Source organism: Onychomys torridus, unplaced genomic scaffold (genome assembly GCF_903995425.1).
Source record: "Onychomys torridus unplaced genomic scaffold, mOncTor1.1, whole genome shotgun sequence".
NCBI lineage: Eukaryota > Metazoa > Chordata > Mammalia > Rodentia > Cricetidae > Onychomys > Onychomys torridus.
In genome coordinates, this window is record NW_023412624.1 from 2,035 (window position 1) to 146,213 (window position 144,179).

A 144,179-nucleotide genomic window follows, 5' to 3' on the forward strand; every position below is an offset into this window, starting at 1 on the left:
TTTCTTTTTTCAGGGACTTAAAGTTCTTGTCATATAGGTCCTTCACATGCTTAGTCAGAGTAACCACAAGGTATTTTATATCATTTGTGGCTATTGTAAAGGGTGATATATCTCTGATTTCCTTCTCAGCCTTTGTCTACTGTATGTAGGAGGGCTACTGAGTTTTTTGAGTTGATCTTGTATCCTGCAATGTTGCTGAAGGTTTTTATTAGCTGTATCAGTTCCTTGGTTGAATTTTTGGGGTCACTCATGTATACTAACATGTCATCTGCAAATTGGGAGAGCTTGACTTCTTCCTTTCCAATTTGTATCCTCTTAATCTCTTTATGTTGTCTTATACCTCTGGCTAGAACTTCAAGTACTATATTGAATAAGTATGGGGAGAGGGGACAGTCTTGCCTTGTTCCTGAGTTTAGTGGTATTGCTTTGAGTTTCTCTCCATTTAATTTGTTGTTGGCTGTTGGCATGCTGTATATTGCCTTTATTTTGTTCAGGTATGTTCCCTGTATTCCTGATCGCTCCAAGACCTTTATCATGAAGGGGTGTTGGATTTTGTCAAATGCCTTTTCTGCATCTAGTGAGATGATCATGTGGTTTTTTTCTTTGAGTTTGTTTATATGGTATGTTACATTGATGGACTTTCATATGTTGAACCACCCTTGCATCCCTGGGATGAAGCCTACTTGATCATGGTGGATAATTGTTTTGATGTGTTCTTGGAGTCTGTTTGCCAGAATTTTATTGAGTATTTTTTCATCAATGTTCATAAGGGAGATTGGTCTGTTGTTCTCTTTCTTTGTTGCATCTTTGGTTTAGGAATCAGAGTAATTGTAGCCTCATAGAAGGAGTTTGGTAATATACCTTCTGCTTCTATTGTGTGGAACAATTTAAAGAGTATTGGTATTAAGTCTTCTTTGAAGATCTGGTAGAATTCTGCAGTGAAACCATCAGGTCCAGGGCTTTTTTTGGTTGGGAGACTTTTAATGACTGAATCTATTTCCTTAGGGGTTATTGGACTATTTAAATGATTTATCTGGTCTTGATTTAACTTAGGTATGTGGTACCTATCCAGAAAATTATCCATTTCTTTTAGATTTTCCAGTTTTGTGGAGAACAGGTTTTTGAAGTATGATCTGATGATTCTCTGGATTTCCTCATTGTCTGTTGTTATGTTCCCCTTTTCATTTCTGATTTTGTTAATTTGGGTGCTCTCTCTCTGTCTTTTGGCTAGTTTGGATAAGGGCTTGTCTATCTTGTTGATCTTCTCAAAGAACCAACTCTTTGTTTCATTAATCCTTTGCATTGTTCTCTTTATTTCTATTTTATTGATTTCAACTCTCAATTTGATACTTTCCTGGTGTCTGTTCCTCCTGGGAGACTTTGCTTCTTCCTGTTCAAGGGCTTTCAGGTGTGCTTTCAATTCACTAGCATGAGATTTCTGCAGCTTGTTTATGTGGGCATTCAGTGCTATGAATTTCCCTCTTAGCACTGCTTTCATAGTATCCCATAAGTTTGGGTATGTGGTGTATTCATTTTTATTGATCTCCAGGAAGTCTTTAATTTCTTTTTTTATTTCTTCCTTAACCCATTGGTGATTCAGTTGAGCATTATTCAGTTTCCATGAGATTGTAGGATTTCTGTAGTTTTTTCTGCTGTTGAAATCTAACTTTAAACCATGGTGGTCTGATAGAACACAGGAGGTTATTTCCAATTGTTTTGTATCTGTTGAGATTTGCTTTGTGGCCAAGTATGTGGTCGATTTGAGAGAAGGTTCCATGGGGTGCTGAGAAGAAGGTATATTCTTTTTTGTTTGGGTGGAATGTTCTGTAGATATCGATTAAGTCCATTTGAGCCATAACATCAGTTAAGTCCATTATGTCTCTGTTAAGTTTCAATTTGGCCGATCTGTCCAGAGGTGAAAGTGGGGTGTTGAAGTCTCCCACTATTAATGTGTGGGGTTTTAGATGTGATTTAAGCTTTAGTAATATTTCTTTTACATATGTGGGTGTCCTTGTGTTTGGGGCATAAATGTTCAGAATTGAGACTTCATCTTGGTGGATCTTTCCTGCGATGAGTATGTAATGTCCTTCATCATCTCTTTTGATTGATTTTAGTTTGAAGTCTATTTTGCTGGATATTAGGATGGCTACACCAGCTTGCTTCTTAAGACCATTTGATTGGAAAGTCTTTTCCCAGCCTTTTATTCTTAGGAGGTGTGTGTCTTTGAATTTGAGGTGTGTTTCTTGTACGCAGCAGAAAGATGGGTCCTGTTTTCGTATCCATTCTGTTAGTCTGTGTCTTTTTATAGGTGAATTAAGTCCATTGATATTAAGGGATATTAATGACCAGTGATTGTTCATTCCTTTTGTTATTTTTATTTTTTGGTGGTAGTGTGTGTGTACTTCTCTTCTTTGGGGTTTACTGCTGTAGTGTTATCTATTGCCTGTGTTTTCATGGGTGTATCTGGCTTCCTTAGGTTGGAATTTTCCTTCTAGTGCTTTCTGTAGGGCTGGGTTTGTGGATAAGTATTGTTTAAATCTGGTTTTGTCTTGGAAGGTCTTGTTCACTCCATCTATGAAGATTCAAAGTTTTGCTTGGGTATATTAGTCTAGGCTGGCATCCATGGTCTCTTAGTGTCTGCATTATCTGTCCAGGTCCTTCTGTCTTTCAAAGTCTCCATTGAGAAATCGGGTGTTATTCTGATGGGTTTGCCTTTATAAGTCACTTGGCCTTTTTCCTTTGCTGCCCTTAGTATTCTTTCTTTATTCTGTATGTTTAGTTGTTTAATTATTATGTGGCTAGGGGACTTTTTTGTGGGGCCTAGAAGTTTGGTGTTCAATAGGTTTCTTAAATCTTCATAGCCATTTCCTTCTTTAAGTTGGGAAAGTTTTCTTCTATGATCTTGTTAAATATATTTTCTGCCTTTGAGTTGGTATTCTTCTCCTTCCTCTATCCCTATTATTCATAGGTTTGGTCTTTTCATGGTGTCCCAAATTTCTTGGACATTTTGGGTCATGACTTTGTTGGTTTTAATGTTTTCTTTGACTGATGAATCTATTTATTCTACTGTATCTTCAACACCAGAGATCCTCTCTTCCATCTCTTGCATTCTGTTGGTTATACTTGCATCTGAAGTTCCTGTTTGTTTACTCAGATTTTCTATTTCCAACATTCCTTCTGCTAGTGTCTTCTTCATTTTTTCTATTTCCCTCTTCAGGTCTTGGATTGTCTCCCTAGCTTTTTCATGATTTTCATTCAAGGACTTATTGTTTTCTTCTGCTTTAATTGTCCTTTCCTCTAGTTTTTTATAGCATTTTTCCCATTTTTTGTTTGTCTGCTCCTCTACTTTATTTTTTATTTCTTCTATATAAGGCTCTAGCCTCTTCATGATGTTACTTATAAGGTTGTTTTCTTCTTCTTCTTCTTCTTCTTCTTCTTCTTCTTCTTCTTCTTCTTCTTCTTCTTCCATTCCGTGATGTTCAGGTCTAGCTGTTGGAGAAGGGCTAGGTTCTGGTGATGCTGTATTGCTCTTTATTTTGTTGTATGTACTTCTGCCTTGATGTCTGCCCATCTCCTCTTGTGTTCATTCTTGGTCTTATCAGTGTACTTGGTCCAGAGAGAGTTGACAGATTTAGGGAACCTCTCTCTGGTCCAGATGGAAGCTCTGGGCCAGATGGGAGCGCTGGTCCAGATGAGAGTGCTGGCGGATAGGAGCTGGGGGGCTGGACTCTGAGTCTCAGGAAGTCCCTGGGGTCTCCTAATTTTGTCCAGATGGGAGCTCCTCTTGTCCAGATGGGAGTTCCTCTGGTCTCTGGTCCAGATGGGAGTTCCAGGGCAGGATGGAAGCTTGGGGCTGGTCTCTGAGTCTCAGGAAGTGGCTGGGGTCTCCTGCAAATGGGTTTGGGGGCAGGGTGTGGAGACTGCAGTGTCTGCCTGCAGTCTTAGAAAAGGGGAGCCTTCCCACAGGGCCTGCCAATTGGCAGGAAACTGGGGCCAAGTTGGTCAGGTCCTCCCGGAGTGGCCTGTGTCCAGCCGTTGGACCCTGGGGTAGTTGCCTCTCTGGCTATAACCCTAGGCACTCACCTCTGGTCCAAAAGGGAGTTCCAGGGTGGATGGGAGCTGGGGTTGGTCTCTGAGTCTCAGGAAGTGGCTGGGGTCTGGGGCAAATGGGTGTGGGGCCAGGGTGTGGAGACTGCAGTGTCTGCCTACAGTCTTGGAAAAAGCCTTATTAATTCTATTAAGTGTGATAACAACATATAGTTAACAAAAAATTGAGAAGTTCTTTCTTAACAATGCATAAACACTGATTCAAGAAATGAGTTACACTTTAGGATTCTTCTTTAAAACAGCAGAAGGGAGTGGTAAGTGAATAATTGCTCAGTAACAGTTAATTTTTCTATTACGTTAGAGTTATGTAAAGAGTTCAAGAGAGAATGGGAGATAGCTCTTCCTTAAGACTGAAGTGAGCTACAGAAACCAAGAACACATAGCACATAAATAGAAATCTGGCTGGTCTGGACCCAGAAGGGTGATGTGTGGAACACTTATCCAGGGCTCTGCTGAGCTGGAGAGCCAGGAGTGTGGTTATAACAAACAAACAAACAAAATCTCCCAAAACAAAAACCAAAAACAAAGACAAACAACAACAACAAAACAAAACAAACAAACAAACAAAACACTAGGTCTACTCTGCTGGAGAGTTGATTTTCAGACTAGGCTAAAAACAAGTCAATAAACTACCCTAAAATAGAAACCTATGAATGCTGAGCTACAGTTGACAATAGATTTATTTCTACAATCTATTTTCCTTAGAGATGTTTATTACTCCTTAGAGTAGAAAACAGGCTAAACTACAGTGTATTATTGTGCTCTGAGCTCTTAGAATAAGAACTGAATCATTAATTCTTTAAACTGTTCCCCGTGCTAAAACCACATAAACACACACTGGATGTTGAATAAGAACATGAACAACTTCTGATCATAGCTCACAATTTCCCATAGTCTCTATAATTTAAAAGATTTTATAAACTTTCTTCATCATCAAATTGAACACCCTTTCAAATCTTTAAACATTTTCTTCTTAAAAATTATTTTATTTTTATTTTGTCTACATGTACGCCTGTGCACCATGTGTGTGCCCAGTGCCCACAAAGGTTAGAAGAGGACATCAAATCCCCTGGAACTGGAGTTATAGACAGTGAGCTGTCATATGGGTGCTGGAAACTGAACCAGGGTCCCCTGAAAGAGCAGCTAGCGCTCTTGATGGCTGAGCCGTCTCTCCAGCCCTACCATTCCTAAACTTTAAACTTTAAAAGTTTACATTTCTGCTCATATCCTTAAAGTACCAAGCAACTTGTAAGTATATGAATTATCCTTGCCTCAGAATAACTATTGAATACTTTGTACATCTCCATATTCACTATTATTCAACTTGAGCTCTCAATCAATATTTCACCTTCATTATTGACATCATCCTCGTTATTCTCTTTCTAATTTGGTTATTCATTATGCTGACAGGCAAATCAAATCATATCCTTCTTATTATTTAAATCTCTATGTATTTACAATCTGTATATACTCCTGATAGGATACATGGGGTCCTTTGTGACATCTTCATTTCTTCTCTAACACCCTCCAATCTACACAGCATTCACAAACTGTGTAGAATGACACATAGCTGGTTCATATGTGTGATAGTTTGGATCTTGAATATCTGCCAAGCCCTATGAATTAAAGTCTCATCACATACTGTAATGGTGCTATCAGGGAATGGTGGCAACTTAAACCAGTGGGGTCTAGTGGCAGGCTGTGGTTAGTAGGGCTATGCCCTTCGGGCTTTTGGGGTCTCCAATACTCCCTCTTACTCTCTTATTTATGCATTTATTTATTTATTGCACCTAGGAGGTGAAGAACCTTTTTTTCCCCCACTATGCACTCCCACTATGATGGTTGTCCTCAGATAAGAGGGATTAAAAACAACAGATCAACTTGGTCATGAACTGAAACCTCTAAAACCATGGCCCCAAATTACTCTTTTCTTTATAAACTGAGTATGTCAGGGGATTCTTAATGGAAATTAGTGGAAAGCTGACTAACCTAAGAAACAAGTTCTGGGAAGTGGGGTCATTGCTATGACTACGGTTACAGAAGAAATATGGGATAGTAAGGATGCGGTTAATGAGGTTTGAGATGGAAGTGGGATTCTGTTGAGAACTGGACTAGAGGCCATCCTTGTCATAAGACATCATGGTAAATATATGCCCACATTGTTTGTCTATTCCCTGAGAGCTTATAGGAGGGGGAGATTTCAAGGAAGCAAAGTCCCTAGATTATAGCATGGATGTTACTGGCTGCTTTTAGCCAGATTTATAGTGAGAGTTGAGGACAAAAAAAGAGTGGAATATAATGATTTGGGAAACTTGCAATTTAGCCAGAAAGGGTGCACAGAAAGGGGAGTTGCTAGAGAGATCAGTATTAGGAAGAAGTCAAATGTTTTGTACCTGGACAGAAAGAAAGAAGCCCGAGGGCTTTATGAAATTCATGAGGTCACAGCCATCAAGGACTTAGAGATGTAAAGAATGCAAATTTGTTTCAAACATTTCCTAGAGCATAGTCTTTAAGAAGAGATTTCCCAGAGTACTCTGCTCACTTAGGTCTGCTTGAATTGGTAAGGAGCTCAGAGGCCATGGGTACCTCAATGGCCTCATCTGTATGATTTAGGTTTTGTTAACATGGAGAATATAAAAGTTATTGGATTATGTAGGATGCCAGTGAGATTTCAAAGGAAATTCTGAGGAACAGGTAGTGTCCTGGCAGAGTCTAAGTCCCTGCAAGCGGCCCCTGATAGGATGGAACACAGATCTGGGAAAGTAAGGCTGAAGTTACAGGGGAGACCCAGGAAGGAAAGAATGCCTGCCACGTGAAACTGCAAGCAGTAAGCAGAGCCCAGAAGTGTGGCCACCTGGGCTGCAGCCATCAAGACTGTAGAGCATGGAGCTGTCCAAGCCTTTGGGATCCAACATCCTACCATGGTGTGCCCTGGATGCTGAGCATAACGATTTAGGATTTAATGTATATCTGCTGCGTTTTGATCTCATTCCTTCTTGATGTTTCCTTTCCCTCACTTTTAGAAGGGGAATGTTTGATTACTATATTCCAATGGACGCATGTAACTTTGTTTTTTATTTTTACGAGACCTCAGAGCTCAATTTGCCTTGTGTCTCAGAAGAGACTATGGACCTGGACTTTTGAACATTTAACACTCTGGAGACTCTTTGAGGGGCATTAAAGGTACCTAGCATTAAGATATAGATTTGAGGGCTGAGGAGATGGCTCAGTGGTTAAGAGCACTGGCTGCTCTTCCAGAGGTCCTGAGTTCGATTCCCAGCAACCACATGGTGGATCACAGCCACCTATGGTGGGATCTAATGCCCTCTCTGGCATAAGGTTGTACATGCATAGACAATATACATAAATCTTTTAAAAAAGATAAAGACTTGAGCCTTGGGGAGCGGGATAGAATGCTACAGTTGGGTCTGAAGTGGTCCTGAAAGGACCATGTATCTAAGGTCTGGTCCCTAGCTTGGTGCTACTGGGAAGGGAAAGTCTTGAAGAGATAGAACCTTGTGGGAGGTTTTCAGACCCTGAAGAATAGTCTAGAAGAGTTGAGAATTCCGTTCTTCTATATATACTCTTTTTTTTTTTTTTGCTCTGACTAAAAGTAGTACAATGAAACCATAAATTGAAAGAAACCTTTTCTCTTTACAGACTGATTGTCACAGGCATTCATGACACAGTATAGATAATTGACTTAAAGTGGTCAGTCAAAAGATATACTGCAAGAGAATATAAGAAATTAAGTGGAAGCATGGCTTATCTGAGAAGAAAAAGTCAAGCAAAGACCATTAGGCATGAACCAATGAATTAGAACAAAACCTTAGTAGAAGAGCATGAATCCATAGCAGTATTGAGCAAAGGAATTTGGTCATTTATACATAATTAATTTTAAATAGCTAGCAATAGGCTATATAAATGTACAATGTGAAAGCTAAAACTTCTTTATTTAAAGATATTTTTCAATGAAATGCTACATTGACAACACTTGGGTGTTTGGCCAAGCTGAAGGGAAGAGAAATAGGAAGAAAGAGGGGAGATCTTCATAAGGACAATAGCGGATCCCCCATTACCCTCTGTTGTGATTTCATAATAGCTGAAGGAGTGGAGTGCAGTTTTCATAAATAACAGAGAAGTATAGATCCGATTATGACTAACAGAAAAGGGAAATTAACATAAATTAATGATAATTTTTAAAAGAACAGATGCTTAGCAAAACTAATAAAGAATCTAAAAGGATAAATAAGGCAGTCTGGGGTTATAGCCCATTGATAGAATATCTGCTATACCATTTTCAAGGCCCTGGATTCAAGCCCAGGACCAAACAATAAAAGTTAAGGAGCAAGATGATGTCTAATAAGATCTTGTCCTGTAAACACACCAAGTTGAACAGCTATTCATACACCAAACTATCTTCCAATGAGCTAAGAGAATAAGGTGAGAGACCAGCCTACCTGTTTTTGTGTAATGAAACAAAAGGACATACTGAAGCAAGCAGGAAAGAATTGTCAGAATCACCCCACACTGTAAGGACCCTGCAGAGAGAAACATACCTCCAGCTTCGGGTAAGGAGAGAGAACTCAGTCCAATCCTCAGACTTAAAAACTAGTATGAGTCCCATCCTAGTGAGTTACAGTGTTGAGCAAAGCCCCATGATCCCTCCCACATGGCTAATACCTAGGATTGAACCAATGGAACCCTGATAGGTCAGACATCTCTTGCATTATCAGTTGACAAAAAGCAGAACTCTATCCATTGGGGAGCAGAAACAAAAGTAGACAAAGGCTTTGTCTTGAGCACAGCATCAGACCCACCACACTGAGATCCAGAAAAACTAAAGGCCTTGAACTCACAAAAACTAGAATAGCCCTTGAATGAGGTATAGATAGATATGTATGTTGAAGGAATTGGACAGTTTTTAATGTATTAGTTCTAGCCATGGTGTGAACTTGGGGTACAATAATCTCCTCTTAAGATGGAGGATCTTAGAGCTGCAACCCAACTAACAGCTGCTAATAGCTAATAGGCGGTTTCTACATCTCTGGGTGCATAGATATTATTGATATCACAAGACCAAAGCTTATAGACAAGGCTATAGGACCTCATATGTGGTTGAGATTCATGCTCTAGTGGGCCACACTGGTGTGATCTGCATAATCATCAGCTCCACTGTGAACACCAGCACACCTAGAGGCTACACAGGTCCTTGTAGCTGTGTGACTCATGTGATCTAGCTTGAGAACATCAACCTGGTGGTCCACAGGCTACCTTCCCTAACACTATCTCAACTTCAAGCTGCAAAGCACTTTGTAAGACTTTTCTCAGTGAGAATAAGACATAATAGCAAGCACGAGATTTTGCCCTGGAATTCAGTGCTGCTGACACCTGACACTGGGTAATACTGTGAACAGCTACAGTTCCAAGGGAAAACGTGCAGTCTTATTCTATTGGACTTCACTGTCAGCTAACAGCAGCTGTGATTGATCATAGTAGTTCTGGATCACAAGTTCATTTTAGAACAAGCAGCCCATAGCAGCTTGGGCCTTGGTTCTAATCAAGTATTATGCTAATGAAGCATGGGCTCAGAGACATCACATAGAAACCTAGGTTCAGTCTATCCACAGTGAGTATCTATCTAGAGCCAAGCAGAATCCTCCTGTGTCTGACTACAGACATAGGAGCATGAAGCATCTCGCTTGCCTTGGACCCAGGAATATATTTGTAGGAACAGGTAAGTCTTTCCCGACACTCTCCTATTTCTTTCTGAACAGAACACCAACAGTGTATTTAGTATAAATCTGGGCTTAGATCACCCCTAGTACTGAAATAGGACAACACACAGCCAATTTCTGGGAAAATCTGGACTTTGGCACCATCTAGTGTTAAAGTGTCAGAATGAACACAGGCTCAGAGAATATGGAAAAACTGCTTAGAATTTCTGGAGGTAGATGAGGGGTGTCAAATCAAGAAGTGAAACAGATGACTGACTCTTTAATCCCTAGATGATGTCACACACTAACAAGTATATAGTTTCAGGAAATATAAACCTACAACTCAAAATAAAGTGCCAGAAACTGACTAGGAAGTGATCAGTACAGGGGATTCTCAAAAGGAGAATTTCAAACTACTGTTTCAAAGGAACTAACAACCTCACAATCTCAATGGAAACAAAGAGAAATGGCTTAACAGTCTAACAGAAAAATTTAAAAGACACGGTAACTATTTTTGAAAATAGAAATCCTTGAGCTGAAAATTCACTTAGGAAGATGAACAATGCCGCCATACAGGAGGTACCAATAACAGAATAGTTGAAACAGAAGGAAGAATTAGTATGCTTGAAAACATCCACTTGAAAATATACAGGTGATTGGTAATAATAAAGTATAAAACACCGACAAAAGATATTGAAGAAGACATAGAAATCAGAGCTACCGTGTTGTACCCATAGATTCAAAAAAATTAATATTATTAAAATGCCCACACTACATAAAGTTGTAAAATAAAAATCAGCACTATGTTAATCTTTGATAAAGAAAACATGTTGCTTTCGTTCGGTCCTCAGCACTCACATGGTAGCTCACTACCACCTGTAACTGCAGTTCCAGGGGATCTGATGCCTTCCCCTGACCTCCATGGCACCAGTCACACATACATGCAGGCAAAACAGTCATGCACATAAAATAAAATACATACATTAAAAAATTTAAGGAAACTAGAAAGTAGATATTGGGGTTATTACAGCTTAAGAAGGAACTGATGATAATGCCAGACTGGTAGATGCCTATTCAAATTAAAAACAGAAAGCTTAACATACCTGGAGAAAGATTCAGAAGGCCAGGTACAGGTAGGTGATCAGTAACCAGTCAAATCTAACTCAATCAAGTCTACCAAGAGATACCTTACTGCCAAAGTCAAAGGCAATCAAGCTGTCCACAGGAGAAAAATAAGAATATTCTGAAGGTTGAAAGAGAAAAGAAACCACTAACACATAAAATGCCCACTTAGTCTGACAGCAGGTTTCCCAGCAATCTTTCTGGTACTGAAAGCTGTCAGTCTCTTGACGGTATTTACTGGATCGATCAAAGCTATCCTGTAGATGTGCAGAAGGGATATAGTCCCAAAGCTGAGAGAGAGTAGAAAGACCTAAAATAAACAGTCTACTGCTGCATTTTAAGGAACCAGAAAAACAACAGCAAAGTCAACCCCAAATTAGTTAACCAAATAAAGTAGTAAACAACAAAGAAGAAATCAATGTACACTAAAAAAGATAATCCCAAAGCTTAGTGAAGCTAAGAGCTGTCTCATTAAAAAGGCAGACAATAGGGACAAACTCTTAGCTAGCCTAGGAAAAGGAGAGAGAAGATTAAAGTAGATTTTTTTAAAAAGAGGTCATTATGATGGACACAACAGAAATGTAAAAGATAGAGATTATTATAAACTACATGCTAACAACTTTGATAATCTAGAGTAAAGAGATAAATTTTTCAATATATACATCTTACCAAGATTGAATAGAAACCCTGAATCAATAAAATCCAAGTAATGGGATTGAATTAGTAGTAAAAACCTTTCCATTACAAAAAAGAAAAAAAAAAGAACCCAGGACAAGGATTCACTGTAGAATTCTACCAGTTAAAGAACTAATAAAATTATCCAAAAAGTAGAACAGGAGGTAGTTCTCATAAATACATTCTATGAAGACAGGACTACCTAGATACCCAAACAGGAAAAAAACAAAATAGAAAAAGAGAATTACAGATCAATATGATTAATAACAGATATAAGCTTTATCAACAAAATACTAGAGAATTGAAACCAATAATACATTAAAAATTATTTACCTCGATCAAGTGCGATTCATCCTAGAGGTGTCAGAATGGCTCAGTATCAATAAATCTGACATCAACATAATAAAGGACAAAACAATGCTAACATCTTAATTGATGCAGGAAAAACATTCAATAAAATTCAAAATTGCTTCATGATAGAAATATTGAGTAAACTTAATATACAAGGAATAGGGCATTTTAAAAGACATTTATCATAAGCCAATCAACTAACGTCACATAATAGAGAAGAGATGGAGCTTTCTCTATAAGATCAGGAACAAGGCAAGGATGCCCACTTTTACCATGCTTATTCAGCACATGCTGGAATATCTCACCAGAGCCATAGGGCAAAGAAGGGGAATAAATGAAACGGATACACACACACACACACACACACACACACACACACACAGAGAGAGAGAGAGAGAGAGAGAAAGAGAGAGAGAGAGAGAGAGACAGAGAGACAGAGAGAGACAGAGAGACAGAGAGAGACAGAGAGAGACAGAGAGACAGAGAGACAGAGAGAGAGAGAGTCAGACAGAGAAACTACAGGACCTGCACAGCACTCACTGCTATTTCACTGTAGGGAACTCTGAATTGTCATCCAGGGCACAATACACAAGTGACATCATTGGAGTTCTTCTTTGGCTGGTAAATCCTGCCCATTTATTCCACCCAAACATGTTATGCTTGCATAAGAAGACCCTTTTTATAAAGTCTAAGTTTGAAGGTTAAAACCATTGGTTCTTCCTACATTTACTCTGAATGATTATAGCTAGTTTGTTTACAACTTAAACTTTGAGGACTGAGTTTTAATTGGGTGTTTTCAGAATATAGCCTTTTATAAGAAAAAGGACAGAATGACTGAAGAAGGGAAAACAATGAGACAGTAAAGAACAGCTGGGCTGGAGAAAAGATGTAAAAAAAAAATCTACTTTACAGTTTGCCTCTCTCTCTGTGTCACACACACACAAGAGGTCACGGCTCAGTGATGTTTCCTTTATGCTCTACAATCCTGAGGCCTATTATGCAAAAAGAAGTTTTACATACAAAAGTATGCTATTATTTTTCGTGCTGGCGTCTATAGAATTTAATGACTAAAACAAAAAAGACACATTATAACCAATTTTCCAACAATATTAAAGATAACGTATTAAAACCCCACCTTTCGAGTTTTGATAATCAATAATCACTTAGCTGACCATGAACTCTGAGATCCAAAAGCGACACAAACTATTGAGATGGGCGACAGTCTCTCCCCACAAACAAACTAAACGAGTGAAAATGAGGAAGAAATGTCCCCGTGGCCTCTAAACACCATTTTTGCCTTGCATTGGGTCCTTTGTTCCATCTGTCACCTTTGCACTCTGCACTAACCCCTTGTCAGGCTTGTCTCCACAGCAGCCCCTTACAGATCTCCACAAAACCTCCTCTCCTGTCTGTCCGTCCCTCGGACATCCGTCCAGGGTTCTCCTACACCTGCGGGACGCCAGGTGCCCGAACCGAGACTGGGAACGGGGTAGTGGATCGTGCTGCCATCGGGTCCCCCCGGGGAGCGAAGGGCCGCGGGGTACAGAATTACAGAATTCCCAGGCGTCTGCCTCCCTAGCACCACACACATCCCCATCCCAGGAGGTTCCTCCCGGGTATCCCGGGCAGCCCGCACTCACAGCGCACGGTGTGGAAGGCGCAGCGCGGCTGCTTCTCGAAGCTTTCGCCTAATTTGAGAACCCGCTGGCGACGGTCCAGGGACGCGAGTCCCGCTGGTCCATTCATTCTCGTCCTCTCCCTCCCGCTCCGCCTTGGCCACCGGCGGTCGCAGCTTTCCCAAGCAGCTGCGCGGGCGGGGCTGCGAGCCGGAGCTCCGGGCCCTGCGGGCTCTGTTCTCCCTCGGGGCGCCCCGAGTCCTGATTGGCTGCCTGAAGACAGTCGCCCCGCCCCTCGCCTGGGATCCCGCCCCGCCCCTCGCCCCCCTCTCCGGCCCTCAGCCCCCTTCCCGCGTCGCGACGCACGCAGCTGGGCGGACGCCGCCAAGCCGAGGTAGGCCGTGCGGTGCGGGTCGGGCCCTGAGGTGGACCGAGACGAGGCGAAGATGAGGTAACAGACCGGTGATGGCGGCTGCGATGGGTGAGGGCTCCCGGGGCGAGGGGGGCGGGGAAGCTCGGAGGCCCAGCTCAGCGCCCTGGTGAAGAGGCTGGCGGGGCCTGGCGACCCGAGCGTGGGCCTCGTCAGCGCCCGGCCCGCAGCTTTGGAAAGGGCGGCGGCCGGGCCTAGGCCTGTGGCTTCCCGAGGCCCTAGTGGCTCTCGGGCACATTCTGGAGCCGCAGCCGCGACCCCTCGGTGCTGCGACCAGACTGGAAGCCACCTGAGGCCTGAGGTGATGCAGTTCCCTTGACCGCCGGTTGTTGTTTTTATTATGTATACAGAAGAGGGCGCCAGATCTCATTAGAGATGGTTGTGAGCCATCATGTGGTTGCTGGGAATCGAACTCAGGACCTCTGGAAGAGCAGCCAGGGTGCTCTCAACCTCTGAGCCATCTCTCCAGCCCTAAATTTATTTTTTTTTTTAACCTGTAAATGTCACAGGCCTTTTCCCGCCAGGGATAGGATCCGAGGAGGGGCCCTTTCCCGAGGGGACCCAGAAGCTTTGGACTGGGGGTAACTGAGTGCATGAGGTTGCTGGCATTTGTTTCCATCCTAGTGATTGCTGGAGGCGGTGAAGTGCAAGGCCTGGGACTCTTGATTCCTCAAGGATCGGCCTAGCAGCAGGGTGAGAGAGTATAAACGGAGCAGTAAAGGTCTTTCCTTTCCTCTTGACACTTCACAACGTTATAAAGTCGGCGAAAGCGTCCGTTGTATTAGAGAGTTCAGAAAAAAGTATCAGGAGTTGCTCCAGCAGACGATTTTTCAGCCTCATTTGTATGGTCGGATTATCCTTCCATTTCTACCTTAAGGAGATTTGTCAATCCATTTTTCCAGGTGGGTGGGTGATTATGGTTGCCTTCTACCCTTGCAAAGGTGCATGGAGACTGTTTGAAATGGATGATTGGACACGAAGGTTCTGGAGCCAGGATCTCAGGGCTTGTCACTCCAGCTTCATCCTAACAGTGTGGCTTTGTACAAGCAGATCAAACAAATGTGTTGATCATTAGAATTGGGGAAGTAATGATAATAGCTATGTAGAAAATAATGCCCATTCTTTAGATTTGTTGAGATGGTTAAATGAGTTAATAAATGCAAGCAAGTAGAATAATTCATAGTACACATGGCTCTCCGAATGATTATTTAGGGTTCAGTTATACTTTCATATTTTAAGACTTATCATTGATGGCTACCTTCTAAATTATGAATTGTAGGTCCTAGGAATGGCAACTTTGTTCACAGATGAAAATATTTGTTTAGAGAAACCCAGGTTGTTGACTTTGTGGCTGTCTAATATCATGGGGGATTTGTTCTACAGGCCAAATGAGTGCATGCATACTTACTTGCACATGGATTTTTATTGCAGTATTGTATATAATAATTTGCAACCTAAATGGCATCTAGTGAAGGGAATGTTTAAATATATTTTGATGCACTCTCACAAAGAACAGATAGAATAATGTAGACACTGAAAAGAGTAAGATAATTAACATGCATTCTATAGGAAACTTTTGTGTCTTCTTCATGCTAGGAGTTTTATTGGGCTTTCTTTAAAATAGCTTCAGTGAACTTGTCTATTGATGGTTTATATTTTTCCAAAGAAGAGAGATGATTTTTGAAGACCATATAGCAGCTAAGGCTTAAATGCAAAGATGGGACCATAGCGTCATTTGTAATAGAATAAAAGCTAAGAAATGAGCTAGAAGATTATTTGAAAATATGTTTTATGATTACAGTTTTACCTGGGAGAAAAAATAATGAACATTATAATTAAAATCACAGCTTTTATAAATTCTCAGCTTTTAATGATAAGATCAAATGTAAAATAACAAGGTTTGTGTGTAGATTGATATCTGACTGATGCTACCATGTATGGGTGGAGCTATGATAAGTTTCTTCAAGTTATCTTTTCTCTTTATGGTTTTTCTTTCAAGATGCTCTCACTATGTAGCTGTAGCTGTCCTGAAACTCACTCTGTAGACCAGGCTGGCCTTGAACTCACAGAAATCCATCTGCCTCTGCCTCCCAGGTTCTGGGATTAAAGGCATGTGCCACTCTATGACCAGCTAAGTTATATTATTTATTTTTAACTGCACATTGGAGATGATTATGGGCACTCCTTCAGAGTCCCATTGTGATGATATAATAATGCATTAAAACCCACTTAGCATAGTTTTAGCTCATAATAAATACTATTGAATAAAAGTATGTTTTATATCAATGATACTCTTAAGCTTCAAATACTTTAAGACTTATATAGAAAAGTTTTGGTAAGAAAATTGAGGTATGGACTTTTTTACATTTTAGAGTTGATTCACTATAAATAATTTTTAATTTTCTTATAATTACATAACATTTCTGAGGCCTAGTATGTTAGGGCTTCCAAAGCCATCTCTAGATTTAGTGATTAGCAAGAAGGGCTCACAGGACTCAACTCATACATTTTCTTATTTGTTAACTATAATTCATAGTGAAGATATGCAAAGCAAAGTCATGAAAGTAAAAGACCATATAGAGTACATCCAGAGGAAATCAGGCCTGGTCTTCCAAAATCCTCTCCCAGTGAATTACATAGGACACACACCCAATTTCTCAAGCAAAACAGTTGTGACAACACCTGTGAAGTGTTTCCTACTGGGAAAGCTTATTAGATACTCAGTGACCAGAATTTTTACTGGTTTGTGTGTTGAAAGATTGGTCCTTAATATCAAGGATAAGAGGTGGTAGAACCTTGACGAGGTAAGGCCTAATGGAAAATAATTTTTTTAAATTTATATATTTATTATGTATGCAGTGTTCTGCCTTCAGGCTACAAGAGGGCACCAGATCTCATTACAGATGGTTGTGAGTCACCATGTGGTTGCTGGGACTTGAACTCAGGACCTCTGGAAGAGCAGTCAGTGCTCTTAACCTCTGAGCCATTTCTCCAGCCCTAATGGAAAATAATTACATCATTGGTGTCACCACCCTCAAAAGAATTGACAGAATTTTTGTAAGAGTTTGATAGTCCTTATATAAAAAAGTAGCCTGCCCCCTTCTCAGTCTCTGTTGAATATCTTGTCTATATGATATCTTCCACTCATGCTAAGATACCATCTTTCATGTGGCAAAGCCAAGGCAGCTTTCACCAGAGCCCAAGGCCCTTGAACTTACAGAACTGTGAGCTAAATAAACTTCTTTTTAAATTACTCCATCTCAGGTATCATTAAGTATTGAAAATCAGATAAAGTATATATCAGAATTCTTGGGCTCTAAAAGAAAAGTTGATGTTTACCACAAACCATTATTTTTATAACAGTTTTAGGCACAGTGATCTAGATGTATAAGAGAACAATAAAAATCCTGAAATCCACATTCTGGATACTAGCTAGCCAAGGGCTAGCCTCATAAGCTGATTGTTGAAGAAATAGCCATATGAAGCCTCTTTCTATAATCTGTTTCTCCTATATGAATTCCGTCCTAGAATTGTGTGGACAGAGAATGAATGTAAAGCTAGCACAATTTCTGATTTTTTTTTTAGTACATTTGACCTTTGGTTGGTTTGTTTGTTTTACTTTTTTTTTTTTTTTAATTATGTTTAAACACAGGTAGTAGGGAGAAAAATGAAGCCAACAAGTACAGACCCAAGGATCTTGTCTTTAGCTGCTGAAGTAGCGAAAAGTCCTGAACAAAATGTCCCTGTTATATTGTTGAAGTTAAAAGGTAAGGAAATACTTTTTTTTTTTTCTTTTGGGTTTTGAAGACAAGAGTTTCTCTGTGTAGCCCTGGCTATCCTGGGTCTCGCTCTGTAGACCAGGCTGGCCTCAATCAAACTCACAGAGATCCGCTTGGCTCTGGGATTAAAGGCGTGCATCACCACTGCCCAGCGAAAATACTTTCATAATTAGGAAAGACATTAAGTAAATGTTGGTTCTATCATGATATGGTGTTAGTGTTATAATTTGTTTAGAGCAATCTTAACACTGAGGAATAACATTTTCCTTTTTACCATGTTTTTAATGATCACAACGTATAAAAATCTCTTAAGTGTGTTGAGCAAAATTAAGTATATCTTTTCTTTTGCCTTAGAAATAATAAACAACACCCCTTTGGGAAGTTCAGAGTTGAAGAAAGTCAAACAAGATATATATTGTTATGACCTCATTCAGTATTGTCTATTGGTCCTCAGTCAAGATTGTTCTCGAATCCAGGGTGGCTGGACTACAATTTCCCAGCTTACACAGATCCTAAGGTAAAATGAAGCTTATAGATTAGCTTGTTCTAATTTTCAGTATTTCTTTTTTGTCACTCTAATGAGAATTAGAATCTCCTCTGATATGTTTGGTTGTACTTCTCTTTTACACTGTATGTTGTTGTTTGTAACTCCAGTAGCAATTGATTGTCTTTGGATTTCTTTCCACAGTGATGATTTCTTTTGTTTACCAATTGAGTCCCAACTGGCTAATATATTCCTATTGACTCGGAAATATTTGAAGAAATGAATAAATTAAAACTCTGTACTTGAAGAACTAACAGTAGAGATTGTGCAGCAGTGGTACTTGAATTAGGTGCCAAAATAAATGTATATAGCAAAGTACTATAGAAGGACAAGTATTGAACTTCATTTCACTTTGTAGTGATTTAGCTATCGAAATTGTATATTCATTATGGAGCCCAAATGCTATCCATGAAATTTAGAAGCAGCATTTACTTTTCTACTGCCGTGTTAAAAATTGAAAGGTCATAATGATTTTTAAAAAGAAGACAATTAAGGATAAGTGTTCTCAGTGCCTGAGTTAATCTTCTTTCCACTTCCATTTGATTTTAAGAAATTTATTAATCTTTGAATTATGTGTATATGTGGGTGTCTGTGTGTGGGTGTATGCACATGAGTACGGGTGCCCACAGAGGCTAGAAGAGCACGTTGAATACTCTGGAGATGAAGGTCCAGGTGGTAGTAATCTGTCAGATGTGGGTTCTGGGATTTCAACTCTGATACTTTTAAGAGCAGCAAATGCTCTTAACTACTGAGCTATCTCTCCAGTCCTATCCGATTTGATTTTCAATGAACTATCCACTGTCTCCACAGGAGAGGTTTGTTTGTTTGTTTGTTTGTTTGTTTGTTTTTGGTTTTTTTTTTATACTAACCTGTTTTAGATCCTAACTTTCTAAACTGCCTACTCCTACTTTGTTATTTCATAAAGGCCCAATTCAATGTATGCAATTACAAAAAAAGTTATTAAATCTATGTAATACTCTTTTATACTTTTAATTTCCAAGATTACTTATTTCAATATTTGTTGAACGTAAGTAAATAAGTGCCTGTATATTTTTTTGATCAGATGATGTGCTAGCTCATGACTATTGGTTGAATGTAATTTCTTTTATTAACGCCACCTGTCATACAGCTGTCCTGAGTAGTTAAGTTTAAAAATTAAATAAAAAGTAAAAACTTGATAGCAAGCATTAGCCAGCTAGGTTTTTAGCATACTCAACTTGTAATTGCCATTCTTTATCAGTGTGTGCACATTTTGTTGAAAGGACTTAGACCATAGTTCTTATCATACTTTTGGGTTGAAGCCTCTTTTTGGTATGAGACTACAAGTACTTTTAATATTGATTTTTTTTTAATATATTCAACTCATATTCAAGGAGTAGTTTTAATGTGTAGTTTCATGAAGATACTGTTCTCTAAAGAGCTTTTTCTTTTCTGTGTGCAATAAAATGTTACTATTACTGTTAGGGTATACTTTTACTGTTTTCTCTTCTGATATAAGAAATATACAGGCAGATAATTTGTGGATCTTAAGAAAGTCTGTTGGAAAGAAGAACTGGGTATTAAACTAGAGTAATTTTGTTTTCTTATCTTTGTTCCTTGAAGATTACCTTTACCCCAGTTATTTTTTGCTATTAGATTTCTAAAATATATCAGTTAACATAAATTAAACCGTCAAGTTATTCAGGTATTCTTTGCCTTTTATGGTGATTATAGCCAAATCACTGAAAACTCAATTCTCTTTATTGTAAACCATGTGTTTTTCATGTTCTCTCTCTCTGTCTCTCTCTGTCTCTGTCTGTCTGTCTGTCTGTCTGTTTCTTTCTCTCTCTCTCTCTCTCTCTCTCTCCTCTCCTGCCCGCCTACTTGTTTGTTTTTGTTTTCAGAGACAGGGTTTCACTATGTAAACTTGATGACCTGGAACTGACTATGTAAACCAGACTGGCCTTGAACTCATAGAGATCTACCTGTATCTGCTTCCCAGGGTGCTGGTATTAAAGGCATGAACCATCCTGCAGGCATGTCTTTGATTTCTTAAAGGGCCCGTATTCAATTTTAAAGTGTGTGAGCCCTGGAACTAAATGCAGGCAAGGTCCATAGTGCCATAAAGTCCAAAGTGCTATTTAGTTCTCTAAAAAGTTGAAAAGTTCCAGCAAGTTTTTTATTGGCTTGTCAACAAAATAATGGCACTTAAGTTTTTCATGAAAGCACAATGCCTACGGGGAAGGTTGAACATGAAACTGGTATTTGTTATTAACACAAACTTGTACTCTTATTTCAGCCATTGCTGTGTGGGCTTAGAGCCAGGCGAAGATGGAGAGGAATTTTACAAGGAATTACTTCCATCAGCTGCCGAAAATTTTCTTGTCTTGGGGAGACGATTACAAACTTGTTTCATCAATGCAGCTAAGGCATGTGTTTATTTGGTGTTTTATAGCCCAATAATTTTTATTCTTTTTTTCCCCTGAAACAGAGTTTTACTGTATAACACAGGCTGACCTCATACTCATTGTGTAGAGCCTTGAAGGTTTCAGAGTGTCAGTCCTCCTGCCTAAGTCTCCTGAGTATTGGGATTACAAGGATGTACACTGGATCTAGACTTCCGTCAGTTTTCCCATGTCATTTATCAAATTATGCTGTGTCTGGCTGAATACAAGTAGATAAACATCTTTACCTAAAAAAAAATTGCAATAGAGAACTTAATCTCTGCATTAGAAAATTTGTGAATGCTCACTAAAGAATAGTGTATGACTTTTGAAGAGTGTCTAACCACTCAGTTTTGGGCAATATCCATATATACTTGTATCCATAGCATCTTCCTGGAACATACTCTCTACTTAAATTTTCTTCTTGTTATTCCCCTCTTTAATTGAAGGAAAGTTTGTTCTCTAAGCCCAGGACTTTTTTGAATATCTAATAGTAATAAAGAAAATATGTAAACTTTCTGTTTCATATATCAAACCTCTTCTTAATGAAAATATTTCAACTCAAGCATGGTGATCTTTATAATTCAAATATTTCTTGGGTGTATTATACTTTTATAAAATGTATATTGCATAATTTTCAAATATTTGAAGATTTCACTTGTACTTTATTGTTATTGATTTTTAATTTAATTTTATTGTTACCAGATAACAACATTCATTCATGCTATATATGGCTGAACATATAAGTAGTGAATTTAAATATCTTTAACCAAAGATTACAGCCAAGAATTTAATCTCCACATTAGAAAATGTGTAAACGCTGGCTAAAGAATACTGTATGATTTATTCATTGATTCATTCTCCTTTAACTCTGGGTATTTCTGTCTCTGTGTCTGTCTCTTTCTGGTTTTGGTTTTAGTTTGTTTCTGTGTTTTTGAGCTAGGGTCTCATGTGCACTGGGCTTATTTGCCACAAGGCTGACCTTGAGCTCCTTATCTTCCTGCCTCAGCCTTCATTCTTACTGCCATTCCCTCTGTGCATCTTTTGTAGTTGCTTTTTCGGGTACTTTCGGTTAGTGTCCCTTCACATTTATGGACCTTTTCTTCGATCTAAGCTACTCATAACCCATCCAATAAATTTTTGCTTTCATGTATTATATTTCTTAATTATGATCTCTCTCCTTTAGAGTTTTCATATCTTTTCCTTCATACCATAATCTTCATATTCTTCTTTTCTTGTAGATTCTTTACTATGTTTATTGTAATTACTCTAAGCCTTTATTCATAGACTCAATATCTGGATCACTTGAGAGATTGCTTCTATTACCTTTACATTCCCCCTCTTTTTTACAAGGTCAGTTTTTTTTTCACATGTCTAGTATTTTTTGGTTTATTGTGGACACAAAATGATACATTGTAGGAGCACTTACCTTCCTTTAAAGACTGTTGAGAAGCAGATTCTGGCAGATCAGGTGATCCTCCAAAGGATTGCTTTTAGTCTTTCTCAGAATAGATTTAGTCCAGTTTTATGAATGGAGGATTTCCCTTAGCCTACCTATTCTTTCTTTGTAGTGCTTTGGTTTAAATGATTGTTAACCCAGACCATCTAATATGGTCTTTCCTGGCTTCTTAGAACCTGTTCTTAAAAGTACATAGTTAAGTCAAAAATTGAGTGGACTTTTATATACAGGTTTTGGAGCTTCCTGCTTTGTAGCTCACTTCTTTCCAGGCCACTCTAGCTGTTTCAAACTTCGTTTCTGATACTTCAGGCTAGTTAGACTAGATTTTGTTTTTTAATTGACAGTAAAATTGTACATATTCTATAAGGGAACAATGTAATATTTTGATACCTTTATACTGTATATAATATTCATATCAGGATAAACAATCTGTTTCCTCAGACATTTATCATTTCTTTATGGTGAAAAACACACATAGTTTGCCTTTGGTGCTCTCTTGCTGTTGCATTAATGCTCTCTGCTATTCCTGGACCCACCATAGAAAAGACAATAGGTGACCCCTTCACTTTATAACGGCTATCAAGATGATGTGGCCTGAGGAGCAAATATTCCTTTCCACTATCATTCATAAAGTGAAGATGATATAATGTTGTTAGGACTAAGGGAATAGAGGAGGAAATTGAGCTCTACAACTGAAAGCTTTTGGAAGCAGAACTCAGACGTGCAGACTGAGTTCCAAAGGATACAGAAGTTAGATATTATAGAGCATCAATTAGAAGTTAGAATGAAAGTGGAAGAGCATAAGGCCTGTTGGGAGGTTGAGCTGTATCAGCTGAAAGAACCCAACCCAAAGATGACCTCAGAAAGTCAGAAGGTGGAGATCAGAGTAGATGAACTTCAGGTCCAGCTGTTAACTCTAAAGGAGTGGAGAACCTTGTTCTAGATCAGTCAAGAAAACTAAGTGACAGCAAGATTATATGTGATATTCTGGGGAGTGGGGGGAAAGCCAGAGGGAGACAAGGGAGATGGGGGGAGGGAGAAAGAGAGACAGGGGGAGGGAGGGAGAGGGAGAGAATGGATGGAGAAAATGATCTGAAGGAGAATAAGAGGTAGTTGAGTTACATAGGCCAGGGAATTGATGATTCTTTGCCTTATCAAGTACCTACTTCAGATCTTCAGATTGAGGAGCCATTGAGCAAAATCCAGGCCTTGTCTAGAAACCAGTATTCTAGTATCTAAGAATATTTTGTTTGTAGTCCACTTTCTGTAACGAAGTGCCACATCAGCACATCAGAATTTAAAGATGGAATTTGTGATAAGACCTTTTCATCACAAGAGAAGCAAGTTTTTGGAGACCATGTGTTCTGCCACTCTTAAGTGTCCAAGCCTGTTAGATCTGAAAAGATTTTCTGGTATAGGAATATCTTGGCAATCTGGAGCCAAGGAATGCCACAAAGTCACACCACACAATAAACCTCATGCAAGATTTATTGGGGAAAAACAAAATGTTGGCTGTCTCTGAGCAGGAACAGAGACAGCAGTTGCTGAGTGGCGGGTCTGTGCTGTGGATATCGCTCTATGTAAATAAAGTTCTGATTGGGCAGTGGCCAGGCAAGAAGACATATTTCAGATAGATAGGTAATCTTCAAATACTTCAAAGACCTTCAGAATATGGTATTTAAAATACTTTTAAAATTTAGACTTTCTGGACAATGAGACATGTCTGCTCCTGGCAGCACTGATTTACTTCAGAGAGGAGGATGGGCATTAAAGATACATCAGGTTTGCTCAGCCAAGACCACCTAAAAGGTCTCCGATGACACAATGGCCCAGATGATCTAACATCTAAAATGGTTTCAAGACAACTGGCTCAGAGATTCACCCTAATGGACTACTCTATAATCCTAAAATTTTCTTTCTGTCCCCATAAGATACAGCGCCTTGTCAAAAATAGCCATTTTGGCAAGAAACTATTCTTGCCTGGACTGCTTGATCGACTGTACGTACAGGACCCATAGAAAGGTGACCACTGAACTTTGCTTAACAAAATGGTCCTTCAGGTTCCTGCTTCACAGAGGAAACTGCCAGACATTCTACAGGACACTGAAAAAAGTAACCAAGAGACTCTAGCCCTGTGGGCTAAAGACAAATGCCCCAACTTTACAAAGGAACATTAGATGACTGTCCAGACTGCCAGCTGTCTCTGTCTACCCTACAAAACTCCCAAAAATTGCTTACATCCTTCTCCCGGTTCTCAGATAATATTATATCCTTCTGAGGTCTTTGATATGGTTAAAGACTAGATAGTTAAAATTTTGCTCAGTTATGATACAAGATAAGTTAGATATAAAACCTTAGACTCACCAATATAAGATAGGATATCTTCTTTAATAATGTAACTATAATTCTTACTTGATAATTGTTTTATTATATATAATTTTACTATATAAAAATTAAAACCTTCCTTAAAAAAAAAAATATTATAAATATCACTCTATACAAATAAAATACTGTGTGGCCAATGGCTAGACAAAAAATATAGACAAAACAAGAAAAAAGAGGATTCTAAAAAATAAAAGGCTAAAGAGAGACACCGCCAGCCGCCGCCATAAAAAACAACATGTAAAAACACTAATAAGCCACACGCCATATAACAAAATATAGATTAATATAAAAATAGGTTAATTTAAGATAAAAAAAATAGGTAACAAACAGCCTGCCACGGCCATACAGTTTATAAACAATATAAGTTTCTATATGTTTACTTGGTTGGGTCTGAAAGACTATGAGACTAATAAATAAAAAAGATTTGTCCTAACTATGGGCCAAACAAAAAAACTCCAACTACAGGTCTGTCTTTTATAGGGTCTTTGGAGCATGCACCATGAACAAGTGGAAAGATACAGCATAAAGTGTTGCTTACCCATTAACCCTGAGTCACAGGGATGGCGATTTCCAAGTCCTGGGTTCAGGGCCAGGCCAGGGCCAGGGCGATTTTCTACTGGCCTGTTATTCTACAAGATCTATGCTGTATACGTATTTCATAGTATTGAACGTGTAGTTTGTACTGTATGCCAGCCATATAAGCAGAGAAGCCTGCCTAAGGAGAAATCATTGAGAGTTTGCTTAGCACTGCTGCCTATAAAGGTGGAGTCATGTCATTTTATCTGTTAAATTGTATTGGCAGCTTCTGTTTCCATCCTTGTGGATGACTCAATCTGTCATGTAACTAACTTACCAGCCTCTCATCTACCATTCCCATTTTTCTCAGAACTCCAATTACAAGGGCCCCAGGATAGAGCTGATCTGCTTGACTTGACCCTAAGTGATTGTCTTCCAAATTGTCCCACTGCATTCACAGCCAGGCCTTAAGTGTATTTGTGCTCTGTCCTCAGTCCTCACCCTGAGGGTAGGAACCAGACCAGAGTTGAGATTTCTTCATCTTCTTCAATCCTTTTCAACCAGTTGTATTAAACTAGTCCAAAACGGCACAGCAGAGAACTCAGATTCCAATTTGAATACCAAAGACTTCTCATCTTCATTTGTCCGTTTTTTCTTTTTATTTGTTTGTTTTGACTTTGGAGATGGGCTTTCACTCTAATCCTGGCTGACCTGTATGGAATTCTATTGTAGGTCAGGTTGGCCACAAACTCAGAAATCTGCTTTCCTCTGCATCCTGGGTGCTAAGGGGATGTTAGGCCCAACAAGAAGCCTTTTATTACTGACTCAAGGTCAGGAATTACTTCACTCACAAAAAAAAAAAAAAAAAAAAAACCCTTCTTTTTAGCAAGGTGTAATGATGGACATCTATATTCCAATAGTCAGGAGATTGAGGCAGGAAGATTGTGGTTCAAAGCTGCTTGGGCTGCATAGTGAGGCTCTATCCCAGAAAAAACAAAAAACAGGAGGTGGTGGGGGAACAAATGGAAAAAAAATATTTTTATCTAGATATCTCTCATTGACATGTTCTATTATTTTCTATGCATATAACATTTATGATTATATCATATATGTAAATATGTATGTTTTGCTCTGGTTGCCGCAGTATTCACTATGGCAGCTCAGGCTGGCATGGAACTCAGCAATTGTGCTGAACCAACTTCCCAAGTACTAAGATCATGGGCCTGAGCCACTTCCAGTCTATAATTCTTTTAATGATTAATTAGGAGTTGTTAGAAACTATGTGAGCTTGCAATTTTGTTATCAGTATTAACTTTTACTGTCAGAATGAGACACCTATTTGTTAATCTCTTTAATATTCAAAATAAAATTACTCCTTTTTAAAAGTTTATCATTATATATAATCATCCCATGTGCCTTAGAATACCTCAAATTATCTCTAAATATTAGATAATACCTATTGTTAAACTTTCCCCCATCATCTTCTCCTATTATCCCTAGGCTCTGATAACCAGTATTCTAGTATCAAGTTCTATGAGATCAGCTTGTTTTAGATTCTTTATGTGTGAATTCATGTAGTATGTGATTTTTCTGTTCTGGTCTACTTCATTTACTGACCTTCACTTCCACCTATGGTGTTGCCAATGATAGAAATTCATCCTTTTTATGCCTTGAAAGTATTTCATTATTTGTGCATTCATTGGTTGACAGATACTTAGGTTATTTCCAATTTTTTGCTATTATGAATAGTGTTACAATAAAGGAGTACAAAAAATAGTACTTGTGTATTGATATTAATTACATTCCTTCTAAATAAAAAATAGTAATGTACTGACTGCATATATATCTTGTTGAATTCCCACACAATGTTCTAGAATTGTAACAAATTTATATTTCCTTTTTTTTTTTTTTTAACATTCTCCTTTGCACTTTTGTTATTTTGTCTTTTTGATTATAACCATTTGGCCAACTGGGGTTTTGATTGCCCTTTTCCTGATGATGATTAATACTGAGCATTTTCTAATAAACTTGTTGGCCATTTGTATGTGTTCATTTTAGAAATGTCCTTTTAGATTTAAAATCAAATTCTTTCTTTTTTGCTTTCAGTTATTTGAGTTTCTTATATATTATTCTATTCATCAAACCTTTGTCAGATACATAGTTTGCAAATATTTAATAGGTAGTCTCTTTACTCTTGAATTTCTTTCTATGGATTTTTTTCGAGCTTCTTTTCTTCTGTTTTACACACACACACTTGAATATTATGGGGATAACCACATGTATTAGTGCTCTAGCAAACACAACTCAAGCAAAAACAGAACAAATAGGAGTTTGTGCCCCCCCTTGTCTATGAATTAATCTGATATATGGCAGTTTGTTGTTTATAATTTAATTTAAATTCATATATATATATATATATATATATATATATGAATTTATATTTTAAATTCAAAAGCTGAGAACCAGTAAAGTTGGAATAGCACTAATCTAAAGCTTGGCAGGATCAAGTTTTAAAACAGTTCTCTATGTCCTTTTTTCTCAATTTAAGACCCTTATGAAAGTTGCTCGTTAACTTCCACCCTCGGTCTATAAGGATAAATCCTTTTTCCTTTGAAGAGTTATTGGCAGAATATACCTTTGGACCTACTGCTGTATTAGATTTGAATACATTCACAACTTTTGTAAATTATGGAGTGAATTCATCAGTGTCATAATTTAGGCTACTATAACATAGTAGACAGTTCAATTTAAGGAAAATAGACATCTTTGGTTTTGCAATTCAGGATGCTGGGAAGTACAAAAATAAGACAAATTTAGTTACTAGTAGAACCTAATTTGTAGTTGGCAGCTAGAAATGGCTACCATCTGGCTATGTGTTCACATGGTCTCTGTCAAGGGGTGGGGTAATCTTATAAGGGCATGAAGATCATCAAAAGGACACTATCCTTATGATTTCATGCTTCTACAGATACCACCTTGGGTTAAGACATCAGCATATGAATTTTGGGAGACACAGTTCATAATAACCACTGTTATATTAAATTCTATTTTAGATATTGACATTATCTAACAGGCTTTTAAAGTAAAGTCTGGACATCTAGAAATATATCTCCCTTTGAGATTGACAGCAAGAACTATGATGCCTTTTCTTATTGTATCTTTGGATGAAATTGGAAAAGGGAGTTTACTAGACTAAGGAATCAGTCTAATGTGACATTTTTTATGTTTGGTATTTTATAGGAAGGACAGTTATAATGAACAGGTGGTTTGTTTGTTAACTATTATCAGTTTTGTGCTACAGTAGAAATTTTCAGGACCTGGATGAGTTTAGAGGCTCTTATAGAACTTTAAAGTTAGATGGCTAGTAAATGATATACATTGTCAATGGAATCTATTTTGTCTCCTGTTGTGGCACTCTACTACATTTTCACAAGAATAGAGTCATCAGAAAACATTATTTATTTACTTAGTATATAGTAATGAAACATTTACTGTACATCGGAATTGGAGACAGTGAGTTACAATGGGGAGTAAGTGGTATGCTCTCTGCTCTGATAAAGTCTTAGAGTAGAAACTGGAACTGAAAAGTTCTATTAATAATGCCTTGCATGCTTACATTTTCATATTGCCATGGTTTTCAACCCTGGCTGCATAGTGAAATCACTCATCTAACTTTGTGAAAATATAGCTGTCTAGACTTTAGCTTTGGAACTTCAGAGTATATATATTTGGACTTGTGCCTAGGAGTATTTTAAAAATTCCACAAGTCATTCTGATACATATCAACCATATCAATCTGTAATTCTTAGGCTACTTTGTTTTGTTTTATCTGGATAATTTTGTCTTATCTGTGAGTAGTAGAGCATTCATGTACTGCAACCATTGCCTTTACAAATGAAGAAACAAGTCATTACAAGTTCAGGTACTTTAAAAATAGCTGTTGATCTGGAATCAAAGTCTGCTGATTATTCTGAGAGATGTCTTTCCATGTTCCTTCTTTTTATTATATAAAGTGGATTGTAGAAAAGTAAATTGTTTTTGTCTTTTGTATTAAGGGTGAAGAGAAAGATAAATTACTACATTTTTTCCAAATTGTGACTGATTCTCTCTTCTGGCTATTAGGAGGTCATATTCAACTCATACAGAATGGTAAGAGGAAAAAAAACCCCAACTGTTTAATATAAACAATAGTCCTACAGCATTGACTTTTTAAATGACAAATTAAAGGAACTATTGCTGAAATATAACTTTCTCCTTAACTTTTTTATTTAGTAAATATGAGATATTAATAATTTGGAAGTTTGGGAAAATAATTTTTAAAATTACAGTTAGAACTTAAGTTTAGATTTAGCTTTCTGGAGAAATCCCGATGTACAGAGTAAATTAGTTTCACTCATAATCTGGCTATTCAGGAAAGGATAGGACTTTATAAAATTTTAATAAACTAAAGTTATTTTATTGAGTATTTTGTTTTCATTGAAAAGTATAAATATGTATTAATTTTATGTTTTCTTAAGACTAAAAAAGTAATCCTTCCTAATAATCCTGGCACAATTCTTACTCTTTGAAACATTTCACATTACATAAGTGCAACACCATGGCATTTTTTTTCCAGACAGTAACACTTGAATCTTTAATTCTGTTATTTTCATTTCAGAATTATTCATGCATGTAAAGAGCTGCATAGTTCTTTAAGTATTAAAAGCACATTCCTTGGATGTATAATCCATACCATTTTCAATTTTCTAAAGGTAACTTCTTTCAGTTAATTTAATTGATACTTTTGGTAGCTATATAGCTAGTTATAGCCATATAGCTAAGTGAATGCCTAAATACTTTTTATTTAAAGTATTATCTGTTTCCTATTATGAATCTACTGTTGTTAAAAATTCCCAGTTTAAAGACTGTTTAAAAAATATAAAGTACTTAGAACTAGATACAAAGGAGAAAGAAAATACCGTATTTGAAAAGAAATATAATAAAAACGATAGTGTGTTTAGGGTTAATATGAAACCATAATGGAGGTATCAAAAATTTGTTAAGCTGGACCATAGGTGAGTGCCTGGGGTCACACCCAGAGAGACCCTGCACCTAGGTCCCAGCCCTGGGCATCAGCCATTCCGGGGAAGACCTGCCCAACTTGGCCCCAGTTTCTGGCCATTTGGCGGACCCTGAGGGAAGGTTCCCGTTCTCCAAAACCCCCGGTGGACCCTGCAATCTCCATGCCGTGCCCCCACACCCATCAACCTGAGACCCCAGCCACAACAAATGTATACATTGAAGTGGAGTTTTTAATAATTTTTCCCTATAAAATGTTACACATCTATGAAGAAATTGCTGACCTCTAGGCCTGAAATAGAAAGTAAACAAATGAATTTCAAAGTCTTCAATACCAGATGTAAAGGAAGCAATTAAAATTTATCAGAATTAAAAGGACTGAAAAGCCAACATAAAGAGGCCTCTACAAGGACTGGTGAAATGGCTCAGCAGATAAAGAGAGACATTTTTATTTTAGCTTAAGAGGCTTCTACATGCCAAATAAAGAAAAAGTTGAGCTATAATAACAACTGCAGTGAACTTAAAAACACCAAAAGTTACCATTGAAGTCAGCTAGAGAACTAATGCATTGTTTTCAAACTGTAAAATGAAGAATCTAGCTTTTGTTCTGCCTTATAGATCAGTGAAAAATTTCTCTGTTATATGAAAGCATTTTAGCTAATAAATGAAAGCATGGAAGAGTACCACTTATTTTACAAGCCCTCATGAATGAACAGACTTAGTAATTACCTACCTGTGCCTGTCAACACCTTAAAAAGAGAGACAGATTATCATTAAAATCACAGGTAAAATATATGTGCTAAAAATTCAAACCTGCATCATTTCAAAGCTCTAATACCATCTACCAGCTGAAAGAAATTCAAAGAAACAAATTACACTTCAGGAATGTAATTAACAAAATCAAACCTGTCAGAGGACAACTTACATGGTTTTATTTTCCTAATAAATCACAAAGAAAATAAAAATGGAAGAATAATTGGTATTTTAAAATTTGAAACATAACCGTGTTCCATGGATCTTATTTGAATCTTGACTAAAAGAAATTTAAAAATTCACAAAACACTTAGAAGTTAAACCACTTGTCTGGCTTCTTGATGAAATTAAGAGATAATTTTTATTATGTGATATAATGGTTATGCATTTTTGTTCATCAGTTCTTAGTTTTGGGCAATATATGTTGAAATGTTTATAGATAAAATAATTTTATGTCCCAGATTTGTTTCAACTAAAATGGAAGCAGATGAGAGTATAGGTAAAACAAGTTTGTACATAAATTGACTGCCTCATGGGTATTTATTACATTATTCTGTCTGCTTTTGGGTGTGCTTTAAACTTTCATTGCAGAAAATTAAATAAATTATAGACCCTGTTTGTGAATGTGGTAATGGAGTAGGAGTTACTCTACCAAGTACTCATTTACTTTGAAACTGAGGAATTACAAAGCAAACAGTATAAAAATAAAATGCAGTAACTCCTTAATATGTTACTTTATCGTAACACTTTTCAACAGAGAAAAAAGAAAGTTTATTGAACTAGATGCCATATGATTTTAGTAATTCCTGGATATTTCTAGAATTACTAGTAAAATATGATACACAAATAGAAAATACACCTTATTGTAGTTACAATTTTTTTTTACTACTAAAGTAACAATTTGTAAAACATAGTTGTATTTTTTTCTAAGTTGTTAAAAATGATATATAATGAATAATTGGGCTATAAGTATAAATGAACAGGAGTTGGTGTGGAAAAGAGCAAATCTGATATTTCAGGAAATAAAAAAGGAAAGAATAGTTATTTTTATGAAAGCTAGGGTACTGTTAATAGGACAAAGCTTGCAACATATTTAATCTTTTAGTTATTGTTGTGCTCAGCTGATGTGTGGAACAGAAACTGGCAATTATTGGGAAACTGTCTTTTCTAGGACATTATACTTCAGATTTTTGTGAGAATTATTTATTTTTAGTTTCACAGATGATGAAATGGAGATTATGGGAGGTTGCCTTACTTAGGGTTACTTCTGCTATGCTGAAGTACCATGAGCAATAGCAACTTGAGGAGGAAAGGGTTTATTTTATTTGGCTTATACTTCCACATCTTAGTCCATCATTGAAGGAAGTCAAGACAGGAACTCAAATAAGGCAGGAACCTGAAGGCAGGAGCCAATGCAGAAGCCATAGAGGCCTCTTACTGGTTTGCTTCACATGACTTCCTCAGCCTACTTTCTAATAGAAGCCAGAACAGTGGGCTAAGCTGTCTCCCAACAATCCCTAATTAAGAAAATGCCCTCCAGGCTTGCTAACAGCCTGATCTTATGGAGGCATTTTTTCTATTGAGGCTCCCTCTCTGATGACTAGCTTGTGTCAAGATGACATAAAATAGCCAGGACAGAGGTGAAGCAATGTGTGTATGCATTAAGCACCAAATTTTGTAACTAAAAATTATAAACCTAGAAAAAATTTCATTTGTAGTTTTATTATTTAGTTAATGAAATTCATTGCTGGAAAAAAAAATTCAGGTTAGGAGATGTTATTTTCAACTTAAAAGAAGTAATAATAAATGTTTAGCTTGGTATTTATAGGTGCCCCATTGACTATAACTGACTTCATAAAAATGGAATGACTCTTAACTTTATGACCATTTAAAACTGCTTGCATCTATAGAGATCCTTATTATAGGGCTTACAATGCCAAAAGTTTAGCAGAAATGATGATGCTTTGATTTGATTTTTAAAAGACAAAATCTTTCCTTGGTTGTTATATAATCTTTAACATTTCTTTTTCTCTTTTTAGTACTGCAGAGTGATCATTTCTTACACTTACTGCAAACTGACAATGTTCAAATAGGAGCTACAGTTATGACTCTGCTACAGAATATACTACAGATCAACAGGTGACTTAATTTACACAATTTTTAATCAGAAACATTCTAATTTTATTACAATTTGTCACTATTTTACATATGACTTGTACATGAAATTTAAGTTCTTTTATGATTGTCTTTTAGAAAAAGGTAGTATAAAAGACTTTAAAAGGTTAGAAATTTGTTATCAAATTGTTATCTCAGAGCTCTAGAAAATCTCAGGCTTAGAAAAGAGAATTGGTGTGATACCTAAAGAAAAATATTAGGATCACAGTAAAAATATACTTAGTGGAATTATTTATTATTTCACTCAAGTATGGGTTTATTCATTGGCTACTATGTGCCACAATTACTCTGTTTCTCATTATATTTGCAGTGCTTATTTAAATATAAACCTTGTCTTCATTGAGTGAATATTGAGAGAGTTATATTTTTGTATATTAATTTCTGATACTATCCACAAGTGTTGAGTTGCTTCTAACCCTATCTGAGTGGAGATGCATCCTGGAGAAGTTAAAACCTGAAAGGAAACTTTAAAGATAAGTTGTACAGGGAGGATGAGGAGGAAGCAGGAGGAAGAATGAGGTAACAACATAACAAAAGTCAGAGATAAGGAAGAAATATTATGCTCAGGGTAAAAAGAAGGGAAGATCCATCTTGCTGGGATTTAATGGTTGGTTTCAGGTGTGACCAGCAAATTTTGAAGAGACTGATATTATGAAAAATTGATATGCTATGTTAAGGAAACAATCATATCCTGTAGATAATGGGGCCCTTTGAAATTTTTTTTAAGTAGATGAATATGGTCTGATTACATTTCAGTTTTATTACTCTAGTTACTAATGTAGAGAAGATAAGGAGAACAAAACTCTAGACCAGTGGTTCTCAGACTTCTAATGCTACAACCCTTTAATACAGTTCCTCATGTTGTGGTGACCCCAACTATAAAATTATTTTATTGCTCCTTCATCACTGTAATTTTACAATTGTTAGGAATCGTAATGTAGATATTTGATATGCAGAGTAACTGATATTCAACTCCTAAAGGGGTTGCAACCCTTATGTTGAGAACCACTGTTCCAGACAGAGAAGACAACTGGAAGACTAGGGAGGTATCTCAGTGGTGGGGCACTTGTCTTCAAAGTTAAATATCCCAAATTTGCAGCAATGAAAAGAAAAAAAAAGGTTAGAACAAGCAACCATAGCAATTCAAGTAAACTGATAACATCTTGGCACTGGTAATAGGAAGTAGATTTTTGTTAATTATTTAAAATCACCCAGACCTTTATTTTCACTTTGGGTTAAAATAGAATTATAGAGATAAATTTACTTGACCATTGGGGGAAAAGAAAAAGATAAATCATGAAGGATCGGTTTTCAATAAACTGAACATGACTCAATGTATGAATGAAAACCCAGAAGAAGAAAGAAAGAATAAGGTTGGGGTTCCCTATCATTGTAACAAAAACCTGAGATAACAGATTTATGAAAAGAAAATGTTTACTTTGGCTCATGATTTTGGGGGCTCCACTACATGATTATTTGCCTGTAGTGAGGCATCATATCACAGTGAGAGCAGGTGGCAGGGCAAAGCTACTCACCTTATAGCCAAGAAGTAAAAGAGAGAGAAAGGAACATGCCCTCAGTGATCTCTGGATCTCCCAGTATGCCCCACCTCTTAAACATTCCAGCATTTCCTAATAGCTCCTTCATTGAAACTGAGGTTTTCACACACGAGCCTTTGGAGTATATTCAAGATCCCAAGTATACAAAAAGCTTCATAGTTGCTCTGACTTAGTGCTAAGTTTTTAGGATGTAGTGTAGCAGGAAAGCTTGATTTAAAGAAAAAGAGCGGAGAATCTAGAGGAAAGCAAGATGACTAAAATTCACAAGGCAGACTACTAGAAAAAAGCTTTATCTGATACCTGCAGAGGGTTCTGGTCAAAAATTGCAGTAGCGTACCAATCAGCCTACCTATGTAAGTCTACCCATTTATTTTAAGTCAAAGGGAACATTTTTTGAAAGTCATATCCAGTGCCTGTAAACAATTCTCAATAAACTTAAAAGGATTTAAATAAAAAAATGTTGGAAAGTTGGAATCAGGTTGGAAATAAGTGACAAGCAGATCTCTGAAAAGTCCCTGAAAAATGTAAGAAATAGTACATACCTAAATAACCTACAAAACAGAAAAAAATCAAAAGTAAAATTAGAAATTATTTCTAAATGAATAGATGTGAAAGAAACAGATGAATTTCTGAGGTACATCATAATTCAAACAATACTTAGAAATTTTATATTAATAATACCGATATTGGAAAAGAAAAATCTCAAATCAAGGTATCAATTCTGCTTTAAGTAAAGTAGGAAAATATGGGAATAATAAACTTTAAGCTAAAAAGGGAAAACAATAAACATCAAAGCAATAATCAGTATCAATAAAGTCAATGAAAGCAATAGAGAAAGTCAGTGAAACCATAAGTTGAATCTGAGATGAATGAAATGAACCTACAGCAAGTGATCAGGAAAGAAATAGAAGAACTGCCAACAACTAATGTAAAAGTTTAAAGGGATAACATCTTTTATTGCATTAAAAAATCACAGAGGAATAATATGAACAACTTTATGCTCCTAAACTCAACAGCTTAGATGAAATAGACAAGTGCTTTTATTTTTTTTTTTATGTTTTGGTTTTTTCGAGACAGGGTTTCTCTGTGTAGCTTTGTGCCTTTCCTGGAACTCAGTTGGTAGACCAGGCTGGCCTTGAACTCACAGAGATCCTCCTGGCTTTGCCTCTGGAGTGCTGGGATTAAAGGCGTGTGCCACCACAGCCTGGCGTCAAGTGCTTTTATTAAGGCTACATTTTTCAATTTTTTTTTAGACAATACATTTTGATCCCCCCTTCCCCCCTCAAGACAGGGTTTCTCTGTGTAGCCCTGGCTACCATGGAACCCAAGAGATCTGCTTGCCTCTTAGCCCAGCACGTGCCCCTCTCTTCCTACTCCCAGTGCTGGGAACTAGCCACCACCCTGCTTGATCATGTTTTTTATTCTCTCCCAATTCCTCTCAGATCCTCCCCACCTCTCCCTACCTACCAAACTTTGTTTTCTCTCTTTAAAAAAAAAATCAAGAAACCAAAAACAAACTTCAAAATATACAGGCAAAAGCCCAAACAAAGCAAAACAAAGCAAAAAGTCCACAACAGTAATGCAAAATGATAATAAAGAAATGCCAAAAGAAATAAAATGCTCTTCATAAATTAAGCACATAGTTTTGTATATCATTTAATTGTTGAGTCTTACTGCAGTCTTGTGATTTGTCACCTTGAATCTTTCGAATCACTTAATTGTACAGTTATTTTGTTTTTGTTTTTTATTCAATTTGATAACAAGTTTCTCTGAGAAGAAAGAGAGGACCTTCATCTACTTTGAATTCTCTCTTGGACCTAATAGGGTCCCTTACCCACAGTACGAAATCAGCAGTGTTAATTGACTTAATATGCTATAATCTAAATTGTTTTTTTAAAAAAATATATTTATTTATTAATTTTTTTTTTCATTTTACATACCAACCCCAGTTCCCCCTCCCTCCTCTTCTCCCGCCTCCTCACCTTCCTCCCACTCTACCCCTATCTGCTCCTCAGAGTGGGTCAGGCCTCCCATGATAGTCAACAAAGTCTGGCATACCAAATTGAAGGAGAGCCTAGTCCCTCCCCATTGTATCAAGGCTGAGCCAGGTATCCCACCACAGGGAATGCATTCCAAAAAGTCAGTTCATGCACCTGGGATAAGTCCTGGCCCTGCTGCCAGGGACCCCACAAACAGATCAAGCCACACAACTGTCACCCACATTCAGTGGGCCTAGTGTGGTCCCATGCACGTTCCCGAGCTGTCAGTCCAGAGTCAGTGAGCTCCAACTAGCACCAGTCAGCTGTCTCTGTGTTTCCCCATCATGATCTTGACCTCCTCCTCCTCTTCCTCCTCCTCCTCCTCCTCCTCCTCCTCCTCCTCCTCCTCCTCCTCTTTGTCTTCTTCTTTTTCTTTTTCTTTTTGAATGCTGAATGCCATTTATAATCTAAATTCTTAGAACCAAGTTATATGCTTTAAAAAGTGGCTATCTTCATGGATCAGCCCACACACACACAGGCATTTCAGTTATTAAAACTTTTATTTTAAATTTGTTGTGATAACCATGTATGAATTAGTAATTATACCTTTTATTCTGTCCTGTTAGTGGTGATTTACTCAAAATAGAAGGAAAAACCCTGCATTCTATTTTAGATGAAATTCTTTTCAAGCTTTTATCAACTCCTAGTCCAGTCATAAGAAGTATTGCTACAAAGCTCCTGCTAGTGCTAGCTGAATCTCATCAGGAAATTTTGATTTTACTGAGACTAAGTGCCTGCTACAAAGGTAAGTCATACATATTTTCTTTTCTTGGTATTCTCAAAGACAAAAATATATTGACAGTTTATGAATGACAAAATGTTTATATTTTGAAAAGTTAGTAGCTGAACTGTACAGATAAACCTGTTATAACATATACCATTTCAGAATATATGTCACTGTATGAGCCATTTCAGAATATATGTCACTGTATGATCAACAGATAGCATGCATATTTTCTTGATGGGGTTATAATAAATGTTTACTTCCTCTCTGACCAAAAAAAAATATGTTTATATTGGCTATACCAAATAGTGTAGTAAAATAATGACCAAAGATGTCTGTGACATTATCAGAACTACTCAAGAAGAAAACAGAACTGTGCGTTATCAATTAATAATTAATCTCTTACTTTTTCACTCCTTTACTCAAAAAAAATCCACCACCAACAAAATATAACTTACATTTCAAACTCAAACACATATGATTAAAAATGCCATAAATCTTGAGAGTAAATAAATTCATTGTTAACTATCATTCTTGTGTGAGAGTATTCATTTAATTGAATACTGCTTGTAAGACACTATTCTATGTACTTTAGTTTTTATAATATTGCTTTGTTATATTGGATATTTTTATCCTTATAGGTATGGAATAAGAGGTGTGGAAAAATTAGATAATTTACTCAAGATTACTTAGATTATAGTTTTCTAACTACCAGCCAAAATTATATGCCAGCTTTATGTTATTTCTTTGTTAAACAATATATTTATATTCAGTATAGTAAAATATTGGTTTCTAGTTCATTAAATATGATTAATATAGGATGCTACATGGGACTTTTAAAATTTGTAGGATCTGTTTAATTACTTGTCAGTTAGAATAGACGTTAATCATTTTTGGTGATTCAAAAGGTACTTTAGTAACTTTCTTATATCTATCATTACTATAGCCATTTTAATTATTTTATATATTGTAAGAAAAGAGGTAGGATAAGTACCACTAAATAGACCTCTAGTCGTTACTGTGTCAGGCACACATTTCAATCCTGCAACTAGAGTCTTCCAGAAATGTGAATGTCCATGCCAGGTGTGGAGGTGCATGCCTTTAATTCCAGCCCTTGGGAGCTAGAAGCTGGCAGATTTCAGTGAGTTCAAGGCTAGCCTGGAGTACATCGTGAATACTAGAACAGCCAGACCTACGTCATGAGACCCTGTCTCAAAACCTTTCCCCGTCCCCACAAAAGAGAAAAACAAAAAAAAAAAAAAAAAAGTGAATTTTACCTTAATCCCTGTTCATTTCTTTGAGTGATAAAATTGCAACAGTAGAATTTACTCAAGTTTACCAAGATATTTTCTAAGTTCTGAAAACTTAAATCTTAATATAAAGGCATGAAAAGATCCATATGTTGGCAGCCCCAATGTACACTGCAAGGCAATTTTGTTTGCATTTTTATTTTTACTATAGCACACATAATTCCAACATGCTTTGAATACAAGGGTTACATTGTCCCTTTTATGACTACTATATTATTTTGAAATTAAAATGTTGTATCCTAATAGCATTTCTGTATTTACTCAGAAACCTCTTGGCTTACCTCCAAACTATAGGTGTTAGTGTTAAGTACCTGCTTAAGTGCTTCCACAAGGTAGGCATATATAGAGTATGTGTACAATAACTATCTTCTTAAAAATGTTTCAGTTTAAGGTTTTTTGTGTTGAAAACACATTCTCTCTACTCTGACTTATTCCAGTGAACCTACTGCCCTTTTTAAATAAAGAAATTTAGACATATTTTTACATTCAGATTGTACTTAGTCAAGAAAGTAAAAATTCTCATAACATAGGAAGATTGTGAAGACCTCAACATACAAGTCTTTGAGAAGAAGAAAATCATATACATAATCATGTTGTTATATTTATTCATTTCCTAAGCAGACTTAAACTTCATTAATATTTACATAACAAAATCTTACTTTATTGATAATTGTTATGTCTTGTTATTTTATTTCAGGACTTACAAGTCTGCTAAATAGACAGGAAACTATGACAGAATTTAGTCAAGAACTTCGACAGCTCGTTGGTCTTTTAACCCCCAAGATCCATCAGGAAATAGAAGAACAGGTATTATAAAAAATAATTCGTGTGATATTTGTTAACTGTATTGATCTTCAGTTCTCCTTAAATAAGCCTCACTTTTCTTCTCTTAATCCTTTAAACAAAATATTGTCCCTAGATGATAGAAATCTTTTAAGATTTTCATTGTATTGTTTGACTCAGTCTACCCATAAACATGATTTGTCTCCCTTTTTTGTCTATTTATAGATTTGAGCAGGTTACTTCTTTTTCAGAATTTCTTATGAAATCCCCTACTTATTAACTCTTATCTATAAGGTATTTAAATTATTTTTGCTTTAAAAGTGCCTCTCATTATAGCAAACTGTATATATGGCCAACTATGGTGAACCTTCAGATTTCATTGATACAAAATAATTATTTTTCCTCTTTTCAAAAAAATTATATGAATAAAAGTCATGTTTGAGATATGACAGGTTTTATTTTATCATACTTCCTCAACATATACTCAAAATGGAGGCTTCAGGTAACTTACTTCTATAAAAGAGATACAGGTTTATTATTTTCAGGTAAGGCCTTAAAATATACATGGAAAATAGAGTCTAAAATAATAAAAGATATTTTTAGAGTAAAAGGAAATGAAATTACTATATACCTAAAATCTTAAACCAAAGGGTAATTGAAAGGAAGTCTAGTTCAGGCAGGAGGATGGAAGGGAATAAAGGAAAAGAATTCTTTATTTCCATAGACTATTTTCAAAACTATACATGTGGTGGACAGACCCAAAACAGCATCCTGAAAGCATACAAGATTAAAACAGATTTGCACAACTAACCACAAATAGTCAACAGAGCTTATATAGTGTAAGCCTAATCAAGTTGAATAATACTAAGTGGACTGGAGTGAGGGTTCAGCAGTTAAGAGTGTGTACTGCTCTTACAAAAGACCTGAGTTCTGTTGCCAGCACCCATTTGGATGGGTCACAGATGCCTGCACTTCCAATTTCAGGGAGATCTGAAGTCTCTGGCCTCAGCAGGTATGCACATGCCCACAAACACACATACACATAATTAAAAATAATAAAAATAAATCTTTTAAAAATACTAAATAAAAACATTAGCAAGTTAGCTCCCTGGGCAGGGTGACACACACATTTAATCCCCGTGCATCAGAGGCTAGGGCAGAAGGATCATAATTTTAGTTCACTATGGGATATCTAACAAGATTTAGTTTCAAAATACCACAAGCAACCAAACCAAAGTCATTAGCTCAAAATAGATTATGAAAGATTAGGCAGGACTTGAAATTCTTGAAAAGGAAGTGAGGTCAGAGAGAGAATTTGTAGTTACTAGACAAGTTATTACCCTAGATTAACATACTGTATCTGGAAAGCCAGGTATAGTATACTTGGGCATTCTGGTCCTGACGAACTTATTTCCTGTTTAGAGGTGAGGATTAACACTTACCCTGGCCTGATATTTTAAGAGATTAAACTTCTCAAAAAGGCTTTCTAGAGATGTATCAAAATTATTTCTGATGTATAATTTCAGAAACTACATAAAGCAGCTTGCTTGATTCAAGCCTATTGGAAGGGTTTCCAGACCAGAAAGAGATTAAAGAAGCTTCCGTCTGCTGTGATTGCTTTGCAGAGGAGTTTCAGGTAGAAAAACCAAACCGAACAATTTAGATTGAAATGATGATCTAGCTTTGCATGTAAATTTGTAATTACCCATGCTTCCTCCACCCCCAAAAAAAGAAAGAAAGAAAAAAAGAAAAAGAAACAATGTTATGAGAATGTTACCAAAGCACAGATGAATGGAAATAGGGAGATTTTATTGGCTTTGGGTTTTTTTTCCTCCTCTATTTCTTACTTTCTTGATGTGTTTTGTTTTATTCTTTTCTTTATTCTGTTCAGTAGTGTTACTGAGTACCAGCGCTCAAGTAACCAGGTACTGACAAATCTGATGGAATCCAATACTTAGTCCTGTCCACTTCCTGTCTAGGTTTGTGGGCCAATCCTGAAGAGGGAATCAGTGATATTTATATTATTAAATTCTCAAAACCAACAGTTCTTATAAGTGCTCATATGTAATTATGATAATCTATGCAACTAATAAAGATTAAAGATGTTAAACAAATTTTCCTGAGTAAATATGGCTTGGGTAGATGTGATTCTTTAGATATGACAAAACTATTGATCTCTACTTCAGTTGTACTTTGAAAAATGAAATACTAAAGATATGAGTCACTTTCTGATTCTACTAACCTAGCCACATTCTTACAGGTTACAGAAAGAACTATAGCAAAAAGTAAATGAAAAAAAAAAATCTAACATTGATTATAAAGTAGAGCCATCTCAGAGGTGATTTTATTTTCATCCATCATTACTTAAAGCCAGATTTAACTCACTAAAATGAAACTGACAATTTACAGAAATAAACTTTAAAAACTGAAACCAATCTTTTAATAACTGCAGCTGCATTTCTGTTATAAAAACATTTAAAAATAGCTCTATGCTCAAAACACTACATTGTCATACAATCACTCTGGATGTTTTACTTAGTGGATAGCCTATGAAAATTTTCTTTCAGAGAAATTTAAAGACAAGTTATAAATACTATTGGGCATGAATATTGTTAGCAAAGAAAGTATTCTGCTTCAAGTATAAACAAGCATCAAGTATATACATATATATGTGTCCACTTAATTTATATATATATACAAAATACATATGTAAATCATATGTATAAAATACATATGTAAACAACATACATAAAACACACATACATGTGTGAAAATATTCCAAAATTACTCTACTTATATGAAAGTATTCCAGAATTGTGTGTGTGTGTATGTGTATGTGTGTGCACTTGTGAGCACACCCGCGCGCATGTTTGGAGAGAGAGAAAGTAACAGACTTCAGTTTGTATTTGACTTCAGTAACTTATTGACTGAATGACCTTGGACAAGTCTTGGACAACTCTTAGCCTCAAATTTCAAATCTAGAAAATACAGATAATAGCTGTGGCTTGTGGCACAGGCCAGTGATCTCAACTACTCAGGAAACTAAGGTAGGAAGAATGTAAGTTTAAATCTAGCCTAGGCTACAGAGGGAGTTCAAGGCTACCAGTACTACTGGACAACTTAGCAGAGACCCTGCCTCAAAGTAAAGAGGAAAAGAGAACTGGCTGTAGTTCATTGGTAGAGCTTGTCTCTAGCATGCTAAGACCTTGGGTTGACTCTCAGCACTGTAACAAGTAAAAGAATGTCTGACTAAAGGTGTACCTCACCAGGTTGAAACAGAACTTTGAGATGATAGGAAGGATTTCAGTATACGGCACTTAAAAATGATAGGATGGAGAAAATATTTTTCCTGCCCTTAAAATTTATAGTTCCAAGCCGGACAGTGGTGGCGCACACCTTTAACCCCAGCACTCGGGAGGCAGAGGCAGGTGGATCTCTGTGAGTTCGAGGCCAGCCTGGGCTACAGAGCGAGATCCAGGAAAGGCGCAAAGCTACACAGAGAAAACCTGCCTCGAAAAACCAAAACAAACAAACAAAAAAAATATAGTTCCAGACAGATACATTAAATAATGGCACTCATGACAAGCAGTGCTATCATTATCTGATAGCATTGCTTTTTTTTTCTCCTAGAGCTGTTTCCTAAGAAATAAAAATAAAACTAAACCATTTAAAAAAGCATTTCTGTGGCCAGAAGGATTTGAGAAAATATTGAATACTTCCTAAATGACCATGTCTGTTTTTCTAAAATGTTTGAATGTTCTTGATAATCCCTTCTATAAGTGAACTCAGTAGTTACTGCTTAGGGAACCTATTGTCCATCATCCTCAGCCATCTCTCTCCCTTTACATTTAAGGATACTCCAAGACAATGGATTCAGATCTTTAAGGTTTGACCCCATAGTTGCCAAAGTTACTTGTTTACTTTTTCTTTCAAGAATGAATAAATGAATGAATGAATAAATAAATAAATAAATAATGTTTATTTAAAAATATCTCCGAGAACTAGGGTTTAGCTCAATGGTAGAATGCATAGTTAGCATACAATCTGCATTAATACACTGAAAAAACAAGTACCTCAGGATTATGAGTTTGTCCATGTAAAAGTGTATATATGGTATCTAATTAATATTCTGTCATTTGAAAAAAATGTTTTTGAGACAGGGTTTCTCTGTGTAGCTTTGTGCCTTTCTTGGAACTTGCTTTGTAGACCAGGCTGGCCTTGAACTCACAGAAATTTGCCGGCTTCTGTCTCCCCGAGTGCTGGGATTAAACGCGTGCGCCACCACAGCCCAGCACATTATAAAATTTTTAAGTTAGCATAAAAGTAAAGAGTTTCTTTATATCATTTTCATACATACATGCTGTTACACTTTGTTTTAACTCACCCACTCCTCCATTGCACTTGCCTCCACCTCTGGCTGGTTCTCTCTCCTACCCTGAATAGACTCTTTTTCACCATTCCCCTCTCATGATCCTCTTTCTAGTTCCATTAAACATACACAATGCAGACAAAATTTAATACAGATTTTGCATATTTGTCAGTCTGGCTTGCTTAATGATTTACAGTTCCCTTCATTTTATATAGATGTCATGGATTCATTTTTCTCATGGCTGAATAAAACGATTAAAATATATGAGTGTTTTACCTACATATAGTTCTGTGTATGTACCATATGCATTCCTGGTGCCTACAGGGGCCAGAAGAGGACATTGGATCTCTTATACCTGGAGTTGTATACAGTTGTGAGCCACCACATGGGTGCTAGAAATCCAACCTGGGACTTCTGGAAGAATAGCTAGTGATTTTAACTGTGGAGCCATCTCTCCAGCCCCCATAAACCGTAAACAAAACTAAAAAGAAAGAACATATGCTCAACTATGTTCATATTAGCATTATTCATAATAGCAAGAACCTGAAAACATCCTAGATGCCCCTCAACTGAAGAATGGATAAAGAAAATGTGTCACATATACACAATGGAGTACTACTCAGCAGTAAAAAACAATGATATGAAATCTGCAGGCAAATGGATGGAACTAGAAAATATCATCTTGAGTGAGGTAACCCAGACTCAGAAGGACAAACATAGTATGTACTCATAAGTGGATACTAAATGTGAAGGAAAGGGATGGCCAGACTGCAACCCACAACTCCACAGAGGCTAGCTAATAAGGAAAGACCCTAGGAGGGACACATGGATGACCCTGTAAGGGAGAAGTGGATGAGATCTACATGAGTGTGGGGACGGGGGTGGCAGAGGGCGAGGAGTGGGGAATGAGAACATAGGGAAATGGGAGGGTCAAGCTGGAACAGGGACAGAGTGGGAGGGCAGGGAGGAAGATACCATGAGAGATGAGGACATCATGGGAATAGGAAGAGGTTGAGTGCTGGGGAGGCTCTCAGGAATCCACAAGGTTGACGTCACCTTGGACTGCTGGCAGTGGTCCAGAGGGTGACTGGACTGGTCTACTCTGGTGACCAGCCTAGCAAATAACCTAGCTGTCATCATAGAGCCTTTGTCCAGACTGATGGAGGCAGATGCAGAGATCCACGGCCAAGCACCAGGCTGAGCTCCGGGAATCCAATTGATGAGAGAGAGGAGAGATACTGCAGGCGAGGGACATCGAGATCATGATGGGAGGATGTGCAGAGATGACCGGCCACACTAGTGGAAGCCCATGAACTGTGGACTGGTGGCTGTGGAGCCCCCATGGGACTGGACTAGGCCCTCTGGATACAGAAGATAGTTGTTTGGCTCGAACTGTTTGGGGGGCACCCAGGCAGGGGATCGGGATCTGTCCCTGGTCTATGGGCAGGCTTCTGGAATCTGGTGCCTGTGGTGTGACACCTTGCACAGCCTTGGTAGTGGGAAGGAGCTTGGACCTGCTTAGGCTCAATGTGCTGGGATCTGCCAACTCCCCATGAGAGACCTCGATTTGGGGGACATGGGGATGCGGGGTGGCTTAGAAGAGAACTGGGGGATGAGAGGAGGGGGAATCTGTGGATAGTATGTGGAGTGAGTAGAAAATTTCTTAAAAGAAGAATGAAAAAGAATATCACATATCGTGACCAAGTTGGTGTTATTCCGGGGATATAAGCTTTGTTCAACATATGCAAATCAATAAATGTTATATATATACCATATTCATAAAAAGAAAATATACTTAAAAAGTAAAAAAAACATAGTTGTACCATGCAGTGAAAATCACTATTGAAATTTTAACGTTTTTAAATAATTTATATTTCTATGTAAATAAATACAATTTTTAGCACCATTTGTATTGATTTTATTTTCACCTGACAGTACATGCCACTAAAAAGTTTTTGCAAGTTTTCTACTTTCAAAATTAGTAAAATCCTGCCTGTTAAATGACTCACTATTATTTATTCAGTCCACTATTGTGGGATAGTTTGCAACTTGTTACTACTGTAATACTATGTTACAACATCCTTGAACATAAATCTTCACATATTTGATTACTTCAGTAAGAAAATTATTAGAATGGAATTGGCTGGTCTACATTTTTGAGCCTTATTATATGTATTTAAATATTTCTTTAGACTTTTGATGATCTAAATATCTCTAGAGATAGGAGTTTCCTTCCAAAACATTTTTGTCTCTATTTACTTGATTATTCATGAAATCAAGAATTCCATATATTTACTGGACATAGTTTATAAAATTGTATGTAAGGAACTTACCCTTTTTCTTTCACAGATCTAAACGAACAAAGACATTGTTGGAGCTAAATAGGCAAAAGGAAGAAGAAGACCTCAGATTAAGATTGCAGCTTCAAAGACAGAGAGCCATGAGGCTTTCCCGAGAGTCACGCTTGAGTATGCTTGAAATAGTTCATCCAGGTGAGTACTAGTATCAACTTCATAAATGTTAGAATATCTTAAATCAAGTTTTCTGGCACCCTGATAATTTCTTTTCTTTTTTGTATTTGGAACTCTTTGCCTTTCCCTTCCCCATCACTAGAGAAATCATATTAAAGCTCTGGATTTTAAAAGTTACAGCTTTTCTTATTCATACCTGTTAATTTTAAGGGTTTTTTGTTTGTTTGTTTTGTTTTGTTTTACTTTCAGATACATGTGTTAAACATAAAAGTTTATAATTAAAGATAGTCACCATTGACATAAAAATATTCTTTTTGTACAGTCTGAACTTATTCATTCTCTAGTATAAAATTTGTGACATCTTCTCACCACTTGTGACAGACTAAGTTGGATTAACAAGAGCATGCTGTGGTTGTGTGTGTGTGTGTGTGTGTTATTTTTATGTGTACATGTTTATGTGTGTGCATGTGTAGTGGGTACACGTGTATATGGCCAACATCAGGCATCTTCCTCTATCCCTCTCCACCTTAGTTTTTGAGACAGGGTGTCTCACTGACCCTGTAGCTCAGTAATTGGCTAGGCTAGCTGGCTAGCAAACTGACAGTATCTGTTTGTCTCTGTCCTGTCCTCCCCCAGTACTGGGGTTATAGCCGTGTGCCACTGTGCCCAGATTTTACATAGGTGCAAGGAGTCCAAGCTCAGTTTCTCATGCTTGCATGGTAAGCATTTTATCAACTGAGCCATCTCCCTAGAATATTTTGTTTTGTTCTGTTGACAGGATCTCATATAGCCTGGTCTGGCTTCAATATGTAGCTAAAGATCATCTTGAATTAGTCATCCTTGTGCCAATACCTCCCAAGTGCTTGGATTATAATGTGGGCCACCACTTCTGGTTTTATGGCATGCTGAGGATTGAACCCAGAACCTCATGCATGCTAGGCAAGTAAGTACTGTTACCAACTCAGCTTCATGCCTATCCCTCACAGTTTTTTCATCATTCATTTACTCCCTTTTTTATTACTCATTCCCAAGAACCTTCACTAGTCCCCTCTCTTTTACTTTAAATCTATTTTCCAAATTTTATCCTTTCCCAGTTATTCTCCTGTTACTCTGCCTGATATATCCTGTCCATAACTACAATGTCAGTTATCACAAAATGCTTAGCACGCTCATCCTTGGCTTTCTCTCCACCCTACTTTCTCTCTTAAGTTCCTAAGCAGCACTGCCCCATAAAACATTTTATGTTACCTGTGAATGTTCTGTCTTCACCAGTTAATACAGTAGCAGTAGCTACAAGCAGCTATTGAATATTCAAAATGTGCTGCTACAGTTGAGGACTTGAATGTTTCATTTTACTTTATTTAAACCTACTCAATATCTACATGTATCTAATGGCTGCTTTGACCAGCTGCCTGTTGGCTAGTTTTCTTTGCTATCTACAAGTGTTCCCAAAACTAAAGTCAGATTTCATTCCCAGATTTCCTCTCCATTGATTCCCCCAATTCAGGTAATGGCACCAAAAATCTGTTCACTTTCCCATTCAGCATCCTTACTTTCTCTTTGTCACACGTCTACATCAGGTCAGTCATTAAATTCTGTTTTTTCATACTTTCTCTTTAAGATGCCTTCTTTGTATTAACTACTGGTACTGTGCTCTACAGCTTTTAATTCTGTCATTTAACTACTGTGAACCCTGAGCTGTATGTTGACCAATTCTAAAAGTCAAAGGAACATCATTGGTGTAACCAATCAGGGAGAAGTTTGTAAACACACAGAGTAGATTAAAGACCACATAAACACATTTTTTTTCCTTCTCCCCGTCATACCAAATGCTTTCCTATGTGGACTCATGATTCTTTTGTCAGACTGTTCTGACTATTGGCCTTCCATCCCTTTTCTCATTACTCTGAGGCAAAAGTATTGAGTCCTTTTGGAAATAAACTGCATATTCTAGAAAAACTTTAGTTTCTACAATCTTAGAACTATTATAAAATGCAAATTAGTGAACATCACTGAAAAAAATGAAAAACTGTAAAGTTGTCGGGTTCTGGTGGCACACATCTGTAGAGAGCTGCATGCAGCTGTGCCTTAAAGATGGCGCCAGCTTCCGCCCTCCACCTTCCGGATGGTGAGTGCTCTCAGTGACAGATTGGGTGGTGGTAGCACACATCCTTAATCCTAGCACTCGGGAGGGAGAGGTAGGTGGATCTCTGTGAATTTGAGGCCAGCCTGGTCTACAGAGCAAGTGCCAGGACAGTCATGGCTACACAGAGAAACCTTGTCTTGGAAAAGGAAAAAACAAACAACACCCCATAAAATTGTTATTACTACTGCTGTCCTAATTTCAGTACTTGAGAAAACATAGTTGAATATGTTATAATAATGTCTGTCATCTCTTTAGGTCAAGTGGAGAAGTACAATAGGGAAATGGAAGAGAAATCAGCATTGACTATCCAGAAACATTGGAGAGGGTACAGGGAAAGGAAGAATTTCTGCCAACAGAGGCCATCTCTCACAGAGTATAAAGCAGCTGTTCCACTTCAAAGAGCAGTGAGTCTGCTGCATTATACACAGATCTACATAAAGAGGCAAACAAGGGGTTGGGGATTTAGCTCAGTGGTAGAGTGCTTGCCTATCAAGCACAAGGCCCTAGGTTCAATCCTCAGCTGAAAAAAAAAAAAAAGAGGCAAACAAGTGTTCAAAATTGACTTTGCTGTTTACCAAATATAAATTCATGATCAAGCCACTTAGCTTTTGGGAGCCTAGTGTCTTTCTTTATAAGAACTCAGGATATACCTCAGTGGTTGAATACTTTCTTAGCATGTGCAAGGCCCTAGGCTCAATCCCTAGCAACATAAATTCAAAATACATATATATATATTGTAATAACAACCTACTTGCCTCTGCTAAAGCTGGTATATGGTATAGACTTTAAGTCTTTAGCACTGTCTTAAGAGTCTTGTATGCCAGTTGCCAGATTGTAACCTTTTTATTATTTTTCTCCTAATTGAGCTTCAAGTTCCTCAAGACTAGCAAACCAAGCCTTCTATACTGGTATCTGCTCTCAATGTGCTTTATGTAAATGGATATTTATTCTGTCTTAAAAAAGAAATAAAAATTCTGTTATATATCAGATGACATACATGACGATTCTGAATTCTGTAAATTTCTAAGTCCTATGCAAATGTATCATGTTTTATTTGATTCTTTTAAAATAACCAACTTATATGGAAAGTATTAGCTATAATTAGAACATTATAACTCTTGCATTGTAGAATGGTATTCTTAAATGGTAATTTTCCTGTGGATTATGTGTAGTAAATAATATCTTGGAAAAGCATAGCACAAGGCTTGTTTTTATTTAGTAACCCTTTCTCTTTTAAAACGTACTTCTCTTATACATCGTTAGGTTTCTATTAAGATTTCAAGTCTTAATGCATGTAGCTTAATCATCTTTTTTTGGTAAATTTTGCTGTTTATTCTTATTTCTTACTGTGGTAAATTTTGAACACACAGTGTGAATTAACATTTATAAAGATGTTTTAACTTACTTTTTAAATTATGTGTGAGTATGTGTCTATGTGTGTGTTGGGGATTTGTGCATTATAGTTGCCAGTGCCTACTGGGGCCAGAGGTATCACAGTGCCTAGAGCTAGAGTTACAGGTAGTTATGAGCCAACAGACACGGGTGCTGGGAACTAAACCTAGGGTTTTCTACAGGAGCAGTTTGTGCTCATAACTGCTGAGCTGTCTCCCCTGTGAAGATATTTCTAAACCAGTAGAATAAATACTAGGGCAATGTGAAGAGTGATCTGTCTCTTCCCCCTCCCTTATGCTATATATGTAACAAACAATCCTGTATCATTCTAAATTATATACATACTCCTGATATTTACCCTGAGCTAAACAAAGTAACCAAGGATAGCTCATTTATATCCAGGTTGGAGATGCTTCTTTTGAGAGAAATTTGCCTTTTTTGTGATACTTTTACTTCATAGCTGCCTCCTTTTTAAAGGTGGGCCCTTACAGAGTTGATGTACTAACTTGCTTGATTTAAATGAATCTAGTGTTTTGTAAAAGGCTCTCTGAGATGTTCTAGTTCATGTACATTCATTCTCTAGAAAAGCAGTGATTCTTATTTCAAAGTTGTTTTGGTTTTGATACTTTCCACTAACACCCAAGGAAAAGATTAATTATATTTGTCTCATGCCTGCTCATTCTGAAAAAAGGAATAGAGATTATTGTTAAAATCAGAACAAAAGGAAAAGAATGGACCAAGGCTAGCAAAATGGAAACAGAAATAAGATTACTTTCAAATACAAAAAAGAATGAGGGCTGGAGAGATGGCTCAGAGGTTAAGAGCACTGACTGTTCTTCCAGAGGTCCTGAGTTCAATTCCCAGCAACCACATGGTGGCTCACAACCATCTCTAATGAGATCTGGCGCCCTCTTCTGTATACATAATAAATAATAAATCTTAAAAAAAAAAAAAAGAATGAAAATGAGAGAAGAAAAAGAAAAGTGCTAGAGAAAATTAGAACAGAGCAGTGACCATTAAAGGGCACATTTTACCATATTTTTAAAGCATCATTTTCTAAAATGTACTTTAGGTATGTCTTGGTTAGTCTGTTCAGCAGCCAGGTAAGCACATGTGCCTATATGTGTACAATATTTACCATGTGCCTAGTCCAAACTAAAATGCATTTGAATATATATAACCACAAGGTTTTGAAGATGTAATATTACAATATATATAAAATCTCATTAACACGTTCATAGTGCCTATGTGCTGGAATGCTAATGTTATACATATAGTGTCTTTGTTATGTTTTCTACTGGTGTGATAAAACACCATGACCAAAAGCAACTTGGGAAGGAAAGGATTTATTTTATATTGTACTTCCCAGGTAATATCACTGAGGGAGGGAAATCATAGCAGGAACTCAGAAGCAGGAACTCAAACAGAGACTATAGAGGAATGCTGCTTACTGGCCTAATGGTTTGCTCACCTGCTTTCTCTTAGCACCCACTAGTCAAGGAGTTGCACCACCCATATTGAGTTGGTCCCTCTCACATCAGGTTTAAATCAAGAAAATGCACCACTGGTTTCACACAGACCAATGTGGTAGAAGCATTTTCTCAGTTGAGGTTCCTTCTTCCAAAATAACTCTAGCTTGTGTCAAGCAGCACATACTGTTATGTTTTATATAACTCAGTAGATATAAAAACTTATTTCATGTTTTACTAATTTCAATATAGCTACATGAAATTTAAAATAACTGGGATTTGTGGTTTGTGTTATATTGCCATTAGTATTGTGATTTGTAAAAAAGAAAAAAGAAAAGGGTAAACCGGGCATGGTAGTATGGTTTCTAAAGACGTTGGTCAGAGGATCCCATTATCGCTAAGCTTGAATGCATCTGGATAACACAGCAAGTCTTCATTTTAGAGGAAGAGAGGGAAATCCTTCAGTTTCATTGAAAGTAAATACAAAATAGTAAGGTTATTTAAATTTTCTTATCTCTTGGGAACAATTGCTTTTTCAGGTACTTGGCAAAAAGAAAGAAAAGAAAAGGAAAAGATAGGGGAGAGAGAGAGAGAGAGAGAGAGAGAGAGAGAGAGAGAGAGAGAGAGAGAGTTAAAATTGTTATCTATCTTTTGTTCCTTTCTTGCTTTGTATAGAATCTCTTAAGAGATGGTCTCACTATGTATCCCAGACTGATCTGGAACTTAAATTCTCCATTTTCGCCCCTCACTGCTGATATAATAGTGTACCATCACACTTAACTGAGGCGTTGTGTTTTTTTTAATTGCTAAAAGTAGAAAGGAAAAAATCCAAAATGAAATGTAGTAGCTCATATCTATAATTCAGGCGTTCAAGAAAATGAATCAGGATCTCAAATTCAGGGTTAACCTAGACTACATAGGAAGTACCAGACATTCCTGGGTTGTATATAGACATGCCCCCACAATGAAGGAGCACTGAAAATACTTCAATAATTAGATATCTTTATTCTCATAGACAAATTAAGAGTTCTTGGTAGCATTGCAGTGTTAGAATTAAATGTGAATTTAGATGACTTTTCCTTTTGAATGTTTTTAGATGTTTCCTTGCTTTTTCACCTCTTTAGAAAGAAGCAGCAGCAGCTTAGAAAGAAAGTAATAATTGTTCTCTAGAACCGTAATGGTGACTTGATTCTCAGACTAGGAATACATAATGTTACATACATGTCCATCACTACAAGCCATTAAAAGAATTAGCAAAACAAACCATTGGCATTTTTAAAAGCCAAAATCAATCCCTGAGAAAACTTAAATGACAAACAAGAAAACCATCCAGGGAGTTTTTCTGAGAGAGGAATAGAAAAAAAACTTCTCCTGGAATGCCTGAAGCCCAGGGTGGGACTGAAAGGAGGGTGGAAGAAAGATAATAGGCTAGGTAAAAAAGAATCTCCAAACAGGAAACTGAAAGGAAAAGGAGTCTCTGCTTTGTGGGATCAAGCACTATACTAAAGATCAGTGTTAAGGGACATTTTAACATTTAAGATATCTACCCAACCACTTTGCTCCTCAGCTTTCAGGATTATAACTACAGATAGTAGAATAGAAGCATTTTCTTTGAGAAATCTGAATAGCCTATGAGCAAAGTCAAAGTTTACTAGCATTGACTTACCTGAACAAAAACCACATGGTTCATTGGCCCTGTGTTGAAATACACAGTAGCCCCATACAGCAACTCAGAACTTCTAAATTGCCTTGCAGTGTTCACCCTCAACAGCCAAAGTCAAGTGTCTTTGAATATGAGGACAATTGCTTGATAGAAATAGAGAACTTAATGCTCAAGGATGTCTTGTTGTTTGTTTTTGCTCTTTTGGGGGCCCTGCCACCTAGCTCCCACATAAATCACTCACAGAGGCTTATTCTTAATTATGAATGCCCGGCCTTAGCTTAACCTGTTTCTTGCCAGCTCTCTTTAACTTAAATAATCCCATCTATCTTTTGTCTCTGGGCTTTTCCTTTTCTATTCCTGTATATCTTTCTTTGTTTCTTATTCTGAGGCTGGTTGTATGGCTGGCCCCTAGAATCCTTCTGTGGCTATTTCTTTCTTCCTCCCAAATTTCCTATTTATTCTCTCTGCCTGCCAGCCTTGCCTCTCCTTTCTCCTGCCTTGCTATTGGCCGTTCAGTTCTTTATTAGACCACCAGGTGTTTTACACAGGCACAGTAACACAGCTTCACAGAGTTAAATAAATGCATCATGAATAAAAGTAACATACCCTAAAATAATATTCTCCAACAGGGATGTACCTCAGAGATAGAGCACTTGACCTGCATATGTGAAGTCCTAGATTCAATCTCTGGTGTAGGAGGTGGGGCAACTAAAATATAGAGAGAGATGTTGCAGGAATTAGAAAACGAAATTGATTTTGATCTATTATTTCCTCAGATAAGAGAGTACATGAAACAACTCAACATGATGTTGAAAAGGGATAACAAAAAAGAGAAGTGGAGGGCTAGGTGGAAAAGTTAAGAACATCTACTGGAAAACAGGACAAAAAGAAAATATTATCAATCTGGGAAATCAAATATATGAACATTTGAAGTCAAGAACAGAAAAACATAGAATAAGAAATCAAATTAAGAATTTTCTAAAACTGCATGTCACAAACGTTAGATTTAAAGCATAGATAAATGTCCAATACAGTAAAAGAAACACATTTATTTCACATTTCTGAGAAATGCACTGGGAACAAAGAACCCAGTTCCAGCAGCAAGCATTGGAACTTAGGAAATCTTGAAGTAAAACTGGGACATATCTGAGAGAACCCTTTCCAACTAAAATTAGGTGCTCACTAAAAAGGGAATTAAAAATAAATGAAGATGAAAGACACTTTGACATAGTAGATAGCCAAAAAGAACAAGGGAAAGATGAAAATGAGAAACTAAGGTAACTGTGACAGAGAGCACAGGACGAGCTTTGTGCCAGGTAGAGAGAACAGGCAAGCCAGAAAGCCCCAGAAAACTTATTTGATAGAATATCTAATCTATTTTAATGTCTTGACTACTAGAGTGAAGTTGTGGAACATAATCAGGAATAAATATGCAGCAAATCAAGAAAAAAATAAGTGTTAATTTTAGAGAAAATATGCAAGAAAGTAAAAGTAAGTATAAGGTGTTCTTCAATGAATAATAACTTTACTTGCCATTATCATATATGTCTAATACCAGCACTCAGGAGATTGACACAGGAGAATTACATGTTCAAGTCTAGCATAGGCTATATAACCAAACTGCCTCCTACCAAAAAAAAATGGCTCACCTTTATTTAATAATCATGATGTGTATATTTTTTTCACTGAATTATATTATATGACATAAGTATATTAGATGTATAGGATAGAATGTATATGTAATAAAAAGAAGTGAAATCCTTATTTCTGTTCAAGAAAATCAATAGATAACTATGTTTAATCCAGGAAAAAAATCATAGAAAAGTAGATGGTGCTCATTTGAAGGAAAAAAAAAGCTTTTGCTTTTGGGATTTGTAAAATTGACACTTTAAACAATAGAATTACACCAGCAAATGTTTTCTGGAAAATACTAGATAAAATATTTTAGGCTTTGCAACCTGTGCAGCCTGTATGTAATAGCTGCTTAAAGTTGAAGCACAAAGGCAGCTATAGATACCAGTTAGACTGACAATAGTTAAACAAGTATAACTATGTGCCAGTACAAATTTGCAGACCTTCAGTTTACATGTCAAAAAATAAGATTTTTAGCCATGTAAAGCATAATAAAAAATGGGTTTATACTATACAGAAACGAATAGTATACTATATTTAGCCTGTAGCATGACTTGACAACCAGTGCTTTTAAAACAGTATATGATTTTGATGAAAATGAAAACATGGAAAAATGAAGAATTGCAAAGAACAATTTTATGTTTGTGCCAAAATTGTCTACTATGAAAGACTTGAGAAAGAACATTTGGGAAATTTGCTTTTAACTTAAAGTTTTTTTAATGTTTTATTATTACCAAACCTTTTCTTATAGACTATCTTGTATATTTGTAATACTGTAAAACAAGTAAAATTAGAATTCTTATTGACATAGAGTATTTACTATGTAGAAACGGTGGCTTGCCCAGAATCATAGTGTTTATAAGGAATTAGAATTGAGATTAGAACTCAATGCTTATTTCCTTTTATATACATTTCTTACTAGATAAATAATACGAGTGCTTCATATGAATTCACAGAGACTATGGCAGCACTCATAGGAACTATACAGGTTCAAGCCAGATGAGGTCCCAGAACTGACAGAATGAAAAGTGATAGCTGCTGGCAAAGGGACAATCCGTTTTCTCTGAAGGAGTGTCACTGGGTCTGTCAGCCCTTCTCCAGGACAGGTCCCGTGCCCAGGGGTAGTTGGCCAATACAAAACTCCATGGTTTTGCTTTGGTTGGCTCTTCGTTTCATTTTGTTTTGTTTGGGCATTTTTTGTCTTTTTGATTTTTTTGTTAGATTTTCCTGTTTTTTAGAGAGACAGAATGAGAACATGAAGTTGGGTAGGGAGGTGGAGAGAATCTTGGAGGAGTTGGGGTAAAGGAAAACAATTAAAATATATAAAACAATTTTAATGAAATAATATGACTGCTTCTCTAGAGTGTATTAAGCCCTAGGTTTGATGCCTAACACCACATAAGCTAGGAGTGATGGTACATGCCAGCACTCAGCAGGAGGGTCAGAAAGGGTCATCTTTGGCTACATTGTTAGTTCAAGGGTTGCCTGAGCTATGTGAGGCCTGGCAAACTAAAAATAACAGTAATAGTAATATTTGGGTATATCCTTTAAAAAAGTGAAAGAGGAAAAAGTATACAGATAGCCCTGCCCTACCATGGTGGGGAAGTGATGTACACTTAGTAGAAACCAGGCTATGATAGTAGAGTTATTAAGCATATTTGTAACTTACCAGTATTTTCAATGTACAATGGATTTATTGGAACATAGCCCTATATTAGAAGTAAGGGTGGATCTGCATAGTTACAAAGTTACTATATTTTTTCATTTTGTCACAGCTTCCTTCCTTTCCTCATACATACTGAGTTAGCTGTTGCAGTAGTGGTGTCATTGACTTACGTTGTAGGGAACAGATGACTAGTAAGAGACCAGAATTACAGGCTTGTCTTCATCTCTCTACCTCACTCCAGGTCCTTAAATTCCTAGCAAAATGCCGTAAGAAAAAGAAACTATTTGCCTCTTGGCACGGACTCCAAGAACTCACTGATGCACGCAGAGTTGAACTGAAGCAACAAGTGGATGACTATGTCAGAAGACATCCAGTATGTAGGTTTCTGTGCTGAAAAACATGTTCATTAATCCATTGCATGGGATTTACCGCCAAAGCAGTGTTCCATATGTAATGCACATTGACTGGTGGATGCAAGGCAGTTCCACAGAGTTAGTGAAATTGTTTCACTAACTTTGATCCTTATAGTTACAGGATCAAAGATATAATTAGTTGTAAATGGGGACTCAAAAATCAATTATTTCCGGTACTATGTCAACAAAACTTGTATGTTGTTTCTTTTATAATAGTATAGTAAAATCTTGCCTGTGTTGAATCTTCTAATAAGAATATGTATTGTCAATTAATGAATATTCATCCTTACCTCCATATACTCAAACACACATAGAAGAACTTATATTTACTAGTCTGTTAATAAAACTCCAAGACCTACTAAGATGTAACATTTGATGACCTGCCTCTTCGGTTTCATTACTGTAATGCTGCTGACACCTTTTGCCCAACAGAAGCACGCACATCTCTGACTTTGTGTGAGCACAGTGCAATGGAGCAGGAGCTACCTGCTTCTTCCCCATGAGTTCCTGACCTTACATTCCTGCACATCCTTGAAGGTCTTTTCTCTTTTGTTTAGAATGACATACCATTTCTGTCATTATTTTTAATAACCCATATTTCTACAGATCACCTCTACTTTTTTCACACTTGTCAGTTTTTATGGAGAAAGTGATAATTTATACATTTCAGTCAGAATTCTTACTTGCCTCATTTGAACCAACCATTCTTAGTATATCAAAGTACTGCTCATGTTTTGTTAGGATTGTGCTAATACTGCTTACATCTGAATGCATGCTCTTTCTTTTTTCTTCCCTTTCTCCTTTCCTTTCCCTCCTCATGCAAACACAAATTTCTATAATCTAAAGACTTTAGATGACTGATGTTAGAGATTTGATACAATAGTTTTAGGTAATCCCACCATGTAACATTTGATTCTTCCAGAGCCTGACCTCCACCAAATAAAAAGCAGAATACGTATGTGTGATTCTATGTGAACCTAGTAACCACTGGAGTAGAGCAAAGACAAAAAGTAAAGTGGATAGCAAGGTTTAGGTCTACCCATGGAAGAGATTTTCCTCACTGTTCAAACCTTTATAAAATGTCAGAAGCTTGTCCTATGCACTACATAGTTAATAACCTCAGTGTTAGGAGATATTTAACCTTTATGGCAACTATTCATTTCTATTATTGTAGGACTAAATTAGCTATAGATTATAGCTAAATGAATAGGTATGTTAGTGTTTCAACTACATTATCTATCTATCTATCTATCCATCCATCCATCCATCCATCCATCCATCCATCCATCTATCTATCTATGTAGATATATCTATCTACCTACCTACCTACTAGTTGCCTGGGGGTATAAGACAATTTGTAGTCAGTTCTCTCTTTCCACCATGTAGGTCATGAGCACCAAACTCAGGCCATTTACTCACTGAGCCATCTCACACAAAAAACTTTTCATTTTCTAAAATAAGCTTTTGGTTTTTGTTGCTGGTCCTTGTTTTGAACAATAGTCATAATTTATAATATAGTCTTTGTAGCATACTAAAAGGTAAAATGCATGTCAACAATAACATAAAAACCAGGAGAGAAAAAAAATGCGTGTATGGCCGGGTGGTGGTGGCGCACGCCTTTAATCCCAGCACTCAGGAGGCAGAGCCAGGAGGACCTCTGTGAGTTCAATGCCAGCCTGGGCTACCAAGTGAGTTCCAGGAAAGGCACAAAGCTACACAGAGAAACCCTGTCTCGAAAAAACAAAAACAAAACAAAAAACAAAAAACAAACAAACAAAAAACATGTATGATTTAAATTCCTTACCATGTACAAAGTTTAACTGTCCTCAGCCTATTTTTTTTATTTAAATATAACTAATAAATACGACTTGTTATCTCATATTTTAGATTTGAATTTGATTATGATTGGTGATTTTCAGTACATTTCCATGTATTCATTTAAGATTTCCATAAACATATATTCAAGACTTTTACCCATTTTCAAATCAGTTTGCTTTTTTGTTGATTAACTGTTTGAGTTGTCTGTATACTGTTTCTTATCTGATATATGATTTGGAAATGTTTTTTCTATTCTGTGGGCTGCCCTTCAGCAGTATCCTTTGATACACCAAAAGTCCTTACTTTGGGCTGGAGAGATGGCTCAGAGGTTAAGAGCACTGACTGTTCTTTCAGAGGTCCTGAGTTCAATTCCCAGCAACCACATGGTGGCTCACAACCATCTATAATGAGATCTGGCGCCCTCTTCTGTATACTAAATAAATACATCTTAAAAAAAAAAAAAATCCTTACTTTGATGAATTTCATTTTGCCTTTTGTTATACAGTTTGAGCTCTTATTTTTATGTTTTTGACTTCTCCTTAAAAAAAAAAAATAACCTTTTAACAGTTATTACTCCTACAGTGTCGTTGAACCTCTGCAGATACCAAAATGCACAAGTGCTCAAGTTCCTTTTATCAAATGGTTAGTTCTTCCATATAATCTCTGCATATCCTTATGCATACTCCAAAGTACCTTGTTACTTACACTCCCTAATACAATGTAAAGACTGTGTAAATTGTTCTTTGACTATACTTTTTAGGAAATAATGACAAAATTTTGTATGTATGAATTCAGCATAGATGCAATATTTTCTAATACTTTGATTCTTCAGTAGAATATGAGTATAGATCTTATAGATATGGAAGGATGAGTATAATATTGATGAATACCCTAGTTTTTGTTTGTTTAAGATTTATTTATTATGTATTCCATGTTCTGCTTGCATGCCAGAAGAGGGCACCAGATCTCATTATAAATGGCTGTTAGCCACCATGTGGTTGCTGACACTTGAACTCAGGACCTCTGGAAGAGCAACCAGTACTCTTTAACCCAAGCCATCTTTCCACTCCTCCCCACCCCACCCCCCCCCCCCAACCCCGCCCAATTCGTTTTATAAGTGTTGCTTTGGCCAGATTCTAGTATACTTTGATAAGCTCTGTGGCTGAAAGGTAAGTTACTAAGTTATCAACTGGAACAAGGCTACGTCAGTATTTGATAAAGCTGTGGTATGAGGAATTTCATCAGCTATAAGAATAAGATTATTTCATTCTTATGTAAATTAGTCACTAATTTCCCCCCTTAAATTAGGGGGTGGGGTCTTTTAGCTGATTTTTATTCCTCATTCTGTGAAACCTGAGCCAGTTATAGCATTGTGGTATAGATGCATTCGGAGTAGGGATGAATAAGAAATAAATATTATTTCAAATGAGGTCCAAAACAAAAGGAATTGATGGTATTCCTCTTCTAGACCTTACTAAACTGTACTTTTCATTGTGGTCTCCTAATCTCAATGTCTTTGACGAAATGATACGTGGAAGCACACCAGAAAGAAACTTGGGGGCTAGAGAGATAGCTCAGTGTTTTTAACACTTGTTGCTCTTACAGAGGCTCCAGGTTCAGGTCCTGGCACCAACATACTCCAGCCACCTGTAACTCCAGTTCCAAAAGGATCTTTTTTAACCCTCTTCTAGCCTCTGAGGGCACAAGACACACACATGGTGCACATTCATAAGTGCAGACACAACACTCACACATATAAAATAAAATCTAAGAGAAAATAAGTTAATTTTTAAAAAAGAAACTTGCCCACCCACATTGTTATATAAAACTGGACTATGGGCAGTTGTTATTGTTTAAATTTTGACCATTTGACTTGATGGCTACTTTTTTCCTTTTTTGTTGTGGGTTGGTTTGTTTGCTTGTTTATTTGTCTTTTAGGTTTTTTGAGACAAAATATCACTATGTAGCCCAGGCTGGCCCTGAACTCAGGATCAACCTGCTTCTTCTACATGAAGATTCCAGGCATGACTACACCCAACTAAAGCTACTAATTTAAAGACAATTTAATACTTGCAGTAGATGCTATAGATAAAATGAGAGACTGCTAAGAATTCTAGAAGCTCTGCTGTGTGGTTAGGTAAGGAGCATATTTTTGATATATCTGTCCTTATGACAAGTTTTCTGTCTTGTGTTTTCAGGGCTCTGAGATGTCAGATGTGGCCAGCAGAGAGCTCCATGCACAAGCACAAGAACAACTTCAACGCTACTTTATGGGAAGGGCCATAGAAGAAAGAGCCCAGCAACACAGAGAAGCTTTGATGGCTCAGATCAGCACCAACATTGAACAGTTGATGAGTATGCTCTGCTTCCTTCTGTCTCATAAAAGGAGTACCCCATGCAAGAGATGTGGCATCCACAATCTTTAGAAGGAACATGCCACAAATAGTCTGTCCTAGCTCTCAGGAGATCTTACACCATCTCAGTATTCAGTGATACAGACTCTAGTTTCTGTTTCAAATATTTCAGCTCCAGCAAAATTACTAATTTCAAAGATGTGTCCTACTAGCCACATTCTGTTCTGTAGTTCCTAAAGTCTTTTAATTTTTTCATATTTTAGAATAGACAATGACAGTAGTTACAGTGCAATGCACTTAATAGAACATTTATAACTTTTAATGACATGCTTTCACCAAGGTTTATATTTTTAAGCTATCTATATTTGTTCTTTTATTTTTATTTTATTTTATTTTTATTTTTTTGAGCTGAGGATCGACCCCAGGGCCTTGTGCTTGCTAGGCAAGTGCTCTACCACTGAGCTAAATCCCAACCCTTATTCTTTTATGTTAAACCTAGAAGTTGCCAAGGATTTGGGATTGTTGCTTTCACCCACAACTGCAACTTTTGACTAGACATCTACCTTCATAGTTAGCAGTGACAACACATTCAGAGCTGGAACTCTGTCCTGTTCCTGACTGTAGCTGGGCCCCAGCTCTGCTGTATGCAGGTTGCTGTTTGCCTGGCACACTCTACTAACTCATTTACTTTCTGTTTGCTGCAGAAGCACCAAGTCTGAAGGAGGCAGAAGGAAAGGAACCTGAGCACTTCCTAAGTAGATCTAGGCCTGTGGCAGCCAAGGCCAAACAAGCCCATCTCACCACCCTGAAGCACATACAAGCCCCTTGGTGGAAAAAGCTTGGTGAAGAAGCAGGCGATGAGATTGATGTTCCAAAGGATGAGCTTAATATAGAATTAGGAACTCTATTTATTTGTGGAACCAAACCCCCCTAGAGGATAACTGAAAGCCAGCCATCTTAGGAGAGTGTTAGTTTTGCCTCTGGGCTACCAGTGGCTTTCCAGAGGATCTTCATGCAACACTTGGAAGCAACAAGCAGAGCATTGCCTACCTCGCTGCCAACTCTTTCCCCTTTCTACCCTGTCTCCATTCACAAACAGATCTGTCAGCTTTTGTTGTGGGACAGAAGTCAATGTGAAATTCTATTGTTGACATGTAATATGAAATTTCATTTCTGTTTTCTAACGAAAGGTTTTTTTTTAATAAATAAGTATTGTGTTCTTGAAAAACTTGTCAGGATTATTTTAATTTTTCACATTTGTTATTCAGAATTTCCATTATTATTACTACCATTATATTTTTCACCTTGACAGAGTTTAGAAAAAGAAGTGGTCAATTAAAGGACATTTAATTATCTGAAAAACTTGAGAAAAGATATAGAGGGAAACAGTTGGTTATAGTTCTTATATTGTATTAAAAATACATTTTAAAAATTATGTGCATTGGTTTTGTCTACATGTCTGTCTGTGTGAGGGTGTTGGATTGCCTGGAACTAGAGTTAAAGTTGTGAACTGCCGTGTGGATGCTGGGAACTGAACCTGGAGCCAGTGCTCTTAACCGCTGAGCTGCCTCTCCAAATTCCCCAAATAACGCATTTTTTAAAGACTGGGTGTCATCATTTAGCTCTGGCTGGCCTCAAACTCACAGAGATCTACCTGCTTCTGCCTTCCAGTGCTAGGGTTAGAGGCATATGCCACCATGCTTAGCTGTTGGATTTTTGTATTTCCTTTTAGAAATGATAAAATGGAACATAAGTTTAATTGCTGTTTTTGTTTTCACTTTTATTTTTATTCGAGTATGAGAGTATGTCTGTGTAACCATGCAGAGGTCTGTATGCAAAAGATCCAGAAGAGGGTGTCAGATTCCCCCAGAGCTCAAGGGGGTTGTGAGACACCAGACATTGGTACTGAGAACCTGACGGTCATCTGCAAGAGCAAGTGCTCTTAACTACTCAGCTATCTCCCCAAGTCCGACACTGTTTTTTAATGAAGTAGTCTTTAATTGGCCACTTTTTCTAACCTATAAGATGATATGCTTCATTGGTGTAGATTATACTTGTGGTATATACAGTATACATTGTGTGTGTGTGTGTGTGTGTGTGTGTGTGTGTGTGTGTGTGTGTGATAGATACTTACATGCAAATTACATATTTGACAAATATCTGAATAAATGTTAAATTGAAGATGAAATACATCTGAAAGACACACAAGCTGTAGGAGGGTTTTGGGATGTCTATTTGGCGTAGGGGAAGATGAAGGGGGCCTTGAGAAAATAACTGACAGAGGATTGGGTAACAGTAAACCAGAAGAGTGAGGCCATTTTTTAAAAATTTATTATTCTTTAATAAACCCTACATATATGCAATGCATTTTGATGGGGAACACTCTTACTTTCTCTTATTCCTCTCCCAGTTCCTCTAGAAAACTCCCCAGCAACCCCATCCTACTTTCATGTCTTTACAAAACAAACAAAAACACTGAGCTTAATTAGAGTTGCCTGCATTTGCATGGGTGATGGCTTGTTTACCAAATTATGGGCAATTTACTAATGGTGACATCATTGAAAAAGATTGATTCCCTTCCCCAACAGGCATTAACTGCAAGTAGCTATTTGGCTAGGAGTGGGGCCTCATGTGCTCCTCCATCTATGCTGGAATATTGACAAGCTTCATCTTGAGCAATATTATGAAAGTTACCATAGTGCAACAGCCATGTTACGTCCAGAAGGCAGCTTATCAAAGCACTTCTCCCTATCCTCCAGTTTTTAAATTCTTACTGCCTCCTCTTCTGTGACATTCTCTAATCCATAGTGGTGGCCAGTGATACTGATGTCCTTTTCAAGGCTGAGTACTTGATGATCCCTTATTCTCAGTCCTTTGACTAGTTGCAAATTTCTGTATTCACCTTTGCTCATGGCAAAAAGAAACATCACTAATCAGTGGGTGTACACATATTTACAAGGTAATGTGGAAACTTCCATCCAGCAAAACATTAGACATTCCTTCCTAGTGTCTATACCTTCCCAGCTAAGGGCTTTTGACCAGATTTACAGTACCAGACATGAATTCTCTTTTGTAGAGCATGCCTGAATCCAACCAGAAACGGGTTTGGTAACTCCCAAATCATCCATGCCATTGTTGCATGGTCACACCAGTTGGGCACATCTATATGGTGGGCCAGTATTGTAGCATGAAGGGTCCACCAAAGGCTAAAACCAATGCTAACTTTTCTCTCCCAGCAGCCCACATCATCATTTCTAGCACTACAAAGGCTAGCCAGTTCCCAGGTTAGTCCCAGTTTGATTCTCTGTTCTGAAGGAGAGTGTGTATGTTCTACCATATAGTTCTACCATCTAGTTCTGGTGGACAACCAAGAGCAAGTGAAGTAGCTTGTATTATCTGGGTTTCTGAACCCTCCTTGACCAATAACTCCTAGGGAGATATCCCATACTTAGCACTGGGATTTGCTGAAGAACCCATGGGCATGGGAACAGCATTCTCCACCCATGCAAAGTACCTCTGTTTAAACTCCATTTTAGAAATCCAGTATGTCTTACAATTAGCTTACAAAGAAATCAGCTTGCAAATAAATTAGCTTACAAATAAAAAGTCTTCCCATAATCTTAGTTTGGGTTCGCTGTCTTCTCACCCCTTCCTAACATCTCCATTCCCATACCCTTTCCACTTAGACTTTTCTGCCTTCATTATTCCTCCTCCACACACATCTCCACCCCTGCACTTTAACCCTCTCAATCCCCAGCATTTCTTCTCTAATATTACATGTGTGCTGCAGCATAGGCCATTTTTTGCCCTCAACTTTTCCTCACTATACTTGTAATTAGGGAAATGGTCATTCTTTTTTAAAAAAATAATCATCATCATTGTGTATGATGTGTGGATATGATTTCCACGGCACATGTGGAGGTCAGAGGACAACTTTTGTTTGTTTCTTCCCTTTCACCTTCATGTAGAGTCCAAGGATCAAAATTGGATCATCACATTTTACCTATGGAACCATCTCATGGGCCCAAAATGGTCACTCTCCAAGAGACACCGGAGTGATGCAAACTTCTTTGGTTTCAGAGTACTATCCAAATGTCTTTGTGTAAATGGCATACCATTTTATATGGGCAACATGTTCCTTGCCTATCAGTTCATATCACCATTGTCAAATATCCCAGGCAATCCACACATGATGTTGCACTGACTCACACTGTTTTCCATTCTCATTTGGTGTCAGTTCCTAATTATTTGCTTTTGGGAGATATGTTAGAAACACAGACTGACTCACTCAGCAGGCTGGCCTGGAATTCCATTTGTAAACCAAACTGGTTTTGAATTCAGAAATCTGCCTGCCTCTGTCTCCTAAGTGTTTGGATTAAAGTCAAGTGCCACCACACCCTAAATTACCCTTTTGCTATCTCAACCAACCTCTCAGAGCCAATGTGAGACCCTGTCTCAAACAAAATAAACTCAATACAATAAAAATTAAAAGTTATTTGAAAATTTAAAAAAAAAAAAAAAACCCTTAACCATTTAGCTTGCTGCTTGTCTTTCCAAAAGCTAATGGACTTCTTTTGAATCCTTAAAGGTTGGGAAATACAATGCAAACTACAAGAAAGGTAAGCAAATTTATAGAAATCAACATATTTTCAAACAAAAATGGTGCTCCAGTCTTCCTTTCCTCTTTACACCTTTCCCAAGGATCAGGAGTTATGTTCCCAAGGAGGAGGCAGGGAAGGGAGGGGAGGAGGGAGAAGGGAGCCCTCAGCTCATCTCTAATTTTAAATTTTGTGTTTCTCCACTTAATAGTATATAATCCTTGCCTCGCTTTATTTTCCTCTTTGATAAAATTAGAATAATAAAACTTTAAGTTAGATGAAATACATATTGTATTGTAATGGTGAGGAACACTGCTGTGGGATTAATTAGGCCTCAGCCTCAAAAGAGTAGAGTTGGGCAAAGCCTGAGGTGAGGATGTGCTAATTCCTGAGAGTACTTAATGCTTTTCCCTGTGCATTATTTTTATTGTTTAATGTCTAAATACCAGGAATTACCCCATGAATCTGACATGGAATTAAATAATATCATCCCTGACAATGTTCTGGAACGGCTATCTGATGCAGAGAAGCTAGTGGTGGAGTTGAAGGAGATCATTCAGCAGAAGGACCTTCAACTCCTGCAGCAGGATGAAGTTCTGCAGGTACTGTTGTTTGTGTGGCCACTGGCCATGCACTTGATACAGGCAGATCATTCTCTTAGCCTGTTGGAGAACCTGGGTCTTGTTCTTAAGTACTGCAGGCCTGCTGCCTGCCAGAAGTAAGCTGTGTGCTAGGTAAACAGCAAGCATTCCTTTATTGTCTTCATTGCTCTGCCACAGGAGGAACGAAAAGCTGCTGATACCAAAATTAAAAAACTGAAACTACACGCAAGAAAGACGATTGTGTCTTTGAATAATGAGATTGAAAAATTGAAAGCACAAGGAGATGCTGCTTCGCCTATGGACCCTCAGGCTGCAGAGCCACTCTCTGAGGTATGAGGACTGGGTTGAGACTTGGTGTCTCCTGAGAGAGCCCAGTTCCTGCAGACCAGTAGGCCAAAGTGATACAGCAGGAGTGCTGCCCTCCCCTCCCAGCCTATGGTCTGCCTGGACTGAAGGCCACATGGGGAGAGCAAACATAGAAGGAAATGTGGCCTTGAGTCTGCAGTTGCTACTCAGACTCCCAGTCAAAATTTGCAAGGGCTGACAGGAAGAAATCAGTACTGAAGTGAGACAGAGAGGAGAAACATATACTTTGTGGATGTGTTTGATTATTGGTTAGAACATTAAACACTAGGATCTCTAAGATTTTCCTCCTGGTCTGAAGTCCTTTTATTCCTTAACTAATACAGAATGTTCTCTTTTCTGTCAGTGAATAATGGTGCATTAATGTTTCATGAACTGTGGGCTGAGTTGCCTGGCTCACCCTGCTCTCCCTGTAAGGGGGCTCAGCCAGGTTTATGTTTGCCACGAGAAAGCAGTGTCCAGTCAGGATGCAGAGGGCCTAAGAAAGCTGTCTTTAGAAGAGCGTGGGGGTGTTGGAGTATACATTCTCCTCACCACTCTGTTCGGAGCCACATCTGGGTGGGTATGTAGAGAATGGGAACTGTCAGGTTGAGGGAGCATTTGTGCAGATTATGCTGATACCAGTGTGCCACTGCACACCGTGGTTGCAAGTCAGCCTAGACTTTACCCTAACCCTGGGTTGTGATTCTCAGAAATGTCAGCTCTGGCGGGAGTTGTTTCAGGTTCTGAGCCACAGCCTTGAGTACACTTGTTACTCCCAGTATCCTGCTTAGCCTTGCCTTTCAGGAACTAATGTTCAGGGGCCATCACTTTTCCTTGTTTGCACTAGGGCATGGCTCAGTGGAAGAGCTCCTATGCAGTATGTATAAGGCCTTAGGTTCAATCCCTCTCACTGCAGTGGCATGAGAAGGAGGAGAAGAGAATAGGATTGTTTAACATCTCAAAGTTGATTTTAAGAGCCAGTAATTTCTTTGAATTCTTTTCCTTCTCTATGGTTCCTATGGCAACTCTCTTCCCCTAGCTGTGTAGCAGGCACTAACCTTTTTCTTTTCATGTTTATTCTTTCAGACTTCCCTTGAGTCATGTTGTTAGATTTTTTTTTTTTTTTTACTTATCCATTTTAAGCTTGCTGCTTAACCCTCAGGCCTTCAGTGTGTCAGCATCCTATACCTTCATTTACTTTCCCTGTTAAATAAATGATGTCCAGCAGTCCCAGTCCATTCCAGCTGTCAGTCTCAGCAACCCTTTCACCTTGGTGTGCCATGGTGTGCTGTGTGCGTGTGTAGGGGTGGGAGGGGACACAGCAACAAAGTGGGAGTATCAGAGGCAAGAAGAGAGTGTCAGATCCCTTGAAGCTGGAGTAACATATGTTTGTGGGATCTGTGGCTTGTTATGTGAGTGATAAGATCCAGACTGTGGTCCTCATGGTTGTATAGCCAGCGTTCTTAAACTGAGCTATCTTCCTGCCCAAAATTCATTGCTTTTTAATATTTTTTTTTATTTTTATTTTCTTGCTCCTGTCATTGTTTGATTTGTTGTTGTGGTTGGTTGATTGGTTTCGTTGTTTGGTTGTTTGGTTGGGTGGTTGAGACAGGATCTCTCTGTGAAGTTCTAACTGTTCAGGAACTCTAGACCAGGCTGGCTTCTAACTCAGAGAGATCCTTCTGCTTCTGGCTCCTAAGTGTTTCTGTCAGTTTAATAAAGCTGTAATTAAACATCTCTAAAGAGCAAATAGTGTAGAAGATAAAATATATATTAATTACAACTCTTTTTTTTGAGGAGGAGGAGGAAGAAACTGTTTATTTGGCTTACATTTCTGCATTTCTGTTGATCATTGAAGGAAGTCAGGACAGGAACTCAAAGAGGGCAGGATCCTGGAGTTGGGAGCCGATGGAGGAGTGCTGCTTACAGACTTGCTCTTCATGGCATGCTCAGCCTGCTTGCTTAGAGAACCCAGGAGCAATAATAGCCCAGGGATCGCACCACCCACCATGGGCTGGGCCCTCCTCATTAGTAACTTATTAAGAAAATGTCTGATAGCTGGATCACATGGAGGTGTTTCCTCAGTTGAGGCTCCTTCCTCTCTGATGACTCTAGCTTGTGCCAAGTTGACACACAAAACTATCCAGTGCATCTGACCCCTTGTCAATTTGACAGACAAACACGTCACTATTAAGCTACAACCCTTCCTTTCTTATTCATCACGAAATCTCACCTTAAAACTTCAATAACTTTGAAAGTCCTACAGTCTTTCCCAATTCAAACACATTAAAATTTCAGTCCCTTTAAAATAGCCAATCTCTTTTAAAATCCAAAGTCTTTTCAAATTGAAAGTCTCTCAACTATAGACTCTAATAACATACATTTCTACTTCAAGAGGGGAAAGTCAGGGCTCAGTCCCAGTCAAGTCAAAGCAAAACCAAATTCTAACTGTCCAGTATCTGGGGTCCACTCTCGATGGGCTAGACTCTTCTTAAGGGCTTGGGTTACTTCTCCAGCTCCACCCTCTGCAGTATACACAATAAAGTGATACAAATGCTACAAATGAAGAAATGAAAGTGGAAAAGATAAAACATGACCTCCAGGAGAAGGGGAAATTAGTGATTTGCAAGCCCAGCTTGACCAGGTACAGTCAGAGCAAGCCTTGCAAGTAAGAGTGAGTTACCTCATTAATATTAGGTTAAATTACTAACAGCCAGCGGACATACATGGTCAGTGTCTCTTTCTACACACCTGGTTGTATCCCCAGCACTCAGACATCCCCAGCACTCAGACCTCCCTGCCTGCCCCTTCCTTCCTTCCTTCATTCCAAGTCTAGTCTCTGTGTCAGAGCTTGCATTGGGGTGGGGACTTCTTGGTTGATATTTGCACACACTCAGATTATTTCCATATATGGTTCACATGTTTCAAAAACTCTTGAATTATATGATTTACAACGTTTGATCAGCTTGGATACTTCCATTTTCTACCTTGCAGACTTCTGTTTTTGTTAAATTTTATTTTGGTTATATATTCCTTAACCAATTTTTGATAATGTGTTTTAGATTTGTTCTTTTTCTTATTTAACTCAAGGCATTCTGTTTTGTGTTTGGTTTTCTTTTCTGAAATGATTTTTCCTTTATAGGAACTTCATGAATATTATTACTTTTTTTTAAACTTTTCTAATTCTAATTTTCCTTTTATGTCTTGTACACTTTTCTTAAACATGTTTAACTCTAAAATAAGTTATAATTTCTTTCAGCATATTGTTCTCCTTATTCTTCATGAGTTTTTTTGTTTTTGAGACAAGGTCTCACACTGTTTTCCCTTTAACTTACGACACTCCTCCTGTCTCAGCCTTCTGAGTGCTGAAATTACAGTCATGAGCCAATGTGCCTGCCTTTTGAATGACATTATGTAATTATTCATTCTATTTCATGTGTGAATGTTTTGGCTTGCATGTCTGTTATATGCACTGCATGCATGCTTAGTACCCATAGATGTCAGACGAGGACATCAGATCCCCTGAACAGAGAGGTACAGATGGTTCTGAGTGCTGGCAACCAAACCTGGATCCTCTTACAAGAACAGCAAGTGCTCACAACCACCAAGCCATCGCTGAGCCTCTGTAGATACATATTGCGTATGGTGCTTTGACTGGGTCCTCTTCTCTTCCTATTTTTGTGTGAAGTTAGTTTTTCTAAACATATAATTTGTTTTTGGAGAAAATTTCACAGACTTCTTTCCTGTGGTTTTTGTTTAAGTATATGGGAGCTAGATTTCTCAGATTTGTGGCTTACCTCCTACCACCATTCACTTTGGTCTGCACCATCATGCTCCAACAGTACTAGCCAAACACTAGTCAACTCACTTTCCCATCACAGGTAAATATGTGAACAAACTATGGAATGTCTATAGTGAAATGCTAGTTAAAAATGAAAAGGAATGAGTTATAGATCATTAGTCTGCCTCCATTTAGAACTTTAAAATTTATAAATCCCTAGTTTTGAATTAGAAAAATTATTCAATTATAATTAAAATAATTAACTTTATATTTTATTCTTCAGTTATTTATCTTGATATCAACTGTTACTCATGCTATCTGCATTAACTATGCAAATAAACACATTGCAATATTGCATACAAGTGCAGCAAAAAAATCACTCAAACTAAATCAACTTGTTGACATTGTCTGTATACACTGGTCATTGCACATCACCTTAGCAAATTCTCATGGCTTGGTGGTTAAGAACATTTAATGGGGGGTTGGGCATTTAGCTCAGTGGTAGAGCACTTGCCTAGCAAGCTCAAGGCCCTGAGTTCGGTCCTCAGCCCTGGCAAAAAAAAATTAAATAAAAAATTAAATAATTAATTAAAAAAAAAAAAAAACACTAAATGGGACTGCTCTTGCAGACGGCCCAGGTTAGGTTCCCGGCATCAGGTGGCTCATAACCACCTATAACTTCAGTTCCTAATGATCTGATGTCCTTTGGCTTCAACAGGCACCCATATACATGTGTTGCACATAAACTCATGCAGGCACACATACATACATATAAAATTTTTAAATCTTAAAAAACAAAAAACCTCACCTGATAACAGATAAAGTCAGACAGTCAAACCAAAACAGAATTGTAATGAAAAAATAATGAATAATTCAGCCTTAAATTTTAGTTAAATGATATTAAAATGAAATACTTATTTTGGAGGAATCACGTGTTAAGACTTTTGTAGCTTCATGTGGTTAGTTGATAGCAAATTATGCAGCATATGCATTAGAGGTTCCTCTCCCCCTTTTTCCTCTCTATTATTCCTATTCTGTTTGAGCTGGGTCTCATCTCGTAGCCCAGGCTGCTCTTGATTCTGTCACAGCCCCTCTGTTTCTGAAATCGCAGTCACGTGCCACTGTCCTCAGCCATTATCCCCAGGGCTAGAGCTAGAAGCCAAGGCCTTGACCATGCAGAGCAGAGAGTCTGCCGGGGAGCTGCTTGTCAGGCCTCTTCATCCTGGTGCTATTCCTCACAGTTTCCTCCAAGTTCATTCACATATCTTAAACAGCCCCTGACTCCGTTCTGAGATGTCAGGGGGTCTAGATTGTCCTGGCCTTTCACTCTTTCTTCCTGTGGATGCCCTGCATTTACCCATGATCAGGGAATGGGGAGTGTTGCTTATTTTCTAATACTGGCTGCCGTCTATCCCCACAAATACTTGGTGGTGCTTACCTTGGATTTTCCCTGTTCCATGGGGCCGTCAGATGTAACTCTCTTGGTGTCTCCCATCTCTTATACAATCTCTAATGCCAAGAACACGCTGATATTCCTGATTTGCCCTTACCTTGTTTAGTTCACGGTTTGTAGGCTATATTCCTACATGCTGTCAATATTGTCTACAGTTTTCTGTTCACTGTCTAGGTGGTCTGTCTCTTTGCTATGTGAACATTCAAAGAAATTGAAAACAGTGTTGCTTCTGTCCTATTCTGAAATATTTTGGCAATTCAATAATATTTTAAAAATTAATATATGGAATTCTTTTTGTGTGTTAAAGTGGAAATTAGAAGGAAATGTGGTCAATACTCAAGACAAACAAGAAAGTCAAAGATCTAAGAATGCCAACACCCTTCTTTAAGTAAATATTTTCCCCTCCAGCTGCAAAAGAGTTCTGCAGAGATGAAGGAGTTCGTCCTGATAAAGCAACAACTCCAAGAAAAGGAAAAACTCATCAGCACTTTGCAAACTCAGCTCAGCCAGACAGACCCAGGCAGAGCAGGCTGTACAGGTAGGATGGTGGCACCTTTATTAGAATAAAGTACCTTGGGGTCCAGAATGGTGTCTGTGGCAAGTCAGTCCCAACACTCACCTAAAAGCTTGGTAGATGGCAGCATGGTAGCCAGGCTATTAAAGCCAAGCCTAGGAGGGTGTGGTAGAAGAGGTTAGAAGTGTGGTAAGTATGGTAAGGGGTACATATTAATAGGAAACACCAGAACCCCTCAGAAGATGCTATTTATGTTGGTGAAGTTTTAGTGATGACTGTTTTTGTTTCATAGGTCCAGATACTCCATTTTAATAGCACACAGAGATACTGTCTCTTAGGAATGGGGAATGGGCTCATGCTGAACTCAAAGGAAACTGATAGATAAACCAAAAGAGATACAAATTATTAGCTTCCTTTTTTTCTAATTAAAATCTTGTTAGGAAGATAAATCTTCACTTTAAAGTTACTTAATGAACATGTAATAAAGAAGTGGTGAAGGGTATAAAATTCCTTGCTAGTGGATCTAGTATTCAAATGCTTCTTCATACTCATTTCTGAAGCCAGGGCCAGCCTGTTTGTGCTGGCTCCCTCAACTCCCTGATTTTCTTAGTTTCCTGTCCGACAACCTACCACATAGTTCTTCTTTAAGGATGCTTTTGGCTCGTGCCACATTTTTATCCCTGGAGGGCCTTTGCACACAGCACACAGCTGATTGTATCCATCAAATATATTGATAACAGAGGTGTCTCTTATGTAGGAATGGCCAAGCATTGGGTACACAGAATTATATACCTGGAAATTGATAACTTTATCCTATTAGCTTCATTGGGGTCTTTAATACATTATATACAATGTAGGATAGGAAAATGTTATGCATTCTTTAATCTTATAAGTTGCTTAAAACAAAGGCAACCAAGGCATATGAATAAATTAACAGACCCATCGTGGAGCAGGCCACTCCAAATAAAATACCAAAGCCCTAGTGTGGTGACACAACCCATTATCATAGCATTCAGAAAGCTGAGGTAGACAGGTCATGGGTTTGACACCAGTGTTGGCTACATGGCAAGTTCCAGGCTACACAGTGAGATCCTACCTTAAAAAATAAAAACGATGAAAGTAACATTAGCATTGACATATGTTGGGAGAGAAAAGGTGATTTGTGGATGTGGCAGTTATAGAAGCGTCCACAAAGAAAGATAGGATTTAAACAGAACCCTGAGAGTTAGATAACACTCTAGACAAACAGCGTTCTCCTGAGGGAAGGGTTGGAAAAGGCAGAGAAGAAGAAGAACACTCTAGACAAACAGTGTTCTCCTGAGGGAAGGGTTGGAAAAGGCAGAGAAGAAGAAGAACACTCTAGACAAACAGTGTTCTCATGAGGGAAGGGTTGGAAAAGGCAGAGAAGAAGAACAACACTCTAGACAAGCAGTGTTCTCATGAGGGAAGGGTTGGGAAAGGCAGAGAAGAAGAAGAACACTCTAGATCAGCAGTGTTCTCCTGAGGGAAGGGTTGGAAAAGGCAGAGAAGAAGAAGAACACTCTAGATCAGCAGTGTTCTCCTGAGGGAAGGGTTGGGAAAGGCAGAGAAGAAGAAGAACACTCTAGATCAGCAGTGTTCTCATGAGGGAAGGGTTGGGAAAGGCAGAGAAGAAGAAGAACACTCTAGATCAGCAGTGTTCTCCTGAGGGAAGGGTTGGGAAAGGCAGAGAAGAAGAATGCATTCAAAGGAAAGTCTGCAGGAGGGACAGACAGCTGAAGAGGACTTTCTGGGGAGGTGGCATGCCCTTGGAAGCACACACAGTTCTTTAGTCAATGCGAATTTTTAAAAACCATACAAGTAGAATAGGCTTGTATTTCCATTGTTTGAATAATTTTCATGAGCTTGAATTACTCATTTATGGCCATGAGGTTCCTGGACTGTTTTTGAGCCCAAGTCTGATACTGAAGGAGTTAACAGAAATTTAACTTAGCTTGTTTGTTTAATTTCCTAATCTTTTCAAATTTAAAAATAAAAATAAAACTACTGTTGCTGCATATTTAAAGCACTTTTAGTATCCATGAAGATTTTTAATTAAAATATGTATGAGTTGATTCGGAGTTTGATAGTAGGCTTTTTCTCATGTCTGGAAGTTACTGCTGGGCCTCTTGCTCTTCCGACATTCCCCCTTGACATTCAGAGCTGAGGTGTAGAGAACTGCTTCCTGTCAGTGCTGTGTGCCCGTCTTTGGAGGGTAGGCTGGAAGAGCTGACTGTGAAATCCTCCAGAGTGTAACTTGTATAGTTTCTCTGGTATATGTCTTCAGTTGAGTTCCATGCAGCAGGTGGTCCGAGAGAAAGATGCCCGCTTTGAAACACAGGTTCGTCTCCATGAAGATGAGCTACTGAAGTAAGTAACCCAGTCAGATGTGGAAACAGAGATGCAGCAGGTGTGTTGTCACATTCCATAGAGTGACTGTCGCTTTGGTGAACGTTTAATCAAGAGTTCAGGGCCACTTCCCAACCACTGCCCTTCCCCCGCTCTGCTCCACATGACCTCCGTGTGTTCCTTGGCTTCTTATTGGTGTCTTGTCTTTCCTTGCATATCACTTTTTTTTTTTTTTTTTGTCTTGTTCTTACTTTCCCCTTTCCTTATCTCATCAGGTTGGAACTTGGAACTTTAAAGCTGAATTTACTTGGAGACTTACGTGGGAGTCATCAAGGGGCTGCTTTCTTTTTCATTTGGGGATTTACAGCTACTGTTCATGCTCTAAACCTGATCCAAAATTTCAAATAGATGAAGTCAGTTTTGTATTTTAAAAAAATGAGGTTAAAAAAAAAGTGCTTTTGAAGGCACAGTCTTTTATTAAATTAGTACTTTTTAAAAAGTGCATTGTGTAGATACTGAAAATTGACTTCATTGTATTTGAGTTTACCATGTACTAACTCACATTGTGTGTTTTTAGAATGTAGAACCCTGCAATGAAAGGCACTTCAGTGGCACTTGTTTGATCTGTGTTGATATATATATGTGTGTTCATGAATGTGCAGGTGCATGTTTATGCACACAGGTATGCATGCACACATGCACATGTGTGTGGAGGCCAGAGGACAACTTTGGATGTCATTCCTTAAGGAGCCATTCAGCTTGATATTTTTCCCCTCCGAGCTGGGGCCTGTCATTGGCCTAGTTCACCACTTAGGCTAGCTGGCTGGCCAAGAAGCCTCAGGAATCCTGTTTCTACCTCCTTAGTTTGGGATTCACCTAGCCTGCCTTTTTTCATATGTATTCTGGGGATTGAACACAAGTCCTCAGAAGTACTTTGCCAAATGTCCCATCATTTCCAGCCTCTCATCTCTTTAATCATGAGTGAAAACTTGTTCCAAGGTCTAAGCAGTCTTTAGAATGTACTACTAAGTGGAGTTTCAGAGTGCACTACTTTGAAAAGTAGAATATTGATTGTATATATTTATTTATTTATTTAATGGGTATTTTTCAAGTGCCTGCCCTGTGATTGAAAACAGAAGAGAAATGGTTTTGCCTAGAAAGATTGCTCTCTTTTGTAGGTAAGAAATGCATGTTACCTATGCTACTTAGGGACAGGACAGGAACTGTATGACTCTGAAGAGTGTGTGTCGTTTTATCCTAAGTACCGTAGGCTCCCTGACGAGGCCTTGCTTGCATTCGGGATTGGTTGTTTTCACACTCTGAAGAAGGCATTTTGGAGACTCTTGCTGCTGGATGGGTCATGGCATGCTGGTGTCCTACTTAGCCCTTTCCTTCCACACTCCAAAACTTAGCCTTACAGATGATGCACATGGCATTTGGAACGTAGGCAAATAGTTGTGCTTATTTATCTGCAATTGTGTCTCCATGTTTCTTTCCAGAAATTAAGGGTGATGCAGAGGAAACTTGAGGAACATGAGGAAGCCTTGTTGGGCCGAGCTCAGGTTGTGGATTTGCTGCAACGGGAGCTGACTTCAGCCGAACAGAGAAACCAGGTACTGCTTGTGGTCCCACTACCTGCCTGGTTTCTACTGTAGGTTGCTGGGCAGCAGGCAGAACAATCTCTAAGCCGTCGGAGGGTTGGTAACATCTATTCATTCTCTTCAGCAAACACTCAGGGCTTCCCTGATGTACCCAGTGGGAAAGCAAACACAGCTCCTTCCCCGGGGCTTCTGGTTCCCATCTTTCGTTGCACTTTTCCTTCATTGTTGGAGGTAAGAGTCTTTCTGCAGAGTTTCCTCTTTTCCTCTAGTAAGTTTCTTTTTCATCACTTTCCCCTTGCCTGTCTTGAATGGTTCTTGTGTTTTGTGCATGGTCTCTGCTTTGCCTGTTTTGGTTGGTCAACTTTCTGCTTGATGGAAGTGGTCCTATCATGCAGCAGTCCTTCCTTTGTCTTGCTATACTGTGTGGACCCATGCTTCTGATTTGGGCTACTCTGACCTGTCTCTGGCTTCCCTGTGCCCTTGTCCTGTCATCTTATCCAGGTAGCCAAATTCTAGTACAGAATTAGTTCTATAGCAACATAACCTTTGCTTATTCACCTGGGTACTGTCTGCTGTCAGGAAAAGTCAGCCACACCCTCCTCCTTAATGCCCAGCATGCCTTCTTGAGGCCACTTTCTCTGTAGTGTAGAAGCATGTTTCCCTCCCCTTCATCCCCATAAAACCTGTACTCTGACTCTAGGTGTCCCCTCTGGGTGTCCTGGGACACTGAGGGTCTAGTTTCCTTTGTGGTACTCACTAGGCCATGGCTGCACAGATGGCTGTATCTGGTGACCTTTGTCAGATGTGTATGAGTTAATGCTGTGGATCTTCACAGCTGCGTTATGCAGTGGATAGCATCCTTCTCTCATCACAGACAAAGAAACTCAGGTGTAGAGAATTCCTACACACCCCTGGTTGATCTGATAGACTTCAGGTTTTCTATCAGTAAACTAAGGTTAGTAGTATTTATGTAAAGGACCTGTAGCATGAATCTTAATTGGTCTTAATAGTAAAAACCCAGAGTCAGATATAGAGGTAAATGTTGAAAGATCAGAGAGATAAAAGAAAAGAGCAAGCCACAGCCACCACCTCTTACCTCACGAACTCCTAAGCCTGAAAGAGACTGAGCTCCTGTCTCTGCCTTACATTCCTCTCTCTACCTCCCTAGTGTTGGGATTAAAGGCGTGAGATCTCAAGTGCTAGAATCAAAGGTTTGTGCCACCACTGCCTGGCCCTATGTTCTTTTTCAGACTGGATCAATCTTGTATAGCCCAGAGTCGCCTTCAACTCACAAAGATCTGTCTGCCTCTGGCTCCTGAGTGCTGGGATTAAAGGCATGTGCCACCACTGCCTGGCCTCTATGGCTAACTAGTGGCTAGCCCCACACTTTGATCTTTAGGCAAGCTTTATTTGTTAGGTCACAAACAAAATATCAAAGCCCATTGCTTTCCCATTAGCACAGTGCACATCTTGGTTCTCTTCTGATGTCTCTGGAGCTTTTCTTTTGTTTATGTTTCCTTCAGAGGCTTCTCTTCCTGCCATTAGACAGTGGACTAGCCTCAGCCGAGTGTTCTCACTCTATCCGTTCTTCTCTCTTTCTCTCTTGTAGTAGATGTGACTATCCCCACTGGTACCTCTCAAATATTTATCTCCCCAGTGCTGTTGATACGTATCCAGTTCCCTGGTGATAGATACATGGCTGACCTACAGGCTTGGCAAGCACAACAAGTGAAAAAGCAAAACTCACCTTCCTTCTTAAAACATATTATTTGTAGCTCAGAAGAGCAGACACAGGACTACCATTGTCTGCAGTTCCCATGGCAGGCTACACAGCCAGAGTACACAGAGGTACCTGCACGCTCCTGCACTGCAGCACTGTTCACAATAGTCGACAGAGAAAGAGGCCGCTGAGGTGCCTGTCAGTGGACATATAATGTAAATACACCACATTTATGCACACAATAGAATGTTTCTCAGTCCTAAAAAGGGAATGCAGTTCTGTGCTTTTGCAGCAGTGTGGGAAGAATATCGGCTGCTATTCTAAGTGAAATAAGTCAGGCACAGACAGACAAATATCACATGTTCTCACTTACATATGGAAGCCAAAAAGTTCATCTCAAAGAAGTAGAAAACAGAATTGTGGCTTCTAGAGCTTGGGAAGGATGTACGGGAGGGAGGGTGGAAAGGATAAGTGTGTACAGGGATACCATGGATCTGTGCTCATCTGTAGCACAGAGGGACAGCTGCATTGGCAACAACTATTTTAAATCCTAGTAGAGAGGATTTTAACTGTTCTCAACACAAAGAAAAAACATACCCCTGTTCCCTTGATCTGATTGTTGGGCTTGGTGTGCTGCTCATTGAAATGCTACATTTATCCCACAAATGGGTGAAATTGTTATGTTTCCAATTCAAAATACATTTAAAAAATATTTTAACCACATTTTTCTCTCTTATGGATTATTTGCTCAAAAGATTAAAACTCAGACTTTATTGTTTCCTTTGTATTCTCTAACCCTACAATTAATTGTCAGTCCTGCTGATTTTATCTCTTAATTTTAGACTCTTCCTTCTTCATCAGTAACATCAGGATCCAGATCTGGCTTGGGAACATCTTCACGGAAAGAGCTCTTCCTGAGAGGGTTTTGCCTCTGTTCCTCCTCCCATACCCCATGTGTCCTCCTTGGTGTTGAGAGGATTGTCTCTTCAGAAACTTGTGTGACCACACTCCTTATTGCTTGAAGAACAGCTCTCAGTTTCTTAATGATAAGGCACCCTCTGAGCTTATGGCTGGTTCTCCAGCCTTCTTTCCTTTTGTCACTGGAGATCTTCTCACTCCTAACTCCTGCTACCTTGGTGGTCATGTTTTTTCTTGGCTCTCTGCCTGACGTACCATTTCCTTTGCCTAGCAGATGGCTCACTTTTACATTTTAGATTATTTGGCTCTCTTTTAAAGGAAGGCTGCCCTCACCCATCCCTCTCCTCTTCCCATGAACACTTTGCAGATGTTCCTCTAGTACCCTCTGTGTGTTTGCATGATGCTCAACCTGTCTCCTTGCCTGAACCCTGAGTTCCTCCAGGGCGTGTGGACTAGATAGGTTTATTCATTGTGGATTGAGTCCACTTTGCTGTAGACTGGCTGGTGCAGAAGACTAGGAAGAATGAAACGAAGTGCCTCCTTCCCTCATGGAACATGTTTTCTAGTGGGAGAAGGCAAAAACAGAAACAAAACAAAATACTGATACAAGGTAAATATGAGTACAAATGGTCCGAAATGTCTAGAAACCAACATGGAGGGTGTCATGCCATAGGTTCAGTGCTCCTTGTTTGGGTCCTAGCAGTACATCAGTGTGCTCCCTGATTGAAAGGATAGAGCTGTGGATCATGGTGGTCTATGTTTTTGTTTTTGTTTCTTAGATTCTTTCACAGCAGTTACAGCATCTGGAAGCTGAAAATAGTACTTTAAAGAATACCATGGAAACAGAGAGACAGGAGTCCAAGACTCTGATGGAAAAGGTCGAACTTGAAGTGGCAGCAAGAAAAGTATCCTTCCATAGCCTGCAGGAAGAGATGTGTCACCTTCAGGGTCAGTTGGAGCGAGCCGGCCAAGCCCAGGCTGACCTGGAGACGCAGTACAGTGCTCTCGCACAAAGGCACGAAGCAGAAATGGATGAGAAGAATGCTTACATCTTGAGTCTTCAGAAGACCAAGCATGAGCTGCAGTCTGCCTGTGATGCCCTGAAGGAGGAAAACTCGGAGTTGCTCCGAGAGAAGGGTGAACAGGCTGCCAAGTCAGCCCAGGTCATCCAGCAGCTGCAGTCGGCCTGTGATGCCCTGAAGGAGGAAACCTCCAAGTTTGTCCGAGAGAAGGGTGAACAGGCTGCCGAGTCAGCCCATGCCATCCAGCAGCTGGTGTGGGCCTGTGAGTCCCTGAAGGAGAAAAACTCAGAGCTGCTCCGAGAGAAGGGTGAACAGGCTGCCGAGTCAGCCCAGGTCATCCAGCAGCTGCAGTCGGCCTGTGATGCCCTGAAGGAGGAAAACTCCAAGTTTGTCCGAGAGAAGGGTGAACAGGCTGCCAAGTCAGCCCATGCCATCCAGCAGCTGCAGTCGGCCTGTGATGCCCTGAAGGAGGAAACCTCCAAGTTTGTCCGAGAGAAGGGTGAACAGGCTGCCGAGTCAGTCCAGGTCATCCAGCAGCTGCAGTGGGCCTGTGAGTCCCTGAAGGAGGAAAACTCGGAGCTGCTCCGAGAGAAGGGTGAACAGGCTGCCCAGTCAGCCCAGGTCATCCAGCAGCTGGAAGGTCAGTGTTTGGTGGCTTTGGAAGCTACACCTCTACCCCTGAGTAGACTGTACTTCCTACTTGTAGGGCTCTGTTAGTGGATACGAAAGGCACCTCTTCTGGCCAGGCCTGTTCTTCTTGCCTCTCAAGTCATAGTCGTCTTAACGTAATTGTCACAGCACAAAAACCTGGTGCACTCTGTCCAGATGCTGAGTAGTCTCGAGTGAGCAATCACATGACTGACCGGAAGAGTGTGGTGACCGACATGAGCAGGAACAGAAGTTGTTTCTGGAAATGTCAGGCCAGATGTAGGTACACAGACTAAACTGCAAGAAGTCATCTGTAAGTCTAAAGGTAGATCTTGTTGGCTTTTGCTATAGGTGAAAATTTCCTTTTGAAGAGAACGTTTGTCTAAACAGGTTTTAAGAAAAATTTTAAAATGTTTTATTAAAATTGAAAATTACTCTAAAAGTTTATTAAAAAAAAAAAAAAGTACAACTCTCTGAACACCGATACTCCATGTCACCAGTCTTCAAAATCCTGACAGATGGGAGTATGCATGGCCCTGGTAAGAATTTAGGAAGAAATAACCTACAAACAAGTACCAAAAAATTGGTTGTCTACCAGAAAGTCTAGAGGGCATCCTGCAGGAAAGAGGAGCTATCTGCGTACATTGTTACCTTCCCCAAACCATGTACATGTTTAAAACCCTGCTGGGCACTCTTGACGGGCTCAGGATACTTAAATGGTAATTGAAGAATGTACATATGAACCACTAAAGCCATTTTTCTGTCTTTAGTGTTTTTGAGACAGGGTTTCTCTCTATAGTCCTGGCTGTGTTGAAACTTGCTCTGTAGACCAGAGAAGACTGGAACAGAGATCCGCCTGCTTCTGTCTACAGAGTGCTGGGATTAAAGGCGTGTGCCACCAATGCCTGGCTCCACTAAAGCCATTTTTAAGGGGGAAAGGAAAAAGGAATATTTGAAATGTCTGGGCCTTTCTTTACTAATGTTTATCAGGTGTGCATGTTAATGGCATTCAGTGTGAGAATTCCATACATGCAAACAGTGTGTGTTCTCAAGCTTCCTCTCACATCCCTCACCTTTCCAAGTCCCTAGGCATCACTATCTTTTCTACTCTAGTTGTCTGGCTTCTGCACCTAACATGATGTTCCCTATCCCATCCATTTGGATGCAGACAGCAGGGTTCCAGTTTTCTTTGTGACTCTGTAATGTTCCATGTGCTTATTGTTTCCTTTGAAGGAAGTAGTCTACTGAGATGCTCTTCGGTCCAAATGGTTAGAAACTGTAATTGGCATCATAATCTCCATTAAGATAACTTAGCTAGTAAAGTCTGTGTGGTCGATCCTTAGCGGGCAGTACTAAGTTCCGGGCTAGAAGCAGATCTCACCTCTGTGTGTTTTGTTTCCTCACATTGCATGTTTGTTTTCTTTCCCTTAGATCAACTCCAGCAAAAATCTAAAGAAATTAGCCAATTTGTAAATAAACCAAACTTGCCAAAACATGAAACAGCAACTCAGACTTCTTTACCAGATACTTATAATGAGGGCATACAGGTAATTAAATGTGAATTTCTGTATGATGTATTTATGTTTGCTGTATTGAAGGGCTCTAGTAAGTATTACAGAGAGGGTGTAAATTTGCATTTTTGACCTAATGTAATGCTTGTGGGGGAGGAGTCCACTTGAATGGAATCTTGAAAGGCATTAAAGCAGCTTCCCCACTAGGGATAATGAGGAGAGATGCTAACACACACATCTCAGAAGCATTCTGACTCCAGTGCCTTGAGTCTGTATATGGACGGACCATTATTCCTGTTTCGTGTTTGTTTGCACATTAGCTTTGTTTTTTACTAAGATCTGTTGAGGTTTAGTGTACACAAGTCAGTCTAAACAAACTTATAAGTCTACTAGAGAAATAGCTATATGAGTATATTAACAATAAACAAGTTTGTTTGCTGGATGCCTGGCCAGCCGGTATATTCCCTTTTCCTTCTCCAGCCATCTCTGTGGAAAACTAGATTATAATCACCCCAGCACTTTATGAACATAAGTGTCAGAACAAGGGGAGACTGATGATATTAGTTGACCAGGCTGGCCAAGCTGCAATGTGTGTGTTCATCACCTCTATTGTGAGATGGTGCCCTTTCAAAGGGACAGAGATGTTAAGACAAGGTCCTTGGACAGTATTGTGAACCCTAAGTAGTAACATTTGCTTTAAAAGAGGTGTTTTCCAGCTATTCAGATAGATGGGAACAGTTCTATACTGAATGCTCATATCCCCTCCTCTAGATTGTATCATATATTGTATATATTTGCTTTAATAGCTATCCTTTGTCCATCTCTGTCCATCAATTCATCTTTTTTTTTTTTTTTTTTTGGTTTTTCAAAACAGGGTTTCTCTGTGTAGCTTTGCGCCTTTCCTGGGACTCACTTGGTAGCCCAGGCTAGCCTTGAACTCACAGAGATCCACCTAGCTCTGCCTCCCGAGTGCTGGGATTAAAGGCGTGCACCACCAACGCCCGGCCCATCAATTCATCTTAATGCTTTGTGTATTTCACAGTAGGCTATTGACCTCAGGACCTTTCCTTCCCCCAAATATTGAAGCCTGTGTATTGTTGACTAGATTTCAGTATTTGTTGGTAGGTGAGGTATACTAGTTGAGTGATTCTTCTTTTTCTCTGGAGGTAAAATTTATAAACCACTAAATGCATAAATCGTAAGTATATCATGAGTACTTTTAGTCAGATGCATTCAGCTATAGTACCCAAACTCGTAACAAAAAGGTTAACATATTGTCATCACCCTTCACAGTATCTTCTCTTGCATAAACTGCCATTCCATTTCCACCATAATTTTGCATGGTTTACTTATAAATATATTCATGCAATATGTGCCCTTTTCCCCTTGTTTTGTGATTCATATCTATTGTTGCATTTATTCTTTTAAATTGCCATTGTAGAGAAAAGCAGAGATAAAATGAAAAATAAATGGTTGAAGTCATGTTCTAGTGAAATTTTATTAATAAAAGCAAGTGAAAGCCCCCACAATTTTCTAACCATTAGTTACATGTTTCCATCTGATACCATTCTGTATAAAGAACTGCTTTTAACTTTCCTATGAGTATGGATGGGGATGTGTTGTGTGTGCACACATGTGCATGTGTGTGTGTGTGTTCACAAACATAGGCCCACGTTTGGTGATGTTACAACTCCTGTGCAGCTAATGATACTGTTACCTCAACACGGATCTTTGATTTATCCACTGAGCTTTAAGAAGACCTTTCTCTTTCTTTTTGTGATGTAATCAGTTGTAGTATCTTTGTGAGGTTTTTGATTTTGTTCAGGGCCTCTCCCCCCTTTACATAAAGCTTGTGACTGAGAAAAGTTTGGCCGTTTCTTAAATAATTTTTCTGTGTATTCTGACCTTCCTCTCCTCTGATGCTCCAATTAAAGTATATTTTAATGTTATCCTACATGTCCTTGGGGGTGTGGTCATTTTCTTCAGTAATTAGACTAATTAGTTTCTGTTGATCTGTCTTCAAGTTCACTATGCATTTCTCCTTTGGCCTGTATTCATCTAGCAAGCCTGCCATTGGATTTTTCATTTCATGTTTCTGATTTTCTATTCTAGATTTTCAGTTTTTTCCTCTTATGAAGTCGCTTATCTGCACCAAAAGTTCCTGCTTTTTCCTTCATTGTTAACATATAGTATGTCTTATCATAGTTATAACATCTTCCTTAAAATCCTAGCTTGCAGCCAGACATGGTAGTTTATCCTTGTAAGGCCAGAGTTCAGGAAGTAGAAACAGGACATCTCAAGTTCAGGGCTGTCTTGCTGAGCTATATTGTGAGGCTCTGACTCAAAACAAAAACAAAATACAAAACAAACAAACAAACCAAAAACCAAGGGGGGTAGGACTGCAGTTCAGTGGCAGAACGCGTGCCAAGTCTGCAGAAGGCCCTGGGTTTGATCGTTGTCGCTTCATTAATAAGTGAGTTCTTTGCTAATTCAATATTTGTAGCATTTTGTAATTAGTCTCTGTTGGTTATATTTTCCCTGGAGAATGAATCACAGTTTCCTTTTTCTGCCATGAGTTCCAGATGCTATACATGCTTTGTCTGGGAGGTTCTGTTCTATTGTTTCTAAAATTCTGAAGCATCTGGATTGCTTTTTCTCACCCAATAGCATGGACCCACACTGTAAACTCTGGTCCATGGTAGAGAGCTCCAGAACTCAGTTGGTTATTTTTGTCTTAGGTAAGTGGTTTTGAGTTGACCTGTTAGTTGCCTCACTCACTGTTGTGGAATTTAGGCTGAGTTTGTAGAGAATTCACGCCCCTTGACTGATGTTTTTCCTGTTTGCGTACCTCACACTGCAGCTGTCCTCCTCCTCAGGTGTCTCTTATTTTTCCAGATAGAATAGCTATGGCTACTTTATTAGAGTTTTATTTGCTTTATGTATTACAAACTAGAAACTTGCCTCTAGATTAAAAATCCCTGACCCTAAACGTATCCCCTGTGATTTCTTTAATCATCAGTGAAGGTTTATGATCAAGAAACTATGCAAACACTATAGCTTAACATGGAGAGTTCTGTGGATTGCATGGAAAAGTGTATAAAATAAACTCCTTGAAGGGTAAAAAAAAATGTGTAAAAAGACAAAAAACTAAAGACTTAGTAACATAGGTACTTGCCTCTCTGTTGTTAAGAGAGCCAAACATTCTGGATACACAAGTTAAACAGAAGAACTTTTTATTGTAATGGGGAAAACCCAATGGTACAGCAACAAACACAGTTCTTCCTCCTCCTGAGAAATCTCGTTTGTGTTCATTTTCCTCCAGGCCTGGGGCTTGCTGGCTTTAACCTAATCTAAGGTGTTGCTTGTGAACTTTTAAAACATTCTTTCATACACAGTTGACTTGGGATTTCTATCTTTGTAACCCGGGCTTTAATGCTGGATTCAAAATCCAATGAACTGGAAGCTCATGGGGTATATTTTATTTCTTTTTCTATCTTCAGAATTAAAATATTCTCCAAAGATTCACCAGGCAGACGGGTGTTTCTAAAGCAGCCTCATGGCTGGAGAACTTCCAGATGATACAAGTGCTAGAGGCCCTCTGGGCATCAGTGTCAGAGCTTTCACTGGGCAATCATTCATTTGTTGTCTTTCTATAATCTAGGCAGTCATGGCAGAGAATACTGCCTCTTTGCAGAAGAGAGTGGTGGAGCTAGAGAGTGAAAAGAAAGCCTCGCTCCATAGTTCCGTAGAGCTGGAGGAGCTGCAAGCTGAGAAGGGTATGTATAAATAAAACCCTAATTGTGCCTTCTTCCCCCGGAAGTGTCTCTGCTCTTAGCACTATATCCATGCAGCTCTTCTGACAGTGCTCTAAGGATCTCAGGTAGCAGAGCTGGCGGTTGTCAAAAAGGAAGTAACAGTGTGTACTAAGTGGCTGGGCACAGTCCTGGTGCTTATCTCAGGGTTACATTTTAAGATGAGTACTATAAAATGCTGCAGCCCTTCTGACAGTTTATATTCATTTGGGAATGGCAACAATATCTTCCAGGAAGCATGGCCCATATTGGACTTTACTAAGATGTTGACTTTTCTAATAGACAAAATGAGGGAGGGAATGAGGTAAGAGAAATCGGTACTTTGCTGCTGTTATGAATCATAATATAAATATCAATGTTTTCCAGTGGTCTTAAGAAACCCCTGTGAGGGGGTCATTCAACCTCCTACAAAGGGGTTGTGAGCCACATGTTGAGAACCTCTGCTCTAGAGCATCTAACTGCCGTGCTGTATCATTTGGGAGTGAGAGTGGACACCAAGTAACCTTTATAAACTACATCAGATGTTTCTGTGTAACCATTTCTAGTTTTACATTAACTCCTACCTGGAAATTGTGCATGGTGCATAAGTATTAAAAATATTCCTACCATTGCCAATAAAGCCACAATTCAACTTACTGTTTCACCCACTAAAGTACTTTTTAATACTTGATCATTTCACCATTTCAAAAGCAGTCCCTTTTCTGTTCACATGCTTTATAGGTTGTGTAAAGTCCATTTTCTGTCCTCAGGGGTCATTGGCCTTGGAGTGTTCTTCCCTGGCTTTTGCATCTGCTATCATAAATGACCTTTGCATTGCTATCATGTTCTTTTCCTCTCACTTTGTGCACTGCCATTTCTAGAGCTAATACCCCTTTCTCGGGGTTTGAGACGTCTGAGCATACTATATACACTGTCTTGCACTCATTTGGTTCAGGAATTTTCCCCCTTTCTTTGGAGCCAGGCTCTATTTCTACTTACTGAGGATTCAGCTATGAACATGTTAGACTGCAGGACAGGCCATCAACTTGTATAACAAAAAAGAACATTCTAGAGCAATAGCTACTAGGGTAAAAGTGGAGTAGGGTACTGCAAGTTCATCTCAGCCAAGAGAAAGGCAGAGTGAGAGGTCAGGACAGGTCTGTCCGGAACCTGACATTTGAATGACTAAAGGCGGGGTAGTCATGCAAAGAACATTTAGTCAGGGAAAAGAGCAGAAGAAATGTGATGTGTGGATGAACTGGTGTGTTTGCAGAACAGAAAGAAGTGCTGAGTTTGTGTAGTAGAGTAAAAGAAATGGTGCTGCACGAGGTCAGAGGGTAAGTAGGAGCCAAAACATGCGAAGGTCATGTGAAGGCTTTGAGAGGCTGGATAGAAGCCATACTTTCTTTCTGTAGGGTATTTATCAGAAAGAATGTAAGCTTCCCGGAGGTTAGTGTTAAATGGTTTTCTCTTCCAGGGCATTGCTATCCTATGCTAGAGTTAAGACCTGGATTCTGATCCCACCTGTCCATACTGTGTAACCTCTTCACATCATGTCATCTTGTTTCCTCATTTGGTTGTTGAGATTGCATAGCTCATGTTTAGTGCTCAGCTTTAAAGTCTGAAAGTCTGTTAAAGAACACTGAGAACATTGAAAGTGCAATTGTGCAAAAATCCACAATTCAAACAGTAGGATTGTGGGTAAACTAAGACAGTACAGTTCCAGTCTATACCATAGAAGTAACTGTTCCACTTCACATGTCTTTGCATCTGTGGCCTTTCAAACCTTTCACTGTTTAGAATATTCTCTCATGGTCATTGTCTTACTGAGTTCTGTTATGTCAGATTTCTCATATTCTTTTGGTGCTTTCAGCCTCAAACTACTTTGCTTATTTCTTCCCTCTTCATTATTTTGTGTCTCTCAAGTAGCCTTGGTCCAACTACATCACTGTTTTTTCAAATGCTCCACATATATTGTCTAAAGATACTACTGTGACGGCCGGTTTCCCGACTTCCTCCCAGGGCGGAGCCCTGGGTTATTTACCACATCGGCTCTCCTGCTCAGATGGCGCTGACTTCCTCCTAGGGCGGAGCCCTGGGTTGTTTACCAAGTCGGCTCTCCCGTTCAACTCCGCCCAGTAACAGCAATGCACCAATCCCAATCCGCCTAGTGTATCAGGCCAGCAGAGCACGCCCACATCCTGCATAAAAAGCCCGTCAACTGCCGTGGTCGGGGCCCCTCACCTCCAGCTCTCCCTCAACCAAGCAGCGCTTCAATAAACCGTGATTGGAGAAGAATCCTTGTGTCGTGGCTTTCTTCCCCGCTGGCCGGGGCTCGCCGCAGCTGGTGCCGAAACCCGGGAAACTCGGACACCGGGAAACTCGGACACCGGGAAACTTGGACACCGGGAAACTTGGACACCGGGAATCTTAGACACCGAGTGAGGGGTCAAAGAGGATTCAGAACTCAACACACGGAGCGGTGACGTCGTTAAATCCCAGGTAAATTGGGAACCTGGGACAAAAGCAGGGTTAAAGGAAATCCCAGGTAAATTGGGAACCTGCGACAAAAGCAGGGTTAAAGGAATTCCCAGGTGAATTGGGAACCCGCGACAAAAGCGGGCAGGTTTTTGCTCTTCTCTGTAAAGAGAGAGCGGGAACAAAGGGCTAGTCGATAGACTTTTGGAACTGGTTTTTGTGTTGCAAACAGAACTGTTTAAATGGAAAAGTTTGGGTTTTCTAACTAGGCTTGAGACTTTGTTTTAAAAAAAAAAAAAAAAATATATATATATATATATATATATATATATATATATATATATATATATAAAGAGAAGGGAGAATTAATATTCTTTAGTCTATTTAATTTAAACAAATATTTTTCTCTCAGGTATGCTGACTGCTGGGATTGATCCGCTTGTGTTTGCTCTAGTGTTCTTTTTTATGGTAATTGTTGTTCTTTTCTGCTGTTTTTTCCTACGCAATGTGAAAATTATTAGGGAGGGATGCAAGGCACTGATCAAACACCAGGACAGTCTATCGGAATCGGATTCTAAAGGAGAGAACTTGAGTAGGCCTAAAAAGAAGAAAGAAAAGAATAGAGAAAAGGAAAGTAAAGAAAATAAACAAGAAAAGAAGAAATTTTAGAAAGAAAGGGAACTCCTTATATCTAGTATTAAAAGAGTTTGCAAAACTTGATTTTTCTGATGGTGAGTTAGACCCTGATAAGGAGAAAGATTTAGAGGAAGCTGCCGCTGAGTACGAGAAAGAAAGATATGGGCGGCGGCGACCCCCTCCTTATAATGTTTCTGCTGGGATGAATGTGGGACCAACGGCGCCTTCGGGACCACGCCCATCCCCGGCACCGCCTTCGTGTTTGCAGACAGGTGGAGGTTGCCATCTTATCAGGAGGAACACCTGGGCACGATTAGCTTCCGCGTTCCCAGTTTTTGAAGACCCACAAACAAACAATAGGTATCATGACCCTATGCCTTATAAACAATTAAAGGATCTGGTGGAGGCTGCTCGAGCCTACGGAGTAACAGCTAGTTATACTTTAACTTTGTTGACTAGGCTCACTACACAGGCTATGACCCCAACAGACTGGTTTGAAATAGCTAGAGCATGTCTGTCTACAGGACAATACTTGGATTTCAAATCTATAGTCACAGATAGAGCTCAGGCACAAGCTAAAATTAATCTTCAAAATAATCGACCGCAGTGGACAGCCGACATGCTACTAGGCCAAGGACAATGGACTGTGAATCAGATGGCATATCCTATTGAAGTTTATCAACAAATAAATGACATTTATTCTAAGGCTTGAAAGTCATTACCAAATAAAAGAGAGATTTCAGGAAACTTAACTAAGATCATTCAAGGACCCAATGAACCTTTTTCAGATTTTGTAGCTAGAATGTTGGAGGCAGCAGGAAAGATATTTGGGGATGTAGAAACAGCTATGCCTCTGGTTCAACAATTAGTATATGAACAAAACACAAAAGAATACAGAAGAGCTATTACCCCGTGGAAAGGAAAGGGATTGGAAGCTTGGTTAAAGGCCTGTAGAGAGATTGGAGGACCGCTAAGTAATGCTGGCCTAGCGGCGGCAGTCCTCACAGCCACACAAGCTGCGTTACGAGTGAATTAAGGTTAAACTATATATATCACCATACATGTTAATTCGAATGATTCTGTAAAGAGTTTGTGTTGAGTTGTGAGACTGGGAGAATTGTGACTATGTATAGCAATATTTATGTTAACCTGTTAATGGTAATGATGAAGCTAAGGGATTCTTTAAGTTTGCAATTGTATTAAGTTTTGGTTTAAACAGTTGTCCAGCTATCTTTTAGGCAATTGGACGGGAAGAGCAAATTGATACCCTTTGGCAGATTGCCCAGCTCGGCTGTCAAGAATTCGACAGCCTGATGGAACAACTGAGGGTGGCTATCGTCACGGTGAACTCGACCCAGGTGGACACCGGACTGGCAGAGGGATTAACTTCCTGGATTTCTTCTGCCCTTTCCCTGTTTAAGGAGTGGGTGGGGGTGGATATATTGTTGGCATGTTTGGCGCGATAATCTTAGCGGGATTTGTGTTGGTGTTGTTCTTGCTGTGCCGCTTAGCCCGAAGTCGCAGGCTGGAGAAGGTTGCAATTGCTAGAGCGCTGGCAGCGTTGGAAGCAGGCAGTTCTCCCCAAGTATGGATAAGCATGCCCAAAGAAGCCTAATACAATGCCCTTGCACCTGGAGGCATTTTGCCATTGCACCCAGAGGGATTGTAGATGGTCTTCGGAGTTATTGGGCTTTTGCACTGCCTTTGCACCTCCGAGGGTTTGTCCCATTGCACCGGAGAAGGAGTGCCTATCTAGCCCTAGGCCTCCCTTGATCGGTCCACACATCATGAGGTGGGGACCTGAACGGGAATAAGTCCTCTATTCTCCATTACTAAACAAAAGGGGGGAACTGTGACGGCCGGTTTCCCGACTTCCTCCCAGGGCGGAGCCCTGGGTTATTTACCACATCGGCTCTCCTGCTCAGATGGCGCTGACTTCCTCCTAGGGCGGAGCCCTGGGTTGTTTACCAAGTCGGCTCTCCCGTTCAACTCCGCCCAGTAACAGCAATGCACCAATCCCAATCCGCCTAGTGTATCAGGCCAGCAGAGCACGCCCACATCCTGCATAAAAAGCCCGTCAACTGCCGTGGTCGGGGCCCCTCACCTCCAGCTCTCCCTCAACCAAGCAGCGCTTCAATAAACCGTGATTGGAGAAGAATCCTTGTGTCGTGGCTTTCTTCCCCGCTGGCCGGGGCTCGCCGCATACTACTTTTTGACTTTCAGAAAAACTATCTTCTCGAATTACTCTTCTGGAGGCTCAGAATAGAGCAGGGGAGACTGATGGTGCAGTCTGTGAGGTAAGTGATCACTGGTACAGTCACAGTGGCACCGAGATTAGGAGGGGGTAACTCCAACGGTTGTGAGTACTGACAGAAAATATTACCCTTGGAGTGAAATAGCATTGAAGAGATTCATAATGGTTAGACTTTTTCATTTATTCATTTCCAAATATTTGGAATTCTTTGTCCTAAACACCACAAGTATAGGGTGCTTGTGTATGACTTACTTTTCTGTTGCCGGCAGTAAACACCAGTATTGGTGACATTATTAAGGCCACTCCACATAGTTAAAAGGGAGGATTATTTTGTGGGGTAGCTTGCCAATGAAGGGATAGGTTGCAGGGTCTGGGAAAGGTATGGCGGGTCTTGTTTGTCCAAGGGAATCCTTAGAAGTATTCTCTTAAAGGCCTACCAGTGATTTCTAGTGGAAACAAGCTATAACATAGCTTTAAAAAATCAACACAATAAGAAAGATGGCCGTCTAGTGAGAAAATGAGAAACAAAAGAGCAGAAAATAAATAACAAACAGTGGTAAGGAAAGGGGATTGTGAAACACAGGAATTACATAGAAAATCCCACTGTTTTGTCCCTTGAGATCACAGAGGTGAACTAGAAAAGAATGAGAGAAGAAGGAGAAAGGAGAAAAGAGCTGGTATTGAAAGTAAGTTCCACAGCAAGTGAGCTGACCAAAAAGTCAGAAGAAGTACTTGTTACAAGAGCAGATAAGTAAGCAAAGTGTAGAAATCCAGAATTTGAAAGCAGAATCCCATGAAGTCAAGGCCCATGCAGAGAGCCTGCAGCAGGAATTGGAAAGGAGCCAAGTACAACTTGCTGGCCTGGAACATCTGAAAACATTACAGCCCCAACTCGATGAACTGCAAAAGCACATGTGCCAGAAGCAAGAAGAAGTCAGCTACCTTTCTGGACAGCTTGGTGAGAAAGACCAGACCCTCAGCAAAGTCCAGGCCGAGATGGTGGAGCAGGAGCATTTAATCAAGGCTCTGCACACGCAGCTGGAAATGCTAGCCAAGGAGCACGAAGAGAGGCTGAAGCAGTTCCAGATGGAGGTGTGTGAGCTGAAGCAGAAGGCAGAGGAAGCTGCGGAGGAGACCAAAGCCAAGCAACAGATACAGAAGAAACTGCAGGCTGCTCTCATCTCCCGCAAGGAAGCTCTAAAGGAAAACAAGAATCTGAAAGAGGAATTGTTTTCAGTCACAGATGCCATGGACCACCTGACCAAGTCTCTGGCGGCTGTGGAAAGCCAGGTTTCCATACAAAAGGAAGAGAAAGATGCGTTCCTAGGAAAGTTAGCCCTTCTTCAGGAAGAAAGAGACAAGCTCATTGTAGAGATGGACAGGTATTCACTCGAAAATCAGAGCCTTGGTGGCTCTTGTGAAAGCCTGAAACTAGCTCTGGAGGGTCTTACTGAAGACAAGGAAGCGCTGATGAAGGAGCTGGAGAGTGTGAAATGTTCGAGGACTGCAGAGAGCATCGAATGGCAGGCGAAGCACAAGGAGCTGCAGAATGAGTATGAAGTTCTTCTGCAGTCCTACGAGAATGTGAGCAACGAGGCCGAGAGGATTCGACACGTGCTGGAAAGCGTAAGGCAAGAGAAGGACTTCCAGAACTCCTGTAAAATAAAATAATAAAATTATTTTCAGAATAAGGAGTTGTGTTGGCACAGATGTTATGGACCTGTGTTTGCGCTCTATGGAGAGTGAAGGATGGAGGAATGCTAACTAGAGCAGGAAGTTGTGAAAACCCTCCCTTCTCGCTGGCCAGCATGGGATGGCTGTGAGCATCCTTCTAGCCTCAGCCACTGGAGCCGAAGGAGGTGAGGTATAGTGAAGACGTCCATCCTGAGATTGAGTTAGAGGAGCGGAATCATGGGGTGTGAAATTCCCGAAGCCTTGTGAATAGTTCTGAGAGAACTCTGGAAAATATTGGGCCACCGAGTATGGTGGCCCTTACCTGTAATTCCAGCCAGCACTCAGGAGGCTGACGCAGGAGGATCATAAGATCCAGGTCAATCTTGTCCATATAGTAAGTTCAAGACAGCCTGTGCTACATAGCGAGACTCTGTCTCGAAGGAAAAAAAAAAAAACCACAAGAGCAAACAATAAAAAGTTTCCTAAGACAGGCCCCCCAACACACACCCAGTCAGGAGGGGAAGTTTCATAGCTCATGCAGGTTGGGTAGGTATAACCATGCTCTTACATGAAGTTGCTGCTTGGGAAAAGCTAGCTGGCTCTCTCAGTGCACATGTGTATTTTGAACCTGATCTCTCTGCTATTCCTGCATGTTACACTCTGCTCCTCAAGGGATGAACATGGGGTATTTGTAAAGGGGAAATGAGTTTTCTTGGTGTCATCTCTGAAGTTCTATGGTTCCTCCAGAGAACTGCATTGCTATATGATGTGTTATAATGTCTGCTCTGATGATTCTAATTGTGACATTGGATTAGAATTCCAAATTAGCTAAAAAGATTTCCCCTTTTTACATATTTCTCTACTATAAAATAGCTTTATCAGAACAAATAAAATGTCCCAAGTCCAGCTTCCATTTGGAAGTGAACTTAGAGGCTTTCTGTTCTGCAGAAACACCGGTCCTTCTGGGACCGACCCTCTCGGGGTTCATTATCTCTAAGCCAATCCGGTCAGAACCCTACACATGACCAAGATGAGGACATCCAGGGACTAAATTCTTAGTAGTATTAATTTTCAATCAGAGATCCTGGGAACTTTATTTGCCTCCTCTTTGTCACTGAGGACCCCAGGTTCCCCAAGGAGTCCCCCTGGGGGATTATTTGAAAAGCAGCCAGTCAAAGCGAAAGAGTCTATTTCATTGGTCCAAACAAGTCACTTGAAGATAGAAGGGCAGGGCGGCAGAGTTGAACAGTGTAGAGTGTGTCAGGGTTCACGTGCACTTCTTGGAGAAGTCCATCTGGAGTCAGACTTCTGTCAGTGAGCCCAGGCCCCACATAGCTTCCCAGCAAGCTAGGGAACTTTCTCCCCCCTTTCCCACCAGTTACCCTTTGGGTGTCGGTTCTGTGAGCCCCATTGTAAGTGCTATAGGTAATGAAGAAGTGTGTGTTACTAAGGCTCGCCCTTCAAAATTCAAATACAGATCAGTATCCCACTAAGCCTTTCTTGATTGCTGCAGCCTATATCAGATGTTATGTTTTTGTTTTCCTCCCTGAGACCTGGCCTCTACAACCATGTTGGAGCCCAGGCTACCCCTTAGTGCTGGGATCACAGATGTTGGCTACCATACCTACCTGGCCCGTTGTGAATTCTTTTACTATCTTAGGTGCAACTGCCCTATGTAGGACACAGAGTGGTCCTACAACATTCTTGAACCTGTCTTAACTGTTAGGGATGTGGCTCGGCGGTCATTTTTATAACTATCCCATGACCTAAAAAAAAAGTTTCAAAATACGAGACACAGAATCACTTAACCCTATAAAGTACCTAACGCTTAAGGAACTGACTCAAACTCCAGGAAGTGGCTGTGAGGACAGTGTGGCAGGAAATGACAGAAAACCTGAAAACGGAACTGAAGCAGCTGCTCAGTTTCTTGCCCTGAAGTGCCAGCAGCTGGAGAGGCTGCCGGGTGTGGACTTGAAGAGCCAGAGCTGCGAGCTCGCACAAACAGTAGTAAAGGTGGGTACTGGGAGCTCTGGGAGACTTGGGGAGCACAGGGCCCTGTGGAAGAGAAATCTGCATAGCACTTAGTTCTTGTCGAGGGAGGGCCCTGCCAATAGGTGTTGAACTTCTGATGGCCATAAGGCCTGGGCTGTGGTTGGCAATGAGCATCTGAAGAGAGGACCAAGGAAATGGCCTGCACTCAGGAAACATGATTGATCAGCCATCTAGGACTGTGGGTCCAGGCAAGTGTGCCCTGAGTTCTACTGATGTTGTACACAGCCCACTCTAAGGACTGGCTGCCCCTGGGCATGAAACTAAAAACACAAAGTGGACTTTTGTATCGTCTAGCAGGGACACAAAATGCACATGGGAAATGTAAGGGAACAGGAATTAACCCCATGTGAACACTGGTGCTGAGCCAAGTGCTTTTAGGAGCCAAATGCAAGCTTGATTATTCAGCGAGGGTAACTCTCTGTTTGTGGGAATCCCAGAGTGTCAGAGACAGGCAGCTATAAACTCTTCACTATTTAACATTGGGGAACAAAATCACAGTAATCAGTGATCTGTCAAAGAATTTAATAATTGTGAATTGCTTAGTGTAGTATCTGGTTAAGTGATGTATACTGTGTTGCGTAACTGGCTGTGGTCCCACAGGGGCTGTTATATTACCGAGGTGTCTATGGACTGTTGATGCCATAAGATAACACTGTCCTCAGGCACTGGATGTGCCTGGCATTCTCTGTCCTTCACCATATTATTCTCTAGCCTTCTACTTCAAGTTGGCCATGTTCTTGACTAGTTATCAATAGTACAAGCATATTAAATTATTTTTATCTTAAAAGTGAGTATGAGGGGCTGATGGGAGAGATGGGCTGATGCCCGGGGTGGGGTTGGGAGATAGAAGGACAGAGGATGAGACCATCGGACCTCGCTGCTTCCTTATTGCTCATGAATATAGTTGACTTCTTCTTTCCAGTTTCCCTGTGTTGCAGGGCAGCCTCAAAGCCAGGACATGCCAAACAGAGGCCATAAGGATGTGGTTCACAGGTCATCTTTACCTGTTCTAACCCCTATCAGTAGCTATTGCCAAGTAGGGAAGGAATTGTTCTTAGTAGCTCACCAGACTCTTGGCCTGGTTAACTCCCCACTTCCCCCATTGCCCCTTAACACATCTCTAACCCACCTACCTCAGATTTCCCCATGGATGATCTTCTAGGGGTTACCAGAAAATAGGGGCAAGGGTGGAGGTTTCCAGGTGAATCTAGAAAGTGGAAACCTAGATAGACAGAGCCCTTGGATGGGTAGTTGAAGAGGGTCTCCTTTAGGAGGAAGTGATGAACACCAGGAAGGCCTCCTGGTAGTGGAGGTTCCTGAGAAAGAAGGATGAGCAGGGACTTGCTAGCAAGTAGGTAGGAGCTGAACCAGGAAGTCCCAAAGGCTACCAGGGCAGATGGGCATCATCCCTTGTTACCTCTCTACATCTCTGTTCAGAAGCCCACAGTGTGACTAGACAGGTCTTCCTCACGCTCACTTGGCAAGGCTCAATAAAACATGGGTGTCCAGTGGAGGAATGATTGATACCCCATCAAACTAGTCTTCTCCAAAGACTTCTGTAATGTTTACTTGGTTGGTAAATTCCACACTGTGTTCCAAAAAAGGGACTTGTTACATGCTGTGTTTGAATATTTATCTTTTTAAGTGTAGTTGGACAATATTTTTAATTGAGTGATAAAACATACAGCATTGGTATTTTCTTTCTTAGAAAATTGAGATTCCTGTCATTTAATGTTTCCCATGCATCAACCAGTGTGGATATTTCAAACAGTTTTCCCTACTGATGATCTACCCCTGTGCAGTAAGTGACCAGTCTTAGAGTGAATGTGGGACAGTATTCCATGGACAGGTGAAAATTTTTTTCAATGTAGCTAAGCAGATTATAGACAGGAAGGACACTGGACTCATTTATGTCTTCACAGCTAGAAAGGAAACCATGGAGAAATCTGAGGGAAAAGCCACCACAATCCTGTAGTGAGTATCTTATGACCACTGGTCACCCCTACATTGTGAACAGCCCTGGCACTTTGATAGAGGTTGTTGACTGTTACCTACGTCTGTATGGACGTCTCTGCAGATGTGGGTGGACTCAAACTCTTAAATAAATCCCACTCCTTTCTCTTCTAACTGAGAAGTTCCTCTAGAACTTCTATCAGCTTTGTTTCAGCTCTTGTTTTCGTCTAAGAAGGGCAAGAAACATCCAATTCCTATACAGTTGACTTCGGCATACTTATCATCCTTTCTCTCAATTCTGTTTTCATTCCTAATTATTTCCATCATCCATCACCCTCAGATGTGGAAGTCTGTAGTGGGGCATGATGTATCTGTTTCCGTGGAGACCCAGGGTGATGACTGGGACACAGACCCTGACTTTGTGGTAAGTAAGGAAGTAAGCCTTGCTTGGACAATGTGGGGGTGCATCTCAGCCACTCTGACCTTTGAGGGGGCTTAGAAAGGACTAGCTGAGATTAGGATAGTCTTCACGGTGAGACAGATGGGCAGAACCATTAGCTGTCATTATTAAAATGCATGGTAACTGGTGATGAGCATAGAAGGACACAGGTATGAGTGCATTTGATAGTGAAATTGAGGGGCTAGGTCACTCTGTCCTGAAGTTGAGGATCAGTTGAACCTGGAACTCTTCTGGCCTGTGATACATGATTTGAAATGTCATGGGAGACCTACAGAGCAAAGAGTTGACCTACAGTGATTCAGAGTAAGGAGGGACCTGTCAAGGATCACTAGCTGAGTTTTAATTCTCATGTGGGGTTGAGAATAGGATAACTGCAGCTATGAGTGAGAGCAATGCAGGGGACAGAGAGGGTGAGGGTCGATTGTGAGGCTCCTTGCAACATAGCACATTTCTTGCTGACGGTGTTGCATGCTGTCTTTTTAAGAATGACATCTCTGAGAAAGAGCAACGGTGGGGAGCCAAGACCATCGAAGGCTCTGGACGCACAGAGCACATCAAGTAGGTGCCGGAAGAACTGGGAGGGGAGGTGTGTCCCCTGAAGAGCTGATGAAAAACCTGCAGGCTCTGGGGCACGTGTGGCACGAAAATAGCCATGTCTGTGAATCCTGGTGTTTATTTATTTACTCTAGACACTGTCTCCGAGTGTCCCTTTGTCTTCATGTGTTTCCACTTCATCTCGCTCGTCATCTGCTGATAATAATAATAATAATAAATTATTATGTGTCTTTTATATAGGACAGCTCTATCATCCTCCCTCAGAGTAGTTTGTTGTTTTAACTATCTCCCTTCCTTTGTTCAGATAGGAGGTAGTCAGAGAAGTGGCACAAATGCTGAAGTTCTGTCTATCTTTCTGTCTGTCTGTCTATCTATTTATCTATCTATCTTTCCATCTATCAATCATCTGCCGTCTATCTGTCTGTCTATGTATCTATGTATCTATGTATCTATGTATCTATCTATCTATCTATCTATCTATAATCTATCCACCTATCGTCTATCAATCTACCATCTATCTATCATCCATCTATCTATCATCTATCAATTATCTATCAAATGCCATTCACCCATCCCTTCACATAAATATAGAACATGTGCTTAGAGTGGAGGGTGACTTCCAATGGGTTAAGAAGACTTCAGTGCTGGGTGTGGTCTTACACATCTTTAATTCCAGCACTCAGGAGGCAGAGGCAAGCAGATCTCTGTGACTTCAAGGCCAGTCTAGTCTAATGTGAGCTCCTGGTCAGTCAAGACTACATAATGAGACCCTGTCTCAAAAAGAGAAGGCATCAATATAATGTCAAAGAAAGACCTCTCCCATAAATGCTGTAGTAAGGACAATATCTGTAGTTGGTACAGTGACTTGAGCTACACATTTGCATTGGACTACTTGATAGAAATTGGGGACCATTAATGTTAATATAAAGAAATATGACATTTGGAAAAGCTGATGACTAAAACCATTTTAGCAATGATGTTTAGTCTTCAGGACAACGATCCAAGTTTCATTTTATCTAAAATGTGGCAATGTAGCTCAAGTGGTAAAATTTTTTTCCTAGCATGCATGAAGCCCTGTGTTTGGTTCCAGCACCAAATAAAGCTAGGTATGGTAGCTTGTGCTTGTAATCCTAGCATTGGATGGTGGAGGGAGGTAGCTTGGGGTGAGTGATGGATGCAGAAGGTTCAGAAGTTCAATGTCAAGGCTAGCCTGGGTTACACTGTGTGGATTATAACGTGTTAGCGGTTGACTCTGTGTTACCAATAATGCACCGGTGTCCCATTAAGGAAAGAAAGAGAATCACTTTTCCTTGTTTAAGGAAGAGAGTCTAGATTTGAATTCTCTACTTTATGCTCTCTGTCTTCTTCCTCAGTTGGTCTGCTGTATGTGTCTCAGTCTCTTAGACTGGTAGAAGGCTGAATTGTGAGTCTGTGTGTCCCTGTGTCTGTGTGTCTATCTGTCTTGTGTGTGGCTGTTCTGTGACTGTGTGCCTGGTGTCAGGATCTCCCTAGCAAAAGGCTCTGCTCTGTCTTTATTGAACTGCATAGAAAGCTTCACTTGAGGGGGAAGGAGTGAGGAATACTTAACAAAAATCTTCAACAGAGTTGAACAAGGGATAAAATCACTGGCTCACTGGCTCCAACAGACCCAGATAACAAATACCATTGGTTAGCAACCAGTACCCATAAATGGATACTTTCAACCTTTATGATTGATTTTAGGAAGTTGCTTTCAACTTCCGTATTTGCTGCTGTCAGCAAATGAGACACAGGCGTTCCTCTGGGTCAGGGGCTCGGAAGAGGACATAACTTAAGGTTGCAGCTGTGCATTAGCTTAGGTTGTCAAAGTTGATTACACAACAGGTAAGTTTGGTTGTTACATTGTTCTCTTAAAGTCAGGCTTAACAGGCTAGCAGTCTTAAGTGGTAAGTGATGTCAAGGCATATTATTAACTTTGGCTGCCAGGTCCAGCAAAAGTTTCAGTCTCTAAGGATGTAAGAGATATTTTTAGAATATCGTATCACCACAATACATGAGCATACCTAGGGTTTTCTGTGGAATGTTGTCCTTGGCACCCAAGAGATACGTACCTCTCTCCCATGGACTAGACAGCACCATCTAACCAGGACTATTAGCTTTGGAAAGCCCCAGATGGCCATATTTTAGTAGCAAAGTAAACACAAAGTAAAGTAAGAATGGAAGTTGGAAAGTAATGACTCAACATTACTCCTAAATATGGCAAGATTAAGACAGTTTTCAGTTCTATGCCCAGCTCCTCCTCCCACACTCTAACAATATTCTGACCTCATTTCCCCTAGATTTTCAAAGGTGTCAGTGATGACCACATTGCAGCAGCCATAGTCTTAGGAGACTTGGTGCATGTTTGTGCAGATCTGGAACATGACTGAACATCATTCAGACATAAATGGTTTGACTTACATAGCTAAATATTATTCTTTTAAAAATTTATTTTTATATGAATGGCTCTTTTGTCAGTATGTATGTCTGTGTACCATGTGTGGGTCTGATGCCCGTGGAAGCCAGAAGAAGATGTTGGATCCTCTGGAACTGGAGTTACAGATAGTTGTGAGCTGCCATGTGGATGTTGGGAATCAAACCATGTGGGTCCTCTGGAAGAGCAGCTCTTAATCATTCAGCCATTTCTCCAGGCCCAGCTGAATATTAAACAAATCAAGCAATTCTGGAAAGTACATAGTGTGACAAAGGAAAAGAATAGGAACAGGGCCTTTCCAGATGCTTCCTTAGTATTCATGCCCCTGAGAGCTCACAGATCCAAGAAGGTTGAAGCCCTTTCCTTTTCTGAGTGAAGGCCACGCACTCTGGAGTTCTGAGAACTGCTCAGATGAGAAAACACTGTCATGGTGCTTTCCCCACCAGTGTCTACATCTTGCATATTAGGTTAGAGCAGTGTGAGGACTGCTAAAATCCTGCCATGAGCCTATTAGAAGAGCTTGCATCCGGAGGGGTTTGCATCAGTTCCCAGCTCTGTCATTCCCAGCAGTGTGAACGTAGTCAGCCCTCATGTTTCAGTAGCTCATTTTACTAATTCATGGGGATAATAGCAGCTACCCTAAAGGTTTATGTTTAGAATTCAGTGAGTAGTATACATGAGTGTCTGCTGGTACTTAATATTTCTTAGCACTTTGGTGATGTTATTTCTATACTCTATTAAAACAGACGAGTTTCATCATTTCCATCCCCAACCCTAACACAAGCATGCAACAGCTGGTACCTTCCTTCTTCCTAAATGGTGTTGACTCAGAGGGCTGCATGGCATAGTACTGCACACATCGTTTTGACTTGGTGTGGGACTCTGCATATCAAACTGACTGGATCTGTATCCTCCATAGTGAACGTTGGAGATATTTCCACAAAGGCTTACTTGTCTATATTTGTAAGGCCTTTAAGGAACAAAAGCTTGGATCCCCCTGGGAACAGGCTACCTGACCTTGGACAAACCTTTTACCCTCTATTGTGTTCAATTTCCCCATCCACATCAAACAGCCCTCCAGGGGACATTCCCATGCAAAGTCTCTCCAATGTTCTTTGCTCAGTGCCCACTAAGCACACTTCATGGTCAAGTGGGAATCACCAAGACCCTGGGAGAGGAGGAGAAACAGGAGGGGAGAGTACTTGCCCAACCAGGCTGACTCAAAACAGGAAGAGGAAGTGACTGTGGTTCTTAGTAGGCGTTTGGTCTGCCCCTCACCACTGTGTTTCTTTCAGGTCAGCCTTGAATAAATTTAGTCTGGGGATGGCTTTCTAATTCAGAGCCGAGCTTAAGTGATTCTTCCATCTCTCTTCAGTTGTAGAGAGAAATGGCCCAGTGGTCAAGGGCTGTCACCCCGCTGTGCTCCCCGTGCCTGTCTACTTTTCTTGCTATCTTTCCCCTTGACCAGTGAAGCATCCTTACCACCCCCAAACAGTGATGTTTAAACTCTCTGTGGGAGAGGTTGGAGGGTTTTGTCTGGTGTTCGTCTGCTTGTATAAAATAAAATGAAACTGAAAGCCGGGCGGTGGTGGCGCACACCTTGAATCCCAGCACTCAGGAGGCAGAGCCAGGCGGATCTCTGTGAGTTTCAAGGCCAGCCTGGTCTACAAAGCAAGTTCCAGGAAAGGCACAAAGCTACACAGAGAAACCCTGTCTTGAAAAACCAAAAGAAAAAAAAAAAAGTAACGGAAAAACAACAACATGGAAGATATAAGCACAATTTTCGCTTTTAGATTCAACAAACACAAAATCACCATGTAAAACTCTTGATCATGTTTCTGAAACCATACTCTTGATTTCTATCTTCTTCTCTTTGTAGAAAAGAAACAAGTCAGCTCCCAGAATGCCCAGCGAACAGTGATGTGCACTGTTGCTTAAATCTTAATTGGTATTATAAAAAACCCAGAACCAGATACTGGGGTCAATGCTGAAAGATCAGAGAGACAGAGGAACAAGCCACAGCCACCACCTCTGACCTCTAGGACTCCTTAGCCTGAAAAGGGCTTTTTAGTTCCTGTCTCCTTGTGCCTTATACACCTTTCTCCGCCCAGCCATCACTTCCTTCTTAGTGCTGGGGTTAAAGGTGTGTGTGCTTCCCAAGCAAAGGCATGAGATCTCAAGTGCTAGGATCAAAGGTGTGTGCCACCACTGCCTGGCTCTGTTTCTCTCCTAGACTGAGTCAATCTCATGTAGTCTACAGTGGCTTTGAACTCAGAGATCCAGACAGATCTCTGCCTCCTGAGTGCTAAGATTAAGGACGGTGTGTGCCACCACTGCCTGGCATCTATGTTTAATCTAATAGCTTGTTCTATTCTCTGATCTTCATGCAGGTTTTATTAGGGTACACAATATATCACCACACAGCACTACACTGGACAAGGCCTTCCTGTGCTTCCTGAAGCCTTTAGATTAGGTCTCACTGAGAAATAGCTATAAGTATCTGCCTCAGCGGCTTACCTGATTTCTGTGTCCTACCATTTTACACAAAGTAGAAATGAAGAATAACACAGTGCCAGAGTACTAAAATAGAATCCCAGAGGCCCAGGGATGGGTGCCAGATCTGCTCTGCCAGCACTCAGGGCATTAAAGAGAATAATTTCACCACTCTGCCTCTGTTTACCCATGTGAGTAGAGATATTAATACTGGCCCTACTTACCTCACAGGGGTACTGTAAAGAATCATAGCTATGCCAGGTGGTGGTGGCGCACGCCTGTAATCCCAGCACTCGGGAGGCAGAGGCAGGTGGATCTCTGTGAGTTTGAGGCCAGCCTGGGCTACAAAGCGACATCCAGGACAGCCTCCAAAGCTACAGAGAAACCGTGTCTCAACAAACAAACAAACAAACAAACAAACAAATAAATAAATAAATAATTTTTTTAAAAAAAAGAACAAAAAGAACCAAAGCTATAACATGAGAATATAGGACAACATTTATTGTGTCTTGTCATGCTTGTCTTTACTAGATTATAATGTGGTTCTGATAGCACAGAAAAGATATTCATTCTTGATTTTAACAATTTGTCTAAGGATATAGACATAAGATAGACAAATATTTTGAATTCAACTCAGTCTGAATCTATGGGCTGACTACTTATCCACTATGTCATACTATTTCTATTAAACCCATTTTTGTCATGTCCATGATTCTCTTTTTAAAATGGAATGTGAATTCCCATGATCAACTATCACCTTTCCCTGAGGCTGCTGTTCTGTTGAAAGCAGCTGATTATGCCATACTCACTGCATAAGCATGGGCCTCTTCAGGAGTACATTCATTTAATACTCTCTTATTTAAAAAAATCAAAGTTGTTAATGTGTAATAATTATAAACAAATGGTTTGGTGAATTTTGTTAATACTACAAATAACTACCAATGCAGTCAGGACATGGAAGATTTCAGTTATGACTAAAAGTCCTCTGTGTCTCTGTAGTTGGTGCCCCCTTGCCCAGTCCACACATAAATGCTGACCTATATCTTGTCAGTGTTGGGTAGTTAGTCTGGTCTCTCTAGAGTTTCAGTAAATGAATAACATAGACTACACTCTTGCATTGGCCTTTTTTTTTTTTTTTTAACTTAGAATGTTTTTGAAATCAAGCTAGAGCATTGTATACATTGGTCTTTTATTTCTTGTCAAATAATGTCCATTGTGTTTATTCGTGGCTCTGTTGTTGGACATCTACATCTATAAGCCTATCAAGAGCCCTTGAACACAAATCTCTTTGTTGACATATATTTTTATATTTCCCAGGGTATAGTTAAAAATCTAATTGTTTATATTCATATAGTCAGTGTGTGTTTACCTTTTGAGAAACTGCCAATCTGTTTTCCAAAAGGAAGCTAGCATCATTGATTTTTGCCAGTCTTTGCCAACACAATATTGTTGGTAGTTTGAACTTTTGTAGTTTCTGTTTTTTCACTCTTTTGGGGGTCACCATCTAGCTCCTAAGTAAGTCACACAGGGAGGCTTATTCTTAATTATGAATGCCTGGCCTTAGCTTGGCTTGTTTCTTGCCATCTTTTCTTAAATTATCTCATCTACCTTTTGCCTCTGGGCTTTTACCTTTCTCTATTTTTGTATACCTGTCTGTTTTACTCTATGGCTGGTTGTGTAGCTCAGTGGTTGGCTCCTGATGTCCTCCTCCTCCTCTCGATCCTAGATCTCTCTTCTCCCAGATTTCTCCTTCTATCTATTCTCTCTGCCTGCCAGCCCCGCCTATCCTCTCTCCTGCCTTGCCATTGGCCATGCAGCTCTTTATTAGACCATCAGGGGTTCTAGACAGACACAGTAACACAGCTTCAAAGAGTTAAACAAATGCAACAGAAACAAAAGTAACACACCTTAAAATAATATTCTCCAACAAATTTTAGCCACTCTGTGGGTATGTGGTGATTTTAATTTGTATTTCTTGGGTGAGTAAACTTTATTAAGTGTTCTGCATATGCGACCCATGTCTCTTCATCCATCTTCTTTCTGGAATATTTCCTCACCTTTAAAATGAACTGTCTTCTACTGTCCTGTTACTGAGTTCTCTGTATACTTTATAAACAGATCTTTTGTGAGATGTGTGTTCTATAAATATTTACTCAAGAGTAATGATGGCTCTTTTAGTTTCTTGGTGATATTATTTTGCAGGCATGAGATTTGAATTCTGAGGAAGTCTAATTTATATAAAAAGACTTTTATAATTAGTTGGTTAGTTTTTTGTTTGTTTATTTGTTGTTGTTGTTGTAAAAAAAATTTTACCTCAAAGTTGTGAAGATCATCGCTAACATTTGGTTCAGTTTAAATTTTTTTTTTTTTTTTTTTGTATGTGGAGCTGAGGATCAAACCCAGGGCCTTGCACTTGCTAGGCAAGCGCTCTACCACTGAGCTAAATCCCCATCCCAAGAACAAAACCAAACTTTTTTTTTTTCTTTTGGTTGAGACAGGGTCTACTCACTTGGTAGCCCAGGCTGGCCTCGAACTCCCAGAGATCCGCCTGGCTCTGCCTCCCAAGTTCTGGGATTAAAGGCGTGTGCCACCACCGCCCAGCTAAAATTTTTATCTTTAATTTTTATGTGCTACATGAAGTTGAAATCAAGGTTCATCTTCTATGGATATCCAGTTGCCAAACACAATCCAAACTGTCCTTTTCCCACTGACTTGGCAGGTTTCTTTGACCTTCTGTTGGTGGATTTCTGGACTCTATTCTGCCTCATTAAGCAATGTGTTTGCCCTGGCAGCATAGCTACCACAGTGCAATGACTGTTGTAGTTGTGTGGTAAGTCACTGAAACCAAATAGGCCTCCAACTGTACACCCCTTAAATTTTTTCTTACTGTCCCAGGATTTTATCTTATTGTATTGTATTTTGATACAAAAATCTTAATTCCGCTTTAATCTTTTTTTAAAAATTCATCTCTCATACAATAATACATCCTGAGTGCAGTTTTCTCTTTCCCCACCCCTCCCAATTTTCCCTCCCACCTCCCCTCTCCCCCAGATCCACTCCTCATCCATTTCCCTTCAGAAAAGAGCAGGCCTCCCAGAGACATCCAGTGAACACGGCATAGCAAGATACAGTAAGACTAGGCACAAACCCTCACATCAAGGCTGGAGGCAACCCAGTAGGAGGAAAAGGGTCCTAAGAGCAGATAAAAGGGTCAGAGACCAAATCCTGCTATTAGGAGCCCCACAAGAACACCAAGTTCCATGGCCGTGACACATATGCAGAGGACCTGTGAGCCCTGCTTAGTTGATTCTGTGGGCCACGTTCTCCTGGTGTACTGGATCCCTCTGGTTCCTATAATTTTCCCTTCCCCTCTCCCTCGAAATTCCCTGAGGTCTGAGATGAGGGACCTGTCTGTTCCAGGGTTTTATAATTTTATACGTTTATAGTCAAGTAGTCAGGTCCTGAGGGGGGAAAAAGCCTATTGGGATTTTGATTGGGATTCCACTGGAGATATAGGTCACTAGGAGGACAATAAACATGTTGGTGGTATTGGGTTTTCTAATCTATAAACCTGAGATAGTCTTCTACTAATTTAGATTTTTTTTTCCAGAAGCATTATTCAGTGTTCAAGTCTTAATCATATTTTATTGAAGTTCCCCTAAAACATTTCATGTTCTGTCATGAATATAGCTTACTTTTAACTTTCAGTTTTCAAATGTTTGTGGCTGGTAGATAAATGCATTTGACTTTGATAAGTAACTTTGTATCCTGTAACCTTGCCACGAGTACTTAATAGATCTGGTAGCTTCTTTGTGGATTTAGGCTTTTCTAAACACGTAGTCATATTGGGTTTTTGTTTGTTTGTTTGGTTGGTTGGTTCGTTGGTTTTTGTTTTGTTTTGTTTTTTCGAGACAGGGTTTCTCTGTGTAGCTTTGGAACCTGTCCTAGAACTCACTCTGTAGCCCAGGCTGTCCTTGAACTCACAGAGATCTGCCTGCCTCTGCCTCCTGAGTGCTGGGATTAAAGGCTTGTGCCACCACTGCCTGGCCATATTCTTTGTGTATAAAGACTTTATAGGCAGACTCATTCAGCTTTATGCCTTCATTTTTATTTTCTAATCAAGCCCCAAAGAATGGTCCTTTCTCCTCTTTTGCGTTTGAAGTCCTGAATTTTGCTTGACTCTCTTGCTGTGTCAACACAAGCCATTTGAAAACTTAAAGCAGGGACAGTGTGTCAAAAACCTCTGAGGTCTGACATTTGGCACCCTGACTGTAACGTGTTCTTTTCCTGTGTCTCCCCTGTCTGTCCACTGTCACCATACATGAGACCATTTGTGTCCCCAGAGCCTGGCAATGCTTCACACTCCAAGTTATGTAACTGATATTTATTAATGATTAATAAATGATTATACATTAAGACCTACTCAGGATGGATTCAGCTATATGGTAAAGAAATTAATAAGAAGTTGGGCTTTCGGTTGGGTGTGGCTACAGATGCCTGGGATCCCAGCACTTGGTGTATGGGGAACTGGCAGTTTAAGGCCATCCTTGACTACATAGGAAGTTAGAGGCGATCTTGGGTTTCATGAGACTGCTTCTCCATGGACAAAAACACAAAACAAAAGAAAATATTTTGTAAATTTTTTTTTTGCCCCAAACATTTTCATTCAAATAATGTCATCTGTTGGTACAATCTAACTAGCCTGCCACTGAGTAGGTGGATTTACATATTTTCTCAATTGAAAACAATGTTTGTGTCCAGCCCTTGATTTCTCACTTGAATACCTCAGCTGGGAACCTCGGACAGTCAGTCATTCACAAGCTCTGGGAGCCCAGTCCTTTTCAGGCACAGGCAGCTCCAAGGCTGCTGCTGATTTCTGCTTTTAGAGCTGCCAGAGGGGTCAGGTGAGGCATGGGAACACTGGGTGCCTCCAGCAGCAGGGATTGATTTCATCTGGTTCATAGCCAGTCCTCTAAAATTAACCATGCTAAAGCTGAAAGGCTTTTAAAAAGCAGTCAGTGAGATTATCCCTCTAGATCAGCAGGTGAGTCTAATCCTTCATGAAAGGAGATCATCTCCACTGTGAGATGGCCACTCTGCCTATAACCATTTCTGCTGGGCCTGAGCTATGGAGTCCCAAGGACAGTAACTACTCCGCAGACCTTTGCTTACTGCACAATGTCAGGTCTCTACAATTTAGAGTTCTCTCACCCAGATATTTCTATCTGGTCCCAGGGGTCCTTGCCTATTTCCAAATTTGTGAACCATTGCTGTCATTTGTTGGTATGGTGCTGATGGGTCCACTTTTATCTTCAGACTAAATAGACTGTGGCTCTCTGCCCTCTTTGGTGTTGCAGCCTCCATGGTAGCAAGGATGGAAATAAGCATAGACTAAGAGGAATGAGTGTCACTTACTGTCAGAGGTAGAGTCCCAATCCTAAATTATGGGACCTTTAACTGTCCTTACAGATGACAATGAGTGGGTTTTGTGGCTCTGTTTCTGTTTGTAATTCTCAGAAACCATCAGGCTTAGGTTGCAGAATGTTAATGCTTGACAAAAAAAAAAACAAAAACAAAAAAACAAACAAACAAACAAACAAAAAACCAAAAAAAACCACCCACCAATACTAATGAATGAATAAACTTACCCAAAACTGCATCAGTTTTAATGACTTCCATTGTGTCATTGAAAAGTAGCATTTCAATTTTCTAAGCTATTTTCCAATTATTAGCTATACAGAATGCTTGTTTTTGCTATTATCTGGAATGTTTCGATCACTAGATATTAAGTTTTGCCATATTTAAAAGTATTTTTCTGGGGTCGACTCTTAGAACTGTGGTCTAAAGGTATTTGCCTGTCTTTATGTGCTTCTTGAGACAGACCACCTAATTGGTTGAAGGCAGGTCTTTTCAGAGAGAGAGCAGTAACTTCTCAGTTATAAGTATATAGATATCATTTATTCTGTGACACATGAGAACGTGAGAAATGGGACTGAAGATGACAAGGATATGTTAGTGAGAAAGATGACAGACCACAAGATCTTGGCTTCTAGAGAGGTTACATCAGGCTATGTTGATTGTACCAACTTCTTACTCCAAGCCTGTCACTGACTCAGAGTTTTGCTACCAAAGATTTCTACTTTTCGGGGAAGGGGTCTGCTGACCTTCCTATATGAGGGGAGTCTCAGGTGTGTGGTGACTTGCAGCATTCACCAGCTGAGAAGCAAAGTGTCTGAGGAGCATGACATTCTCAAGAAGAAAGAGTTGGAGTCGGGGCCTAAAGCATCCCATGGCTATGGCAGTCGGTTTGGAGTGGAAAGAGACAGGATAGACAAGGTGAGTAGAAAAGGAGAGATCTATTTTAAAGAAAAAAAAAATGAAAAGCAAAGTACTAGCTTGTTGGTGCTTTGGTTTAAAATTTGTTCTAAATACAGTGTCCATTTGGGCTTTAAAGCAGAGTATCTATGTGCTGTTTATATCTTTTTTGCCCCCAATCTCAACACACAAGTTATAGATGGCAGAGAACAATCAAGACATTAGAGCAGCTGGCCTGTTACAGTTCCAAGTATACCATGACCCTGTGTGATGGACAGTTTTCACTGTCAACCCCACATAATCTGGAACCACCCGAGAAAAGGGAATCAGTGAAGGACTGTCTAGGTCAGACTGACCTTCGGTCTCGTCTGTTGGGGAGTGTCTTCATTACTTTAGCTGATGTGGGAAACCCACTGTGGGCGGCACCACTCTCTGGGCTTGGGCCCTGTTGTAGAAGAGTAGAAATGGAGAGGTAAGCAGCAAGCATACATACGCTTCTTCTCCCCCTTCTTTTGATTGAGGGTATAACTGGTTCCTTCAAGTCCCTGTCTTGACTTCCCCAAAGTCAAGGACCCAAACCTGGAACTGTAGCCAAATACAGCCTTTTTCCTTTAAAGTTTCTTTTGGGTGTTTTAATCATAGCAACAGAAACAAAACTAGGCCCCACTTAGACTGAAGAAGCAGGGAACATTAGTGGAGAAGGAAAAACAGGCTATAGAATTATTTGTTGCCTGTAAATGCTGTGTATTCTGCCTATATTGCAACTTCTGTTATTTTATCTTATTGTTATTTTTGATATGAGGATCAAACCCAAGGCCTTGTGCTTGCTAGGTAAGCACTCTACCACTGAGCTAAATCCCCAACCCCTGTTGTTTTCTTTACTGTAGCTGATCTCAACCCATAGTTTGCAACCCTTTGGGGTTCACATATCAGATATCCTGCATATCAGATATTTACATTATGCTTCACAATAGTAACAAAATTATAGTCATGAAGTAGCAATGAAATAATCTTATGGCTGGGGGGTCACTGCAGCTGGCACAAGGAACTAACTGTATTAAAGGGTCGCAGCATGAGGAAGGTTGAGAACCACTGCTTTACTGCATTATGTGATTATGTGTGCATGCCTGTTGTATGCATGTGTTGCATCTCGTGTATGCATGCGTGCAGGTTTCGGTGGTGTGGTGTGTGTGTGTGCACAGTGGAAGTCACAGCCAGATGTCAGATGTCTTCCTCTGCAGCTCTCAGCCTTGAGACAGGATCTCCTCTGAGTGTGAAGCTCATCATTGCAGCCAGACCAGTTGAGAAGGGAGCTCCCAGAATGTACCTGTCTCCACCCTTCCTTGCTGGGGTTATAACCACTCCAAATAAGGTCCATGCAACCATGCCTCACTTTTTTTGTAGGAGCTAGAGATTTGATCCTAGGTCCTCACATTGGAGAGCATGAACTCTTAGGCACTGAGTCTCTCCTCAGTCCTGTAGTCATCTTATATATACACTGGAAACTTCAGAATTCACTTTTGAACTTTGGTTGTCCAAATGGGTAAAGATCTAGGACAAAAGTACGTGGGTGATGGAGTCAAAAAGGTCAGCGTCCTCTGATGCACCCAGGCTTTGCTTCTTTGTTCTTCTCTACAATGCCCCTGTTTGAGCTCTCCCCCCCCCTTTTTTTTCCTCTCTCTCTTTCCGTTCCTTTGGGTTCAACACTGCTCTGACTATCTCTTCTCTGTCTTCTGACTTCCAGTACAATCCTGGAGACTTCTGAGCAGTGGCTCTTTAGTGACGTGAAAAAAAAGAATATGGCATGGGCATATGGCTCTAGAGAAAGTTACTGCATCCCTCATCATGGGTTCCTTGGCATCACTGTCAGAGGTTATAGATCTGACCCACAGTGGAATTTCTTGCATCCTAATAACCATTTGCCACCTCATCTATTTCTTAAGGTCACTCTGATCTTTTCTACACCATTCCTGATTTTTCTTAGAGTGCTGTGGGCCAGGAGTATGTTGCTGATGTGGAGAAACACTCTTCCCAGACTGATGCCGCCAGAGGCTTTGGGGGCAAATATGGAGTTGAGAGGGACCGGGCAGACAAGGTAAGCAGAAAACGTGTTTAAAGACAATAATGTCATGTGTAGCACACTTGGTTCTCAAAACATTAGAGAATTTCCTGCTGAGTCTTGGCTCTTCTCCTGATTGTCTTTGTGCAATTCTCTTATTGATATTTTACAAGTACAAATTGCATCACCTAAGCAATCCATGTGTCCATAGATCAAGAATCAAAGACTAGAGGTTGGGGAAGTAGCTCAGTTGGTGGCATGCTAGCCTAAGGTATGGGTACCACCCCAGCACCTCATAAACCAGGTACGTGGTATATACTAAATCCTATGAAGAAGCAGAGGATCAGAAATGTACTGTCTGCTTGCCCTCCTTCCACAAGTCCATTTGCCCATCAACTAAAGAATTACAGGGTAAGTGTGTATGCAGTCTACGGCAGGTAAGATTTATAGCAGCAGAGACAGCATGTAACACACAAAGCCAGAGCCCCCTGCATTACAAAGGGCATATGTCTAGAGAGAGCATATGATCTGCTTGCTCCACAGGGAGTCTGGGTTTATCCACTTCTTAACAGGGTGTGGAGCAAAGCTTGGCTCCACTTCTTGAATTTGTCTAGGCAGGATGCATTTAATGCTGGTTGTGCCATTTTAACAGCAAGCCCCTGACTAGGTGTGACACTGATGGAGACTTTTAAAATTGCAGAGAAGAAAACCCACAGGACTCTACAGGGCCTCCTTTTCAGTAATCCACAATGCAATTAACTCCTGACATGGAGTTTGCCCAGTCAAGCTTACCTAATGGGTTTTCTGTGGCCCACAATGGGGTGGGGAGGAAGTCAGCAGGCTGGCTGGGAGTGAGCCAGTGGCCTGCCAGTGAGGAAAAGCCTCAGCAATAGTAGGATTTCTTCTGGGTGAGAGTCCTGGAGCAAGCTGTCTTGGATCTAAGGTGGAAGCACCCAGGCATTAGCCTAATCTGGTCCAGGATCTCCTTCCCTCACTATCTGCTTATCCAAGAACTAACTGCCTTCTGTCTCCCCTCAAGTCCAAAGTCATCCTTGACTGTAGAGAAAGTTTGAGGCCAGCTTCAGGTATAGGATTCCCAGAGAAGGAGGGAGGGACGGAATGGAAGAGGGGAGCAGGGAGACCAGGAGACTAGCTCTTAAGATGCAAAACCCATAGATACTGAGCAAATAGGGACTCAGCTCCCAGGATGTTTTATGTTGTCCTTTTGAAAATGGTTGCTGTCTTTTAAGCCACAGCTGTCATAATCACCAACTGCAACTCTGTGGCTACCAGCAATTAGGCCACAAGGGCTGTGTAGCCAGAGGGAATTCTGTCCCCTCAGGTTCCAACTCTTGCAAAGCTATGAAGGGAATTTAACTAAACCTGTCTCTCTAAAGAACTCAAGATTCAAAGGTTAAGGTGGAATTCTGCACTTCAGAGAGGCTGAGTAGCAAGTAGCTCAAATCCTCTCCTTGCTCAAGTCCTCCAAACATACTTCTCCTCACCTCTCCTTAAAAACCCTTCCTGTCAGCTAGTTGCTGATTCAGCCTCTTTGAAGAGAATTCTACCTTAACATTTGACTCTTGAGTTCTTTAGAAGGACAGAGGTTTAATTAAGTTCCCTTTGTAGCTTTATTTTCCTCCAGCTATGTCCTTTGCAGCCTAACTGCTGCTGGTAGTGATGGAGCCACAGTTGCTGATTTGGACAGCTGTGGCTTAAAAGGCAGAAATAATGTTAAGAAGAACAATAAATGGCACCCAACATGGGATGCCAAAATATTGTTATTGGTTTTGACTCTTTTGGGGAGGCCCGCCCCCCAGCTCCCAAATAAAAGTCTCACACTGTGGTTTATTATTACTTAAGAATGCCTGCAGGGCCTTAGCTTGGCTTAGTTTCTAGCTAGCTTTTCTTAAATTATCCCCTCTACCTTTTGCCTCTGGGTTTTTCCTAGTCTTTCTCTCTGTCTGTCCTTCTCTCTGTCTGTCTGTCTCTTTTGGAGGGGGATTTCGAGACAGGGTATCTCTGTGTAGTTTTGGTGCCTGTCCTGGATCTCGCTCTGTAGACCAGGCTGGCCTCAAATTCCCAGAGATAGGTCTGTTTCTGTCTCCCGAATGCTGGGATTAAAGGCGTGCAACACCTCTGCCTGGCTTTTCCCGGTCTCTTACTTCTGTAAATCTTACTCTTACTCAGTGGCTTGCTGTGTAGCTGGGTAGCTGGCCCCTGGAGTCCTCCTTCTCCTCTGGCTCCTAGCTCTCCTCACTCCTCCATCTCTTTTTCTCCTCCTCCTCCTCCTCCCAGATTTCTCCTTCTATATATCCTCTCTTTCTGCGAGCCCAAATGAAGAGAGATGATTGGGATCTCTCTTTTTACTGTTGTAGTGGATAAGACACATTTAATATTATTTAAAGGGACCAGTAAACAGTGAAGTTAAGGATTATTCCCAAAGCTGAACAGCTACCAGTGTGGGAAGAGGGTTTGATCCCGAGGGGTCTCTGTCCAGACCACTCCTTTGTAACACTGTTTCTACTTTAAACCTCCAAGCCTAGCCACAGGTCTAAAACTGCCTCTGGGACAGAAATGAAAGTTAGGATCAGTCAGAGTGGGAGGAAGCAGACCTGGTCACTAATCATTTCTCTCTCCTCTGCAGTCAGCAGTGGGCTTTGATTACAAAGGAGAAGTGGAGAAGCATGCATCTCAGAAAGGCAAGTACCCAGCACCTTGGCCACCTGGCTGGCCTGCTCAGCTTGTCATGGCTCCCAGCCTTCAGCTCCCCACTGTTTGGGCCACTTTTCACTTCCAGTTATGAGCTGGCTTCTTTGGCTCTCCAATTCCTGCTGTGAGCTTGATCAAGTCTGCCTAATCCCTTCTTTCCCTGGTTGAAGATAAAATATTCTCCTTTGTTCTAGAATTTATTACCTTTAAAACTTAATCCACACCTTTGATGAGGAAACAGAGAGTGGGCTGCCAGTAGCTTGAGGCTATAAATCAGAGGATCTCAACCTGTGTGGTGGGACCCCTTTGGGGGGATTAAATGACCCTTTCATAGGGGTTGCCTACCAGATAGCCTACATACCAGATATTTACATTATGATTCATAACAGTAGCCAAATTACAATTATGAAGTAGCAACAGAAATAATTTCATGGTTGGGGTCACCACATGGGGAACTATATCAAAGGGTCACAGTATTAGGAAGGTTGGGAACCACTGCTGGAGAGTTTCATATTTTATGTTATTTTATAGTCTTAGGTTCACAGATTCACATGTTTGCTTAGTTTACTCTCCTTCATGGTCATTTATTTCCTTTATGGTTTGTAGTTTTATTTGTGAACATATTTCAGTGATAAAGGGGGTTACTTCCTTCTTATGGCCTGAGCTGAGTACAGAGAGTTCTTGTCCCCTTCTGGCTGAGGCTGAGAGATGTTCATAGTTACGTGGTCATGGACCATTTTTGTTGTTGTCGTTGGTTCTGTTTGTTTGTTTGTTTTGTTTATTTGTTTGTTTTTGAGACAGAGTTTCTCTGTGTAGTTTTTGTAGACCAGGCTGGCCTCTCAGAGAGATCTGCCTGGCTCTGCCTCCTGAGTGCTGGGATTAAAGGCATGTGCCACCACCACCCGACAACGGACGGACCGTTTTTTTTTGTTGTTGTTGTTGTTGTTTTTTAATTTTCTTTTTCATTGAGTTCAGTTTCTTCACTAGATGTAGTGAATAGAATTAATCTACTCAATTATTCTATTTTTTCTTAGGTTGGTTATAAAATACTGGTTTTTTTTTTCTTTCTTTCTTTCTTTTTTTTTTCCCCCCCTGGAGCTGAGGTCCAAACCCAGGGCTCTACCACTGAGCTAAATCTCCAACCCCTAAAATACTGTTTTTTAAGAAGTTGTCACTTGTAGTCTAGATAGCATAATACATTATAATATTTCCTTATGTTCTTTTTTTTTTTTTAAAACATTTATTTGTTTATTATGTATACAGAAGAGGGCGCTAGATCTCATTACAGATGGTTGTGAGTCACCATGTTGTTGCTGGGAATTGAACTCAGGACCTCTGGGAGAGCAGTTGATGCTCTTAACCTCTGAGCCATCTCTCCAGCCTCCTTATGTTCTTTTTAACCTTTGTAAAATTTGTTGTTATTGATATGGTCACTTTCATTTTGGGAATATAGTTTTCTGTTCTTAATAGATCATTTTTGCTATAGGTAATCAATATTATTTTTTAAAGATATAACTCTTAGCTTTTCTAATTTTCTCAATTGTTTATATGTTCTAAAAGTATATTAGGCTTTGATTCCTCATCATTTTTCCTTATATTTAATGTAGGCTTTGCTTTCCAATATGGGTAAATTACACATTTCCTCTCCATACAACTTATGCTGTACTCCACCAATTCTATGTGTATTTTAATTTTAATTAAGTATAAAATATTTTCTAATTTTCCTAGTGAATATTCTTTGACTTGTAAGTTATTTGAAAGTATATACTTCTGTCTTAAGGTTTCTGTTGCTGTGAGGAGATAGCATGACCATAGCAACTCTTTTTTCTTTTTTTCTTTGCTTTTCCTTTTTTTCTTTTTTTTTTTTTTTTTGGTTTTTGTTTTTGTTTTTGTTTTTGTTTTTCAAGACAAGGTTTCTCTGTGTAACAGCTCTGTGGAAGAGGCTGGCCAGAATTCATGGGGATCCGATTACCTCTGCCTCCCAAGTGCTGAGAATTAAGGTGTGTGCCACCACACCACCACTGCCTGGCACAAGCATGTATGTCCTCAGGCATGCGGAAGCCAGAGGTCAATACTGGGTGATTTCTTTGAACACTGTCCACCTTAACTATGGAGACAGGGTTTTGTAGCTGTGTGGTCGCTATAGGAGTGTGTGGGTTCATGAGGGTCCGTGGAATGAAGACACAGAGGCATCTTAAGAATGAATTTAGCCTATCATGGCTGCAGGGGGGTCCAGCCTTGAAGACTGGAGCACTCTTCCCTTCACCTAGGGCATATTATTTACTCTTTTTTACAGTTTAGATAGTGAAGTTCCATACTTTCAAAGCAAACCAAAAGGAGCTCCCAGAGACCAAATGCCAGGTGCAAATTACTTGAACTATCAGGTACCAAGGTTTTCTGGATTTCCTGGACCAAGTTTTGCATAGGCCTTTGATCCTGGGGAACTCTCTGATCCTTGAATCTCAGACAAGATTCACATGGGTAATAAGGGAAACAAAAGGGAAGAGAAACAAAAGGTGTGGTTAAACAAAGGAAGGATTAGGGCTAGGGGCTGCTCTCTGGAGCCAGGCCAGGAGCTCAGCAGGAATGCCGCCACAGGGTCTCTCCTTGAACCTGGAGATCAGAGATTTGACAAGACCAGCAGGTCACCAAGCTCCAGGCACCCTGTCTCTGCCTCTGCAGCTCTAGAATCACAGGCATACACTGTCACACTTAGCTTTGTATCTGGGCACTTGGGACCGGAACTCTAGTCCTCATATTTACATGGCACTGTACTGACTGACTCATCTCCCAACACCATCCATGTATATATTTTCTGAGATCAGTATTTAAGTTAATTTTTTAGCTTAAAATTCACAAATTATATAATTGAAGTAAAAACGAGTAGTTACATTCCACACCCAGAAGTAGGACTAGAGTTCCAAATGTTACTGGTAAAGTTTCCCCTTGGCAAAAACTGACACTAAAAGACACCTTGCCATTTCCTGTACAAGTGAGCAAAACTTTTCTAAACTTTTTTTTTTTTTTTTTTTTTGAGGACTGGGCAGACCCTCCTTCCCAGCTCCCATACCCACTCTTGAATAGATTTTAGAGACACAGACCCTAGGTCCTAATCCCAGTTCATTAAGTTTGGACTTCACAGTACTCTGGGCTTCTATGATGTCTGCTCACAGTCACCCTTGAACTTGTGTACTCCAACTCTTGTATTTCTTTCTGGAGGTAGGGTTACTTCATCCTTCCCTATCTTCCGTCTTTTTTTCTTCCTCCTCCTCCTCCTCCTCCTCCTCCTCCTCCTCCTCCTCCTTTTTGAGTTTCACTACTTAAAAAATTACTATATTCAGCTGAGATTTCTTTGTTTCGATGGGGTGGAGGAACAGTACACATCTCCTATGTCTGCATTTTGCCCTAGAGTTCTCTTCTCACATTCTCTATGCATAGCCTGTCCTTGAAGAAGGGAAAATATTGGGGGTATCTTCCTGTCTTGGGAGGGAGGTGAGGGAGTCGTCTCTATTTGAGCTCTGAGTGCACTCTGTCCTATAGACTTCTCTCCCCAGTGTGTTCCAGTGGCCCGAGGCCAGGCTCTCAGGCCTCCCATGTCTATTGCAGATTACTCCCATGGCTTTGGTGGCCGCTATGGGGTAGAGAAGGATAAATGGGACAAAGCAGCTCTAGGCTATGACTACAAGGGAGAGACAGAGAAGCATGAGTCTCAGCGAGGTAAGTTGGATTCAGAGGAGGGAGGTGACTAGGGAGCACAGGGTCCTCTTTCCTTCCTTTCTGGAGGCTGGTCCAGGGTCTCAGAATAAAGAGAGGGATGAGGAGACTCAACATGGATAGAAAGGACAGCAGGATTGGAAGCAGGACAGAGAAGGGGCAAGGAGCAAGGGGTGTGGGGAAGGAGTGGTGCCAGGCTGGGTGATGGGCATGGGCTGGCTTGGTGTGAGTATCACAGGCCAGTCAGCCTTGGTAAGGACAGAGAGCTCTTCCTTGGGACACAGCAGGGGTGGCTGGAAGGCTTGCCTGGTTTTCCTGTGTATTCCCTTGTTTTGCCCTGGCTGTCATTTCTCTTGTTTCCTCTTCCCACCTCTGTCTTCCTTCTCTCCTGAGTCCCCCCCCCCCACCCTTTCCCTTTCCTTGCCATCATCCATAGATCTCTGACCTCTGACATTTGCTCCCCTTTCTCTGCCCTCACATTCCTATCTCCAAGCCCTCCTGTTCCCCACCACTCCCTATATCCTAGTCTCATGTTTTCACTTCCAGAATGTTCTTTCCTACAGACTATGCCAAGGGCTTTGGTGGCCAATATGGAATCCAGAAGGACCGAGTGGATAAGGTACACACAGGACACCATGGTTTTAGGAGTGTCTCTATGGTAAAGGAGGTTTATGAAAGATAGCAAGAGAAAAGAGTTGCCAGAAGAAAAATGGAACTTTTGGAGCTGGATCCTGAGCCTGGAATGTTGGGCCTTAATACCTAAGATGCGTGAGTTCTACACCCTGAGGTTTAACTGAGAAGAGTGGAGGGTGGCAGAGTAAGAGAGGAAAGTTGGACACCAGGGAAATCCAACAAGACATGTCGGGCATTTCTTAAACTTGTCTTAAGTCTCTTCCTGCTCTGCATCACTGTCCGACAAGATCAGACATAAGCATCTTTTTCCAGCATAAGCAAGGGCCTTGCTTCCTTCTAGGTAACTAGGCTCAGAAACATGAAATTCCAAGTCCCCTGAGCTTTCAAAGAGGGAGCTGAGCCCACCTCTTCCCCCGGATAATATTGGAGAACCCAGTCCAACTGTTGCTTACTACAAGGCTACTGATGCCCCCCAGGGTGGCACTATACCCCTGTCCTGGCTCGTGGATCACTAACCCCTGCTTCATGTCACTGTACACACTATTCTTCTGTCTGCAGAGTGCCGCTGGCTTCAAGGAAATGGAGGCCCCAACCACCGCGTATAAGAAAACCACACCCATAGAAGCCGGTTAGTCCTCAGGGTTCCCTTCTGTGTGTCCTCCAGCCTCCTTTCTCTGCTGACTCTCTCTCCTCCAAGACTTCCCCATGTGTGCTTTTGACCTCCGAGATTAGCCAAGGAAGATGAGACTCTTGCTCTCCGAGTTCCAGAGTCTTGTCCCTGGAAAATCCAGACCAACTGGATGGCAAGAGGAGTAGAATTAGGAAGGAAGTAGGGGCAGAGACACACAGACAAGAGTGAGGTGTTACCTGGGACAGACCGGTGGAGTTGACCCTTGGCATGGGGAATAGAATGGTGGTGGGTAGAGACACAGAGATTTAAGGAATATGGACAGAGAAAGATGCTGCTTCAAGGACTCATAATTTTGGAAGGACAAATGGTCCTTTGGTCACATGGACTCTGGGGCTTCGGTACCATCAGCTCCCTAGGTCTTCTTGCTCTCTCACTACTTCCGTACTGTCCCCTCCATGAGCCATCTCCTCATCTTCTCTCCTCCTACATGTTTAGCAGATTTCTCTCCTTCCGATCTCAAGCTCTATCCCCCTCTCTCCACTCACCATCCAAGACACCCTTCATTTTTCTTGTCCTTGTCTGCAGCTTCCAGTGGTGCCCATGGGCTGAAGGCAAAATTTGAGTCCATGGCTGAGGAGAAGAGGAAGCAAGAGGAAGAAGAGAAGACACAGCAGATGGCCAGGCAGCAACAAGAGAGAAAAGGCTGTGGTAAAGATGAGCCGAGAAGCTCAGCAGCCATCAGAGCCTGCGGAAGAACCAGCAGTGCCAGTCCCATTGCCCAAGAAGATCTCCTCAGAGGTGAATGCCTAGTACTGGGGGGTCCAGGATCTCTCGCCTACACAGGAGTCTCTCGGGTGCCCAAGTGGTAGGCAAAAATAAATAAATACATAAGCATGTAAACAAACAAACAAACAAACAAGTAAACAAAAAGAAGGCAAATGTCTCCTTGTTGAGCAGAGTCTGGTGTACTTATCTTGGAGAAGATTCAGTATGTATAATTGGCCCCTGGAAGCAGGTCATGTAAAAAAAAAAAAAACAAAAACACAAAAACAAAAAACCAGCAAAGCCACCAAGTAGAGACTCTAATAGAGTCTAACAGATGGCAGGTCACCAGCTGCAACCAGTAGCCTTTGCTGTACCAACTAAAGATGGAGGAGGAGCCATCACCTCCAGTGTGGGACCCATCTTGAGGGATGTGTTGTACTGGACTAGCAGACAACACATTGGTAGGGTTCTTGGTAAGTATAAGAGAGAACATGGCGGGTGGGTGTTCTTCAGGTTTGGCCTCCAGCTGAGAGTCACCCACCACCAGAACCGACCGAGCCTGTGAGAAGCAGAAGGGAACGCCCTGTGCCTTCTCTGCCCAGGACGCAGACTCCACCACATAATCCCCTGGAGGTAAGTCTCAATTCCCACCCCATCTTCTCATGTTTGGGGCTGCATAGGGGCGGCCAGTCATCGGGCTTTGCTTGCTCTGGATTAAGCACTGAAAGTCTTGTATTCTGGAAATTCCCTGGTCCTGAGCAAACTTGGACAGCTGGTTCTCTTAGCTGTGGTATCCCAACAGGGTGCTTTTGCTTGTTTTGATGTTTCCCTGGTTTTCCAAAGACTCTGCCTTGCTTTCCACACCCCTCACCTCACACCTTGAGTGCCCTCCTGTAACTTCTGGGTAGGGGCTTTGAGAAGGCAAGTGTTTTAGGAGACTGGGGAATGAAGAACAGACCATTTCAGAGGAAAGGCTTCTAAATGGCAGGGAAGAGGTTGAGTGGTGAGGGTGTGAGCGACCCCATTAAGCCATCATTGTATCCGCCTGGCCCACACATCTCTCCTCAGGACAGCGAGGAGCCCCCAGCTCTGCCCCCTAGGACCCCGGAAGGCCTCCAGCTGGTGGCAGAGCCAGTGTATGAAGCAACGCCTGAGCAGGAGCCTGAGAATGACTATGAGGATGTTGGGGAGCTAGATCGGCAGGCAGAGGATGCAGAGGGAGACTATGAGGATGTCCTGGAGCCTGAGAATACCCCTTCTCTGTCCTACCAGGCTGGTGAGTGGGGCAAATGGGCACGGCAGAGCAGCTCCCAAATGAGGTCAGTTTCTGGGCATCAGGGATGGAGGAGGAATCTCCCCTCTCCTCCCAACAGGATCATGTCTGTTTGCCTTCTCCATATTGATGTTTCTGTTTCTCATTATTCAGGATTGTCAGCCAGGGCTGGTGGGGCAGGGACCTCTGCTGTAGCCCTGTATGATTACCAAGGAGGTAAGTTTGAAGCCACCTGAAGGGCCTGGTACCCCTGTGGCCCGATACATAGGAAAAGGGGGTGGGTTCTGAGGGTCAAGAAAGGGCTCAAAAGACTGGGCCCATTTCCTCCCTCCCTAAGGCTTAGAGTTGGCACAGGCAGGGACAGAGGGATTCCTGACTGACCATCTTAATGTCTCAACTTCCTCCCCAGAGGGAAGTGATGAGCTTTCCTTTGATCCGGATGACATCATTACTGACATTGAAATGGTGGATGAAGACTGGTGGGGGGGGGGGGCGTTGCCATGGTCACTTTGGACTCTTTCCTGCAAACTATGTCAAGCTCCACTAGTGACCAGCCCCATTGTCGTTTGCTACTCTGGTTCTTCATGTTCAAAGTGGCTCTGCCTCCCTCCACCCACTCCTCAGTACTGCTGCAAGGACCTAAGAGAACATTGTGGGTCCCTGAGGTTCAGACAGACCTCCCTCTCCTGCTTCATTAAGAGCTTTAGGCAAAGCCGGCATGAGGCAGGGGCCCTTCCCTCTGTGCCCACTATTCCCTGGAGTAGCTCATGGAATCATCCTGTGGTCCTGCCTCCTTCACCAACACCCCGCTTTGTTCTTCTCCCTCTTGAGTGCTGGTGTTCCCGTGTGTTGGCCTAGAGGGAAGCCTAGGCTGCCTGATTTACCTGGTAGTGCTTTTTGCTTGTTTTTCCTCCCATAAGAGACAAATTGGAATTGTCCTTCTGTTTAATACTAAAACTGAAAATAAAGCGAGACTGTGACTTAGCTTTGTACTAGGGTTAAGTGGTGCTTTTAGTGTGGGCCTCTCTGGCCCTGACTTTCCACCCCTCTGCCAGATGCACCCAGAAGACTCCCTCTAGCCTGGTGGTTAGGATGCAGTGCTCTTAGCACTGCCCAGGCCCTGTGCCTTAGGGGTCAGGAGGTAGGCCTTTCTATTTGGTTGTACCTGAGCCCCTGTCCAAGACAGACAAGCCTGATGTCTTAGTTAAGGTTTCTACTGCTGTGATAAAATCCATGACCAAAAGCAACTTGGAGAGGAAAGGGTTTCTTTCAGTCTATAATTCTTAAGTCACACTCCATCACTGAGGGAAGTCAGGGCAGAAACTCAGAGCAAGAACCTAGTTAGAGGAGAAGCAAGAACTAAAGGAGAAGCCAGGAAGGGATGCTGCTTACTAGCTTGCTCCCTATGTCTTGCTCAGCCTGCTTTCTTATACACCCAGAACCACCTGCCCAGAGATGGTACCACCCACAGTGGGTGGGGCCCTGCTCACATCAACCACTAATTAAGAAAATAAGTCCTACAGACTTGTCTGTGGAGGAATCTTATGGAGGTGTTTGAGACAGGGTTTCTCTGTGTAGCTTTGTGCCTTTCCTGGATCTTGCTCTGTAGACCAGGCTAGCCTCAAACTCGCAAAGATCCGCCTGCCTCTGCCTCCTGAGTGCTGGGATTAAAGGCATCTGGCTGAGACATCTGTCATCCCATTGATCACCAGCATTGATTCAGCTGATCTGGCTGGCTAGGCAGGTGTCCCCTTCCTCCCTCACCGCTCCATGTGCATCCCTCCCAAAGCTGCATGCTCAGTGGACGTTTCCCCGAATAGCAGAGGACCGGCTTTCCCTCAAGGGTATACAAATAGCTGTGTTCCCCTGCTAGAACCTCCAAACAATATCTTGGAGGCATGTTCTTAATTAAGATTACTTCCCAAATAGTTCTTGGTTTGTGTCAAGTTGACAAAAAAAAAAAAAAAAAAAATCAACCAGCACACCCAGTGGCAGCAATGTGAAATAACAGGGTCAGGTGACATCCAGATTAAGGTAGTTTAACCTCTATCAGTTTGAACAGTTGTATGAAGTTAGCTTCCTGTCTGGGAAAACCACCAGACTTTTTCAGCACATGGTGATTTGTGTGTGTGTGTGTGTGTGTGTGTGTGTGTGTGTGTGTGTGTGTGTGTTTGAATATGTACAGGTGCACTTGTGGATTCAGGTATACACATTTGTGTGTGTTGGCCAGAGGGCCACGTTAACTGTTAATCCTCAGGAATATAATCCACCTCTTTTTGAGAAGGATTTCTCTTTGATTTGGAGCTCACCAATTAAGCTAGATTCTACCGGCCAAGGAGCCCCAGGGATGATCCTTTTGTCTCTGCCTCCTCAGCATTAAGATTATCAGCAAAAGGCACCCCCATGTGGCATCTGAATGGGTTCTGGAGATCAAACTCAGGTTCTCATGCTTGGTAAGCAAGCACCTGGCTAACTGAGCCATCTCTCCTAGCCCCTGGCCCATGGTGGATTCTTGAGGAAGCAGCACAGATTAGAGGGTTGGAAGCAGGAAGGGAAGGTTGCCAAACAGAAAAGACAGATGTCAAAGGAGAACAAAGTCACTTGAGCTGAAATGAAGAGTGACGGGGACCCCAGGAAGGCGCGGACCCCCTGATACAAAGACCATTGTAGCCCATGTCCAGGAAAAGGGCATAAGGAGAAAGTTCGTGAAGCCTCTGTGCGGTCCAGAGCTAGAACAGGTGCGAAGAGAGATGAGGACACCCAGGCAGCCACAATGAGCAAAAAGTGACTCAGTACTGGGATGAGGGAGGCCAATGGCTGAAACCAGCCCCAGCACAAATAGAGATGCCCATTTTTTTTAGAATGGGATTTTTTTTTTTTTTTTAGAAAAATAGAGATCCTGGAGTACAGGGATTGAAAGAGGGCATCTTTGGCTGATAAGATGCAGAAAGCGAAGCTGTTAACAGTATTGACATTGATTTCAGCTGCCAAAAATGGAGAAGGCATTGGCATGGAGGAGCTACAAGTAATGGCTGAGGCCACAGTAGCCCCAGGGCCTCATAGAGGGAGCCCCACCTTTCTAGAACTCTACACACTCCATACTTTCCTTTGGCATTTTTTCAAGACAAACACTGTTGGATTTTAGTGATGACCTTTATGCTTGGCAGTGAATCACAAGTCTGTCCCTGGACGTACCTCACAAGACTTACCTTTTCAGCCTTTCTGTAGCAGGCTTTTTCTTTTGGGCCACAAACCAGCTCCCAGATCATGACATGGAGACTTATTACTTATGAATTCTTGGCCTTAGCTTATGATCGTTTCTGACTTTTTAAATTTAAATTAACCTGTTTCTTTTTCTCTGTTTTGCCTCCGGGTGTTTTACCTTTATTTTTGTATGTCTTACTTTACTGCTGTCTCTGTGTCTGTCTGGATGGTGGCTGCCTGGCTTCTGGCCCCAGGCATGTTCCTTTCTTTCTCTGTGGTCTTTTTTTCCTCAAGCCTAGATTCCTCCTATTTATTCACTTGCCTGCCAGCCCCGCCTATCCTTTTCTGCCTACCTATTGGCTGTTCAGCTTTTTATTAGACCAATCAGGTGCTTTAGGCAGGCAAGGTGAAACAGCAACACATCTTTTCATAATTGAACAAATGCAGCATAAATTAATGTAATACGCCTCTACACAGCTGAATATTCTGCAGCATAAACAAATGCAACACATATTTACATAGTTAAATTTCCACACCACCTTTCAGAGTGCAAAGCAACTTTTATTTCCCATTAGACATACACTGGGGTTGCTGATACACAGATAAGTCACCACCTATACGTAAAACTGTGTTCTCCATTTCAGTTTGATTTGGCATCACTCACATGTTAGACTTATACAGTGTTGTTGCTTTAAACCTACCTTGCTTCCCATTTGACCCTTCCTGGTAAGGCAGGCTTTCTTCTCAAGTCCCTAAGTTGCTGAAGTCCACGTGCGCTTCAGTTCTATAGCCTCCCCGCTCGACATTCAGCTGCTTTCCACCTCTAGGTTGCCTTTCCTGGGGATGATATTCATCAAAGGGCTCCACTCATGGGTGTCTTCCTGTCTAGGTTCTATGCTTGCAATAAGTCCCTCCTCATCCTCCTCACCTGCTGCTTAAACCGAAGCCACATGGCAATGCCTTGCTTCTGTCACATGCTGCTCTTTACAGTTTCCTTCATCCAATCATTCACTAAACCCAGTGCCTCAGAGAAGGTCCCTTTTGCTGGGGCTGCCCTCCCACAAAGTGAGCATATCTCCAGGGACCAGGGAATACCACTTGGGGAAATCTTGGTTTCCTTTAACATAAACAATGGATTCCCCTATAAAATGAAGATGCCAATCATCTCAGCGCTGCTCTGAGATAGGAATTGATGGAGGAAAGTATGACTGGAAGTATCCACACCCCAATCAGGAGGGCAGCAGACTGCTCTCCTTGGCCAGGTTGCTCCCAGCAGTGCAGCTTATGGAGGCAGAGCCCTGTGGCCTCCCTGTCTCTCTGCAGCTACTGGCTCATGTAATTAGAGGCCTGTGTTTGCTTCCATGGTCTGTAGTTCTCTACTTCTCTAATAAGAAACCCTGAGAGGGCTTTGAGAACTCCATTCCACTGGGGGAAGAAATCAGAACCGATGCCTGAAGAACTCACTTTCTTTTGACCTACTTCATTGCTTAGCTATCTTCAGTTACTCCTCTTCACTGAACAAAGCCTTAGAGAACACTCTAGATACAGTTTTAGAAAATGATGACTCACAAAAAAAGCATGGTGAAATACAAACCAAACTATAAAGATGAGGAATCATAGCTTTGTGTTAACAATAGTATGAGAGGAAGATGGTGAAAAGTGAGCACGCTTTCAGTCTGGGATTGCTCTGCTGCCTTCCTGACCCCTTGCAGAGGCATCAGCTTCTTCATCTGCACCAGCTGTGAACCATGGTCAGAGAGACCGGATACCCAGACAACAAGCTCACAGATTGGCAAGACTCCTTCATTATTTGAATTCTTGGCTGGCTGGTTCCCTGTGATGCCTGCCTCCCTTTCCTTGTTTTTCATTAGCATGAGAACTTCTAGGATTGCTGGAAAATGGTGCCCAATAAGGGAAGAGTAACTTAACCTAAGATAAATTGTTATCCTGGTTTCAGGTATCCCCAACAAAGCCAGGGAGGGAGGATATATTTTTACATGGGTGGCCCAAGGACGCAAAAACCATATTGGGTAGATCAGCTCCATCTGGTTCTCAATTTAGCATCATCACATGTTTAAAAGTTACTTTGTAAACAGGTAAAGAGTTGCATTGGATTATGGCTGCTGAATAGCTCTGTGAGATCTGATTTGTCACACTAAAAGGGAAGCACATCCTAACTTGGTGTTGCTGATGCAACAACTTTTAGGGCAGTGGCTCTCAACCTACTTTGTTCCCAGAGATCTTTGACCTTTCCTTCATTTTAAGGACTTATTTTTTGTGTGTGTGTGTTGTCAAGACTCTACACAACGGACTGTTTGGCTTTGGCCTGTAGTGTCCTTGAAACTGCTCTGCTCGCCCAGTATGGTCCATTCTGTTGGGTTGTGTTGGAAGCATCTGGGCTTTCATGCAGTAGGGGGGCTAAAAGAGCCCTTAATGGTCGGGGAAGACCAAGCTCTAGAACCTTCCAGATGAGATACCTAGGGAGGTCACTACACCTCAGACTCTTCTCCCTCCTGTAGTGCCTGCTCCAAAAACCTGAAGGTGGTTTGTAAATAAGATAGCTCAGTGTAGAATCACTAGTCTAGGCTGGTTACAGATTTTCCTGGTTCTCTAGTCAACCAAGGATTTGGGTTCATTTTTTCAAATGGCCTTACGCTACTTATTTTCTCCCAGACAGATCTATTTTAGGAAATGAAAAGAGGAAAGAACTAAGATAAAGCAAAAATGTGGCACTATCTTACAAGCCATAGCTCAGAAATCTAGTGTTGTGGGTAGTTGCTGAGGCCTGAAGAACTTCACACATTCTCAGACCCAGTGAAGCAGACCATGAACAGTGTCCTCAAACAGTTCTGTTCTAATTTCACTAACCCTGAGAAGCCAGGAGCAGTGCTGTGCAAATCTTTAGGTGTGTCTACCCTGTGACCGGGCCCTAAACATGGACACCAAGCTCTCCCGGGCCTGCTCTTGGGGCTGACACATGCTGGTCAAACGAATCGGGTCAGTCTTGTGCTCCACGATGTTGAAAGGACAGGCTTTCAGGTGTTCGGACATGGAGGTGACTTCGTTAAACTCCCAGCTCTTGATTTTGGAGAAGAGGCTGCTGAACTGCCAGGTCTGCCAAGAAAGAGAAGCTCAGAGGTGAACATGGCCAGTGAGCACTGAGGGGCTTCCAGGCTGAATGGGTCTGAGATGGCTGGCCCTGTTCCTCTGTGGTCAGCTTCCACAGTGCTCAGTGGCTGCCTGGACATTCATTATTTCATTTCCCTGCATCTAATGCCTAGCACCTGGCTAATTAATCACCTTCCAGCCAGCCTGATAGTTAGTTCGCCATGCTTGATGCCAGTCAACACTCGATACACACCTTCCCCAGCAACCTATGAGCAGCAAAAATTATGTCTAGACACAGTTCGAATGGTGATGATTAGCACTCAAAGTGGGGTGCTCTGGAACTTTTAACATCAAAAGCAGATTCTCTTCTTCCTCTGTACTTGGACTAGCGGAAAGCTGGGGTCCGAGGAACCCCCAGCAGCTCCCAGGGACACTGAGGAAGATCTACCTCAGAATGCAGCCAATATTACAGACTTGAGGATAGGAACAAAAGCCATTTTTGAGCTGCTAGAGTAAACCTTACCTGAAGCTGTTGCCTTTGTTTTGTTTTTTAATTATATAAATTAATATGTTTCTTTTATCATTAATGCCCCTTTATGTTTTTTCTAAAACTTAAAATGAAAAAATAGCCTAACAAAGAAGGGTCTTCTTAGAAATAAAGACCCCAAAAGAGGATTTCTATGAGTATGGTGCTCATTGATTTTCCACCTGGGATAGGGCCACAGAGCCACCAGCTTTAAAGTGCCGAGGGTTAGACTGACAGACGCCCTTTCAGACTGACTGTTCTACCGTCATGTTTGATCATTGTCCCTGGGCGAGAAAAGTGTTCCTGAAATCTTAGAACTGTTATCATTTTTTCTTAAAAAGCCTTTAATATGTATATCTTTTAGCCTTGCATAAGTTATCTCTCCCTTTTTGCAGGAAATTAGTCTGTCCCACATGATATCCAAAAGCGGCCAGATATATTTGAATTTGGGACAAAATTGAACCAAAAAATAATGAGTTTTTTTTGTATGTAAATTACATTATTGACATCTGGTTTTATAGAGAAAGATATGTGCTGGTCTTAGATGAACGTTTATCACTAACGTGGGTTGGTGGCAACTGGTCTTTAACATGTGAATGTGGGCATAGATAAATAAAAATACAATTATTTTTCCATGAAGACTATTTAAAGAAAATTAAGGGAAAATATACAGGATACTTTGGACATAATAAAAATGGATGCAAACAACTCTAATTCCTCCATACCAGTTTGAGAACATCCACATTTTATGGTGGCGTGAGGAGACATGGTCTATTCAGGGTTCATATTATCAACACATTTGCTATGAGAAAAGATATCACAGACACTTTGAATATGATGAATTAGGAGTTTAACTTCTGGAGAAGGTGTAATTCAGTGAAGATGGACTCACTTGAGAAAAGGAACAAGGCTCTACAGAAGAAAAGGATGCTTTGATTCATATATTGTAGCGTTTGATATTAAACAAGCAATTCAGCCATGGGAAATAAGCACTCCAAACACAACTTCCAAATACAACCTATTTTTAAAAGCCTGTTGGCATGAGACTGAGAGGAATTTGTTCATCTATTATACCAACCAGTCAGAGTCCAAGCAGGGAGCAAGTGGTACACTCAAATTGGGTGGGATTTGGGGGGGGGTGCGGTTTGCAACTCTGAGGGCAATATCCAGAGTTAGTAGCCTCATGGAAAGAGGAAAACTGTTCACTCCACCCAGAACAAGTAGCTATGTGGATCAAGTCACCTGGTATAGCCACCTTCAGTGGAGGGTCACAGCCACTTCATGGTGTCTTGAAGGTGAGGGGAGCGGATCCTTCAGCACGCCCCCCTCCTGCCTCCTCCTCCTGAAACAGTCACTCTGGTTCATCCTAACTAGAAGCTGGAGGATGGGCAGAGGAGCTAGCTGAGGCAAGCTGCAGAGATAAGTCTCTGGATGGAGATTAGAGAGAGCCAGCACAGAATGAGTGAGCAAGTGAAAGATACTCAAGAGGTCTAAGCAGGCATTGGCATCAGCACTATACTGCCAAACATACGTTTATAGTCTCTTTCCTGCTGGACTGAGCTGCTCAAGTGAGTCTTACGTTCAGCAACTATCCCAATGCCTGGTACAGCACTTGTCCCCAAGAGAGCTTTTAAAAATATTTATTGAATGAATGAACACATGAATGAATGAATGAATGAATGAATGAGTGAAAAAAAAAACAAACAAACAAGTGTTGACTTCCCTGACTGTGGACTTTCCAGGAGGTGCCTCCATGAGAATATCTCCTCTTCTTCCACTGCAAGAGGACCATCCCTCTCTCTTGCAACAAAGTGGCACAGATGTTCCTCATCAGTACGCACACCTGGGAGAGCTGGGCCAGGCTGATTCTGTCCAGAAACCCAGCAATGTATTGCAAAACCTCCAGCGGCAAGCTGCTTAGAGAATTCAGGCTTTTGCTACCATGGCCTGAGAGCTGGTCGCTCTTCCATCCCTCACTCAGCTCCGGAGCAACCTCTGGCTTGATGGCAAAGGTCTTCAGCTCCTGGCTATAGATGACTTTTGCTTTTTGTCTAGGGGGCCGGAAGTGGTTTTGGACAAATGTACATCCCAAGTAAGCGAGAGGGCATCGATGCTGGAACCAGCCATTGAGACACGACTGAATGTCTGTGTGGACATTCTTGAAGTGCAGGGGAAATTCATCTCTCCGGAAGAATTTGTTGCAGGTGAAAGTGAAGGCTGAGCTGCTTTTTTTGTGCCTCCGAGTCACGCACTCACTGTGGAGCTCCACGTGCAGGCCTCCAGGTTGGGCAGTGCCTAGGACGTCAGCCAACACTGTCTCTGAGGAAAACTGCTCTGGCTCAAAATTGTACGTTTGGGTGGCAAGGTCCATAAAGAGCCCATCGATGCTCCTGGATTCAGAGATGACATGGCCTTTGAGTTCTCTTTCCAAAGCACACTGGAGGGTGGTCTTGATGAGATCCGATTTGGGCAGGTCCTCCACAGAGACGCCCAAATCAGAAGTGTCTACGGCCTTGTGCTCACTTGGTCTGCACCTCAACATGGCATCTCCCAGGCGAGCTCGCTTCCCGCAGTAGCTCACAGGAATTTTGAAGGTGTAAACCGTTTTCACTTCTTGAGCCTCGAGGTTGCCTTAGACAAAGTCTCTTTCCTTGGGCGTGCAAGCAGGCATCTGCCCGAAGTGGATGAGCATACGTCCGTTGTGCACCAGATACATGTTGTAGTCTTTGGCATCTATGGCTGTTTTCAGTCTTTCCAGAACACCATCCTGCCAGGGGGCAAAACCTGTCATCTCCATGGCAACGGGGAGATCCTGGGGCTTCAGGCTTTCCTGTGGTTCTCTCCCTCGGGGAGGGGGCGAGCCCTCTGCATCACAAGTGCTACCATCACCGGAACACTGCTCTTTCCCAGTCACACTCTTGTCTTCTCTCTCCCCCGAGGAACCCGTTAAAACCGAGGCCGCGTGCTCCTTGCTGAACATACTCTCCCACTCGCCAAATTTGGCCAGGTCCATTCCTTCTTTGGTTTTTGCCAGGGCATTTCATTCCTCCTGACTGGGTTCCATCATTGGCCCGTTGGTTGCTGGCAGACAACAGTGTGGTCCTGGCCTGGCATCCGCTCCCCCCACCGCGCCTCCAGTCTCTTCCCAACTGGTGTCACCATTCATGGCTGGCTCCTTGGTGGCATCTCTGGTTTCTGGGAAAAGTTCTACCACTTTCAAGGACCTGAAGAGTATGTTCTGGTCCTGGAGGGCCAGGGCTGTGTCCAAACACTCCTCGCTGGGGGGCTCTTTCATGATGTTCTCATGAAGTGCGGTTTCGGAGTCCACATTGGGCCAGCGGTTCCATTCCATGGAGCAGCAGACCACGCTGGCGGGGTACACCTGCAGATGCTTAGCCAGCTTGTGGCAGGCCATGGAGAGCGGGCAGCCATACTCAGAGCTGAGTCAGGGAACCTGCTCTAGAGGGCAGAGGAGCGCATGCTCTGCCTCTTTGCACATGTGGAAGGTAGAGCCACAGAGCAGGTGGCAGTTTATCACCGGGCAGGAGACGCTGAATTCCACTGGAACATGGCAGTGGCGGTTGATACACCCCTCACAATGTCTGTGTTGCCCAGATGGAGGCCTGTGCGCCCGGCCCTGGACACAGTAGGGACAAAGGCAGAAAAGACAGGTGAGTGCAAGCAAGGGGGATAAAATACACTCCTGAAGTGGGTTTTAATGCACTTACTTCCTGTCTCCTTACAACTTCTGTAGCAACCTCTGAATGCAGAGATAATTGGGAACACAGCAGTCCAGAACGGTCTTTGTAGTAATTGATGCTGTGTAAGTGGTATGTTTAAAACAGATCCCAAAGACTGGGCTGTGACTCACTACATTTGACAGCTGTTATTATCAAACTATGTATTATGGGTGATTTCTATTGATAATACTATTGACTTAGGGTTACTGTTGCTGCTGCGATGAAACATCATGACTAAAAGCAAGTTGGAGAGGAAAGGGTTTATTTAGCTTACACTTCTACATCATAATCCATCACTAATGGAAGCCAGGACAGGAACTCAAGCAGGGTAGGAACCTGGAAACAAGAGCTGATGCAGAGACCATGGAGGGGTGCTGCTTACTGGCTTGCTCCTCATGGCTTGCTCAGCCTGCTTCCTTATAGAACCCACAATGTGCTGGGCCCACCCCCATCAATCATTAGTTAAGAAAATGCCTACAGCTGGATCTTATGGTGGCATTTTCTCAACTGAAGTTCCCCTTCAGACAACTCTAGATTGTGTCAAGTTGACATAAGACTAGCCAATACAATTTTGAATATTGCTTTTCAGACACAAGACTGGATTCCAATGTACTGATATTTCTCATCATGCTTATTACATTTTATGAGATAATCTCTTCTTTAGACTAACACAAAAAGCTAAATGGTCTTATTAAATTAAAAAAAAAATGAGCCAGATATTGGGGTGAAAATGGAAAGATAAGAGAAAACAAGCCACAGGCAACCTCACCTCGACAACTCCTCAGCTGATCCTGTTTCCTCAGACTGAAAGCCTCTGAGTCCTCAGCCAAAAGTGTCTCTGCTGAACTGCTGCTAAAAAGTTTCTAGTTCCTGGTCCTCATGCCTTATATACCTTTCTGCTTCCTGTCATTAAAGGCATGTGTCCTTCCCAAGCAAAGGCATGAGATCTCAAGTGCTGGGATTAAAGCTATGTGCCACCATGCCTGGATCTGTTCCCATTGTGGCCTTGAACTCATAGAGATCTAGACAGATCTCTGCCTCCCGAGTGATAGGATTAAAGGCATGTGTGCCACCACTGTCTGGCTTCTATGTCTAATCTAGTGGCTGTTCTCTTTTCTGATCCCCAGATAAGTTTTGCTAGAGCACAAATAAAATATCACCACAGAAGACAAAGGAAGGAAGATATGAAAAGGAGGTAGAGTAGATATAGGAGGAGATGGGGGAAGAGTAAATAAGATCAAGATATGTTGTATGAAATTCTTTAAGAGTTAAAAGTATTATTTAAAAACTTCTGCCTAAGATTATGAAGATACAGATTTATGTAGCTTCAAGAGTCTTTATTTGTTTTATTTTCCAGTTTGATCTACCATATTTTGGGATTATATATTTGTATATAATTTAATTCAAGACCACAACAATATTTATTCTTTGCAAATAATGATGGTGTACATAACACTTCTGAAGATGAATGTGCTGTTATTTATCTAGCCAACTGTTCCAGAGGACAAGACCAAGTCTGGTTTTCCTCTCTAGCATCTGGTGCTTGACATAAGCCACACTAGGTATTCAGTGATACTTCCTGAATGAGGGAACTGTTAGCCATTTAGATTATTGTTGGCATTTTTAATATTTTACTTTTTAAAAATTTCATTGCATAATAATTACACACACACACACACACACACACACACACACACACATATATATATATATGACTAATAACCACAACCACATCACGGTAATTAACATTTCTATCTCCTCATTTATTATTTCTATGTGTTGAGCAGTTCATTTTTGTTTTTTCAGTAAAAATCTTTGCTTACAACTCTTTTTCATCTTTCCCCTTAGTCAGTGTCCACATTTTGATAACAAATATCACACATTCACATCTATAACCATTGGCTGGGGCTCTGAGATAACTAGAGTTAGACCTGGATCTCTCAACAATGACGCCCAACAAAATACTGATACTTACCATGGCTTCCCAATGTCTGGCTTCTTAACTCTAGGGGAAATATGAAAATATGAATAATTAGTAAGGAAAGTGTTGTAGTTATTTATATGATCAAGGGCCAAAGAGACTTCACAAAGTCCCTCATTAAATTCTGCTCACCACCTTGGAGTTGTCCCATTTTACAGTTAAGAAAAATCACCATTTCTTGAAAAGCTTACTTATCCAGAGTCACTCATCTACTAAGTACAGAGTCATGTTTCCAAGTCAGGCCATGCTGGCCCAGGCTCTCTGCACTGACCCACATGTCTTCTGATGGGGCCTGTTCCAACTATGGAACCCATGACTTCTGCTTCTTCAAACCCCTCTTTACTTTTGACCTCCAATTGCCCATCCAGCCCCCCATGGAGCTTCATGTCTACTGAGGGGCCAGCCTGATTTCCAGCTTGACCTGGGGCATACTTATCTTATGCCATTCACCTAGTGTCTTCACTGTACTATGGCGAGGTCAGGGGTTAAATCCCCCAAACTTGGAAGCAGGCTACTGTGGGGCCAGTGACAATTAGAACAGAACCTGTTCTGCCTTAGGATAAATTGAGTTACCCAGCGCTGGTCGATTGGTTCTATGAGGGATTGTATTTGCCAGATCTTCTGGGTTTTCCAGGAGGAGGCAGATTTCTGTGAGTGTGGTTCAGCGGAGTGGTTAGAGGCTGACTGCATAGGTTTCTCCCCTAGCTCTATAGACCGGTAGCTAGGACGCTTTGGGAATGCTTCTTAGCTTCTTTTAAATCCATTTCCCCTCTGTGAAGGAGGCGGCTAGCACTACCTACACCACTAGTGAGCAGGCTAGCACTATTCAGAGGAATGAAAGAGTTAAATGCACATGAAATTTAAAATGAGTATTCTCTATTTCCTCATAGTGCAAAATATTTTACTACACAATATATCAGAAAATCCTCAGAATTCTGTGTTGACAACTAATTCAATTGAAAACAAAAACATTCTATTTGGGCAAAGACAAACTATTCAGGCTAGATCAGCCATGCTGGTTTAAGTTTGTGCATGGCCTTGTGATGCATGGCCTAGAGTGTCAGCAAGGCTGTTCCAGTTTGTGTTCATCTGGAGCAGAGCTGGAAGGTTAGCACTCCAAAATCAGAAGGTGCAGAACCTTGCGTTTTTATTTATTTAGAATTTGGCAATTTGCTGTGGGTGATTCTCTTCCAGTAAATTTTTTTTCAAACATATACAAAAGGTGAATGAACATATACAATAAGCAATTCATGACACATCGCTCTAACAGTTGTGTTATTTGTGTGCCTCTTCCTCTTAATGGTTAGAGCCACCCCATGTGATAACAAGATACTAAAGATGCTGATGATGCTTCATCCCTAAGCCCTTCAACATGGACCTTTCCCTCTGGAATTTATGGTGCCATTATCTCATCCAAAAAAATTAAAAACAACTACTTAACATCATGAATACACACACAAACACACACACACACACACACACACACACACACACACACACACACACACGACAGGGTCTCCCTATGTAGCCCTGGCTGTCCTGGAACTGGAACTCTCGATGTAGATCAGGCTGGCCTGGAACTCACAAAGATCAAAAGTCTCTGCCTTCCCAGTGCTGGGATTAAAAGTATGCACACTGCACCTAGTTTGAAACAGAATTCTTTTGAATTTAGTATGCAATACCCTCCCCCTGCCGCAAACACACATGTTCAAGGAATCTTACTTTGGCTCCCTCTTTATGCTTTTGTGGATTTGTTTCAACAAACATTCATTGGTTGTACTCTGTGTCAGTAATGCCCATGAGTCATGCAAACTGCTTTCAAACTGAGTCTTAGACACTTTCATCAGAATCATCTGTGGCACGTGTGGACCTGGAAATCTGTATTGTTCTATGTGGTAGTCAGCAACATGTGGCTGTTTCAATTTGATCACAATGGAATAAAATAGAGCAATTCTTCCTTCATGCCAATTGCATTTTTAGTGTCCAGTAGTCACACCTGCAAGTAGCTAGTCTGTTGGACAATGGAGAATAGAACATTTCCATTTTCATGGAGAGTTATAATGCTCTGTAGAACCTGACTGCACCCATGGCTATGTGTGGGATAAATACTGGAATTATACCTTCAATGCATGCCCTGGTGGTTTATGGTTTTTTGTTTGTTTGTTTGTTTTTGTTCATTTGGTTTTTTGCTGGAGTTATCAGGGTAGAGGAGCTTCAATTGAGAAATTGCCCCCAATTGATTGCCTTTAGGAAAGTCTACAGAGCATTTTCTTGATGGATGATTGATGTGGGAAGACACAACTCACTGAGTGTAGTGCCACCCCTGGATAGGTTGTTCTGGGTTGTATAAGAAAGCAGGCTGAGCAAGCCATGAGGAGCAAGCTGGCAAGCAACATTCCTCCTCCATGATCTCTGCTTCAGAAGTGGCAGTCTAAGAAGGCCCCGAGGAAACTTGAAGTACATTTAGGGAGACACGGTAGTGATGGTGGATGGCTGTCACTTTCAGGTTAATGAGGTGAGGGAGAGGAGAAGAAAGCTTTCCAAGCTCTTAGGTAAATGAAACCTGCACTGAGTGGGACTGACTTGGAACACACACACACACACACACACACACACACACACACACACACACACTGAGCACAGCCACAATTGTTACCATGCCTTGTTTGGAACCCCTGCAGCTGTATTACCAGACACCTCTAGACCAGGCAGAAAATCAGGAACTCTTCCAGGCCTTGTCTGACTTCAGTGCATATACTAGGGCAGTCTTTGTAACAGACTGTGATTCAGTGGACCAGAGGGAAGCCTGGAATTTCCCCATGACAAGCTCTAGGTAATGCTGATGGTCCAAGTTTTACCTCTCCAGTTTTCAGAGGAAAACCTGAGGCCCTGAGGTGGACTGTGTCTTGCCTGAGCTCTGACACTCTCTGTGTCTAGCCACATGTTGTTCTGTTCTCGCTGCACCCAGATGTTCTGTTAAGTCTGTAGAAACCCCGGCACCACACAGCCAGTCTGTGTGGAGATGGCCAAGGGTGTGTTAAGAGCTTAGATGGTGCCAAAGGTGAAGTAGAACAGAGCCTGGAAAGTTGGAGGAGAAGGTGACTAAAGGTCATTGGCCAACAAGGTCGTAATAACACACATAACAGGTGTATTTACAACCAGCAAGGCAGAATGGGATTAACAGTAATTTTCACATGTTATGCTATGGTTAAAAAGTTAGTGGCACACAGGCTTGATGTCAGGGAGATATTTTTAGGCAAATGGCTCTTTCAGCACTCATCATATAGTGCTGCTGTGACTATTGTGACCCCTCATGTGGCCAGCCCTCGAAATAATGATTGATGTCTGAACTTGAGCCTCAGTGAAAGTGGGAAGGTTAAAAGGCAAAGATCAAACATGTTCTTTAACTCCCAACCCACTCACCCACCAGTTAGTCAAAGTTATTCATTGTTCTCCCAGTTCCCTGCTATGGAGATATTTAACTCTAGAGAAAGAAAGCATATAACGTTAACCATTAAATTCATCTCTCTACCCCTTGGGGTTTGAACTCCCCTAGGCATCTATTGATAAATCCCTCATGTGGTCCACAGGCTTCTGGGCTGTGAGTCCAGCAACTTCACTATCTACTGATAAAATGAGCTTCCCCACATCCCGTCAGCTTTACAATCGGCAGTCTTCCATCTCTAGAATTCACTCTACCTTCAAAGCTTTTGACTTATTAGCATTTAATTCTCATAGTCAATCCTTAACTTGGTGGTGGGGGGGGACTGTCAAGTTGTCCTCTTGAAGACTTCTAATCTAGCATACTGAGTCTCATGTACCCACTTCTGCCTCAGTGCCATGGAAACCCTGGCAAAATTAAACGCCATTTAGACAAGGCCACAGTGAAACTGACTGTGCCTAAGCAAACAGGTACGATACTAACATAGAGTCCTGTATAGACTGGGGTGGGGGGTGGTGCATTGGAGGTTCCAGGACAGTGACAAAAAGGAGCCAGAAGTTAGGGCATCTGAGTAGTTGCCTTAGACCTGCTTTGACTCAGCATTGACACCTCAGATCCCTTTCTGCTCAGGCCACTTCCCAGGCTGTCCTCAGCTGAACTCTGAACCGAAGAAATATAGGAAGCTAAACAGGGCCCCTTTGCTGTTGCCAACTTTTTCTCATGCACACAACGCTATAAGGTTATTCCGGGAGCTAGGAGGGATTTATCAGCCTTCCTAGCTTTTAAGACCATGAATGGCTTTCTTCACTTTACTTCTGCTGTTCTGGGTGTGCATGCTTCAAGTCAGTCACAGTTTTGAGTTTAGGTACATCCGCCTGTGTATGATTTTCAGCTTGTAGAACACTTTCACTTTTGTGGCTGTGTGGGGTTTTTTTTGTTTTTGTTTTTTTTTTTTTTCTTTTTTGGATCCAGGGAAGTGGGCAGGAAAGAGCTGCACTTAGGCAGTTTGAGCCGGGTTTTAGATTGCAGGCAGAGTGTGAGTATTGAGTGCAGTGAAATATAGCTGTGGTGCATTAGCCCGCAGTGTGTCACAGTGGGTGGAATTTAAGCCTTGTGACAATGACTTGCAATTAGAGCAGCAAAGATGATTGGAGAAAACATTGCAGCATTTGGACTCACGCTAGGTCTGCACTTCTTTCCTGGGCACTATCACCGCTCTGTAACTAAGATAACACTGTTCTGTTCTGGTTGATTGTAGAGGAGCCAGCCTAAGCCGGCAGAAGGCTGCCGGCACGTCAAGCTGCTGTAGGATTTTAAATAAATTCAGAACAGATTACACATGGCTGAGGAGCCCCAGTACCAACCTCTTCCCCCATAAACCACAGGTTCTGAAGTTTGTTTAACAACCCACCTTCAGGGCACAATGGAACAACCTGGGTCTCACCTGCCCACGTTTGAAAATCTTACCTAAATGGTACAAGCTGACTCAGCATCTGCAGCTATCAGCTCTTAGATGGGTGAGCAAGCAGGTCTCCAAGAGGTGGCTGCCTGGTGCCTCTGCTGCAACAGTGGACCCGAGTTCTGCTGGAAAGGCAAGCGAATGGGAGAAAACGTCAACTGACATAGTTCAAGTGTTTCAAAGTTAAAAATAAAACTATATCACAAGGGCAATGTGATCAGGCTCAGCTTACGCCTGACTCCCTTCGCCTGTAGGCTATCAACACTTGGTGTGTAAGTACTGGAGTGGCAGAGCAGAGCCCAGGAGAAGAGGGGCTTTATACCAATGGGCTTTGTCTTACCAAAGGAAGGAGGAAAGCCTTTGGAAGAACAGTCAGTGCAAGGCTAGCAGAGCTGCAATCCTGTGTGTGCCCAGGGCAGGTCCAGCTGTGCTCAGGAGCTGGGGGAGAAGCAACAGGATTCTTCCGCAAATTATAACCCTGCTTTTCACCCAAGCCCCTCACTGGTGGAAGCAGCAACTTATAGGCTTATTTATTTATTTATTTATTTATTCATTCATTCATTTATTTAGCCTCTAGCTTTTTGGCTCTTTTGGGGGGCCTGCCAACCAGCTCCCAAGTAAATACATGAAGTCTTATTCTTTTTTATGAATGCTCAGCCTTAGCTTGGCTTATTCCTAGCCAGGTTTTCTTAACTAATTATCCCATCTATCTTTTGCCTCTTGGGATTTTATCTGTCTCTATTTCTGTAGAGCTTTCTTTACTTCTCACTCCTTGGCTGGCTGTGTAGCTGGGTGTCTGACCCCTGGAGTTCTGGTCCTTGATCTTGCCTCTGAGATTCCTCCTATTTATTCTCTCTGCCTGCTAGCCCCACTTAGCCTTTCTCCTGCCTTGATATTGGCCGTTCAGCTCTTTATTAGACCAATCAGGTGTTTTAGACAGGCAAAGTAACACAGCTTCACAGAAGTAAACACATGCAACATAAAAGAATGCAACACATCTTTGCATCATTAAAGAATGTTCCACAGCATAAACAAATGTAACACACCTTAAAACAATATTCCACAACAGCAACTTGTGCAAGTGGCATAGGGGCAAGCTCCTGTTTCTCCCGTTTCTTCTCATGACAACTCAGTATCTATCCTCCTCTGGTGGCTGGGGAAAAGGAGAGTTTATCAGGATAAACCGAGCACAGAGTAAGTCACAGGGAGAGAATTAGAGGTGGTAGGAGGCTTGACTATCATTCAGTACATTTCCCTCTTGTTACAGATGAGAAGATGCAGGATCAGGGAAGGTAAACTACTCATCCATAATCACAAGGCTCAAAGCCAGAAGAAAGACTTCTGGTAGCCTGGTATTCTTTACCTTAACCACTTCAAGATAGTCCTTTCCACCTCTTTTCTGAGGGAAAAAACAGCAGGTGAATAATGTCTCCTGCATACAAAGTGCTCAGTCTAGCTGCTATCTGAATGTGGCTGTGTCTGGAGGGGAAAGAGAGGTGCTTGAATCTGCTGTGATGAGCAGTCTCTGAAGTCCCCTTCCCCCATTCTCCCCTGCACATTTGTTCATGTAGGTAAACTCATCAGGGTGAAAAGTCAGAAGATAGAAATCCTAACATTGCTACATGCATCTTGTAAAACGTTGCTGGATTTGTCATGCTGTTTTCTTGTGGATTCCTTAGGCTTGTCTCTAGATAATGCCTCTGTGAATTGAGGTATTCTTATTTCCTTTCCAGGCTGGTTGCTTTTTATTTCCTTCCCTTATTCCCTTTTCCCTGGCCTGGAGTGTCCTGCACTAGGTAGAACAGGAGTAGCAACGGGGAAGCTGTCCCTGCTTGTCCTGGACAGCAGGCTCTTTCATAGGCAAGTCACCCGTGGAATTTTCCACACATGAGTACAAGTTGTCTGGGAATCTTTCAGACAGCTTTTTGCAGGTTGAAGAGGGGGAGGGAATTGGTAGGTTTTTTAGTCTGGAGACTGTTCCCATCACGAAAGGCCATGGACTTTTACCAGATGGTTTTTCTATGCCTCTTGTATCGCATTTATTGGTGTTTGTATATTGAAACAAACTTCAATTTTTGGGGGGTAAGCCTCACTTGGTCTGGTACATTGCTCTTTCTCCATTGTCCTAGTTAGGGTTCCCATAGCTATGATGAAACACCATAACCAAAAGCAAGTTGGGGAGAAAAGAGTTTGTTTGGCTTATAATTCATCATAATCCATCACTAAAGGAAGTCAGTACAGGAACTCAAGCAGGGCTATAACCTGGAGGCAGGAGCTGATGCAGAAGCCATGGAGGGGTATTGTTTACTGGCTTTCTCATTATAGCTTACTCAGCCTAGTTTCTTAGAGAACCCATGACCACCAGCCCATGGATTGCACCACCTACAATTGGCTTGGCCTTCCCACATCAATCACTAATTAAGAAAATGCCCTACAAGCTTGCCTAAAACCTGATCTTAGGGAGGCATTTTCTTAATTGGAGCTCCCTCTTCTCAGATGACTTTAGATTGTGTCATCTTGACATGAAACTATCCAGCACATCTGTATTATTGGCTTTGATTTGTTACTATTTTACTGAGGATTTTTGCACCTAGCCTGTAACTTCTTTGGGATGCTTTTGCTTGGTGTGATAATGGGGTGATACTGGTATCATAGAGCAAGTAGTATTCCTGTGTGTTCTTCAGGGTTTTCTAGAGTAACAGAACTTATAGAATGGATCAATCAATCTGTCTGTCTGTCTACACACACACACACACACACACACACACACACACACACACACACACGGGATTTATTAAATGATTTACAGGTTGTGGTCCAGCTAATCCAACAATGGCTGCTTATGTACAGAAGGTCCAGGAATCCAGTAGTTCTTCAGTACATGAGGCTGGATGTCTTAGCTGGTTTTCAGTAGACACCAGAGTCCTGAAGAAGTGCCAGAGACAGAATGGACTGGCTACTGAGGGGTGGGGCTTCCAGCAGAACGTGTAGTCCATGTTAGAGGTGGGTCTTCTTACTTTCAAAGATCTAGAATAAAGGAATGTCTTCAGACTGCAAAGATACAGATTAAAAGTGGATCTGCCCACTTCAAATGACCCAGTTAAGAAAAAAAAAATCCCTCACAGGTATGCCCAGCCATTTTTGGGTTTTAGTTAATTACTGATGGTTTTAGTTAATTCCTGATGTAGTTCAGATGACAACTAAGAATAGCTATCACATCCCTCTTCTGGTTTTGGGAGGATACAATGCAGGATTTAAACATTTGGTAGTATTTGCTGGTGGAGCCATGTAGGGCTAGGCTCTTCTTTGTGGGAAGCCTTTGTAATCTCTTCACTTGTCTAGCCTTAACTGCAGAATTCATACTTCTTGTTAGGTCAGATCTGATATTTTATCTTTCAAGGAATTTGTTCATTTCATCTAAGTTGCTGAGTTTGTTAGCACATAATTGGCAACAGGATCCCTTTATAATGCTTCTATCTTCTGTGAAATTGGTGGTAGCAGCTCTTCTTTCATTTATGATTCAGTAATTTGAGTCAGCTCCCCTCTCCTCCTTCAGTCAGTTAGACTGTGTTTGTTAGTATGTTAATGTTCCCAAAGAGCTAAAGTTTGGTTTCATTGTTTTTTCTTTTTTTATTCTTTATCTTGCCCCATATTTTATCTCCTTATAGTCTATACTTGTTTCTTTCTGCTTCCTTTGCACTTTTTTTACTTTTCTGGTTTTCTCAGGTAAAAATGTTGATTTGAAAGTAAGATGTTGGGGACAGTAAAAGGATTAGCAGTTGTCAAATGACTGGGGGGGGGAGGGATGAATAGGAGGAACAGGAGAGACTTTTAAAGGAGCAGAATCACTCTGTGTGATATTGCAATGGTAGATACATACTGCTATAGATTTGTCAGAGCCACAGTCTATACATTGAGAATGAGGCCAGTATAAGCTATAGATTTTGATAAGGATGCATCCATGTAGGTTTGTCATAGTAAATGTGTCTCTCTTGTGAAAGACGCTGTTATTGGGGGAGGCTGTGGACATAGAAGAGTAGGTTACAGATGGGGACTCCCTGTACCATCTGCAAAATCTTGCTGCAAACCTAAAACTATTAAGAAGGCTAGGGGCTAAAGATCAGAAGAAAGAGCACTTACTGATCTTGTAGAGGACCAGAGTTTGATTCCTAGTGTCTATATTTGGCAGTTCACAATGACATGGAATTCCAGATCCAGGGGATGTGACACCCTCTTCTTGCCTCCACAGGCACCCATATGTACATGCACATATCTACAGTACACACATAAATAATTTAAGTCTGCAAAAAACAAAGCCAATAAAAAATAACACAAAAGTACAAAACTAAGCAAAATTTCCAAACCTGTTACAGGTCTACAGATTGTCCTGCATGGTCTTTGTGATAATTTACAGAGTAGAGGGTAACAAAGGCCTCAATACCTCTTAGTACCTGCCAGTTTCCTCCAATAAACGCTGGTTCAGGTTACTATCTATGTATGCTACCAGATTATCCAAATTAGGATGTCTTCCTTGGTCATTTCTCTTTTTGTGATACTAGAGATTGAACCCAGGGCCTTGCCCATGTGGGGCAAGCACTGTATCACCATCTCTGTCTACAGCCCTTCCTCAATTAATTTTCTAAGTAGAGGGATGAGTGATAAGTTTCTTTAAACTTTGCTCTCTATAGCTAAGGAAAGCTATCTGTAAGTGTTATTCATTTAGCTAGGATTGGTTTTGTGGTCTAGAGTGTGCTTGAAATATTAAATAAAATTATATATTATATAATTATATATACAATATATATACACATCAAATTATATATGTATACAATTTATTAAATTACATATACTATATAAAAATATTTTATACAGAATTATATATTACATATATAATCAAATGATTATATGTAATCAAATGATTATATGTAATATATAATTATATAATTTAATAAAATTTATTAATATAATATATAACTATATAGTATATATAATTTTATTAATACTTTGAGAATTCATATGATGTATTTTGATCATATTCACCCTCCTCTTGCCTCTTCCTCCCATAATCATCCTGTTTGCCCTCACCTCTCCACCCACCTAACTATGAGTTTTCTTCCTCTTTTGAAAACCCCCATCATGTCTGATCTGTGTTGTCCTACTACTCTGGGTGTGGGTCTGCTATGGACCGTGGTTTCATGTAGCTCAGGAAGGCCTCAGAATCACTGTGTACTTGATGATCACCTAGAGCTTGGGATTCTCCTGATTCCACCTCCAGTCTTCTTGGATTGCAGGTATGTGACACCCACTTTGGTAGGGCTGGAGATGGAACCCGGAGCTCCAGGCATGCTAGGCAAACACCTACTGAGGTATGTCCCCATTCCCAAAAATATGCATTCTTTACAGCTGGGCATGGAAACTAGCATACTCCCATTACATCAACCTCATCAAACTCATTAATTATGTAGCTAAATCTTTTCCTCTCCTATAAAATTGTTGTCTACTTGACCTTTTAGCTATGGAGACTGCTGTATGACAATTTCGCATTGTGATTATTGTGATCTTATATTTGTTCAAGTTCCTCCAAACTTTTGTTAACATTTGCTTCATACGGGTTGGGTATATGCTATTAACTATATGTAAGTTCAGCTATATGTATCTTTCACAAGTTAATCATACCTCTTGTTATTTTCTATAGTGTTTGATCTCTATCTAATCATGTATTTCCCCTTGAGGTTTAACTTGCCAGATGAGATGCCCATGCTAGCTTCCTTCCTGTTTGCAGGTATTTGACAGGTGTCAGAGTCCTGCTCTGACCTGTTGA

At 40.6% G+C, this 144,179-nt stretch overlaps 3 protein-coding genes across 9 annotated transcripts; 2 read left to right on the forward strand and 1 right to left on the reverse strand.

Moving 5' to 3' along the window:
* Positions 1–13,916: 13,916 nt before the first annotated feature.
* Iqcb1 (IQ motif containing B1) lies at positions 13,917–65,119 on the forward strand. 7 transcript variants are annotated; one of them, XM_036176155.1, is made up of 15 exons: positions 13,917–14,069; positions 14,643–14,920; positions 17,671–17,785; positions 18,152–18,314; positions 20,620–20,749; positions 29,180–29,273; positions 32,975–33,074; positions 37,275–37,453; positions 39,440–39,549; positions 41,052–41,161; positions 46,244–46,386; positions 48,767–48,915; positions 56,575–56,706; positions 60,763–60,957; positions 65,007–65,119. In XM_036176155.1, exons 3-15 carry the CDS (start codon positions 17,686–17,688, stop codon positions 65,022–65,024), a joined length of 1,623 nt encoding a protein of 540 aa, XP_036032048.1. In that variant the 5' UTR covers positions 13,917–14,069; positions 14,643–14,920; positions 17,671–17,685; the 3' UTR covers positions 65,025–65,119. The 7 variants fall into 7 exon arrangements, with proteins under 7 accessions (XP_036032048.1, XP_036032042.1, XP_036032046.1 ...); XM_036176149.1 differs by lacking the exon at positions 65,007–65,119 and adding an exon at positions 61,623–62,353 and having other exon boundaries at positions 60,763–60,919; XM_036176153.1 differs by lacking the exon at positions 65,007–65,119 and adding an exon at positions 61,623–62,353 and having other exon boundaries at positions 14,643–14,711; positions 60,763–60,919.
* Positions 65,120–94,776: 29,657 nt separating this feature from the next.
* On the forward strand, positions 94,777–121,503 carry LOC118575732 (hematopoietic lineage cell-specific protein-like). The gene is given in 16 exon segments (XM_036176156.1): positions 94,777–94,844; positions 97,177–97,260; positions 97,781–97,854; positions 109,003–109,132; positions 111,096–111,206; positions 113,818–113,872; positions 117,489–117,599; positions 118,160–118,215; positions 118,788–118,857; positions 119,446–119,558; positions 119,560–119,658; positions 120,139–120,258; positions 120,694–120,901; positions 121,052–121,114; positions 121,308–121,381; positions 121,383–121,503. Coding segments are annotated over 15 exon segments (1,431 nt in total). The 5' UTR covers positions 94,777–94,844; the 3' UTR covers positions 121,446–121,503.
* A 3,192-nt stretch (positions 121,504–124,695) lies between these two features.
* Positions 124,696–131,373, reverse strand: Fbxo40 (F-box protein 40; the record flags this gene model as incomplete). The annotated part of the gene is given in 2 exon segments (XM_036176148.1): positions 124,696–127,216; positions 129,460–131,373. Coding segments are annotated over 2 exon segments (2,127 nt in total), but the record flags the coding sequence as incomplete, so codon positions are not given.
* Between the last annotated feature and the right edge of the window lie 12,806 nt (positions 131,374–144,179).

Bases quoted from the DNA above. Each gene is read 5' to 3' on its own strand.
- Iqcb1 (XM_036176149.1), top strand. From the start codon at position 17,686: ATGAAGCCAACAAGTACAGACCCAAGGATCTTGTCTTTAGCTGCTGAA. The intron at 29,274-32,974 runs GTAAGAGGAAAA...TTCTCTTTTTAG, and splicing joins TATTCAACTCATACAGAATG to TACTGCAGAGTGATCATTTC. The intron at 39,550-41,051 runs GTATTATAAAAA...GTATAATTTCAG, and splicing joins ATCAGGAAATAGAAGAACAG to AAACTACATAAAGCAGCTTG.